We start from the raw sequence: 144179 nt of genomic DNA on the forward strand, positions 1-144179 counted from the left end.
ATAGATTATCATAGAATTTACAGTGCAGAAGGAGGCCATTCGGCCCATCGAGTCTGCACCGACTCTTGGAAAGAGCACCCTACCCAAGGTCCACACCTCCACCCTATCCCCATAACCCAGTAACCCCACCCTACACTAAGGGCAATTTTGGACACTATGGGCAATTTAGCATGGCCAATCCACCTAACCCGCACATCTTTGGACTGTGGGAGGAAACCGGAGCACCCGGAGGAAACCCACGCACACACGGGGAGGATGTGCAGACACCGCACAGACAGTGACCCAAGCCGGAATCGAACCTGGGACCCTGGAGCTGTGAAGCATTTGTGCTATCCACAATGCTACCGTGCATGCACCTCCATTCCCTGTAGCTCCTGCACTCCTCGTTCTGTGCTCTCTTGGGACAATACTATTTGAATGGCCTGTTGAAAAGTCAATGTTGGCTCAACTAACAACTTTCTCTGGGTGGCCGCATTGTTAATATCGCAAACCAAACGGTCGCGTAACATTTCTGACAAGGTCTCACCATAGTCACAGTACTCCGCAATCCTGCGTAGCCTGGATAGAAAGTCGGCAAGGGATTCTCCTGGGGCTCTCTCAGCTGTATTAAACTGGTAACGTTGGACTATCGTGGACGGGGTTGGGTTAAAATGTTGCCCCACTAAGTTCACAAGTTCATCAACCGTTTTGGTGTCCGGCGCAGCTGGGTACGTAAGGCTCCAAAAGTATGCGGGCCGCAGGCGGTGAGCAATATGACCACCTGGCGCTCGTTTTCGGTGATATTGTTTGCCCGGAAATAGTAACGCATCCGTTGTGCGTACTGGTTCCAGCTTTCCAGTGCAGGATCAAAAACATCCAAACGTCCATACAGAGGCATGGTATAATAGAAAACAACTTCCAACCTGTATCCAACAAAAATCCAGAAAGGTGGCTTCAGCAGTGTAGACAGCTATTCACTTTAACCCTCATCGCCAGTTTTGTGAGGGCCACGAAGAATCCAGCACGAGTTTTAAGGATACAAAGAAATAACATTTATTTACAATAAATGTTGTAAATGTGAGCAGCAACTTCGCTTGCTGCTCACTCCTTCCTGGCTGGTTCCAAACTGGCCAGCTTTATTTATATAGGGAGTCTGCGAAAGATTCCTCCGCTCCCCCCTCATTGGGCAGCTCATACTCCCACGGGATTGTGGGATTGTCATTAGTCCCCAGCCAATGGTAGGCAGGCAGGTTATAACAAAAGCATAAATATATTTGGACCAGGAAAACGTATCCAGAAGGGAAGGGATTCGCTTTAAATTAGCCTTGTTCATAGAATCCCTACAGAGCAGAAGGAGGCCATTCACCCCATCGAGTCTGCACCGGTCATTGGAAAGAGCAACCTACTTATGCCCATGCTTCCGCCCTATCCCCGTAATCCCATCTAACCTTTTGAATACAATCCACCTAACCTACACATCTTTGGACTGGGAGGAAACCGGAACACTCACAGGAAACCCATGCAGACACGGGAAGAAAGTGTGAACTCCACAGAGACTGTCACCCAAGGCCGGAATTGAACCTGGGTGCCTGGAGCTGTGAGGCAGCAGTGCTAAACACTGTGCCACCATGCAACCACCCAAGCGGGTGAATAATAACGGGTTCATCCCTCCTCATGCGGGTGCATAACTCCCCCGACAGTGTCCCCCAGGAAGGGTATGTCTCTTGGTTGCCAGACACGGCAGAAACAGTAAAAGATTTGGCTGCAACTGCAGGATAAACAGGGCCTCTTCCAGCATGCAGGCAGGGGAAGGGCAAGCTTAAAGCTGCAAGCTGACCTGAGGGCCTGTATCAAAGGTGAATTCTAGCAGCAGAGGGAACAACTGTGAAAAGATCTCATCAAGGCCACTGAAGGGACTTTCGGTTGCGGTGATGCCTAGCTAGCAGCACGCTTCGGCGGCTCCAGCTCCGACGGACCTTCGGGCTCTTTTAAGAGCCCCAACGGGGAATTTTTCGACGGCGCAACCCGGTGTGGGGTGTGTGAGAAGGGAGTCCCCCCCTAACGAAGGAGGAAAAAACCGGCGGCGGCGGCTGCAGCGCGAGGAATCGTCGACCAAAGGGTCAGAAAGAGAGAAGTACAAGATGGCGGCGGAGAAAGCGCAGGCGACATGGGGGCCTGAGCAGGATGAAATCGTGAGACGGTGCGTGGAGCTACTAAAGAGGGAGGTGCTGACCCCGATGCTACAGGCAATTGAGGGGCTCAAGGAGACATTAAAGACCCAGGAGACTGAGCTCCGCGTGGTGGAGCAGAAGGTGACAGATATTGAGGACGAGATCCTGGGCCTGGCGGTTAAGACTCAGACGCACGAGGCACTTCATAAAAAGTGTACAGAAAGGATCGAGGCCCTAGAAAACGGAGCGCGAAGGAAGAACCTTCGGATACTAGGTCTCCCTGAGGGTGTGGAAGGAGTGGACTGTGGAGCGTACGCAAGTAAGATGCTGAGCTCACTGATGGGTGCTGAGGCCCCTGCGGGCCCCATGGAGGTGGAGTGGGCAAATCGGATTCCGGCGAGAAGACCAAAAGCGGGAGAACCACCGAGAGCGATAATCATGCGATTTTACCGCCTTAAGAATAAGGCGGGAAGACAGGCGCAAGGCGGATGGGAGTTCCCCCACACGGGGGGGGTCGAGGAGTGAGCAGGAAATCCAAAAGGAAATGGCTAAAGAGTGGGTGGGCGGGGATGGTGTGCGGCGCTGGGGGAGTGAGCGGGAGCGCGGAGGCGGGATATGGGACTGGCCTAGAGAAGGTAATGGCTAGTCGACATGGGAGGGGGGCAGGTAGCCCCCTAGTGAGGCTGATCACGTGGAACGTGAGAGGCCTGAACGGACCGATAAAAAGGGCCCGAGTGCTCGCGCATTTGAAAGGACTAAGGGCAGACGTGGTTATGCTCCAAGAGACGCACCTAAAGGTGGCGGACCAAGTTAGGCTAAGGAAAGGATGGGTGGGACAGGTGTTCCACTCAGGACTGGACGCAAAGAACAGAGGGGTGGCCATTTTGGTGGGGAAACGGGTAGCATTTGAAGCAAAGAACATCGTAGCAGATAGCGGAGGTAGATATGTAATGGTGAGTGGTAGGCTGGAGTGAAAGGAGGTCGTGTTGGTTAATGTGTATGCCCCAAATTGGGACGATGCGGGATTCATGAGACGGATGCTGGGGCGTATACCGGACCTGGAGGCAGGAAACTTGATTTTAGGAGGGGACTTTAATACGGTGCTGGACCCGGGGCTAGATAGATCCAGCTCAAGGACCGGAAGAAGGCCGGCAGCGGCCAAGGTACTTAAGGGGTTTATGGACCAAATGGGGGGAGTGGATCCATGGCGATTTCTTAGACCTAGGGCTAGGGAGTTTTCCTTCTTCTCCCATGTCCATAAAGTGTACTCCCGGATAGATTTTTTTGTGTTGGGAAGGTCGTTGATCTCTAGGGTGGAAGAAGCTGAGTACTCAGCCATAGCGGTTTCGGATCATGCCCCACATTGGGTGGACCTGGAAGTAGGAGAGGACAGGGAGCAGAGAACACTCTGGCGATTAGATGTGGGACTGATGGCGGATGAGGGAGTGTGTGCAAGAGTGCGGGGGTGTATTGAGAGATACCTGGAGGTCAATGACGACGGCGAGGTCCCTGTGGGAGTGGTCTGGGAAGCATTAAAAGCGGTGGTCAGAGGAGAGCTGATCTCTATTGGGGCCCACAAAAGGAAAACAGAGGCCAAGGAAAGGGAAAGATTACTGGGGGAGATTTTAAGGGTGGACAGGGAATTTGCAGAGACCCCGGAGGAGGAATTGTACAGGGAGAGGAGACGACTCCAGACGGAGTTTGACCTTCTGACCACCAGACAGGTGGAGGTACTGTGGAGGAAGGCACAGGGGAGGAGGTATGAATATGGGGAAAAGGCTAGTCGCCTGTTGGCGCATCAATTGCGAAAGAGGCCAGCAGCGAGGGAGATAGGAGGAATTAGAGACAAAAGGGGAGACACGGTGCGAAGGGCAGGAAAGATAAATGAGGTGTTCAAGACCTTCTATGAGGAACTGTATAGGTCTCAACCCCCAGAGGGAGAGGAGGGGTTGCGGCAGTTCCTGGACCAATTGAGGTTCCCGAAAGTGGAGGAGCAGGAGGTGGCAGGCCTGGGGGTGCCGATTGAGGTGGACGAGGTTATTAAGGGACTGGGAAGCATGCAAGCAGGGAAGGCCCCGGGGCCAGACGGGTTCCCAGTGGAATATTACAGAAAATATGTGGACTTGTTGGCCCCGTTGATGGCGAGGACATTCAATGAGGCCAGGGAAGGGGGGACTCTACCCCTGACGATGTCGGAGGCGACGATATCGCTAATTTTGAAGAGGGACAAAGATCCGTTGCAGTGCGGGTCCTATAGACCTATTTCACTATTGAACGTGGACGCCAAATTGCTGCAAAGGTACTGGCATCGAGGATAGAGGACTGTGTCCCGGGGGTGGTGCACGAAGACCAGACAGGGTTCGTAAAAGGGAGACAACTGAATGTTAACGTGCGACGACTATTAGGGGTGATAATGATGCCCCCAGTGGAGGGGGAGGCAGAGATAGTGGCGGCAATGGACGCAGAGAAGGCATTTGATAGGGTGGAGTCGGAGTATTTATGGGAAATGTTAAGGAGGTTTGGGTTTGGGAACGGGTTTATTAGCTGGGTTAGACTTCTTTATGGGGCTCCAACGGCAAGCGTAGTTACAGGTCGACATAGATCGGAGTATTTCCGATTATATAGGGGAACAAGACAGGGATGCCCGCTGTCTCCATTGTTGTTCGCGTTGGCAATTGAACCTCTGGCCATGGCGTTGAGAGACTCCAGGAAATGGAGAGGGGATTTTAGAGGGGGAGAAGAACACCGAGTCTCGTTATACGCAGATGACCTATTGTTATACGTGTCGGACCCAGCGGGGGGGATGATAGAGGTTATGCGAATTTTGAGGGGGTTCGGGGAATTCTCGGGGTATAGGCTAAATATGGGGAAGAGTGAATTATTTGTGATACATCCAGGGGACCAGAGTAGAGAGATAGAAGGCTTACCGCTAAGGAAAGTGGAAAGAAACTTCCGATACCTGGGGATTCAGATCGCTAGGAGCTGGGGAACCTTGCACAGACTTAATCTGACACGGCTGGTAGAACAAATGGAGGAGGACTTCAAGAGGTGGGACATGCAGCCTCTATCGCTGGCGGGCAGGGTGCAAGCAATTAAGATGATGGTCCTCCCGAGGTTCTTATTTGTATTTCAATGTCTCCCTATACTAATCACCAAGACCTTTTTTAATAAAATAGATAGGAGCATCACGAGCTTCGTGTGGGCAGGGAAAGTTCCGAGAGTAAGGAGGGGGTTCCTTCAGCGTAGTAGGGACAGAGGAGGACTGGCACTACTGAACTTGGGTGATTACTATTGGGCCGCCAATGTGGCAATGATACATAGATGGATGATGGAGGGTGAGGGAGCGGCGTGGAAAAGACTGGAGAGAAAGTCCTGTAAAGGGACGAGTTTAGAGGCGCTGGTGACGGCGCCGCTACCGTTCTCACCTAAAAAGTTTACCACGAACCCGGTGGTGGCGGCAACACTGAATATCTGGGGACAGTGGAGGCGACAGAGAGGGGTGCGGGGAGCCCTGGTGGGGTCCCCTATCAGGAACAACCATAGGTTCGCCCCAGGAAGAATGGATGGAGGATTTCAGAGCTGGTACCAGTTGGGAATTAGGAAGGTGGGAGATTTATTTATAGATGGGACTTTTGCGAGCTTGGGAGCATTGGAGGAAAAGTATAAGTTGCCCCGGGGAAATTTCTTGCGATATATACAGGTGAGGGCGTTTACTAGACAACAGGTGAGGGAATTTCCGTTGCTCCCGACACAGGGGATACAGGACAGGGTGCTTTCAGGGGTGTGGGTCGGAGAGGGCAAGGTGTCAGAGATTTATAGAGAGATGAGGGAAGAGGGGGAGGAGTCGGTGGGCGAACTAAAAGGAAAGTGGGAAGAAGAATTAGGGGAGGAGATAGAGGAGGGTATGTGGGCTGATGCCCTAAGCAGAGTAAATTCCTCTTCCTCATGCGCCAGGCTTAGCCTGATTCAATTTAAGGTGCTACATAGAGCACACATAATGGGGGCAAGATTGAGCAGGTTCTTTGGAGTGGAGGACAAATGTGGGAGGTGTGGTGGGAGCCCGGCAAACCACGCACCTATGTTTTGGGCGTGCCCGGCACTGGAAGGGTATTGGAAGGGAGTGACGGGAGTGATTTCGCAGGTGGTGAAGGCCCGGGTCAAACCAGGCTGGGGGTTAGCTCTATTTGGAGTTGCGGAAGAGCCGGGAGTGCAGGAGGCGAAAGAGGCCGATGTCGTGGCCTTTGCGTCCCTAGTAGCCCGGCGCAGGATCCTACTCATGTGGAAGGAGGCGAAACCCCCCGGACCGGAGGCCTGGGTAAATGATATGGCGGGGTTCATTAAACTGGAGCAGATAAAGTTTGCCCTGAGAGGATCGGCTCAAGGGTTCACCAGGCGGTGGCAGCCATTTCTCGACTACCTCGGGGAACGTTAGAGGGAAGACAGATGACCAGCAGCAGCAACCCAGGGGGAGGGGGGGAGTGGGGGGGGGGTTAGTTTAGTTTAGGTCAATAGACAATGGGGTTTTGTTACCTGTGTATTGTTAAAAATTTCTGTTTTGTTATTGTTTCGTTTACTTTGTAAGAGGGAAAGATTGTTATTTGGAAAAAAATTTCAATAAAATATATTTTTTTAAAAAATGCGGGTGCATAACTTCGGGGGCTATCTAATTCGGAATCATAATAAATGGGGGGACCTCACCGAGGACTAGTCGTAACAGCACTAACCAAGTGATGCATGATCAATGACTACTAAAGCGAGGTTGTAGTCCAACTGAAGGCTTTAATAAGCTAGATGTTTCCCCCAGCAGCTCAGGTACAGAAAGAAGGCTGCTGGGGTGGCACGGGCTCTTATACCCCACCTTGCAGGGCGGAGCTACCATACAGCTTGACCAATGGGAAACATACAATATCTACCAATGGTGTTCCAGCATTACTAGGTACCGTAATACCTCAACACATACTACAACATTCACCCCCTGTTAAAAAAGAGTCCGGTGGGGATGGTGGCTTGGTATTACAACATGGTAACGTGGTAGAAGTTATAGTTATGGAGGTACCACAATACCTCCATACAGCGTTTTGTCTTATTGTCGTAACTATTTACAATTTCACAATTAACTATATACACTTTAAGATGAAGCAATCAGTCGATCGGGGGCCCTGGTCGTCCTCTGTGATCGTCGAAGCTTTGGTGGTGACGCCGGTGGAGGCTCGGGCGTCTGTGACTCTGGGAGCGTGGCCTCGATCTCTGTGGCAGCGTCAACACCCCTAGACGGCGCTGGTGGGGAAGCCGATTGACCTGGGAAGGGAGCGTCTGCCGGGTGCGTCGGTGGGCGGGGGGGGGAGGTCTAGACAGGGCCGGCGAAAGAACCAATCCTCCTGGGAAGGTGGCAGCTGTAAGGTGCACCAGTGGGAGGGAGGGTGGGACTGGTGGCTGGGGTGTGCGTGGGGATCCGGTGGGCGCCAGGTCTCATAGAGAGACCGTATCTTGTTGGCCATCGGGGTACGCCACGTAGGCGTACTGGGGGTTAGCGTGGAGAAGATGGACTCTCTCGACCAACGGGTCCAACTTGTGCGCCCGCACGTGTTTTCGGAGCAGAATGGGTCCAGGAGCTGCCAGCCAGGTCGGGAGCGAGGTCCCAGAGGAGGACTTCCTGGAGAAGACAAGGAGACGTTTGTGAGGTGTTTGGTTGGTCGTGGTACAAAGCAGTGACCGGATGGAGTGGAGGTCAGCCGGGAAGACTTCCTGCCAGCAGGAGACTGGGAGATTCCAGGATCGTAGGACCTGCAGGACGGTTTTCCAGACCGTTCCGTTCTCCCTCTCTACCTGTCCGTTACCCCGGGGGATCTAACTGGTCGTCCTGCTCGAGGCAATGCCCTTGCTGAGCAGGAATTGACGCAGTTCGTCGCTCATAAAGGAGGACCCCCTATCACTATGTATGTAAGCGGGGAACCCGAACAGTGCAAAGATGCTATGGAGGGCCTTGATGACGGTGGTTGCGGTCATGTCGGGGCAGGGAATGGCGAATGGGAACTGGGAGTACTCAATCACGTTCAGGAAGTACATGTTGCAGTCGGTGGAGGGGAGGGGGCCTTTGAAGTCCATGCTGAGGCGTTCAAAGGGACGGGAAGCCTTTATCAGGTGCACTTTCTCTGGCCGGTAGAAGTGCGGTTTGCACTCCGCGCAGGTTTGGCAGTCCCTAGTGGCTGTCTTGACCTCCACGATGGAGTAGGGCAGGTTGCGGGTCTTGATAAAGTGGAAAAATCAAGCGACCCCCGGGTGGCAGAGGTCCTCATGGAGGGCTCGGAGGCGGTCCACTTGTGCATTGGCACATGTGCCGCGGGACAGGGCATTAGGAGGCTCATTTAGCTTCTCGGGACGATACAAGGTCTCGTATTTATAGGTGGAGAGTTCGATCCTCCACCGTAAGATCTTATCGTTTTTTATCTTGCCCCGCTGTGCATTATCGAACATGAAGGCGACCGACCATTGGTCAATGAGGACAGTGAATCTCCTGCCGGCCAGGTAATGCCTCCAATGTTGCACAGCTTCTACTATGGCCTGGGCCTCCTTTTCGACTGAGGAATGGCGGATTTCAGAAGCATGGAGGGTACGTGAGAAGAAGGCCACGGGTCTGCCCGATTGGTTGAGGGTGGCCGCCAGAGCTACGTCGGACCACTCTCGACCTGGAAGGGGAGGGACTCGTCGATGGCGTGCATCGTGGCCTTTGCAATGTCTGCTTTGATGCGGCTGAAGGCCTGGCAGGCCTCGATCGACAGGGGAAAAACTGTGGATTGGATCAGGGGACGGGCTTTGTCCGCATTGCTGGGGATGCACTGGGCATAGTAAGAAAAAAGCCTAGGCAGCGCTTCAGGGCCTTGAAGCAGTGCGGGAGGGGGAACTCCATAAGTGGGTGCATGCGTTCAGGGTCGGGGCCTATAACTCCATTTCACACTACGTAGCCGAGGATGGCAAGGCGGTCGGTGCTAAACACGCATTTATCCTTGTTGTACGTAAGGTTAAGGATATTTGCGGTCTGAAGGAATTTTCGGAGGTTGGTGTCGTGGTCCTGCTGGTCGTGGCCGCAGATGGTGACTGTTATAACCTGCCTACTTACCATTGGCTGGGGACTAATGACTATTCCACAATCCTGTGGGAGTATGAACTTCCCCAATGAGGGGGGCGGAGAAACTCCTAGTATAAATAAGCTGGCCAGTTCAGGAACCAGCAGGAAGGAGAAGGTAGCAAGGGAAGTTACTGCTACTGTTATGTATATATTGTTATAGTAAATAAATGTTATTACTTTGTATCCTTAAAACTCGTGCTGGATTCTTCGTGGCCCTTACAAAACTGGCGACGAAGGTGAAAGTGAATAGCTGTCTACACTGCTGAAGCCACCTCCCTGGATTTTTGTTGGATACAGGTTGGAAGTTGTTTTCTATTATACCATGCCTCTGTACGGACGTTTGGATGTTTTTGATGCTGCGCTGGAAAGCTGGAACCAGTACACACAACGGATGCATTACTATTTCCGGGCAAACAATATCACTGAAAACGAGCGCCAGGTGGTCATATTGCTCACCGCCTGCGGCCCGCATACGTTTGGGGTGATTAGGAGCCTTACGTACCCAGCTGCGCCGGACACCAAAACGTTTGACGAACTTGTGAATATAGTGGGGCAACACTTTAACCCAACCCCGTCCATGATAGTCCAGCGTTACCGGTTTAATACCGCTGAGAGGACCCCTGGAGAATCCCTTGCCGATTTTTTATCCAGGCTACGCGGGATTGCGGAATACTGTGACTATGGTGAGACCTTGTCAGAAATGTTACGCGACCGTTTGGTTTGCGGTATTAACAATGCAGCAACCCAGAGAAAGTTGTTAGCGGAGCCAACATTGACTTTTCAACAGGCAATACAAATAGTCTTATCCCGAGAGAGCGCAGAGCGAGGAGTACAGGAGCTACAGGGAATGGAAGTGCATGCCTTGGGGAGCAACCCTTTCCGCCCAAAAACGTCCCTCCGCACTCCTGCGGTACCTTGGGCGAGGCAACGTCCGGACCGACGCCAGTGGCCATCAGACATTCCTCCCCGAAGGGAGCCTTCTCAAGAGCCAATGGATGAGGAGCCATGTCTGTGTCAGACTTGTAGGTGCCGACCCCGTCGCGGACGGCGGTCCTGGGGACGCCAGAGGCGCCGTCGTTCCGACCGAAACTGGGACCAGCACAGGGGCCGTAACTGGGACCAGTCCAGAGGCCGTACCTTCCATGTGGATGAACCTGCGGCGACCACTCCTGAGGACGTGGAGACGGAGGACGACTGCCTGCAGCTGCATTGTGTGGCAGCTCCCTGTGTGGCCCCCATTAAGGTGACAGTACGGGTCAATGCCACCCGCTGGAGATGGAGTTGGATACTGGCGCAGCGGTCTCCGTGATTGCCCAGAGGACATTCGACCGCATCAAGCAGGGTATACAGACCCTTACATTAACTGACTCACAGGCCAGGTTGGCCACCTACACGGGGGAACCACTGGACATTGCAGGAACTACAATGACCCCTGTTGTCTATGGACGCCAGGAGGGGCGTTTCCCACTTATCGTAGTGCGTGGCCATGGGCCCAGCCTGTTGGGTCGGGACTGGTTTGCGCCATTTGCGGTTGCAATGGCAGCACATCCTCCAAACAGTTTCTGGAGGGTTGACTGAGGTGCTAGGACGATACCCAGAGGTATTCCAGCCTGGTTTGGGGAAAATAAAAGGGGCCGTAGCCCGTATCCAAGTTGAACCAGGAGCCACGCCGCGCTATTTCCGGGTGCGCCCAGTGCCTTACGCCTTGCTCGAGAAGGTAGAAGGGGAGCTCACTCGTTTGGAGAGTTTGGGTATTATCAGGCCCGTCCGTTTTGCTGACTGGGCAGCACCAATTGTACCAGTAATGAAGCCAGATGCCACAGTTTACTTGTGTGGCGACTATAAACTTACAGTGAATACAGTTTCCCGACTCGACCGATATCCAATGCCTCGCATAGAGGATCTCTACGCGAAACTTGCAGGTGGACTCTCATTCACAAAATTAGATATGAGTCACGCCTACCAGCAGTTGGAGCTGGACCCTGCCTCCCGACCATATGTAACAATTAATACACACCGGGGCCTGTATGAATATACACGGTTGCCCTTTGGAGTATCCTCTGCCTGCGCAATTTTTCAACGTGTTATGGAGGGCATTTTGAGAGGTTTACCACGTGTGGCTGTCTACCTAGATGACGTGTTGATTACAGGGACGTCGGAGCAAGAGCATTTGGAAAATCTGGAGGCTGTCCTTAGACGCCTTTCGGAGGCTGGAGTCCGTTTACGTCGTACAAAGTGCGTATTTCAGGCAAAAGAAGTAGTCTACCTAGGTTATCGGGTGGACCGCGAGGGTCTGCACCCCGTCGCAGAGAAGGTGCGTGCAATTCAACATTCCCCCACCTCGACTGACACTTCGCATCTTCGTTCTTTTCTCGGTCTCGTAAACTATTACGGGAAGTTCCTCCCCAATCTGGAAACTACGCTGGCTCCTTTGCACCTGCTGCTAAAGAAAAATCACACCTGGGTTTGGGGTCAGCCGCAAGAAACCGCTTTCCGGCGGGTAAAGCAACAATTGTCGTCGTCTGGGTTACTAACCCACTATGATCCGGGAAAGCCTTTGCTCGTCACATGTGATGCATCCCCGTATGGTATTGGGGCCGTCCTGTCCCACAAGATGGAGAACGGGGCCGAGCGACCGATAGCTTTCGCCTCCCGCACATTGACTGCAGCGGAGAAAAAGTATGCGCAGATCGAGAAGGAGGGCCTGGCAGTGGTTTTCGCGGTGAAACGCTTCCACCAGTATGTGTACGGCCGCCATTTCACTATCGTGACTGATCATAAGCCCCTGCTGGGACTCTTCAGAGAGGATAAGCCAATACTGCCCATTGCTTCTGCACGGATCCAGCGCTGGGCTTTGTTGCTTGCTGCATATGAGTATTCTCTGGAGCACAAACCAGGTACGCAGATAGCAAATGCCGACGCACTGAGCCGATTGCCTTTATCGACCGGCCCCATGTCGACCCCCACGACCGGTGAGGTGGTTGCAACCCTAAATTTTATGGACACCTTGCCTGTCACGGCATCACAGATCCGTGAGTGGACCCAGACGGAGCCAGTCCTGTCAAAGGTTCGGCACATAGTCCTTTATGGTGGGCAGCATAGACAGCTCCCAGGTGAGTTGCGGGCATTTTCCTCCAAGCTGTCAGAATTCAGCGTGGAAGACGGCATCCTCTTGTGGGGGACGCGTGTGATTGTCCCGGAAAAAGGCCAGGAGCTGATATTATCAGACTTGCACAATGGGCATCCAGGCGTGACCAAGATGAAAATGTTGGCCCGGAGTTATGTCTGGTGGCCAGGCCTCGACACCGACATTGAGAAGGTGGCCCAAAACTGCTCCATTTGCCAGGAGCATCAGAAGCTTCCGCCGGCCGCACCCCTACATCACTGGGAATGGCCAGGGCGGCCTTGGGCACGCTTGCATGCAGATTTCGCAGGCCCTTTTCAGGGATCCATGTTCCTTCTACTAATTGACGCCCAGTCCAAATGGCTGGAGGTGCATAAGATGCAGGGGACAACGTCCGGCGCAACAATTGAAAAGATGCGTTTATCGTTCAGTGCGCATGGCCTCCCCGAGGTGCTGGTCATGGATAATGGCACTCCATTCACGAGTGAGGAGTTTGCTAGGTTTACAAAGATGAACGGCATCCGCCATATCCGCACTGCCCCTTACCACCCGGCTTCAAATGGGTTGGCAGAGCGCGCAGTGCAGACATTCAAAAGAGGCCTAAAGAAGCAGTCTTCCGGATCAATGGACACGAGACTGGCTCGCTTTTTGTTTACGTACAGGACCACCCCCCATGCAGTGACTGGGGTAGCTCCCGCAGAACTCCTAATGGGCCGGAGACTCCGCACCCGCCTTAGTATGGTTTTCCCGGACATTGGCGCAAAAGTACGCCGCACACAAGAGCGGCAGAGACAGGGATTGTCTCGGCATCGTCCGATTCGACAGTTTGTGCCCGGTGACCCAGTATTCATGTGGAATTTTGCAGGTGGTGCCCAATGGGTTCCTGGTGTAATCTTTCGCCAAACGGGCCCTATATCTTACCAAGTGCAAGCCCAGGGTCGTCTCCAGCGAAAACATGTAGACCACGTCCGGTCCAGAAGATCATCCCCTCAAAAGATTCCCCGCCCCCGGAGCTCATTTCAACAGCCGCAAAGACCAGAGACAAGGGAAGATAGTCCTCAAAATCTTCCACTGGTGCCTCACTCGAAGCCTGCGCAGGTTGTTACGGGACCAATTGGAGATATAGACGCTGACATGACGGAGGCAGCAGACTCTGACTCCGAGATGGAGACACAGGATGCATCAGAGGGGGAATCCTCGGGTCCACGGGCCGTGGATGTACAACCACGCCATTCATCACGGAAGCGCCGGTCTCTGTCTCGTTACACGCCGCCTGATCCAGCGCCGCGTGCAAATGGCGTCCGGCCTGCGGCCAAACGAGTCCGACGCCTTCCTTCGCCAGGGTCTTCGGTGGATTCCTTGGACTTTGTGGGGGAGGGATGTTATAACCTGCCTACTTACGATTGGCTGGGGACTAATGACTATCCCACAATCCTGTGGGAGTATGAACTTCCCCAATGAGGGAGGCGGAGAAACTCCTAGTATAAATAAGCTGGCCAGTTCAGGAACCAGCAGGAAGCAGAAGGTAGCAAGGGAAGTTACTGCTACTGTTATGTATATATTGTTATCGTAAATAAATGTTATTACTTTGCATCCTTAAAACTCGTGCTGGATTCTTCGTGGCCCTTACAAAACTGTCATTATCGAGATACGGGAATGTTGCCCATAAACTGTACCAGTCAACCATTTGGTCCATCTCGCGCTGGAAGACCCGTTAGTGACACCAAAGGGAACCCTTAAGAAGTGGTAGAGCCGCCCATCTGCCTCGAAGGCAGTGTACTTGCGGTCACTAGTGCGGATGGGGAGCTGGTGGTAGGCGGACTTCAGATCCACCATGGAGAAAACCTTGTAATGCGCGATCCTGTTTACCAGGTCGGATATGCGGGGGAGAGGGTACGCGTCCAACTGCGTCTACCTGTTGATGGTCTGTCTGTAGTCGATGACCATCCTATGCTTCTCACCATTTACTTTTTAAAAAAAATATATTTTATTCAAATTTTTTCCGGTCAAACAAAACAATACAAAGGTTTACCTTTTTACAACAATAAAACAATATATGTAACAGTGACCGTTTTAACAAATAAATAAATAATATGTAAACTAAATGGCAACTGCCATAACAAAAATAATAACTCTCCAGAGATAAAATCAAACAATCCAATATACATAACCAAGGACAAATATCTATACAAAAACACCCCTGAGGACCCACCCGAGCCCTCCCCCCTCCCCCCCCGGGTTGCTGCTGTTACCTTCCCATTTCCTTTATCGTTCTGCGAGGTAGTCAATGAACGGTTGCCACCACCTGGTGAACCCTTGAGCCGAACCCCTTAATGCGAACTTTATCCGTTCTAATTTTATAAACCCTGCCATATCATTTATCCAGGTCTCCACGCCCGGAGGTTTGGCTTCCTTCCACACAAGCAATATCCTTCGCCGGGCTACTAGGGACGCAAAGGCCAAGACATCAGCCTCTTTCGCCTCCTGCACTCCCGGCTCTTCTGCAACCCCAAATATAGCCAACCCCAGCCTGGCTTGACCCGGACCCCCACCACCATCGAAAGCACCTTTGCCACCCCCACCCAGAACCCCTGCAGTGCCGGGCGTGACCAAAACATGTGGGTGTGGTTCGCTGGGCTTCTCGAGCATCTCCCACACCTATCCTCTACCCCGAAAAATTTACTGAGCCTTGCTCCGGTCATATGCGCCCTGTGCAAAACCTTGAATTGTATCAGGCTTAGCCTGGCGCACGAGGACGATGAGTTTACCCTACGTAGGGCATCAGCCCACAGCCCCTCCTCAATCTCTTCCCCCAGCTCTTCTTCCCATTTCCCCTTCAGCTCATCCACCATGATCTCCCCCTCGTCCCTCATTTCCCTGTATATATCCGACACCCTACCATCCCCCACCCATGTCCCTGAGATCACTCGATCTTGAATCTCCTGCGTCGGGAGCTGCGGGAATTCCCTCACCTGTTGCCTCGCAAATGCCCTCAGTTGCATGTACCGAAATGCATTCCCTTGGGGCAACCCATATTTTTCCGTCAGCGCTCCCAGACTCGCAAACGTCCCGTCTACGAACAGATCTCTCAGTTGCACAACCCCAGCTCTCTGCCATGCTCCAAATCCCCCATCTATTCTCCCCGGGACAAACCTATGATTATTTCTTATCGGGGACCGCACCGAGGCTCCCGTCCTTTCCCTATGTCGTCTCCACTGCCCCCAAATTTTTAGCGTTGCCACCACCACTGGACTTGTGGTGTATTTCTTCAGGGAGAACGGCAACGGCGCCGTCACCAGTGCTTGTAGGCTGGTTCCTTTGCAGGACGCCATCTCCAATCTCTTCCACGCCGCTCCCTCCCCTTCTCCCATCCACTTACACACCATTGAGATATTGGCGGCCCAGTAGTATTCACTTAGGCTCGGTAGTGCCAGCCCCCCCCCTATTCCTGCTACGCTGCAAGAACCCCCTCCTCACTCTCGGGGTCTTCCCGGCCCACACAAAACTCATGACACTTTTCTCAATTTTCTTGAAAAAAGCCTTTGTAACCATCACCGGAAGGCACTGAAACACAAAAAGGAATCTCGGGAGGACTACCATTTTGACCGCCTGCATCCTACCCACCAGTGACAGGGGCACCATGTCCCATCTCTTAAAATCCTCCTCCACCTGTTCCACCAATCTTGTTAAATTAAGCCTATGTAAGGTTCCCCAACTCCTGGCTATCTGAATCCCTAAGTACCTGAAATCTCTTATTACCTTCCTCAGCGGTAAATCATCTATTCCCCTGCTCTGCTCCCCCGGATGCACCACAAACAACTCACTCTTCCCCATATTCAATTTGTACCCCGAAAATTCCCCAAACTCCCTGAGTGTCTGCATTATCTCAGGCATCCCCTCCACTGGGTCCGCAACATACAGCAATAAATCATCTGCATACAAAAATACCCGGTGTTCTTCTCCCCTGAGTATTCCCCTCCACTTCCTGGAGCCCCTCAGTGCTATGGCCAGGGGCTCAATCGCCAATGCAAACAGTAACGGAGACAGGGGACACCCCTGCCTCGTCCCTCTATGAAGACGGAAGTAGTCAGACCTCTGCTTATTCGTGACCACGCTCGCCACCGGGGCCCTATACAGCAGCTGTACCCATCCAATAAACCCTTCTCCAAAACCAAATCTCCTCAGCACCTCCCACAGATAATCCCACTCCACTCTGTTGAATGCTTTCTCGGCGTCCATCGCCACCACTATCTCCGCCTCCCCCTCTGGTGGGGGCATCATCATTACCCCTAGCAACCTCCGTATGTTCGTGTTCAGCTGTCTCCCCTTAACAAACCCAGTTTGATCCTCGTAGACCACCCCCGGGACACAGTCCTCTATCCTCGTCGCCATCACCTTGGCCAGGAGCTTAGCATCTACATTTAAAAGGGAAATGGGCCTGTAGGACCCACACTGCAGCGGGTCTTTATCCTTCTTCAAAAGGAGCGATATCGTCGCCTCCGACATAGTCGGGGGCAACTGCCCCCTTTCCCTGGCCTCATTAAAGGTTCTCGTCAAAAGCGGGGCCAGTAGGTCCATATATTTCCTATAAAATTCCACCGGGAATCCGTCCGGTCCCAGGGCCTTCCCCGCTGCATGCTCCCAATCCCTTTTACCACCTCCTCCATCTCAATCTGTGCTCCCAGTCCCGCCCTCTCCTGCTCCTCCACCTTCGGGAATTCCAGCTGATCCAGGAAACACCTCATTCCCTCCTTCCCTTCCGGGGGCTGAGCCTTATATAACCTCTCATAGAATGCCTTGAACACCCCGTTCACTCTCTCCGCTCCCCGTTCCATCTCTCCCTCCTCATCTCTCACCCCACCTATCTCCCTCGCTGCTCCCCTCTTCCTCAATTGGTGGGCCAGTAGCCGACTCGCCTTCTCTCCATACTCATACTGTACACCCTGTGCCCTCCTCCACTGTGCCTCTGCCTTACCCGTGGTCAGCAGGTCAAACTCCACATGTAACCTTTGTCTTTCCCTGTACAGTCCCTCCTCCGGTGCCTCTGCATATTGCCTGTCCACCCTCAAAAGTTCTTTCAACAATCGCTCCCTTTCTTTACCCTCTTGCTTCCCTTTATGTGCCCTTATGGATATCAGTTCCCCTCTGACCACCGCCTTCAACGCCTCCCAGACCACTCCCACCTGAACCTCCCCATTGTCATTAAGCTCCAAGTACCTCTCAATACACCCCCTCACCCTTAAACATACCCCCTCATCCGCCAATAAGCCCATATCCATTCTCCAGAGTGGGTGCTGTTCTTTTTCCTCTCCTACCTCCAGGTCTACCCAATGTGGAGCATGGTCTGAAATGGCTATGGCCGTATATTCCATCCTTGTCACCTTCGGAATCAGTGCCCTTCCTAAGACAAAAAAGTCGATCCGTGAGTATACTTTGTGAACATGGGAGAAAAATGAGAACTCCTTACTCCTAGGCCTACTAAATCTCCAGGGGTCTACCCCTCCCATCTGCTCCATGAAGTCCTAGAGCACCCTGGCCGCTGCCGGCCTCCTCCCGGTCCTGGACCTCGACCGGTCCAGCCCTGGATCAAGCACCGTATTGAAGTCTCCCCCCATTACCAACTTTCCCGCCTCCAGGTCCGGGATACGTCCCAACATACACCTCATAAAATTTGCACCATCCCAGTTTGGGGCGTATACGTTCACCAGAACCACCGCCTCCCCTTGCAATCTGCCACTCACCATCACATATCTACCCCCACTATCCGCCACTATGGTCTTTGCCTCAAACAGTACCCGTTTCCACACTAAGATAGCCACCCCCCTATTCTTCGCATCTAAACCCGAATGAAACACCTGTCCCACCCATCCTTTACGTAGTCTGACCTGGTCTATCAGTTTCAGATGCTCTCCTGCAACATAACCACATCTGCCTTGAATTTCTTTAGGTGTGCGAGTACCCGTGCCCTTTTAATCGGCCCGTTCAGCCCTCTCACGTTCCACGTGATCAGCTGGGTTGGGGAGCTCTTTACCCCCCCCACCTTGCCGACTAGCCATCCCCTTTTTTAACCCAGCTCCTCACCCGGTTCCCACGAACCCGTATATCCCCCCGACGGTGCCCTCCCGCCTCGACCACCCCATCCCATAACAGCTCCCCCTTCTCCTTAGCAGCAGCAACCCAGTTAACCCCCCCTCCGCTAGATCCCCCTCTAGCGTAGTTGCACCCCCCATGTTGCTCCCAGAAGTCAGCAAACTCTGGCTGATCTCGGCTTCCCCCCTTATCCTCGGCTCCCACTGTGCGAGGCCCCCTCCTTCCTGCGTCCCCGTTCCTGCCATAATTACCATAGCGCGGGAACAAAGCCTGCGTTTCCCACTCGGCCCCGCCCCTAATGGCCGGCGCCCACAGTTCCTCATGCTCCCCCCCCCCCCCCAACATGGGAAAGAGAGAAAAGATACAGGACCACAAAATTAACAAATTGAAAAATCATCCCCCGTCCCCTGTAATCACACCACCACTTTGTCCCAAAAGCTCTTTCTCTCGCCAGACTATTCCAGCTTCTCGTCCACAATGAATGTCCCGCCTCTTCTGCCGTCTCAAAGTAGTGGTGCTTCCCTTGGTGTGTGACCCACAATCTCGCCGGTTGCAACATTCCAAACTGGACCTTCTTTTTGTGAAGCACCGCCTTAGCCCGATTGAAACTTGCCCTCCTTCTCGCCACCTCCGCACTCCAATCTTGGTATACGCGGATCACCGCGTTCTCCCACCTACAGCTCCGAGTTTTCTTTGCCCGTCTGAGAACCGTCTCTCTGTCATTGTAGCGGAGAGACCTCACCACTATAGCTCGAGGTATTTCTCCAGCCTTTGGTCTTCGCACCAGAACTCGATAAGCTCCCTCCACCTCCAAAGGGCCCGTCGGGGCCTCCGATCCCATTAGCGAGTGAAGCATCGTGCTCATATATGTCCCGACGTCCGCCCCTTCTGCGCCTTTGGGAAGACCCAGGACTCTTAAATTCTTCCTCCTTGAGTTATTCTCCAGTGCTTCCAACCTCTCCACACACCTTTTATGCTGTGCCTCGTGCGTTTCTGCCTTCACCACCAGGCGCTGTATTTCATCTTCGTTTTCAGCAGTCTTTGCCTTCACGACCCGAAGCTCCAGCTCTTGGGTCCTCTGCTCCTCTTTTAGTCCTTCAATCGCCTGCAATATCGGGGCCAACAGCTCCTTCTTCAACTCCTTCTTCAGCTTTTCCACACAGCGCCGCAGGAACCCTTGCTGCTCCGGGCCCCATAGCAAACGGCCACCTTCCGACGCCATCTTGCTTTGAGCTTCCCTTCCTTGCCGCTGCTCCAGAGGATCCTCCGCAATCCGGCCGCTATCCTCTCCCTTCTGGTTTACCGCACAGTGTTTTTGCCGTTTAAATTGCCGTTGGGGCTCCTATTAAGAGCCCAAAAGTCCGTTCCAACGGGAACTGCCGAAATGTGCGACTCAGCTGGTCATTGCCGCACCCGGAAGTCCGCTTCTCACCATTTACCACCACGACTTGAGTTCTCTTGGGACTGTTGCTAGCTTCAATGTCTCCTTCCTCAGTAGCCGTTGGACCTCTGACCTAATAAAGATCCGATCCTGGGCACTGTACCGTCTGCTCCTGGTGGCAACAGGTTTGCAATCCGGGGTGAGGTTCGCAAACAGGGACAGCAGATCGACCTTGAGGGTCGCGAGGCTGCAGAGAGTGAGAGGGGGTATAGGGCCGCCGAATTTGAAAGTTAGACTTTGGAGATTGCACTGGAAGTCTAACCCTAGGAGTGTGGCCGCGCAGAGGTGGGGAAGGACGTAGAGCCGGTAATTTTTAAACTCCCTTCCCTGGACCGTGAGGTTTGCTACACAAAACCCCTTTATCTCTACTGACTGGGAACCGGAGACCAGGGAGATTTTTTGATTAACGGGATGGACGGGGAGAGAACAGCGTCTTACCGTGTCGGGGTGTATGAAGCTCTCCGTGCTCCCAGAGTCGATTAAGCAGGACGTCTCGTGCCGGTTGATTAGTACCGTTGTTGTAGCAGTTGAGAGTGTTCGAGGCCGGGACTGGGCCAGGGTCACCGAGGGTAATCGTGGCAGCAGTTGAATGTTCTCTTCGGGCGGTGTGTGGTCAGCCGAGCTGGGGTCCTGGGAGTCCATCCAAGATGGCGGCGCCCATTGGTCGCACATGGCTGGGAGTGCACAAAATGGCGGCGCCCATCCATTGCATGTGGCGGCCGGGGGACAAGATGGCGGCACCCGGAGGCCGCACCTGGCCCAGTAGGAGGAAGATGGTGGCACCCGTTGGCCGCACGGGGACCGTGGAGAGGATTGTGGTGGCGGTCCGCATTCGCGACCAGAAACCGCAGCGACCGCCCGGGCCTGGCATACCACCACAAAGTGGCCCTTTTTACCGCATTTCTTGCAGGTGGATGCGCGGGCCGGACAGCGCTACCGGGGGTGCTTGGCCTGCCCGCAAAAATAGCAGCGGGGCCCCCGGGGTCGCCAGACCGCCTTGCAGCACAAGCTTGTGGGGGGATGGGAGATGTCTCGGGGTCGGCCGCGGGTGGGTTCCACGCTGCCCACGGTCAGGGACGTAAGCGTGGGCATTTCGGGAGGCCACATCCAGGGAGCCAGCAAGGGCCTGTGCCTCCTTGAGGCCGAGGGTGTCTTTCTCCAGCAATCGCTGGCGGATTTGGGAGGACAGCATACCTGCAACGAAAGCCTCCTGGATCAAACGTTCTGTGTGGTCGCTCGCCGAAACTTGCCGTCAGCTGCAGTTTCTCCCCAGTACCAGGAGCGCACGGTGGAATTCTTCCAGTGATTCCCCAGGGATTTGTCGCCTCTTCGCTAGCAGATGTCGGGCGTAGACCTGGTTTACCGGGCGAATATAATGTCCTTTTAGCAGCTCTATTGCTGCATCAAAGTCTTCCACTTCCTCAATGAGGGTGTAAATTTCTGGGCTCACCCTCGAGTGCAGGACTTGCAATTTCTGGTCTCCCCTGGGTGTGTTTTCGGCCGTTCTGAGATATCCGTTAAAACACGCCAGCCAGTGCTTGAAGGTTGTCGCTGGGTTTGCCGCGTGGGGGCTGAGTTGCAGACATGCCGGCTTGATTCGGAACTCTATCCTTTTAAATCTAGCTTATTAAATTGATGCGCAATCAATGACTACTAAAGCGAGGTTGTAGTCCAACTAAGCTAGGCACAGAATGAAGGCTGCTGGGGCGGCACGGGCTCTTATACCCCACCTTGCAGGGCGGAGCTACCATACAGCTTGACCAATGGGAAACATACAATATCTACCAATGGTGTTCCAGTATTACTAGGTGCCGTAATACCTCTACACAGACTACCACACCAAGTATACTTGTTCAGTAGTGCCATGGGGCAAAACAGTGAAAGTTTAGTCAATTGCCATGCTCCTTGTAGCTCCCCCTTCCTATTTTTTTTGGATGGTAAGTCGAGTTTCAGTCTCCCGCTGTCATTGTTTTCAATGTGAAGCAAAAGCAGAAGCCTCCATCTGGTAACCTGGCAACCCCTGTCCCACCCGCTCAGTATCTTGTTACTCAAAACCACAGGGAACTTGTGTGGGTGACCTTTAATAACTGAAATGTTACTTAGCCCTCTGCCTGACATCCAATGGCTTCACAAAGATCACTTGGTTCCAAAGTGTCAATTCTGGGCATCATATGGTATATATTTCTGAAGTACCTCTCACACATATCTCTGTATTTAATCTGGTACATGCATGCACACACACACATAAATGCATATATTTTACAGAATGATTTTATTTGTATAAAATGTATGATTAATTAATTAATTCAGAATGTATTTGATGCTTTTGAAGTAATAACCTTGGCGTGAGGTTATTTTCCATGAGACTCCAGCATCAGGAAAATAAAACTCAGACAGCTGGGATCACCATCTGTAACATAGCAATTTGTGCTTAATGAGTATTGGCGAGTTCTCTGTGGTGTCAGTACCACAAGGGAATACCATGCTATACAGCTGATGTAATAGAAAATTTGAACCTGCACATACTCCACCTTAAAATCAGTAAACATGGTTGTTAATCAAACAGCGCATTGCATTAAAACATTGGATAGATTTTTAGTATTACACTTGAAATATTACTGTTCCTAAGAATGTTATGGTTACAGGTCATTAAAAGCAGTAATCTCCCCACAAAATCACTCACTGCAAAAACAATGGATTCTCTGTTTCAGAGGCTAAGGGCTGAATTCTCTGCTGTCGGGATTCTCCGTTGCGCCTGCAACCTGGGGATTTCCTGACGGCGTGTGGCTGCCCACAATGGGAAACGCCATTGGATGACTGGCAAGACAGAGAATCCCGGGGACGCGCCACGCCAGAAATCTGGTGCGACGGGACAGAGAATCCCGCCCAAAGTGTTGACGCCGGGACAGAATCGGTAGACTTCTCTGACAGCAAAATTGATGCCGCTCCCGGAGTAATTCATCAACGGTTAATGGGTTAGCACTGGCGCACGTGGAACACGATCGATTCCAATGAAAAACAGTGTTGAATTCACCGAGGTGGGGATTGACACTTGCGAGGTTGACAAGCTGCAGCCACATATTAACACGCCACTCTCCACACACTCATTCCAGCCAACAGGATGATACAGATTGCGCTGGAGTGCGCCAATACCATTGCAGGGTCGGTTGGGGCCAGCAGGTATCTAGGGGGGTGGTCTGGGGAGATACCCATACGACCCATGGTACTAAGTTCACAGCGGGCAGTCAGTGGCGTGCGCAGCTGCATGGCTGCCTTGCAGGCTGCGGCGATGGTGTTCTGTGCCCATCCATCCCGACCCCACGGCCCACCTCCCTACCGCCCCCTGCTACTTCCCCCGGCACTGGCAGGAAGCCCCTAGCCAGCGGCAGAACTGTCAGCACACTATAGCGATGTTCAACACTTTTCATACCCTCTCTCTCTCCCTGATCAGTCAAGGCGCCTGTTTGACGATTTTTGAAACCACAAATGGAACACGGTGTTGGTATTTCCTCCCGGCGGAGGCGGGGCATCACGGAGGCTCTGGAAAATATCGGGTCAGGCCCGCTAGTGACATGGCGACGGCGTTTACTGTACGTGCGGAGTAGAACGCCTTGATGGCGCTGTCGAGGCACCAGAGCTTGGCATTCTGGTGGGCACCTGGCGCCTGCCACGATTTTGGTCTCACAACAATTCTGCACCCAAAAGCCTTTCCTGGGGCTGGATTCTCTGCACCCAGATGCCGAAATCGCGTCTGACGCCAGGGTGGAAAATCTACTTTCACGCATGGAATCGGGACTGGCACCGGTTCCCCGATTCTCCAGCTCCCGAAAATTGGCATGCCTGGGAAGTACGTCGCGCCACGTATCCCCTACCTGCGGCCATTGCTGGAAGCCCGACCCGCCATTCTCCGCCCTCAACCGGCGGAAGTCCCGATGGCATGGATCTAATGTGGTCCTGCCGTTCGGGATACCTGCCTGGTGGCTGCGGACTCAGTCCACAGCCGCCATGGTCGGGTACGGGCCGATCGGAGGGCAGGGGGGGGGGCCTCAAAGGGATCGGGCTATTTTTGGGCGGGTGGCCCGGGTCGGGCGTGCGGCCGATCGGGGGCACTTTTTAGGAAGTCCAGCTCTGCAGTCTGAGTCCGCCTTTGAGCACGGCGTGGCCCCTGGAGGCCGCTGCCATGCGCATGCGCGGCCTCTGACCTGGAAGTGCGGGAGCCCATATTTGCAGATAAAGCTGCTAGATTCATGATGGGTCCCTGCTAGCCCCTGCAGGACTATGAAAATGTGGCCACAGTTCTTATGAAGGTGTGGTGACAAAGTGCCTGAAACAGAGAATCCAGCCCCAGATCCCGGCATCGGCCAATGGAGAACCCTGCCCACTATTTTTTGCAAATTAACAATGGTAATTCTCTCTGTACAAAATGTTTTAAAACGCAGACAATAGAATGAGTAAAATCGAATGGCAAGAAAAAGTAACATTAGTGGGTGTCTCTGAGGTATTAGACACATCAACAATTTTTGTTTTACCAGAGGAAGCACAGCCACATCTGGTGTGATGTTCCTGACAGCATGGCTGATTTGGCCTATATAACCTTTAACCCTTTCAGGGCAAATGCAGAAGTTCATTTGAGTTGACTGACATCTGCAAAACCACATTTGCCAGAATACATGTTAGGGTATGGAGAATGTGTCACTTTGCCCACTGAGACCTAACATTTTTTTCCCCAACTCCAGAACCAAAGGGTGAAAATGGAGCTCAAGAGTTAGCCCATTGGATGACTGTAATCCCTTGTATTCCTTGTAAATGGCAGTTGTCACACCAGTAGAGTCAAGGAGCTCGGGAAGCTCAACAAGCTTCATTACCTCATCGTTATTATGTACGGTAATAATAAGTTGACAAAAGAATGGCCAGTAACCTTCCCTACTCAAAGGGGGAGATGATAACTTAGGTTTCGGCAGAGATTCAACCATAGGCTTCCCTAACCTTCCCTAACCTTCTCCTGTTGTTCCTTGGGTTGGGGAGATTTACTGGATGAAAATCCAGGCCACTATGTTTGCAGGACCTCGTAATGTGAGCAGTTTATAGAATTAAAATGTGGTGTGTTAGGAATGTTGGCACATGCACTTGCGGAAAAGTTTAGTTTCCCCACTTCAGCTGAAAGAATGGCAAGCAATGGGAAAATCGTGACATTGGCACTGGCCTAGGAACAGGTCTTCCACTTGTGTTGTTCCAGCTCCAGAATGCAAATAATCAGGGGGGAAAAGTAATAAAAGAAAGGGGGGAAAGAGCAAAACAAAGAACTTGCGTTTATATGATCTGCATTCTATCAGGACCATGGGCGGGATTCTCCGGGAATCGGCGGGGTGGGCAGAAATGGCGCAGTGGAGTGGTGGGAACCACTCCGGCGTCGGGCCGCTCCAAAGGTGCAGAATCCTCCGCACCTTCAGGGGCTAGACTGGCGTCAGAGTGGTTTGCGCCCCGCCGGACGGCGTGGAAGGCCTTTAGCGCCACGCCAGCTGGGGCCGAAGGGACTCCGCCAGCCCGCACAGATCCGCGCACGCGCGGGAGCGTCAGCGGCTACTGATGTCATCCCCCCGCATTTGCAGGGGGGGGGGGTTCACCTTCGCGCCGGGCATCATGGAGGCTCACACGGCCGGCGCAGAGGAATGGAGTGCCCCCACGGCACAGGCCCGACGCGGATCGGTGGGCCCTGATCGCGGGTCAGGCCACCGTGGGGGCACACCCCGGGTCCACCCCCCGGGGCCAGATCACCCCGCGCCCCCCCCCCCCCACAGGACCCCGGAGCCCGCCCGCGCCGCCAGGTCCCGCCGGTAAGGGACCAACTCCAATTTACGGCGGCGGGACCTGCATAGAACGGGCGGGACTTCGGCTCATCGCAGGCCGGAGAATCGCCGGGGTGGGCCAGCCGACCGGCGCGGTGCAATTCCCGCCCCCGCCAAATCTCCGGCGCCGGAGAATTCGGGGGGATTCACGCCGACCCCCGGCGAATCTCCGACCCGGCGGGGGGTCGGAGAATCCCACCCCATGTCTTTTTTGGGTATCACGATATCGTGGCCTGTGTTAGCATAGGAAGCAGGGTGCCCCTCACTAGCGAGGCTGCGAACATGTCCCATAGATGAGGGGCCAGGGCTGGTGCGAATTTCTATTGGTGCTTCCAGCTCCCCCCGCCTATCATCCTCCAAGACTGGCATGTCCAGTCCCTCGAGGAACCGTTTCATCTCCGCATCCCCGTAGGGGGGTTCGGACGTGTACAGCCCTCGATAGAAGGTCTCAAATGCTCAGTCTAATGGAGTGGCCTTCCCACTTGAAATCTTGGTGTTCCCTTGCCCATTGCGGAACCCTCTCTTTTACTTTAATACTGTGGAATCTTATAATCACCGCATGCGGTGGATCTTCAGAACAAGGCTTCGGTCGAAGTAAGCAATGGACCCGGTCTAATTCAGGTGGGGATATAAATCCATTCTCACCCACCATTTTGAGGAACGTGCCAGACAAATATTCTGTGGGGGTATGACTCTCAATCCCCTCCAGCAACCCCACAATCCAGATGTTCTGTCTCCTAGACCTGTTTTCCAAGTGCTTCATCTTGGTTCTTAACGACTTATTGGTTTCAGCCACCAAAGTCAGCTCAGATTCCAGCGCGGCAATCCGATTACTATAATCCGGTAAAGACTCCTCCATGCTCTTAATCGTGACTCCACGGACTTTAACAGTCTTCCTAGTTTTTTCCAGAACCACATGAATGGGGGCCAAGGCCTCTCGATCCATCTTTTAAGATCCCCCAACTCAATTTGTCGGAGTTTCTCGAACTCTTTTGTCAAAATACTAGTGAGAGCCTCGGCCATTAGTGGAATAGATGGAAAGAAAGAAACTATTTCTTTCTTTCAGGGGCTGGTTTACCACACTGGGCTAAATCGCTGGCTTTTAAAGCAGACCAAGCTATCAGCACGGTTCAATTCCCGTACCAGCCTCCCCGAACAGGCGCCGGAATGTGGCGACTAGGGGCTTTTCACAGTAACTTCATTGAAGCCTACTCGTGACAATAAGTGATTATCTTATCTTATCTTATTTCCGCCACCTTACCTATCGATGGTCCCTGAAAGGCTTCACACTCCTTTGATGAGTTTCTGTTCAGCTCTTTTTTAGTTTTCTCTTTTCTGGGCATCTCAGCAGAGAGAGAACTCTACCCCAATAACTTACATGGATTTCCAACAAATAAATGGCCCGATTGTTCTCGCCAAACTCGTTTTGGTGCTTTCTGGACTTGTAGCCGATGATTTCCTCACAGCTTGAAATGATGGCTGTTTTCAGCTCTTTCCACTTTTCCTCCACTCCATTCAAATGGACACTTTGGAGATTTTGGAGGAGATATTGTTGGAAGTTCACTAGCATGCTTCACTCTTGAAGCCGCTCAACATTGATCTTTTTTCTGAGCTGTTTCTTCATTTTGCGCTGCTTCTGGTGGAACTTGATGGACTTAGAGGAGCGGATGAGCGGGTGGTCTGTCCAGCAGCCATCTGGTGAACTGGTCATTGCTTTGGTGATGAAAGCATTTTTTGGTCTTGGGATTGGATGATGACGAAGTTGATCATGTGCCTATGCTTTCATCATGGATGTCTCCAGGAAGACTTGATCTTGCCTTTTTGGCAGAACAGTGTGTCAATGATGCCAAGCTGGTGTTCAGCGCATTTGGTGAGCAGGAGAACCCTGCTGGAGTTGCAATTCGTAACTCCACCCTTTCCAATGGTTCCTTTCCAGATTTGGAAGTCATTTTTAACCTTGACGTTCAAGTCCCCAAGCACGATGATCTTATCTTCCTTAGGAATGTTAAAGAGCATGGTGTCCAGGGTGGAGTAGAAGCGTTCTTTGGACTCATCATTGGAATCAAGCCATAGGTACTCACAGCCATTGCCTGCTACCTCTTGGCAAGTTGTAGACGGAACGACATGAGGCATTTGTTGATGCTGACAGGGAGCTCTGAAAGTCGGTTGACGAGTTTGTTCTTGATGGCGAATTTAATTCCACGCGTCCTGGGCCGATCCTCGGGTTTTCCTCTCCAGAAGAAGGTGTAACCACCGCCATCTTCCCTCAGCTGCTCTTTGCCCGTTCTTCGGGTCTCTTCCAGGGTAACACCGCAATGTTGAAGTGCCTTAGTTCATGACAACAAGGGCAGTTCTCCATTCCAGTCGATTGTTTTGCTCACAACAGGTTTCAAAATTAAGGTTAACTTTGATTTTCTGACTGCAGGTAGATGAGCCGGCTGGATGTGGTTTTCCCACCAAGTTGGAGACAGAACAGACTACTTTTAGGGCACCATTTCTAGCCCTTTCCCATGAGAGGTCAGCAGGGTGGATCTTGAAGAGGGTTGCTCAGTGGTGAAGAAAGCTGCCAAAATGCTCTACTGCTCCTATTCCAAAAGCAAGAAGAGTAAATCGAACTCCAGCAGCTGTGTGCCGATCTGACACTAGGGACTTCCAGATGTCATGGTCCTGACCCATCACCTCTCACTGATTGCCGCAGGGCTTGTCTGTGTGCGGGGGAGTTTCCTCCAGGTAGACGCATTGTGCGGGACACCTTTTAACGTGGGTGTGCCATTGCACATCAGCTGACACACGGTCCTTGACAGAGGGTTGATTCAGTTCTAGTGGCAAGGGCACCTTGCTGAGTGCGGATCTCCCTATTGCTGCAGCCTTCATCCACCATCGGTGCAGCTGGAACGATATGAGTGTCACCCGCCTGATCCATTGTTGAGGACTTGTTTTAGATAACGTTTTGTCTGGTCAACATTCCTCTCGCGATCAATGGAATATTCAAGCCTCTCCACCATGACAAGGTGGTAATCCAAGGAAAGGTCTCAATAGGCCTCAGTTTAATGATGCATTCATTCAAAAGTTACCATGGGACAAATCCCAAAGAATGGCAATCACTGTCAGATTGTCACTCCGCTCCTAGTTTCTTACCTTGGACTATCATAGAATCATAGAATCCCTACAGCACAGAAAGAGGCCATTCAACCCATCAAGTCTGCATCCAACCCTTTGAAAGACCACCCTACCAAGGCCCAATCCCCGCCCTATAACATCACCCTAAGGGACAAATTGGCACATCCAATCCACCTAACTGTGGACTGTGGGATGAAACAGGAGCACCCAGAGGAAACCCACGCAGACGCAGGGAGAATGTGCAAACTCCACACAGTCACTCAAGGAGGGAATCGAACTCAGGTTCCTGACGCTGTGAGACAGCAGTGCTAACCACTGGGCCACTGTGCTATCCCAGAGCTCCTCATTTCTGGGATGGACTTCCGACCCTGCTGAGAAATGTGGAGCGTAGCTGCTGCTGGAGTGTGTCAGGAGTGTCAGGGGAGGCAAAGCCACATCCCCTTTTATGTCATTAGCTGCCACACTTTGGTATGTTTAAATGTGCCTTTGTTTCAATTCCACTTCGCCAAGTTAGGAGAGGAAGTAAGTATAAGTGAGTGAGGGGTTTGGATTCTCTTTAGTGGATCTTCACACAGATTGCTTTTCCCTTTGGGGAATAGTGGGGGAAGTATTTCAGAGCTGAATATCGTCCTGTTGAATCGCATTATGAACACTCCTTCCACGGCCAACAAACCCGCAGCTTCTGGTCCAGAGGCATGGGTACTAGTACTATGCCACAAGACCTCTTCAGGGTTAAGATGGGTCTAGAGCATCAAGAGGGTAATCTGGGAGCGGGGGATTTGAGTTAGCTTGGCAGGGGCAGTTGGGTGGCCGGGGATTCAGTGGGTAGTCGGGTGGTTGAAAAAAAATGAAAATCGCTTATTGTCACGAGTAGGCTTCAATGAAGTTACTGTGAAAAGCCCCTAGTCGCCACATTCCGGCGCCTGTTCGGGGAGGTACAGTAATCGAACCGTGCTGCTGGCCTGCCTTAAAAGCCAGCGATTTAGTCCAGTGAACTAAACCAGCCCCTATTTGGTTGGGGTGGGGTTGTCAGGCAGTGAAGTCAGGTGATCAGGGACAGTCAGGGCTTGGATGATTAATCTGGGGGTGAGCTGTTGTTTGGGGAATTATAGAACATAGAATTTACAGTGCAGAAGGAGGCCATTTGGCCCATCAAGTCTGCACCTACCCTTGGAAAGACCACCCCACTTAGGCCCACACTTCCACCCTATTCCCGTAACCCCTCCTAACTTTTGTTTTGGACACTAAGGGCAATTTAGCATGGCCAATCCACCTAACCTGCACATCTTTGGATGGTGGGAGGAAACCCACGCAGACACGGGGAGAACGTGCAGACTCCGCACAGACAGTGACCCAAGCCGGGAATCGAACCTGGGACCCTGGAGCTGTGAAGCCACAGTGCTAACCACTGGGCTACCATGCCAGACTGGGAGATAGATGGGATTTGGGGCAGGGTAGGGTGTTTAGTCAGCAGATGGGGGATAGTCAGTGGATCGAGGGGGAAAAGTGGTGTATTTACCCAGCAGTTAGAACTAATTTTAATCCTTCTAACTTTACCTGGGTCGTCATTTTGCTAACTGAATCTGTACCATCCACGTCACTGATTTAAATCAGTGGTTAGGCGGGTTCCAGACGCTCAGTGGAAGTTGAAGCCTCCTAGCCAAATCCCACACAGTCTTTGCATGGGGACCCCCGAGGGGGCTCCATAGCATCTTCTGGGGGTGTAAGCCCCCTGGGGGTATGGAAAATATCAATCTAACAATTCAGCACTCCCTCAGTAGTCTAAATGAATGCTCAAGTCTCTGGAATGGGACTTGAGTCCACAATCCTTTTACTCAGATCTAGCAGTAGCCCAACCTGACAGAAAATGGACAGCAATAATAGAACTAGTCGCATAAAATGTACTGAGAGATATTAAAAAGGCGAGCTGTTGGCGGTGGAATCACAGCAAGCCTCCTTTGCCTATCCAGACACTTCACCCTGATTCTTAGGTTGAACCACGGGTTTCCCTGAGGGAGGGTTTCACCTGGTTGTGGGTGGGCGCCAGGAGAGGCGTTCTTTCTGTACACAGTGCTGTGAAGTGTCGACTGTGTGATCAACACACGATTCAATCACAGGAGGAGGGAGCGTGGCCGGTATTGAGTGGGTGAAGGGCGTCCACATTGCAGACTAACACCCAGAGCCCAAGGCAGGAGACAGAGGACAATGAGCTCCCCAGTGTGGAGGGAGGGAACAGCTGTGGCGTGGCAATGGGGAAAGCACCGAGCAGTTCATAAACGGCAGTGACAGTTGACTGTACTATGGGTGGATGTTAAAACACAATGTTCTGCCATTGCAGCAGAAAGTAGGAGGGGCGGCACTGGTTTTGTACAATTGTGCGAGGCGCTGGGAAGTGTGGGGTTTTCTTTTTGTTTCTTTGACGTTTAAAAAACCTGGAAACATGATTGCTGAGGAAATCCGGCGGCTAGCGCTGCTATTGCTGGTTCCTGCGTTCTTATTGCGAACTCAAAGTTTCGCTTTGACCACTGGTTCGATGCCCAGGACGACAAGCGAATTCGCTGGTGAGTGGTTTAATGTGTGCCTCGACCAAAATGCAAATTCCATCAACGGTACTTTTTAAAATAGAGGAAACGTTTTTTTTTTAGACTGAATTCTGGAGAGTTCGCCATTGGGGGGGGGGGGGGGGGTTAGTCAGTTAACCAGGGCGGGAGAGCTAGTGTCCTTCATAGCAGAGATTTATGCATTTTTATCCTGCTCTTGGTTTCAAAGCCGGAAGTAATCTGTAATATCTGCAGGGTTGAGGGGAAAAGAGCAAGGGGAGTGGGACCATTTGGTTAGTTCTTCCATAGAGTTACCATGGACAGAATAGCCTCCACGGTAAGACGTCGGTCAGGGAAAATCACACTAATTTGCATGTTTCTTTTGTATATCAAATACCACTGCAAAAGCAATGGGTGTTAATGAAGACGTAGGCACATTTTAAGTTTAGGATTTTTATTTGGAATCTCCTGGTTTTGAACAAAACCCAATTGTAGCAGAATTTGGTCTCCTTGCATTAAATCATTTTCTCAGGGACGGTTTTCAATTCTCCATTGCATACAAATAAGAGAGACGCATCTGTCCAAACTATTTGTCAAAACTGGCAATGTGCTCTACAATCATCCTCCCCCCCCCCCCCCCCCCCCCCCACACACACACAAATTATCTTCCTTTCTATCCATTGAATTGGATATTCTGCATTTTTGGAAAAATCTGATGACGTTTGTACAGTAATAGCATCCAACAATTTAACGATGAAACCACACAAAACCTCATGCGGGCAGCATGCATATTTCCACTCTTTGTGATGTCCCCCCCCCCCCCACATCAACTATCCACCTATTTTATTTGGCATAAACAGGATCCTTGGATGGCTTGTTGAGGCATTAGGCCCACTTGGTGTAACTTCAATGTGAGCACAGTAAGAAGTCTTACAACACCAGGTTAAAGTCCAACAGGTTTGTTTCGAATCACTAGCTTTCAGAGCACAGCTCCTTCCTCGGGTGAATCTGCTCCGAAATCTAGTGATTCAAAACAAACCTGTAGGACTTTAACCTGGTGTTGTAAGACTTCTTACTGTACTCACCCCAGTCCAACACCGGCATCTCCACTTCAATGTGAGTGTTATCTCTTTGCAGGAATGTTTTGATTTCATTGATTATATAGGATCTGAACATGTTTGACACAATAAGCTGCATTCCTTATATAGACTAGCGGCATGTTTCTTAGCCTGCACATTATCGATCCATAACTTTACCCCATCCTCATCCATCCATCCATTGTTATGGACATGCACAAAAAATCTCCCCTGCAGGGAACTTGGTTTTACATTTAAAAATTATCAGAGGCTTTAATTTCAATTTGTTGGCCTTGCAGACTTGCACCATTGTGAATCTTAGAATCCCTAGAGTGTAGAAGGAGGCAATTCGGCCAATCGAGTCTACACCAACCCTCTGAAAGAGCTCCTTACCTAGGCCTACTCCCCCACCCGATCCCCATCACCCTGTAACTCCACCTAACCTTTGGACACTAAGGGCAATTTAGCATGGCCAATCCACCTAATCGGCACATCTATGGACTGTGGCGGAAATCGTAGCACCCAGAGGAAACCCATGCAGACACGTGGAGAAAGTGCAAACTCCACACAGTCACCCGAGGTCAGGATTGAACCTGGGTCCCTGGCGCTGTGAGGCAGCAGTGCTAGCCACTCAGCCACCATGCCACCCGTTGTCTTCTTACATCCTGTTATTTTCACTAGAGCTGTGTTTGAACCTTTCCACTCTACTGTTTGGCTGCTGGGTAAATCAAGCTGCACGTTGCTGATATGACTTAAGGGTATTTGTGTTTGTATTGCTGTCTGATGATGAATCACTGGAAACTCATCATTTTGGCATCGAGGTCTTTAGGTTTTCTCTGAGTGATCTGCTGCAACACTAATTTGGTCCCATAAGGCAGCGACACAAACAAGCTGTTGGCCTGAAATCTTTGTGGGATTCAGGGTGTGGGTGTTCATTTGAACAGAGGCCTGCCATGCAAACCTAAAATATTTAGAATTATGGCAGGCTTCTCACCACACCTTGAAAATTCTTCAAATCAGTTCTCGCATGTCACTGAATTCCAGCGGTTTTGTGAATCATTAGCAGTCTGTACAAAGGGTAAATTAAACTGCGTACACCATAATTCTTAGCTGACAAAGTTATCTTTATCCATCTCCCTCCATTGCATTCTATCACCTTCCATTAAGAGCATTGATATTTTAGGGATAACACTCTTTGGTTAATCAGATCCTTTCTCAGGAGAGATGTTTGTGAACCTGGGTAAGGTAGGTAGGGAATTTATTAGAATTTGATAGACGTTACCAGAGAATCCTGTGACCGGTGTATGCCCCTGTTAAGCTCAGATTAATGCATCCCTCAGTAAGTGTTTGGACAGGTATAATAGCGCTAATGTAGCATTTTTGTACTGTATCCACCCGAACTGTTAAATGATGAGAAACAGTAATAGCACAATTACTGATGCTGCCCAAACTTGTACTTGGAGATACCAACAACATACGTATGAACTGTTACAGGCCTGTCACTGGTGGTTGTAGTGAGACCCATTTAATATGGTGGTATCAGAGCATGGCATGATTCAATGACCCTTTAGCTCAAGCATGATTTTTTCCATATGAATTAATACTGATGCATTATGCACACTGTCTCACATGATGGTCTAGCAACACTAATAGGAGAGACTTTGAAACGTGAGAGGATCAACCGATAGAAAATAACTAATTAAAAAGAGGTGCTTGTACAGTGGTGCATTATTTAGACTGGACCCTTTCTGTCAAGGTAGCTGACACCCTGCGCAAATAGATTCCCCTGAGACCTGTATTAAAAAGGATTATCAAGTTTCATTGAACTTTCCAGCTAAGTGACTGCACTGTCATTGAATCATCTTTGTAGACCTGACCCAATACAGAATCGCACATCTACCTATTCAACACCGTTCCATGTGATGTATAAAATGGCCACTACTTTCAACCTTTAGGTTTAAAACAAAGATCAAATGATTATGGCAAGCCACAGTATTAAACGGGATTTATCCATCCATCTTCCATGTCATAAGGAACGGAAAAAATGTATACGTTATCATTTGCGAGTTACCCCGTGTCCATATTACATAAAGAAAATGGTCACACATGAAAAAAATTGTTTGTTCTTTCTAGCCTGCTCCAATTTTGTCTGGTCCCTACACACGCATTGCACATACATGTGTAAATTTTCCAGACCCGCCCACCGCGGGAATTGTGGGTGGGATGGAAAATTTGACGGACCAGTTAAAGGTCTATTGACCTCGGGCGGGAATTTACGATCTCGGGGTGGACAGGACCGGAAACCCCCTCCCATAGCATTTAAAGCATTCAAGTCTTTTTTAAAAAAAAAATTTTATTAAAGGGTTTTCATAAAATATCAATAACAAAATGAAAAAGAAACCCAACAGGGTTAAGTACAAAACACAGTCCAGAAAAACGACCCTCCATAGCCCCCCCCCCCGTACATAAATAATAACATTCAAGTCTTTTTATGGGACATATGCAAGTTGTTTTTGTCTGTTCCTCTGTCTGCTGGTTCCTGAGGAGACGTTGCTTCTCTGGGGAATGTTGTTGCTGTGGCAAGTGTTGCTGCAGTGGTAATTGTTGCTACTGATCCATTGCATTTGTTGAGGACCAGCTGACCTCTGCAACTGTTGGTCGTTGAGTTCCTTCCTCAGTTGGTGAAATCAGATCTGCCTCATCAGCTGGCTGCCATGAAGGAGCGGCTTCTCCACATGCACAAAGATATCTGCAGTTGCGACTATAGATCTGGTAGTTCACTTTCATCGTGTATGATCGTGGTGACTTCTCTACACGGGTCTTAAGTTGCCAAATAGGCTGACTTTTGTTGTGTGCATTGAACGTTTGAACTCTGACCAGCTCCACCTCACAGCTCTGTCAGCGATTTGACTTTGTCAAAGTGAAATTTGGCTTTCTGTCATTTCACTTTGATCTTGTTAATTATTTCTGTCACTCGATTTTTAGCTTTTTGTAGAGTAGTCGGGGTGCAAAGTAACATTAGTCGCTGGACTGAACTACTTTCTATGCCTTCAGTAGGTGTGTTTCTCCACACTGGGATTGCCTTTCCCACATCTGTGCTGAGTCTTTTTGATGATTCTTTTGGCAATTTTCACCGCTGCATCAGTTTTCCCATTTGACTGGGGACAGTGTGGAGATGATGTATGTTGCTGAATTTCACAACCATTAATGAAGTGTTTGAATTGAGGGCTATTCACATTGTTGCTCATCTCAAAGTCAAGAATGCCATTAAGACTGAAGTGCGCTTTCAGAAATTCCACAACCTCACTAGTTGGCTTGACATCAGTTTATTTTTGATTCGTTAATGGACATGGGGTTCGCAGGCTTTATTGTCCATCCCTAATTGCCCTTGAGGGAGCAGTTAAGAGTCAACCACATTGCTATGGATCTGGAATCACAGTTAGGCCAGATCAGGCAAGAACAACAGATTTCCTTCTCTAAAGGGCATTAGTGAACCAGTGAGGTTTTATGACAATCGACAATGATTTCATGGTCATCATTGGACTTTTAATTCCCGATTTTTATTGAACTCAAATTTCACCATATATAATGGCGGGATTTGAATCCGGGTCTCCAGATCATTACTCTGGCTCTCTGATTTACTACTCCAGTGACAATGCCACTACGCCCCCACCTCCCAGTGGTCAGTCGACGATGAGATGGTTATCAGTTCCAGTGAGAGTGAAGAGGTCTATTCCAAGCTTCATCCATGGTCTGTCTGGAATGCCATTAGCAGCTCTTTAGCTTGCGTAGCTTGATATTCTGGGCGGCATGGTAGCACAGTGGTCAGCACTGTTGTTTCCCAGCGCCAAGGACCAGGGTTTGATTCCCGGCTTGGGTCACTGTCTGTGTGGAGCCTGAACCTTTTCCCCATGTCTGCGTGGGTTTCCTCCGGGTGCTACGGTTTCCTCCCACAAGTCCCAAAAGACGTGCTTGTTAGGTGAATTGGACATTTTGAATTCTCCCTCAATTTGCAACAGGCTCCGTAGTGTGGCAACTAGGGGATTTTCACAGTAACTTCATTGGTATGTTAATGTAAGCCGACTTGTGACAATGAAGATTATAATTATTATTCATTACAGATACTGCACGGGCTAATGTGGTCCTTATTCCATCATTGCTCTTGATTGAGCCTTCCTCAGGCTAGACTCGATTCTTTGATGACTTGCATCGATCCACATCAGCATCTCTTTTCTCATCTCTTTAGGGATAATGATCCTAGTCTCTTTGTACAAGGTGCCATCTTGTGCAATCACTTCATCTCTTTCTGCCCAATACTCTCTTCCAGCAACAGGCATGTCGTTGATGGTTTCAGGCCATCCTTGCATCAAAACTTCCTGTAGAATTTAAAGAGTTGTATCTTTTTGTGTAGCTTGCTTGATCTGAGCAGGACCCTTGCCTGTCAGGATCTGATTTACAGTCATTGGTTTGGTGTCATGCAAGACACTGCAAGACACTACCGTGGGGCAGCACGGTAGCATTGTGGATAGCACAATTGCTTCACAGCTCCAGGGTCCCAGGTTCACTTCCGGCTTGGGTCACTGTCTGTGCAGAGTCTGCACATCCTCCCCGTGTGTGCGTGGGTTTCCTCCGGGTGCTCCGGTTTCCTCCCATAGTCCAAAGATGTGCAGGTTAGGTGGATTGGCCATGATAAAATTGCCCTTAGTGTCCAAAATTGCCCTTAGTGTTGGGTGGGGTTACTGGGTTATGGGGATAGGGTGGAGGTGTTGACCTTGGATAGGGTGCTCTTTCCAAGAGCCGGTGCAGACTCGATGGGCCGAATGGCCTCCTTCTGCACTGCAAATTCTATGAAAGTCTCTTCTGGTATGTGAAGGGTCACCAGTCTAAGCTTTTCAATTGCTTTAGCTGAGATTAGGAATTTTGTTTAGTGGCCACTATTTGGAACTGAAGCTCTCTTTTTCCTGTTCTATTGGACTCTCAGCTTAGTTTGTCCTCTTGGAGCAACCTGCTGTGTAAGGTCCCCAACTTTACATTCAACTTCTTCATTTTCGTGTAGTCACCTTGCGCAATTGGACACAGGTCTGTGAAGCTCATGACTGGTTGAGCAGTTGCCATACCAGGCTGTGATGCAGCCAGATAGGATGCTTTCTATGGTGCATCTGTAAAAGGTGGTAAGAGTCAGTGTTGACATGCAGAATTTCCTTAGTTTCCTGAGGAAGTATATGTGCTGTTGTGCTTTCTTGGTCATAGATAGCATCGACACAGTTGGACCAGGTTGATTTTTGGTGATGTGCACACCTAGGAATTTGAAACTGCTAACCATCTCCACCTCGGCCCCGTTGATGCTGACAGTGATGTGTACGGTACTTGCTGCCTGAAGTAATTGACCAGCTTTTAGTTTTGCTGGCATTGAGGGATAGATTGTTGCCATTACATCACTCCACTCGGTTCTCTATCTCCCTCCTGTACTTTGACTCGTCGTTGTTCGAGATCCGACCCACTATGGTTGTGTCATCAGCAAACTTGTGGATGGAGTTGGAACCAAATTTTGCCACGCAGTCGTGTGTGTATAGGGAGTACAGTAGGGGGCTAAGTACGCAGCCTTGCGGGGCCCCAGTATTGAGGATTATCATGGAGGAAGTGTTGTTGTTTGAATCATCATAGAATTTACAGAGCAGAAGGAGGCCATTCGGCCCATCGAATCTGCACCGACTCTTCGAAAGAGCACCCGACACAAGCCCACACCTCCCCCCTATCCCCATAACCCAGTAACCCCACCCAACACTAATGGCAATTTTAGACACTAAGGCAATTTAGCATGGTCAATCCACCTAACCTGCACATCTTTGGACTGTGGGAGGAAACCGGAGCACCCGGAGGAAACCCACGCACACATGGGGAGAACGTGCAGACTCCGCACAGACAGTGACCCAAGATGGGAATCGATCCTGGGACCCTGGAGCTGTGAAGCAATTGTGCTATCCACCATGCTACCGTGCTGCCTGTATGTTAAACCAGGATCTTTAAATATATTACTGCATCAGATATATATACCTCAACCCTGGCTTTTAACAACATTTCTGCAACAGATATATATAATACAATCTTTATTAAAAATTCCTACATTCATCACACTCCCATCAATAATAGTTATTGATTCGCCATCTCAGAGCTTCTGCACGTCATAGCTTTCTTGAGAATAAGTTTCACTTCTGTCAGCTGACATGTTCTCACAGTAGGATCTCTTGTTCCCAAGATTGTCTTATCTGTGATGAGATCATCCTTCAGTTGCCCAAACTCACAAGATTCAGCTAGATGTTTCAGTGCACTCGCAGTCTGATCTCCCTCTCTTCCTGAGTCCCAGTGTTAAGCACATAGCATTCATAAATAACATTAGTAGTGTTCAAAGTGGGTCTTCAAGACCTCTAGAACTTTACACATATCTTGCTTTTCCAATCCTCTTTGAGGTCTAGTGTGCAATGCATCTTGTAGCATTTTCGCCATCATTGATAACAGAGTTGCTGTTTTTTTAAATTCAGTAACTTGTTCATGTAACATTTTCCCCCATCATTGATAACAGAGTTGCTGTTTTTTTAAATTCAGTAACTTGTTTAACTTTATGGCAATCACATAATTCTGCAAATGCGATTCGAAGAGTTGCCAATTCCATCTCAATACTCACTTCAAGAGCAGGTATTGGAATATTCAAAGCCATAATAACTAACCCAGCTATCGATGTACTGTACAAAGTTGCAGCCTGAAGTTCTAATTATTCTCTTGATGTTTTTCCACATCTGCTGGCTCCCTTATAGCTGTCAAAATGGCACAGTGGTTAGCACTGCTGCATCACAGCGCCAGGCACCTGGGTTCAATTCCAACCTTGGGAGACTGCCTGTGTGGAGTTTGCACATTCTCCTCGTGTCTGCGTGGGTTTCCTCCGGGTGCTCTGGTTTCCTCCCACAGTCCAAAGATGTGCAGGTTAGGTGCTTTGGCCACACTAAATTTCCCCTTAGTGTCCAAAAGCTTCTGGGGATAGGTCGGGGCCATGGACCTAGGTAGAGAGAGCGTTAGTGCAGACTTGATGGGCCCGGTGGCTTTCTCCTGCACTGTAGGGATTCTATGATTCTACGAAAATCTATTCAATCTCAGCTGCATATTTTTAACACCTGGTATAAAATTGCTACTGCTGAAAAACTTTATTGACATCAGAGATCGCACGAGTGTTGCAAGTCACAGGTTAAAAGGTATTTATCTAAACACACTGTCCATTCCTCCCCACAATCCTTTCGGATTGGCAAGAAATGCCTAAGCACCCAGCATTGGTGGCAAAGCCCCAGACAGTTACAGTTGTGGCATTTAACTCAACTTTCAAGAATATGATCCACCTACTTGATGGAATACGTGCAGGGTTTCACTGGTATGAATTGTTTAAATTTTTGCATGTCTTGAGGTAGCCTCTAAACATGGTGGGTGGGATTCGCCACTCCCACGCCGAAGTGGCCGCGCCGTCGTGAACGCCGTCGAGGTTCACGACGGCGTGGAACGGCCCTGGTCCCGACCGATTCAGGCCCTGACAATGGGCCAGTATCGGGGCCGCGTCATCTACACGCGCCAGGCCCTGTCGCCCGCGTAAAAGCGGCGCCGCATAGATGACGCGGCCGGCGCCGCATAACGGACGTCATCCGCGCATGCGCAGGTTGGCCGGCGCCAACCCGTGCATGCGTGGTTGGCGTCCTCTCTCAGTCCGCCCCGCAAGAAGATGGGGGACGGATCTTGCGGGGCCGCGGAAGGAAGGAGGTCCTCCTTCAGAGAGGACGGCCCGACGATCGGTGGGCACCGATCGCGGGGCACCCCACATTCCAGATGAAGCCCAGTGCAGGATCCCCCCTGGCCCCCCCCCCCCACACACAGGCCCCCCCCCCCAGCGTTCACGCACCGCCCACGACTGCAGCGACCAGGTGTGGACGGCGCCGGGGAGAACCCGCCGTTTTGGCCTGGCCGCTCGGCCCATCCGGGCCTCAGAATAGCGGGGGTGCCGGAGAATTGCCATTTTGGGTGTCTCCGGCGATTCTCCGGCCTGCGGCCCGCGAAACTCGACCGGGCCGTTCCCGCCGCTTGGGAGAATCGCGGGAGGGCGTCGGACCGGCGTCCCCGGAAATTTTGGCGGCCCAGGCGATTCTCCCAACCGGCGTGGGAGTGGAGAATCGCGCCCGGTATTCTGGGAGTACTAAGTGTGTGTGGGCATAATGACGTGTTATTTAAAAATTCTGCAATCACAGGTCTGTTTTTCTTTAAGAAGCAGGCGCTAGCGTTCTACATAGAACATAGAAAATAGAAAATACAGCACAGAACAGGCCCTTCGGCCCACGATGTTGTGCCGAACCTTTGTCCTAGATTAATCATAGATTATCATTGAATTTACAGTGCAGAAGGAGGCCATTCGGCCCTTTGAGTCTGCACCGGCTCTTGGAAAGAGCACCCTACCCAAAGTTAACACCTCCACCTGACACCAAGGGCAATTTTGGACACGAAGGGCAATTTATCATGGCCAATCCACCTAACCTGCACATCTTTGGACTGTGGGAGGAAACCGGAGCACCCGGAGGAAACCCATGCAGACACGGGGAGGACGTGCAGACTCCGCACAGACAGTGACCCAAGCCGGAATCGAACCTGGGACCCTGGAGCTGTGAAGCAATTGTGCTATCCACAATACTACCGTGCTGCCCTTAAGAACAAATAAATCTACACTATCTCATTTTACCGTAATCCATGTACCTATCCAATAGCTGCTTGAAGGTCCCTAATGTTTCCGACTCAACTACTTCCACAGGCAGTGCATTCCATGCCCCCACTACTCTCTGGGTAAAGAACCTACCTCTGATATCCCTCCTATATCTTCCACCTTTCACCTTAAATTTATGTCCCCTTGTAATGGTTTGTTCCACCCGGGGAAAAAGTCTCTGACTGTCTACTCTATCTATTCCCCTGATCGTCTTATAAACCTCTATCAAGTCGCCCCTCATCCTTCTCCGTTCTAATGAGAAAAGGCCTAGCACCCTCAACCTTTCCTCGTAAGACCTACTCTCCATTCCAGGTAACATCCTGGTAAATCTTCTTTGCACCTTTTCCAAAGCTTCCACATCCTTCCTAAAATGAGGCGACCAGAACTGTACACAGTACTCCAAATGTGGCCTTACCAAAGTTTTGTACAGCTGCATCATCACCTCACGGCTCTTAAATTCAATTCCTCTGTTAATGAACGTTCTGTGTTTAGGTTTGGAGTCACCAGGATTGCCTCAAATTTTTTACTGGGCTCACTGTGTACACAAATCTCCACTGGAATCTTACTGTGTGATGAATTGCTGGTGCAAGCCAGTACTGTCGCAGACTATTGCAGTGCATTCAAGCACATCTGTGTGCTGGGTTCCTGTTATTGAACAAATGAAAAATAAATTAAATGAAGGGACTTTCTCTTTCAGTCATGTTAGATTTGGTAAATGTATGAAAATAAGTGCAGAGGCTGGTTGCAATTCAGAGTGTGAAAGATCACTGTGCACCAGATAAGGGTTGGCAACGTTGCCATTTTCTGGCTTTAGAAATGGCGATGCTGTCAGTTCTCTTGTTTCCAAAGTTCCTGCTTTGGCCCGTGACTAAAACGACCCTCTACCACCTCTTCACATATTCCGGCTGTTGCCAGTTTCCCAAAACGTTGAACTGCGAATAGGGAATCACAACCAAAATCCTGCAGTTAGGTAAAGTCAGCTCTAGAAGAAAAGATAATCCCAGAATGTCTGTAAAATATGAAATGAAAGTTGCCATAGTCGCCGAGGGCCATAGGCTGCTTTCTCCATTTGAGAGAGAGCTGACTGGTGGTAATTTAACCTGAGGGTCACCACACCTCGAGCGAGGGTCAATGTTGAGAAGGCAGAGCCTTCATGAATAACCTCAGCCGATACAGGAATTGAACCCTTGCTGTTGGCATTGCTCCACATCACAAACCAGCCGCCCAGCCAACTGAGCTAAAATGTAACTTTGTGCAGAACTATAATACATTCAACCTTCTTGTTTGCTCCTGATCCTTTTTGTTTTGTGTAAACAGTCGATGTACAATATTCACCAAAGAAAATAAAACTGTAATATGTGTGGCATTTGAACATCTTTATATTTTTTAAAAATCATGTCTTAAGTTACCTGTGAGATAGTGGCAGTGGTCTCCTCTTTCAGCTGTTGCAGCGATTGGGGCAATAGTGTTCTTCCTGCACAGTGTTAGGTAGGGAGTTGCCAGGATTTTGACCCAGGCACAATGAAGGCACGGTGATATGTGTGACCTGGAGCAGTACTTAAAGGGGTTGGTATCCCCATGACATTGCTACTCTTGTACTTCTTGTGGTAGAGTTGCATTAGATGTGAATTTATATTAGTTTGTCTCACCAGCATGGAGTGGAGACCAGTGAGGGGGGCAAGGTGGATTTAGTCCATAAATAACTGATATCCAAGGTAGATCTGCAGGGGGAGACTTGCTGAAGTTGCTCCCCAATGCTGATTTGTAAGGGAATTTCCCTTTGCTGCAGTTGGCCTCTGGTATTATTGGTGAATTACGTACAATCGGAGATCCTGAGTAGAGGCTAAAACAATGTAGTTATCCTATCTGAAAAAATACTAATCTGATTTGTTTTAACTTAATATGTGAATGGGAACTGAAACATAAAATTCAGCCTCTGAATCCATTTAAAGCCTCTTCCCCATACTTCACGAATTAAAACAATTGATAGCAACTTATTCATCAGAAAATGAAAGCTCAATGGTTGGGGAACTAATCTGTGCGTTTTCATTTGTGACTGGGCTCCAGTTTCAAAATATTAGTTTGGACTGGGCTGTGGGTGTTGTTTGCTCGGAGAGGATCTGGTGTTCAGGACTTCAGCAGCCCCAGTCTGTTGAACAGGTTTGGCTGCATTCTGTTGCTTCAGAACCTCAGACATCTCCAGAATCGATCCAGAAACAATTTGTTGATGTCTGCCATTTTGGGTAATAGTTCTTCCAGCGTCAAGCATTTTAATCGTCATTTTGTATTGGTGAGATGTCTGGAAGAAGACTTTTGACTGAGAAGGAAAAATTGCCAAGTTCAGAAATGAGAATGAATGAGTATTTTTTTTTGGAAATTTTTTTTATTGAGTTTTCATATTTTATCTCCGATAAATTATACTTTGTCAGAAAAAAGAGTGCAAAAACCAACACATATATTTACAAGCGAGATTCTTCATTTTTTTTTTTATAAACGTTTTTTATTGGGTTGTTGAACAAAGTATATTTACAGTTATGTACAGAATAAAATATATATATGTATCGAAGAGAAGAAAAAAAACCTGGGAGGATATTGTGCACTAGCTCAACAACAGCAACTCTGTACAGTTCGCAATATTATTTTTGACACATAACACATAAGTAGGCATCTGTTTGGGGGGGGGGGGTGGGGGGGTGGGGGGGGGAACTGGGGAGGTACATATACATTTGGGTGCCGGAGAAACAATTACATTAGTTATGTCCAATACAGAGAGGGCAGTACGAGAATGGATCTGGTGTTGGTGTTGTTTGTTACTTGCTTCTCCCGGACAGTTTTCGTTGCCGTTGTTGTCGTGCGTTCACCTCCGCTTCAGCCGTTCGTCCCATCTTTCACTTGTATTTTCCTTGCTCTCTGTTACTGTATTTGCCAAGTTTGTTATTGTTTCCTGTGCTCTCCTTCCGGCTAGCATTCCCCTGCCTCCCGCCCCCCCCTCTCATTCCCCTCTATTGTTCCCTGTCTCCTCCCTCTTCCCACCCCGCCCCCCCCACTTTTGCCCCTTTGCCGCTTCCCCTTCTCCTGTGGTTCGCCTTTCTTTTCTCTTAGGTTTAGGCCCTCCCCCCCCCCCCGGATCTATCCCTCCCTCTCCTGCCTCGGCTACTTTCCCCTGATTCTTGGCTACCTGGCTATTCTTCTGCTTGTTCGTTGGCCACAAATAGGTCCCGGAACAATTGGGTGAATGGCTCCCACGTTCTCTGGAAGCCATCGTCTGACCCTTGGATGGCGAATTTGATTTTCTCCATTTGGAGAGATTCTGAGAGGTCAGACAGCCAGTCTGCAGTTTTGGGTAGTGCTGCTGACCGCCAGCCAACAGGATTTTACGGCGGACAATCAGGGAGGCAAAGGCAAGGGCGTTCGCCCTCCTCTCCAGGAATAGGTCTGGCTGGTCTGATACCCCGAAGACCGCCACTTTCGGGCATGGCTCCACCCTCATCTCCACCACTTTGGACATTGCCTCGAAGAAGGCTGTCCAGTACCCCGCAAGTCTAGGGCAAGACCAGAACATGTGGGCGTGGTTGGCCGGGCCTCCTTGGCACCGTTCACATCTATCCTCCACCTCCGGGAAGAACCTACTCATTCAGGTTCTTGTTAAGTGGGCTCTATGTACCACTTTTTGTTGCGTCAGGTTGAGCCTTGCACACGTCGAGGTGGAGTTGACCCTATGCAGTGCTTCGCTCCAGAGTCCCCACCCTATTTCAATCCCCAGGTCTTCCTCCCATTTTTTTCTTTTTGCGTCCAGTACGGTGTCGGCCCTTTCTACCAGTCGCTCATACATGTCGCTACAGTTCCCCTTAACTAGGATGCTTGCGTCCAGTAACTCTTCCAGTAATGTCTGTCATGGCGGTTGTGGGTACATCCTTGTCTCCTTTTGTAGGAAGTTTTTGAGTTGCAGGTGCCTTAGTTCGTTCCCCCTGGCTAGCTGGAATTTCTCCGTCAGTTCGTCCAGTGTTGCGATCCTACCGTCCGTGTATAGGTCCCTGACTATCAGTGTCCCTCCATCCTGTCCCCACTTTTTAAAGGTGGCGTCAGTCAGCGCTGGTGTGAACCTATGGTTGTTGCAGATGGGAGCTTTGTCCGACATTTCGGTCAGGCCAAATTGTTGCCGTAGTTGGTTCCAGGACTGGAGGGTGGCTATCACCAGCAGGCTGCTGGAGTGTTTTTTGGATGGGGATGGGAGTGCCGCCATGGCAAGGGCCCGGAGGGAGGTCCCCTTACAGGAGGCCTCTTTTGCATGCACCCATTCGGCTTCTGGCTCCTTGATCCAACCCCTTATTCGCTCAGCTGTTGCCGCCCAGTGGTAGAATTGTAGGTTTGTGTACTTACAGTGATGTATATCACCACACTAAGTAGGAAGAGGTACCTGGGCAGTACGTTCATTATGATCATCTGGACTCACCCCGCAAGGGAGAGTGGGAGTGTGTTCCATCTTTGCAGGTCCTTTTTTACTTCCTCTGTCAGACTGGTGAGGTTCCATTTGTGGATCCCTTTCCAGTCATGGGCTATTTGGATCCCCAGGTCGCGGAATTTGTGTCGGGCTCGTTTAAACAACTGTCCCGTTAGTGCTGCCTCCCCTACTTGTGGGTGTACCGGGAAGATCTCGCTTTTGCTCATGTTGAGTTTGTAGCCCGAGAAGGCGCCAAACTCTTTCAGGAGCACGATGATTCCGTCCATGCTGCTCTGTGGATCCAAAATGTAGAGGAGCAGGTCATCTGCGTAGAGTGAGACTCTGTCCTCTCTGCTGCCCCTTTGGATCCCCCTACAGCTTTTTGCTGCTCTGAGAGCAATTGCTAATGGCTCGATCGCTAGAGCAAACAGCAGCGGGGCCAGTGGGCATCCTTGTCTGGTGCCCCTGTGCAGCTGGAAGTATTGGGTGTTGGTGATGTTGGTCCATACGCTCGCCATGGGAGCGTTGTATAGGAGTTTTACCCAGGAGTTGAACCCTGTCCCAAGCCTGAACCGCTCCAGTACCTCTAAGAGGTATTTCCATTCGACCCCGTCGAAGGCCTTTTCTGCGTCTAGGGAGACAATCACCTCTGGTATTCTCTCCGCAGATGAGCAGGCGCCTGATGTTCGAGGTGAGCTGTCTACCTTTGACAAAGCCCGTCTGGTCCTCTACGACTACCTCTGGTACGCAGTCTTCTAGCCTTTTGGCTAGGATTCTGGCCAGTATTTTGGCATCTGCGTCCAGCAGTGAGATGAGTCTGCATGACCCACATTCCGTTGGATCTTTATCTTTCTTAGGTATCAGCAAGATTGAAGCCTGTGCTAGCGTGGGTGGCAGTGTGCCTCTAGCTAGCGAGTCTGTGAACATCTCCCGCAGGTGCGGGGCCAGTGCTATCTCAATTTCTTTGTAGAAGTCCGCCGGGAACCCGTCTGGACCAAGCGCCTTCCCCGCTTGGATGGAGCTAATGCTGTCCATGATCTCTCCCAGTGCTAGTGGTACTTCCAGGCCCCGTGTTCTGCCCTCCTCCATGACTGGTATGTCCAGCCCATCAAGGAACCGTTTCATCCCGGACTCCCCCTTTGGGGGCTCTGAGGTGTACAGCCCTTGGTAGAAGGCCTTGAAGGCTTTGTTGATCTTTTCTGGTTCTGTTTCTAATGTGCCTCTGGTGTCCCTGATTTGTGCAATTTCTCTGGTGGCTGCCTGCTTTCTCAGCTGCTGTGCCAACAGGCGGCTGGCTTTGTCTCCGTGTTCGTATAGGGTCCCCCGTGTCTGGCGGAGTTGGTGCACTGCTTTCCCGGTGGAGAGCAGATCAAAGTTCCTTTGTAGCTCTTTCCTCTCCGCCAGGAGCTCTACGGTCGGGGCCTCGGAGTATTTACGGTCTACCTCCAGTATGGAGTCGACCAGCTGCTGCCTTTCCTCCCTATCTCTTCGCGCTTTGAAAGCGATAATTTCCCCTCTTAGTACGGCCTTTAGCGCTTCCCAGAATGTGGAGGGTGAGACCTCCCCATTTTGGTTGTTTTCCGTGTACTCTGCTATGGCCTGCGATATCTTTTCGTTGAAGGCCTTGTCAGCTAGTAGGGCAATGTCCAACCTCCATGTGGGGCATTGGGCCCTGCCTGTCTCCAGCCTCACGTCCATGTAGTGTGGAGCGTGGTCGGATATCACAATTGCGGAGTATTCCACTTTGTCTATCCCCGGAAGCACCGTTTTCCCCACCACAAGAAGTCAATTCTGGTGTATACTTTGTGTACTGGGGAGAAGAAGGAGAACTCCTCCTCCCCTGGGTGGGCGAACCTCCAGGGGTCCACCACTCCCATCTGCTCCATAAAGTGATTGAGTTCCCTTGCCATGCTTGATGTTTTCCCCGTTTTGGAGCTTGATCTGTCAGTCGTTGGATCCTGTACACAGTTGAAGTCCCCCCCCCATGATTAGCCGGTGCGTCGCTATGTCGGGAATTTCTGCCATTGGTCTTTTTGATGAAGCTCATCTCGTCCCAGTTGAGCGCGTATACGTTAACTAGTACTAACGGTGCCCCATCCATGGCCCCACTGATCATGATGTACCGTCCCCCTGGGTCCGTAACCGTCTTGTTGCCCGAAACATCGTCCTCTTGCTGATCAGTATTGCCACCCCCCTGGCCCTCGTCCCGCAACAGGAATGGGAGGTCTGTCCCACCCAGCTCTTCCTTACCTGCAGTCAGTCCTGTTCTCTCAGGTGTGTCTCTTGGTGTGTCTCTATGTCGGCTTTCATGTTTCTTAGGTGGGTGAGGACTCTGGATCTTTTCACTGGGCCATTGAGTCCCCTTATGTTCCAGGTGACTATCCTGGTGGGGGGCTTCTGTCCCCTTGCTCCTGTGGGATTAACCATAATTATCTGGTGGACGCGCCCCTGCCCTCCGGGGTTCCCCTTTGTTAGGGGGCTGTCCAGGATGGCCGCTGCCACTGCTCTCCCCATGCGGTTGGGTCCCTGCGCTCCGGGGTTTCCCTTTGTCCAGAGGTCATACTGGGTGGTTGCTTGCAGCGATTCCTTGTTCCGAGCCCTTGGTTGTGGCACTTTGTAGCCTTATTGTTGTTGGCTTTCTAACCTTGTTTGTCTCTCCTTCCCTCTCTTCCCCTTATCCCACCCTTTTTCCCCCCTCTCCCATATCCCCCACTTTTCTCCCTCTTTCCCCTCTTCCTATCCCCGTTTGCTCTCCCGCCTCTGTTGAGTGGTCCCACCCCCCCCTGCCTGGCGCCGACCCCCTGTTGGGGAGAGCTGCGGCCCTGCTTTGTTGCATGTCCCCGGCGCTAGCTTTCCTGCTAGTGTGGTGACCCCACTCTCGGGGGTTACTGTCTTGCTTCTCCCTTGCCCGAAATCTACGGTTTTCTGCCCGCTCTTCCCCCATCCTACCCTGCGCTCCTCGTGCTTGCTCTCCCTTCTCCGCTACTCTCTTTCCCTCATTCTTGGCCCTGGTCTCCCACCTGAAGTGGTCCCTCGGGTAGTGGTTTGCTTTTTGTTCAGGGTGCGCTCGCCGTGGGTGGGCGGGGAGGCCTGGTGCTGCCTCACCGCCCCCCCCCCTCCCCCATCCCCATCGGCGTGCCATTGCCCCTTACCGGGGCCCCTTATTTCTACCCTTGCTGTCAGATTTCCAGCCCGTGTTCCTCGACAAACTTGTTTGCTTCGGCGGGGGCTGTGAAGAAGTATTCTCTTTCTCGGTATGTGACCCAGAGTTTCGCTGGGTACAGCATGCCAAAACGCACATTGTTCTTGTGAAGAGCTGCTTTTGCTCTATTGAATTCAGCCCGTCTCCTGGCTGGGTCTGCCCCAATGTCTTCGTAAACGCTAATGAAGTGTCCTTCCCATTTGCAGGTTCTGTTTTGCCTGGCCCAGCGCAGGCTTGTTTCCCTGTCTTGGTACTCGGTAGATCCCCTGCCTTGGGCTTCGGGCGTAGCGACCGGTGTGCTCTGTCCATTTCTGGTGGGTTGGGAAAAGTTTTCCTCCCCAGTAAGTTGTCCAGCATCTCGGCCATGTATGCCGTGGGGTTTCTGCCCTCGATCCCTTCTGGTAGGCCCACTATCCTTACATTCTGCCTTCTCGAGCGGTTTTCCTGATCGTCTACTCTGCCTTTCAGGCTCTCCTGTGTTGTGACCAGTCTCGCCACCTCCTTCTCCAGTGCCGTGATCCGGTCGCTCTTGACGGTCGCAGCCTTTTCCAGCTCCTTAATGGTCGCCACTTGGGCTTCCAGTTTCTCCTCTGCTCTGCCCAGGGTGAGCTGTACCTCCGCCAGGACCTTGGCCACTGCTGCCTTCACCACGGCCTCCATGTCTGCTCTAGCCTCTGCCTTGTTTTCCTGCTGATGTTCCCTCAGTGCCTCGGCAAAGGCTGCCTTCCAGTTCCAGTTCTCCCCTGGCACAGGGGGGAAAAGCTCCTGTCTGTCCAATTCTTTTTGTTGGGGCGAACCATCCATTCCTCCTCTTCGTGCGTCGGTTAGCTCGTCTGAGCAGGCTCGCCTTTGCCCCCCCCTTTCTCTCTCTCCCCTTTAACACTTTTTTAAAAAAAAAATATTTTTTAAAACGGGGAGGTTCTTTTTTTTATCCTCACTCACCCACCCATCAGGTCAGGAGTGTCGAGAAAGAGAGGCTTCTGGCCAGGCCGGGAGTCCTCCTTTGTTCTGCCGCCCGCCTCATGGTCGTCCGGGGAGGGGGGTCGGTCTTTTCCGCTGGCGTTGCTCGGTCCCCACTTGGTCCGGGCCGCCACTTTTCTTACCCGCATTCTCCTGCTGTGTGTGGGGGGGGGGGGGGGGGGGGGGGTGCAGCCCGGCCGGTTTGAGCGCTTCGGTGCAAGTTGTTTTTTTTCTGGGGAACAGGACGTGACTGTGTTCCCCCTCCGGAGCTCCGTTGCCCGCGACCACTCTCGTCCCCCGCCGGAAGTCAAGTCCAGTGAGCATCTTCATAACAACAACTTGGCCAGTATCCTTCTTTAAACGGTAGCACAGTGATTGGCACTGTTGCTTCACAGCACCAAGGACTTGGGTTCAATCGACTTGGGTCACTGTCTGTGCGGAGTCTGCATGTTCTCCCCGTGTCTGTGTGGGTTTCCTCCGGGTGCTCCAGTTTCCTCCCGCAAGTCCTGAGAGATGTGTTTGTTAGGTGAATTGGACATTCTGAATTCTCCCTCAGTGTATCCGAACAGGCACCGGAGTGTGGCGACTAGGGGCTTTTTACAGAACTTCATTGCAGTGTTAATGTAAGCCTACTTGTAACACAAATAAAGATTATGATTATTAACTGGTATAAATATTTTACATTCCCCAATATGGCTGAGACACATATTTACAGGCATTTATATATAATTTGGTTTGGGCCTTAGCTTGTCATCGGACTGGTCCTTTGCGGCTTCGTCCCTCGAGAATGAATGAGTGTTTATAAAAATAATCATGGAGGTAGTTACACAGAAAGTTTAGGTGGGTCGAACAGTTTACTTGAACATCCTGGTGTGCTGAACTGGACTAATCCAGTAACGACTGCCAATGTAACACCGAAGTGACGAGCAAAATTCAAAAGGATCTAACATGTGGGGAAGTGTAGGATTACACTTTAGCAATAAGAATAGAAATGTAGAAGTACTGGAATGTTGTCTGTGAATTATCAGACACTTCAACCAGTTTATTATTAAAACATTTTATCAGGTGCCCTTACTTGCGGGATGAACAAAGGACAAATACAAGTTCATGATTCAACACAAATTTATTAACAAACACAATAAAATAGTTATTCTCCCAAAATACCCCAAATAGACTTTGCCCAAGATTCTAATACTACCCTTGCCGATGAACTTATGAACTGCGTTTCCGATACACTGGGCCTCAGTCATCTTAGGAACCTCGTCTGCGAAGGTGGGTCTCACACTCCTCTTCCAACCGTTCTTTGGTCCATTGCCTCTGCATCGCATTGAGTCTTCACAGGGGAGGGTCTCTGGATATCCTGTTCTTATCCCCCTCTTTGCACCCTTCTAGAAGTTTCTCTGGCCCTCAGCCAATGAGGTCACTGGGCGGGGATCGCAACATTCAATGGAGTTGCTGATTGCAACTCTGCAGGACACCAGGAAATTCTCCTCCCTGCGGGTCCATCCTTAGGTGCATTGTCTGCACGTAACCTTATCTCATATAAGGTAAAGGCAGGAAATCTAGGTGCCAGAAAGTCTGGCTTCGTCTCACAACAGTCGACCCATTTGAATGAGGCCAATTATCTTCTGATGTCTTGTTCAGAGGGCAGGCCCAGATTTACCCCATTTGTCTGTCTCTGTCCTGTGTATTTGAGAATGGCTGTTTGACTTCTCATCAGGCCTCTCTGTTGGTCTGACTGTGGCTTTAATTTAAAATGTCCAATTCTGTATCGGGCCTAGAATTCCAGCTGTTGGCCATAACTGGCAAGCAGGGACTAACAATAATAAAGGTTTATTGATAATACTGAGAAGCTCTTAAATACTGCGTGTGTGCGTGCTCCCAGGGGATAACACCCGCAGTCTCGACACATGACCCTTTTTGTACTTGCGTCATCCCAGTGTCCACGTGACCATCCAGTCTAAAGGAAAGTGTCAGATGATACACTTCAGCAATAAGAATAGCAATAGAAACGCCTGGGGGAGGCGACATGTGACCTGCTAGTCCAATCAGGGATGGTTGTTGGGAATTCATTGAGACATGTTGGGACTTGTCCCAACAGTTGGACCCTCGGGATGAGTATGGAAAGACCGTTTTAAAGCACTCTGTAAATAGTTGTTTACAGTTGGAATAAATCGTTGTTTCTCATAAGTTAATTGGTGGAGCCAATTCTTGAAGTTATTTCAAATAGAAAAGTGGAGTCTTATTTAAAGGGCACAAAACGTATGAATGTCGATGTTCAGAGGGAGGTGGATGCACTCATGCAAGAATACAAGGTTAGCTCGCAGGTATGACAAGCAATTCGGAAAGAAAATGACCTTTTATTGCAAGGGGATTGGAGTGCAAGAAGAAAGAAGTCATGGTTGGTGAGACCACACTGGGAATACTGTGCACAGTTCATAGAATCATTGAATTTACAGTGCAGATGGCAGCCAATCGGTCCATTGAGTCTGCCCTAGCCCTTGGAAAGAGCACCCTACTCAAGCCCACGCCTCCACCCTATCCCAGTAACCCTACTTATAAGGGCAATTTATCATGGCCAATCCACCTCATCTGCACATCTTTGGACTGTGGGAGGAAACCGGAGCACCCTGAGGAAACCCACACAGACACGGGGAGAACGTGCAGACTCTGCACAGACAGTTATCCTATCCGGGAATCGAATCTGGGACCCTGGAGCTGTGAAGTGACTGCTAACCACTGTGCTACCGTGCTGACCAGTTATGTTCTTCATATCTGTGTTGGCAACGGTACAGTAAAGGGTGTTCCCTGAGATGAGGGGTTTGTCCTATGATGTGAGGCTGAGTAAATTGGGTCGATATTCCCTGGTATTTAGAAAATGAGAGGTGATTTCATTGAACCATGCAAGATCCTGAAGGGACTTGAAAAGGTACACTGAGAGATTGTTTCCCCTGGATGGGGAATCTAGAAACTAAGGGCACATTTCCAGATAAGGAGACGATTATTTAGGATTGAAATGAGGAGAAATCTCTTCACTAAAAGGGTTGTGAATATTTGAAATGATCTATCCGAGGCAGTTGTGGATCGTTGAACGTATTTAAGGCTGAGATAGACAGATTTTTAGTTTCTCTGAGTAGGGTTCAGGAAGAGCGGAGTTTTAAAAAATATATGTTTTTATTGGTGTTTAATGTAACAGTTACAGAATAGAAAAGTAAAAGAGTTGGGTTTCTCTTCTACAGATACATAAAGGGAAAAAGAGTAACTAGGGACAGAGTAGGGCCTATTAAGGATCAACAAGGACATCTATGTGCAGAGCCACAAGAGTTGGGTGAGATCCTGAATGAATATTTCTCATCGGTATTCACGGTGGAGAAAGGCATGGATGTTAGGAAACTAAGGGAAATAAATAGTGATGTCTTGAGAAGTGTGCATATTACAGAGGAGGAGGTGCTGGAAGTCTTAAAGCGCATCAAGGTAGATAAATCCCCGGGACCTGATGAAATGTATCCCAGGATGTTGTGGGAGGCTAGGGAGGAAATTGCGGGTCCCCTAACAGAGATATTTGAATCATCGGCAGCCACAGGTGAGGTGCCTGAAGATTGGAGAGTAGCGAATGTTGTGCCCTTGTTTAAGAAGGGCAGCAGGGAAAAGCCTGGGAACTACAGACCGGTGAGCCTAACGTCTGTAGTAGGTAAGTTGCTAGAAGGTATTCCGAGAGACAGGATCTACAAGCATTTAGAGAGGCAAGGACTGATTCGGGGCAGTCAGCATGGCTTTGTGCGTGGAAAATCATGTCTCACAAATTTGATTGAGTTTTTTGAGGGGGTGACCAAGAAGGTAGATGAGGGCAGTGCAGTAGACGTTGTCTACATGGACTTTAGCAAAGTCTTTGACAGGGTACCGCATGGTAGGTTGTTGCAGAAGGTTAAAGCTCACGGGATCCAGGGTGAGGTTGCCAATTGGATTTAAAATTGGCTGGACGACAGAAGGCAGAGGGTGGTGGTAGAGGGTTGTTTTTCAAACTGGAGGCCTGTGACCAGTGGTGTGCCTCAGGGATCGGTGCTGGGTCCACTGTTATTTGTGATTTATATTAATGATTTGGATGAGAATTTAGGAGGCATGGTTAGTAAGTTTGCAGATGACACCAAGATTGGTGGCACAGTGGATAGTGAAGAAGGTTATCTAGGATTGCAACGGGATCTTGATCAATTAGGCCAGTGGGCCGACGAATGGCAGATGGAGTTTAATTTAGATAAATATGAGGTGATGCATTTTGGCAGATCGAATCAGGCCAGGACCTACTCAGTTAATGGTATGGCGTTGGGGAGAGTTATAGAACAAAGAGATCTAGGAGTACAGGTTCAAAGCTCCTTGAAGGTGGAGTCGCAGGTGGACAGGGTGGTGAAGAAGGCATTCGGCATGCTTGATTTCATTGGTCAGAACATTGAATACAGGAGTTGGGACGTCTTGTTGAAGTTGTACAAGACATTGGTACGGCCACACTTGGAATACTGTGTGCAGTTCTGGTCACCCTATTATAGAAAGGATATTATTAAACTAGAAAGAGTGCAGAAAAGATTTACTAGGATGTTACCGGGACTTGATGGTTTGAGTTATAAGGAGAGGCTGGATAGACTGGGACTTTTTCCCCTGGAGCGTAGGAGGCTTAGGGGTGATCTTATAGAGGTCTATAAAATAATGAGGGGCATAGATAAGGTAGATAGTCAACATCTTTCCCCAAAGGTAGGGGAGTCTAAAACTAGAGGGCATAGGTTTAAGGTGAGAGGGGAGAGATTCAGAAAGGCCCAGAGGGGCAATTTCTTCACTCAGAGGGTAGTGAGTGTCTGGAATGGGCTGCCAGAGGTAGTAGTAGAGGCGGGTACAATTGTGTCTTTTAAAAAGCATTTAGATAGTTACATGGGTAAGATGGGTATAGAGGGTTATGGGCCAAGTGCGGGCAACTGGGACTAGCTTCATGGTAAAAACTGGGCGGAATGGACTGGTTGGGCCGAAGGGCCTGTTTCCATGCTGTAAACTTCTATGATTCTGTGATTCTCACGTAGGGTACTATACAATGGCAAAAGAAAAACTGTACATAGGTCAGAAAAACCAGTCTTGAGTCTCCCCGCTGTCACCATAGCCGTGACTGCGGTCCTGATGATGGATAATATTAACATTTGGCCATCCGTGTTTGCTTTTTACACTGGTTTGTCGGGTTCCGCTGGGGCCCCTGCCGCTTGGCAGTAGGTGTTGTCCCCAGTTTCCCCCTTCTGTGTCTTGATGTGGTTGGGGTTCGTCCCCTTGCACGCCTTGACTTCTTTCCACTGTCGGGGGGGGGGGGGGGGGGGGGGGGGGGGAGGTCCCACTCTCCCCTCCCCCTTGGTCGACAAGTCTTCGACGGAGGGTGGGTCTGCTTGTTACCCTTTTTCTTCCTGTGCTCCCTCCAGTAAATGACCCCCCCTCCGAATTACTTCCCTGTATCTCTCTAGCTCCCCTCTCTCTGGGTGGCTATCCCTATGCCCCCCCCCCCCCCCCCCCCCCCCGCCCCGCACTGCCAGGCTGGCTGTGAACAGGTCTGTAAATAGCTTTTGAAATTGTTCCATGTGATGTGAAATCTTTACTTGGACCCTCTTGTTTCAAATTAGATTTTCTCTCGCCTCAGGAATTCGGCCAGACCTGAGAGCTATGCCGAGGCCTGGGGTGGTGCTGCCAACTTCCAAGCAGAAGTCTCCGCCTGGCGATCAGCGAGGCAAATGTCAGGGTGTCCGTCCCTTTCCCTGTGCAGACCTCTGGGTGCTCCGATGCCCCGAAGACTGCCACAGATGGGCATGGCTCCATCTCGACTCCTGCCACCTTGGAGTTGGCCTCGAAGAAGGCTGTCCAGAATTCCCTGAGTCTGGAGCAGGACCAGAACATGTGGGTGTGGTTGGCCGGCCCCTACCACCCCGGCACCTCCCGCACCTATCCTCCACCTCAGGGAAGAACCCGCACATGCATGTTTTGGTGAGGTGCGTTCCATGCACGCTGAATCAGGCTTAGCCCGGCGTAGGAGGAGGTGGAGTGACTCTGTGAAGTGCCTCAATCCAGAGTCCTCCCCTTATCTTCATGCCCAGTTCCTTCCCCCACTTTTGTCTGGTCTCGTCCAGTGGAGTCCTGACCTTTTCTGTGAGACTCCTGTATATGTTGCTGCATTTGTCCCCTAACCAGTCCAGCCCTACCATCGTGTCCAGAAATGTGTGTGTGGGTTTCTGGGAAACGTTTTTGTCTCCTTGGGGAGGAAGTTACGCAGCCCCAAATACCTGAGCTTCTTCCCTTTCTGGAGTTGGAGCTTCCCTGTGAGTTCCCCCAGAGTCGCCAGTCTGTCGTGTGCATACATGTCCTCAACAGGCAGCGTCTCTCTGTCCCCCACCCTCCCCCCACGTCCCAAAGGTAGTGTCCATCCCTGCCAGCACGAACCTGTGGTTGTTGCAGAGGAGGAACTAACATTTTTCAATTTATAAAATACAGAATAGAAAATAAACAAATTTACATACATCAACCATTAAAAAAAAAAAGAACATCCACCAGACATACCCCACTTTACAAAACCTATCTCCCCCCCCTCCCCCCCCAACAACTGACGGTGACCAATTCTTTGAAATAAGCAATAAATGTTGTCAGCTCCAATAGAACTCCTCGACTGCTCCCCTCACAGTAGACTTAACTTTCTCCAGGTATAAGAACTCCATCAGATCCCCCAACCGTACAGAGGCGCTGGGTGGAGATGGAGACCTCCACCCCAGCAGAACTCGCCTCTGGGCAATCGGCGAGGCGAAGGCCTGGACATCTGCCCCGCACCCTTCTGCAGCTCTGACGAATCCGACACCCAAAATATGGCCACGAAAAGACCGGACTTCAGCTCAATATTCAAAATCACTGACATGGTGCTAAAGAAGGAGACCCAAAACCCCACAAGCTTGGGGAAGAGAGGAGCTAATGCAGAAGATCACTCATGGTTACATATTAAGTTGGCTGGAGGTGCTACATGGATTCTCATGCAAAATATAAACTCCCCAGCAAGTTATTTTTGGCAGTATGTCAAAGAAAACAGTGACAACTTGGGTGGTTTGCATAAATTCAAAAGAAATAGGACACTCTCATCTAGTAAGAGATTAAGTATGTCTAAGCGGAAAGCATCCTTACATGAGATTTTAATCAACTCAATCTGGACTTGGATTGCTCAAATGAGCTGGAGTCTGAACTTCTAACATGAGAAACAAATATTTTTTGAATCATGCATTAGTGATGCAAAGATGTCTGGACATGGGAATGGTAAGTGACCTCCATACCTCAGTGGGAACATAAGTAGTTGCACCCTTAGCTGACTGCAGCCATAACATTCTTGATTTGATGCATTCACTTTTGTGTATGCATATGTAAAATTGGCATATACAGCTGCCGCAGGTTAATGACTGGTCAGACTTCAGTTGGCTGGTGGAGTGAGCACCACATTCATTCATCTGCATCACATGAATGCCCATTGAAACAGCTGCCTGCGGTGTCCTGTCCGGCCTTCCAATCTTGCGTCACGTCAGGGTATGCGAAGGGACTCATGCAGCCACTGCAACAAAATTCAACTGGGGGTGGGGGTAATGGCCTGACAAAGGCAAGAGGGCCAATGTGGAAGGAGGCTTGTGTAAGGAACTGGATGGGGGGCGTGGGGGGGGGGGGGGGGGGGGAGGGGGCGCAGAACTCATGCTGGCAGGCAGAGGGCCAAGGAGGTGGAGAAAGATGGCGAACAATGGAAGGCTGAGGAAAGATCAAGGAAGCTGGAACCTGCCAAGGCTGCTTGAAAGGCTCACAAAACAGGGGGTCATCATTTACTGGAAGGGGATGCACAAACACACCAGATGCGGTGGGTAGAGGTCCATGTGGGGGACTGGCGCCTCACAGGTGATGGGCTCGGGGGAAGGTTGGTTGAATGAAGGAACAGACTATTTGAGGCTGCTAGCCTTTTCCCTCTGGGTTGCAGACATCCTGGGCGAAATTCTCCTACCCGCCCCACCACATTTCTGCCCCGACCGGCTGGCGGGAGTCTCCGTAACACCGGCCGGTCAATGGGGTTTCCCATTGTGGGGCAGCCCCACGCCGTCGGGAAACCCCCGGGCGCCGGCAAAACGGAGACTCCCGCCGGCGGAGAATGACGCCCCCTGTGTGGTCTGGTGAAGACAGGTGGGCTGGAGAGTGATGTGAGTGTGTTTAAATACGGCACTAGGACCCTTGAACCAACCAGATGATGGCAGTCCACCAGGTGAATCTGCGGGGAAGTCACCTGTGCATAATTAATAAGGTTCCAAGCACAGAATCTGGCAATGACGAGCTTCCGGCCCACAATCGGCCTGCTTTTCTTATCAGGCAGGATTTCTGTTGCCATGGACCTCAATCACAGGGAAGGCCCAACAATGGCTAATTAAGTGGCTTGAAGGGCACTTGGCCTCATGGGTCTTCCCAAAGAAACTTTCGGAAGTTCTCCGCCGGTTTTCCGACCAGTGGGCAGGAATCACATGGCCCACAAATTCCCGGCTCTGAGTTCTAATATAGTTCTCCTCTGGATTTTCAGCCACTTTATTGAAATCAGTGAGTCAGACTTGGGTATGGTCACACAGCAGCAGAACCTTGGTATCTTGTGTGAATTTAATCTATGATGATTGCTGGACCTTTCAACTCTTTGGGGATTTCACAATCAAGCCTACCCCTATCCTCATCCCAAGTGATCAAGGCATTACAGTGGGAAACAAGATCTTGGCTAATTTAACGTCCTTTGTCTCAGGAATCCTTATAAACACATGTAGACATTATAACAAGATGTCAGGGCATTATGTCCATCCAGTCTATGGCTGTGTTCACTGATCATACAAGCAACTAACTCTAATTGCATCTACCCAGCCTGTTCCTGACATAATCTTTTCCTTTATCCACTTCTTCAAGCTAATACTGAACATTGACACCTGCCTCAACCTCCTGGAAAATAATATTACAGCCTCACAATTCTGGGTGAAGAGTTTGCTGCTGCCTTCTATTATGAATATGTTGCATTTAATTTTGTATCTACGCTCTCATCACAGATCCTTCAACTACAGAAAATAATCTGCTTTTATTGACTCATATGCTCCATTGCACCCATACCCACAACACAAACCCTGGCAGAGCAATTGTGTGAGTTTTACTATTTCACTGATACCAGAAAAGGCCATTTCGAACTGGATTTTCGACAACTGAGCAGCTAAAAGCAGTTATAAAAAGATTGCAACCTGGTTATTGAGGAGCTGTGTTCAGACTGACTGACTACAGCATCCAGTGCCACATGTTCCCCGATGGAATGGATTCAAAGTTTAAACAGGCGTTCAAACACACTGCTTTCCCCAGAGCCCCATTGGAGATCAGAGTTTAATTCCCTGTCTGATCTAGATTCCTATCCAGTTCTCTCGGGACATTTGATGTGCTGCTCCTCCCAGGAACTGCATTAGTAACTGTCCAGTTATCTTGCCTGCTGCAGCTGTATTTCAAATGGGCTGCAACAGACTTGACAAATGTCCAAAGAAAAATCTGACACTTTCCATTACATATTTGTCTCTTAGAATTCTTCAGTGTAAAACTGCAATGGTGTGTGCTATACAAAAGATGTGGGCAAAAGTTCAACTTGATCCCAAGCTTGTCTGATGTCAATGAGAGTTCAATATTCTTGCAAGAATGTGTTTTCTATAACATAATGAATGCATGTGCATAAAGTGACAGCTATTACATGCTGGCAGGATGTGGATTTGAAAAACAGCTGTTATAGGAAATAAAAACGTCTCCATTGTGTGAATGGCAGTCCCTATCCACACTGGTTCTCGGAACAGTTATCAGAGGACCATACATGGATTCTATTTGTTGGACTGCTTTCCTGTACTTTTTATTTGGTAAACAGCAGAGTACACAGACATCAGTTGCAGCAACCACTGAAGTAAATCTTAATGAGCACACCGTACACAATCTGAGATGAATTAATCAGTCAAGTCCATATAGTCCCGACAGGGCAGAAGGAGGCCATTCGGCCCATCAGGTCTGCACTGACCCTCCGGAAGTCATACCACATGATCCTACCATGATTGTATTATTATTACATTTCTAATTCACTATAAGACCTTCAATATATCATACTACATCATTGCAGCCTCACCACATTAAGCAGTGATTTACTCAAAACTCATACCAACTCGACATCTCAAGCAGCCAAACCGACACTTAAATCACAAAACATCAAAAGACACGTAAAAATGGCATCAGCTGAACATGGAGACAGAAAGATGTACGTAGTCCATTTTAATCTCTTACAGTGATGCTATTGCCATAATTACATTGTCAACTTGTTACTTCAATCACTTTATTACCATAAACACAGTGACCAGAACAAGATCTCGCCAGACCATCAAGACATAAAGTGGATATCTTTCTGTGGTGGATGTCTGTGTGGTGCATGTCCGTGTCTGTGTGGTTGGTGTGTATGTAGTGTATTGTGTGTGCGGTGTGTTTGTGTGCTGTGGCATATGTGGGGCGTGTGACTGTGATCTATGTGTGTGCTTCTGTGGTGTGTGTGCTTCTGTGTGTGCTTCTGTGGTGTGTGTGTAATTGTAGTGTGTGGTGCGTGGTGTGTTTGTGTGTGTGCGGTGCATGTGGTATGCGGTACGGTGTGTTCTGTGTGTAAACCATCACTGTATTCAGTGCACTATCATTCTCCAGTCATTAATAATTTGACAGTTGTGATTTTCACAATTTCTCCTGATCTGAGTCTTGAGTGGGATCCAATTAGGTGTCATTGACTGTAACCAGAACAAATTCCTTTCCACACCCTCAAGAAAAGAATAAATAGTGAACACAAATTCCATCAATTGATTGTTGCCTTCACCCTGCTTCAAAAAACAACCCTGTCCAACAGAGTTGAAAGCTGTTTAAACTGCTCATGTTCTGATGCCACAAACAACCCAAGGCATTGATATATCTGGGTAGTGCGAGCTCACATTCTCACTGTATTGATTGCGATTTTTGAATCTAGTTAGTTACCAGGAATATACTTACTGAGTGTAGTATGGGAAGTACATGTGTATAATTACACATGGATCATGTAACTATTGTACCTTTGTTATGTTCCCAGTTGGTGTTACTACTAACGATTAGGGGCTGGTTTAGTACAGTGGGCTAAACAGCTGGCTTGTAATGCAGAGCAAGGCCAGCAGCGCGGGTTCACTGTCTGTGCGGAATCTGCACATTCTCCCCGTGTCTGCGTGGGTTTCCTCCGGGTGTTCCGGTTTCATCCCACAGTCCAAAGACGTGCAGCTTAGTGGATTGGCCATGACAAATTGCCCTTAGTGACCAAAAAAAGGTTAGGAGAGGTTATTGGGTTACGGGGATAGGGCGGAGGTGAAGGCTTAAGTGGGTCGGTGCAGACTCGATGGGCCAATGGCCTCCTCCTGCACTGTGTGTTCTATGAGTAACGGCCCAGAATGGAACCCTGGCTCAGAAGACCATATTGTTTTACTATTTTTAGAAAACATGGAGGAAATGTGGAGGAACAGAATCACAGGACAGCCAATTAGTTTTTAGTTAAAAGGAAAAAGAATGTATTAAACTCAAAAGGTTTGATTATAATACAATATGTGGGCGATTCTCCGATATTGAGGACAAGTGTTCACGCGGTCGTGAACGCTGTCGCGTTTCACGACGGCGCAAACAGGGCCCGGACACGACCTATTCTGCTTCCCACAAGGGGCCAGCACGGCACTGGAGCGGTTCACGCTGCTCCAGCGTCCTTACGCGGTGCCAAATGGTCGCCGCGCAAACCCAAGCATGCGCAGTTGGGCCGGGCCATCTTGCGCATGCGCGGAGAAGTCTTACGCACGCCGGCCCCTCACCAACATGGAGCCGGTGTTCTGGTGCGCGGAAGCAGGTGGGGCCCGGGGAGGGGGGCGGGGGGGGGGAGAGGCCAGCCCGCCGATCGGTGGGCCCCGATCGCGGGCCAGACCCCATCGGAGGCCACCCCCGTGAAGGAGCCCCCATTTCCCCCCCCTTCCACAGGCCGCCCCCCCAGTGTTCCCGCAGAGTTCCCGCCGGCAGCGACCAGGGGTGGACGGCGCCGGCAGGAAACTTTCGTGTCGTAGCGGCCGCTCGGCCCAGCCGGCCGGGGAATCGCCGCTCGCCGGTTCTCCGAGCGGCCTGGTGTGAATCGCGCGCCGCTGGTTTCCGGGGGGTGGGAGAATCGCGTGCGGGGGTCGGGGCGGCATGGCGCGATTCGCGCGGCGTCCCGGCAATTCTCCCACCTGCCGTTGGGGGGGGGGGGGGGGGGAGAATAGCGCCCATCGTCTTCACTCTGCTTTATCTTCACAAATGTACACCGATTTCAAGGATAACGACCCTCTCTGACACCGCACACACAATGCACTACATACACACAAACCACGCTGATGCAGGCACCAATTGCTCCACAATTATTTCAATGAACGTCTCACAAACTGCAATAAGACGCCACAAACTTTAGAACTTTATGGGCGGCATGGTTGCATGTTGCTACAAACATCTTTTTACTGCTCCAAGCTTTTATTTACTTTTCACGCCGTAAACCTCTAAGCACAATAGAAATACAGGGTGTGATTTTACCAAGATCTAACCAGATCTCCCGAGATGTTGTGATCTGGATTCTGCATTTACTGGGCGGGACCCAGTCTCGCACGGTTAAGTGAGTTGAAAACACACTTAACCATGCTGACGCCAGATTGAATGGCCACCTGGCATCTATTGGCCTCGCCGAGGAGAACATAGCCGGGCGCCATTAAGCACTAGCCCCACAAACGGGCCCAGGTGGAACGGCACATGGGGTCTCCCAGCCAATCGAAGGCTCCCGGATGGTCGGCCCTCGGGCGGGGTGGCACCATGGCACTGGTGCTGCCTGGGCACCATGGCACTGCCAGCCTAGCACCATGACAGTGCCACCCTGGCATTGTCACCTCTGTGCCAGCCTGGCACTGCCAGGGTGCCCAGGTTGCACTGCTATGTTGGCAGGGCATTGCCAGGGTGCCAGACTGGCATTTTGCCCATGCTGGGGATCGGGCCTGGGCATGCCCTGCGTATGTGAGTTGGGGTGGGGGGTGCTAGAGGAATCCCTAATAGGTGAATTGGGGCTGTCCGGGGTTGCATCGGGTGGTCGAGATATCAAGGCATGATTTTAAAATGGCGCCCTGATCTCGTCCTGCACTGAGCGGAACTCCCCATTGCAAGAAATTACGCTAAAGTGCGGCCTCTGGGGACGTTGCCTGCGGGGGCCCGAAATAGCAACAGAGTGCAGCGCCGGGAACTGCCCCGCTGCTCCCGCACAGAACAGACTCTGATTTTGTTTTGGCTTAGATCGGGCTCACAGTTTTAATTGGAACCAAAAATCCCCAGATGCAAACACCTTTGTTGAACATGAATCTACCTATAGGTTTACCCTTCCTTACACAGAAACACTAAATTATCCCACTTAAATCTATACCTTATTTCTAATATTTACTAATCCAAATGTAGTGCATCTAAAACTACCCATGCTTCCTGACAAGACATTTGTGTTCCTCTACCTATTGTAGCAGTGAGGAAATGTATGTGCACGCGCATGTGTGTTTGTGTGTGTGTAAATAGGTAAGGTAGATATCGTGTGCCTGCGTTTTGTCTAAACATTTTATTGCATTCAATGCAATAGCATTATCCAGTCATTCATAATTTCACAGTCATGCATTAGCATTAAAATGGCAGACCAGGTTCACAAGCACTAGCTGAAGGGAAGTTCTGTTGATACTTTTAATTCAACAGGCTGTAAAGGATTATTCTCACAAGCTTCTTTCTTTGTCCTGCAGACCTCCACGCACCCATAATCCATCGCTTCTCAAAGGAGCACGTATCCGATTACAGGACATTCCTGCTAGGAAGTAGGGAGAACACGTTGTATGTGGGCGCCAGAGGCACCATCTTTGCTCTTAATCTTACCTTGGTCACCCAAGAGGTTACGGCAGTGGTGAGTAAGCTGTGGTTCTTGATCATCGTGCACCTGTGGAATGGAAGGGATTCTATGCCTGTCAAAATTCCTGTTAATTGTGGGGAGCTTGGCTGGTGTATTTGTAATTTTTGCCTGAATCCATCAATTTAAACAAAAAGATTCCAGATTTTCTTCAGCTAAGCCTTGGGGAAACGGTGGCGTTGCAATGATATCACTGGATCAATAATCCAGAGTTCCAGGCCAATGCTCTGAGGGGCACGAGTTCAAATCTAACCATGGCAGCTGGTGGAATTTGAATTTAATTAATAAAATCTGGAATATAAAGTTAGTCTCCGTATTGAAGCTATTATCAATTGTTGTAAAGTGCCATCGCTTTATTGATGCCCTTTCGGGAAGGAAGTCTGCCATCCTTACATGGTCTGGCCTACATGTGACTCCAGACCCAGAGTAATATGAAATCACCTCGCATCCACTTGTTCAAAGGCAATTGGGATGGGTAGCAAATGTTGGCCTTGCCAGTGATGCCAGTGCCCGATGAAAGAATAAAGAAAGCACCCAGCTTCTACCAATTCCTCGTTGATCACTGAAAAGTGTGTGAGGAGTAAAATCTCATCATTTTTCTATTTATTTGCTAATGGGTACACTCTTGTTCCCACTGGCAAGCCACCATGAAGTCCTAAGGAAGGATTGCTCACTTTCTCTCGGGAGATTTTGGGAATTAACTTTTCATCAGCGACGAAACTTTAAAAAGCAGAAGCTGAAAGGGATTATTTCCTAAACCATGTGTAAATTTGAGTAGGGTAAATAAAACTGGAGAGATTCATGCATAATTCAAAGACTGGTGTGGGAGAAATGGGTTTTGATTTATGGGGGCCTGACACCAGTACTGGGGAAAGTAGGAACTGTACCATTCAGGGTGGTCTTCGCCTGAGCCGTGCTGGGACCTGTGTTCTGGTGAGTTGTATAACTAGGGTGGCAGATAAAGCTTTAAACTAAATGGTGGGGGGAAGGAATCATGGTAGCGGGGATGTGCAGATGAAAAGGAAACAATGAGGGAACAGTCCGTCCAGCCCGACCCCATAGCCCACCTCCTGGCCAACCCCGCTACTCCTCCCGGCCCTGGCAGAAGCCCCTTGGCAAGCGGCACAACTATCAGCAAACTATGGCGATGTTGGACACTTTCTGTACCCCCTCTCCCTCCCTCAGCAGCCGCCATGCGGTTTCACGATTTTTAAAAGCACAAGTGAACTACGCCGTTAGGAACTCGCCCCATCAGAGGAGGACGATCGCGGAGGACCTGGAGAATACTGGCTCGGGCCCCCTAATGATATGCAAACAGTGTTTACTGTGCGTGCGTTCCAGACCGCATTGGCAACACTGTCGAGGTGATGGAGAATTGCGATTTGGCGTTAAATCAGCGCCCACCATGATTTTGGCGTCGGAACCAATTCTCCGCATCCAATCGCGTTTCGCGATTTTGGCGTCAGCAGAGAATCCCGCCCTGTATGTTGTCAAGACACAGTTAGATAAAGCACCTTTTTTTCAGGGGCAATTTACCGTGGCCAATCCACCTACCCTGCACATTTTTGGATTGTGGGGTTGAGACTCACGCAGGCGTGGGGAGAATAAGCAAACTCCACACGGACAGTGACGCGGGGCTGGGATAGAAATTGGGTCTTCAAGTCTGTGAGGCAGCAATGTTAACCACTGTACCACCGTGCCGCCGCTTAGATATAGCACTTGGGGGAGGGGGATTAAAGGGTATGGGGGGAAGGCAGGATTAGGTTATTGAGTTGGATGATGACCATGATCATAATGAACGGCGGAACAGGCTCGAGGGCCGAATGGCCTCCTCTTGCTGCTATTTTTTATATTTCTCTGTTCATATCCCCTATATTTCTTATCTTCCCACCTTGCATAGAACAGTACTGAATCATGTCTCTAAGTAAGTCCATTACTACAGCTTCTCTCTACTTCAATGGAAGCCATTCATGTCAATTTACAGACAAGAGGTTTTGGACTTTCTCTTGTTTACACTCTCAGGCCCATTGCACTGTTGGGACCTTTCAGGGCAGCAGAGACAGAATACTGTTGTCCTGCCACCAACAGCTGGGTCAACTCAGTCCCATGATTTATTTAAAAAAAACAGTTTTTAAACAATGTGCCTCTTTGTTTCTCCTTCACATACTTCTGGATCATCATCCTGTGTGTGAATTCTGAGTAACTATCAGTTGCAAAAAGGGAAAATAAGCCAGTGAGCTGTGCTCAAACTGTGAGCGAATAAGAGAGGGGAATGAATTCTTAGCAAATTAGTTTTTTAGAATTATTGGCCCAAATGGCAGAACTGGGGATGGGGGGGGGGGGGGGGGGGGGGCAGGGGGGGGAAGAAGCAGTGTAAAACAAAGGGAAACGATCAGACAAAAGACTACTAGTCCAACCAGTCTAGCCACTTGGTTTACCTTTTACTGGCCCCTTAAGAGATTGCTGATATTTTTCCAGAATATGAAACTTTTCAGATTTCTCGAACCAGAAATATTTCTCTTCACAACATTTTTGGGATGGGGAGAAGCTCGCATGGTATTGGTTCTCTAGTGCTGCGTATGCGGGGCCCTTCTTGCTAATAATTTCTCTGTTTGATTCCATATTTACCTCAGTTTTCCGTACCTTGAATCAAAGCTCCTGGTTTTTGTAATTTGCATATGGCAGGGAAAATTAATCTGTTAATGGAAACCTTTGACACAGAAGGAGGCCATTTGACTCGCTGCGTCCATACTGGATCTTTTATTTAGAGAATTACAAAACTGATCCCACTACCCCATTCTCGCCTCGCAACATATCTCTTCCTCTGCTTCAAAATATTTTTGTTTCAAAGATGCAGTAGCATCTATCTAAATCACTACGACTGTGGTAAAGCACTCCATAATATAATTGCCCTTCGCATAATTGCATTTCTCTTAACCGCTCTCTTTTCCCAAGCAATGAAGTAGTGTTTCACTGTTAAAACGGCTCACAATTTTAACACAACTGTGATTTGGTTGATGGTATTTTCGGCTCTGAGACTCTTCGGTTCTGAGTTCAAGTTTGGCTTCGCGCTTGAGGACAAATATCAAGGTTGACGCTCCTGTGCTACACTGAGGGGGTGCACACTGGAGCTGCTGTCTTTCAGATAAGACCTTAAACTGAGGCCCCATCTGCTTGTTTGGGTGGATATATAAATAATGTGTGGCACTGTTTTGAAGAGAAGCAGTGAAATTATCCCTTGTGTCTTGGCCAGTATTTATCCCTCAATCGATATCACAAGAAACACATCATCTGTTGGTTATTACTGCCGAGATAACTCAATAGCCGTAGTACTTGAGTAAATTCTGTGTCCAGAGCCCTTCATAGAGATGCTGCCACGTCTCTGACAGTGAATGCTGCTACCTGGGCATTGCCAGTGACTGGGGTGGCTTGCCCCCTCCACCAATCTCACATTCACACCTTGTCACATGTAAGGCCGTAGCTAAGGAAATGCATGGTGCACTCATCCTGGCCAGCCTCATGAGATCATTCCATCCATTTGTCAGGTTCGAGAGACTGTCTCTTGGCTACTGACCTCCCCTGTGATCTCCATCCAGGCTTGCTTTGTCTGGCTGGTTGGTCTCCTCCTCTTGTCCAGGGGAAAGAGGACCTGCTTTCCTGCCCAAGCAGCCTGAAGGAAAACCTTCAGGGAGGCATCGGAGAATCATGGGGACACCCAGATTCTTTCTCTGCATTGATTTGGCTGGTGCCTGAGTGGGACAAACATTTCAAAAGAGCATGCTGCCCTTTAAATAGGGCAACCAGCACCTGCAGAGGGCTTCCTTTTCCTTGCTATCATGATACCGGTTAAAGAGGAGGCCCTGGAACTTGGAGGCAGCGTGGGAGCCATTCCATAGCCAATAGTGAAAAGGAGCGGAGTCGCAAGAGAGTGAGAGGCCTCATGAATCATAACATGCGAGCCTCTGATGAACACAAGGCATAATATCCACAACTGGACACACAGAGCTCTATTCTAGAAGCAGTCTGAAGAATGTGATGGAATGCACATTAGCCTCTAATTAATCTTGTCTGCCCAGCAGGTCAAAGACAAAAGCAGACAGCTGCAATGACCGGGGGACTGGGACTTCCTCTGAGGAGAGGAGGAAACCTCTGAGGACGCACCATCACATCATTCCCCCGTACCCTCCCACCAGCACATCCATGGATTTTGCTCACAAGTAGATCCAAAGTGAACCTGTTGGTGAGCACATTGCAGGTGCGCCTAAGCTGTGCCAGTGCCATTGATACTCGGAGGACTGTAAGAGCCTTGGGCGATGCTGAGCCTCAGCCTGCTGATATGTTTCTGAGTCATCAACAAGGAGTTTCAGTGGCAATGCACAACTGCATTTGAGATGCAAGATCATCTGGTATAGCTTTCAGTGGCAATGCACAACTTGACATGGTTGATGGAGGAGTCCATCCAGGCCATGAGTACTGCCATAACACCAGTGTGTGTATGAGCTTGGCTTCCTCATCGAGACATTGGTGACCCTCATGGAGAGCCACACCAGTAAACCACCAGGGGGCTTTGAAGTTACATTTGGTCCTCCATGATATCGTCAACTCCCTGAACTCTGTGCAGCAACAGTTTGACAAAAAGATGCATGGCTCTTGGAGTCACTATCAGTCCTTGGCCTCCTCCAGTAAGCGTGTGATATAATGTTGCCTTGAAAAGGTGGAGGAATGGCAGCCTAGTGCATTTGAAGCTCCTCTCTGGGCACCCCTGCCATAGACGATGGCTCCTCCGGCTCCAGGATGAAAGAGGAAGCACCTGCTCACTCAGGAGGTCCCTGATATGACCGTTCCTCCAGACTTCAGGCAACCGGAGGATGAGCACGACGGTCTTTTGATAAGGTCATGGGCTGTAGGTTTAGCAGCGTGCCTCCACCGTATCCAACAGCCAGGGAAGCACCATGTTGGAGTGTGTAAAAGAGACTTCAAAAGAGCAGCTAGCTGCAGATGGGGTCATGGGTTACTAGTTTGTGAAAGCACGGCTTTTTGAAATTACTTACTCTCCAATAAATGTGGAATGTGGCCACGCAACAGGAATCTTTCTATTTCTTATAGGCCACTGGTTGTCAGCAGTACCCTAGTAGCCTCAAAAGAGGTAATGGGAAGGACATTACTGCATGAGCTCAATGCACAGCAAATGCACTCGATTTTCAGGCCCCCCCCCCTCCCTTTACATGGCTCCCCCTGCCTGCAGACACACTGGTGGACCCCCCCCCTCCCCCACTGTATAATCCTGCTCATTATATCTCCTCATCTGCCCCTGCATGTTGCCAATTAATGTGTAACATTGGACTGGGTCTCCAGACCCAATCACGTGCTTCCCAGCGGCGCAACTTTACTGGCGGCGGGATTCCCATTGTCCCACCACTTGTCAATGGGATTTTCCCATTGTAACCATCCCAAGCTACCGGAATCCCGCGGGCAGGGCTGCGCTGCCGACGGGAAAAATGAATCGCCCGCAGCCAGAGAATTCCAGCCATTGTCTCTGCCTTTTCTTTTCATTCCACAGTTCAGGTTTCCAGTGTAAATCCCTATCAGTTTTAATTGTGAATTGGAAGAAATAATGCTTTTTTTCACTTGCTTTTAACTACCTCTCAATGAGAGTTTAATTTCACGAACATTGATTTCCCTGTGAAATTGAGCACAGTAAGTTGCGCATGCGATGTATGTGCTCCAAACTGAGTCAGTTAGAAGATCAGAGATAACTTGGAAGGAATATGAGGCCTCTTACCCTTTGCCTGTTATCTGCTTCCCCCTTGTGTTCTTCAGCTTATACATTTTGTTTCTTTGGCAGATCAAATGGGAAGTTTCAGAAGAGCAGAGGAAGGAGTGCACTGCAAAAGGCAAGTCAAGGGTGTGTATTTCTCTACCTGTACATCTGTATTGTTTAACAGCACCAGTATTCCTGGTCACAGTGGAATCCTGCAGACAATTGCGAAAAAGAGTGGCCAGTTCAGGAGAAAGATGAGAGCAGAACCTTTGGCAGGGAAACCAACAAGCAGATCAGAAGAAGGGAATTCTGGAAATGTTAAACAGGTCTGCAAACTGTGGAGAGAGAAACAAAGTTCATGTTTCAGGACATAACCTTTCATCCAAACCTATTTCCTTCACATCCTCTGTGTATACCCCAAGAGGTCTTGTGGCACAATGGGTCGGGTCCATATTTCTGGGCCACCCGCTCCAGGTTCAAGTCCTCACTCCGGGACTTGATGGCCACGGAAGGCACACTCATACTGTGGCCTAACATGTTGACTTATCAGTCTGTAAATCCTGACGGCAGGTGGTAAGAATGGGAATGTGCCAATGACACTGCAGAGGCAATGTCAAATCTCTGCAATACTTTGCAAAGCATAACATGGACCAATGTAATGGGAGTCCATGGCCGCTAATGCCCGCCTCGGGCATGGCACCTGAAAGAGAGGGCGGGATTCTCTCAGCCTGGAGAATCCCCGCGACTGGCGCGAATTGCGCCACGCCGCCCCAACGCAGGCACGCGATTCTCCGCCAGAGGGGACAATCAGCGGCATTGGTGCCCGCGTGGTTGGCGCAGTGCCCGGTCGGGGGCTGCTCTACGCGACTGGGCCCGCCGATTCTCGGGCTAGGATGGGCCGAGCAGCCGTCGTAAAAAAGCCCGAGTCCACGCCTGTTCTCAGCCGGCGGGAACTCGGCGTGGAAGGGTCGGGGGGCGGCCTGTGGGGGGGGGGCCTCCGATGTGGCCTGGCCCGCGATCGGGGCCCACCGATCGGCGGGCCGGCCTCTCTGGCTGGCGGCCTCCTTTCTTCCGCGCTGGCCCCTGTAGTCGGTGCGCCATGTTGCGTCAGGGCCGGCGTGTTGAAGAAAGCCACTGCGCAGCGCGCGTTGGCGCCGGTGCCACTGCACTTGCGTGGATCCCGCGCCGCCCATTTCATGCCGGAATCAGCAGCTGGAGTGGCGTGAACCGCTCTAGTGCCATTGCTGGCCTTCCTGTAGGGCCAGAATTGCTGATCCTGAGGCCGTGTTGACGCCGTCGAGAAACGCAACGGCGTTTCCGACGGCGTCAACACTTAGCCTCAGGATCACAGAATCCGCCCAGGAGGTCCATACCTCTTGCTTTTTTTATACAGCTGTTTGATTCTGATTGTGTTTTGGGGAAAATGTAAGAGGTGTACAAATTGCATGCTGGGGTATGCACGAGGGATTGAAAGCAATGAGGAACATTGCCTGCTCGAAAGTGGGAAATAATTTTAGTTATCTCTAGTCTGGAGACCATGAATTGGCTTCAATTGAATTGTTTTTTGGAGCAAGCAATGAGATGGATTAACATTTGCCCTGTCCGCTCTGCACATTGGCTTTGTAATTTTAAGGATGGAATACAATTTTTAAAAAAATAATAGACTGGAGGAGTTGGGAGCTCAATGAATGATAAACTAATGTAACGTTTCAATGAAGAATGAAAGCAACAATAAAGAAAACCCTTAAAAAGAAGAGAACAGACAAATAATAAAATGGAGAATAGCAATGGGAATGGGGGTGGAAATAATTCTGGGAGAAATTGAAAAGGATCAGAAATCTATGTCAAAGGATATTAGAACTTAACATTAAATCACAGTGAGCCAGCAATAAATTGGGTGAAAAGAATGTTGATTTATTATAGCATTAAGTCCAAGTTGAATTGGTCATGCTGAAACTACCCAGTTCATGTTGTGAGGGTGCATCTTGGGAACCTAATGAGGTGATGTAGAGAAGGTCACAAGTTGATCCCTGAAATTAAATGTTGCGAGAGAGCACGATCTGAGATGCTCACTTGTCGACGTCTGGTGCACAATGGTTCCAACGGCCTTTTGAAAGGAGATATTGGAGAAAGGCTGATGGAGGAGGATAAGCGGGAATCACCTTTGTTTCATGTCTTACAGGAAGAATGCGACAATTTCATCCGGGTCCTGCAGTACCTCAACGACACGCACATTTTCATGTGTGGAACCTTTGCCTTTAATCCGAAGTGCGCCTACATAGTAAGATATATTCTCTTTTATCGCTAAGGCCTTGATACGATTGTGTGCTTCTCCTGTGCCTTTGAACTTTCACGTGCCCATGAGAGCAGCAGAAATGTAATTGTTTTCTCAGACTAACAAATAGTAAGAGTGATGTTGTCGTGGAAATCTGTCACACAACCCTTCACTCAGCTGTAATGTGATTGGAGAAACAGTGATGTCATTGACAATCAGGACAAATTTATTATTTTAATTAAAACAGCTTTTTCTGATTTGGCTGTTGACGAATGTTCCATGGACTATATGAGAGCAGCAGAAATGTAATTGTTTTCTCAGACTAACAAATAGTAAGAGTGATGTTGTCGTGGAAATCTGTCACACAACCCTTCACTCAGCTGTAATGTGATTGGAGAAACAGTGATGTCATTGACAATCAGGACAAATTTATTATTTTAATTAAAACAGCTTTTTCTGATTTGGCTGTTGACGAATGTTCCATGGACTATATTAGCTCAAATTCTGACCTATTTAGTGTCTATTCCCTGGTTTATTAGATTTTACTTTTGCAATAGAAGCAACACACAGTGGAAAATTAGGGAGTTATGCCTGGTGTGTGCAGTAATGATGGAACAACTGATGAGTCATAACGAGTGAGTGAAGTGTTATGTGTGCAGCAGTAAGCAAAGGGCCGTTGATGTATCAGTGGCAACTGTGGTGTCTGCAGTAGTCAGTGAGAAACTAGTGTATTTATTTTGTGCAATAGTGAGTGAGGTGCTAGTGTGGTGTGTGATACGGACAGGGTAAGAGAGAACTACTGAAATCCCTGTTCCCTTTCCAACGGCACGGTAGCACAGTGGTTAGCACTGTTGCTTCACAGCGCCAGGGTCCCAGGTTTGATTCCTGGCTTGCGTCACTGTCTGTGTGGAGTCTGCACGTTCTCCCCATGTCTGCGTGGGTTCCCTCCAGGTGCTCCGGTTTCCTCCCACAAGTCGCGAAAGATGTGCTTGTTAGATGAATTGGATTTTCTGAATTCTCCCTCTGTGTACCGGAACAGGCGCTGGAATGTGGTGACTAGGGGATTTTCACAGTAACTTCATTGCAGTGTTAATGTAAGCCGACTTGTAAGAATAATAAAGATTTTTTTAAAAATTATTTTAAAAATTGTCCACAATCAATGGGCGGCACAGTCGCACAGTGGTTAGCACAGGGGACCCGGGTTCGATTCCCAGCTTGCGTCACTGTCTGTGCGGAGTCTGCACGTTCTCCCCATGTCTACGTGGGTTTCCTCCGGGTGCTCCGGTTTCCTCCCACAAGTCGCAAAAGATGTGCTTGTTAGATGAATTGGACATTCTGAATTCTCCCTCTGTGTACCGGAACAGGCGCTGGAATGTGGTGACTAGGGGATTTTCACAGTAACTTAATTGCAGTCTTAATGTAAGCCGACTTGTGACAATAATAAAGATTATATTATATTATAAGGGACAGGTGTTACTGTGTTTTCTGCTGCTGTCTATCTTTCAGCAGATAGCACTTAAAGATTACAAAGAGACAAACCTGGCTGTCTTACATGGGACTCTTCGCAATTGCAGTTCCATTTTCAGATATGATGGTGGTCTAAGACTCGTCCAGGTTTATTGTTTGAAGATACTGATCCTGAGGTGGGATAAGATGATCACCTTCTTTGTTTCATAAAAGACACATTCAATTTTGGAATGTCTGCTGATGGTTTCAGGGTGGATATGGTTTGACAACCCTAAGTCTGGGATGTATCCTTTTGTCCTCGTGAGCCGGTGAGGCAGCTTTTGAATACATGAGCCAGGCCACCTGACTCTTGGCAGCCATCTTTTCCACACATTGACTTTTTCTTTTTAAAATGACCAATTCCAAAGCGTCCACCTTGAATCTCGAAGGTTAGGAAAGTGGTATGTCTTCACTTGGTACAATAAATGAATGGGGTGGGCAAGGGCGGTGGGGTTAACAGTCTGATTTGAACTTACAATGGTATTTTATTTCAGAAGGCCTCAGAGTTTGAGCTAGTGAAAGATGATAACGGAGAGGTAATCCTGGAAAGTGGAAAAGCACGGTGCCCATATGACCCCGCCTTTCGATACACCACTGTGGTGGCGGGTAATCTCTCAAATTTCTCTATAGTCTTCAATGTTAATAGTGAGGCTGGTTTTGGAAACACGGATTGAGGGAGGGATGGTGGCAGACTTAGCTGTATTTCGATTTTTCATCCAAAATCTTGTATTGAAACATCATGTGGTTAATCCGCATATCATTACATTTTCTATATGCTCCTAAACCTGTGGGGACCTGACTCAGGGTTTGGGGTATGTGTTTGTGGTTATTGCAAGATTCATCAGGAGAAGAGCTAAAAGACCTTTTGGCTACAGAGTTTCAATAACACCCAGAACATGCATATGAGTACACATTCAAAATAGAATATGATTGTGTTCCTGGTAACGTGCCCAAGATGTCTCCTGTAACTAAGCACTTATAATATCAAATTGTTGTCACAGAACTTGAAAATGGAAGAGAAATAAACATAGCCCAAATTGGGCACTGCAACAGGTCTATCAGTATGTGCAACATTTGAGGGAAAGGGAGAACTTGATACTGTGCATTGGAGAAACCTTTCAAATATTTATTTTTGTATCATATTTGCTCCTCTTTCCATTCAACCTATCCTTTAAACCATACCGTTCTCGAGATCTGGGAAGAGCTGTCAGGATCATGGGAGATGCCGTTGTATCTTCTGCCTTATCCTGTGCAGTTAGGAGAAGATCGAGCCCCCATATGCATTGGAACTTTAATAAGAACACGGGGAGTCCACACCGAGTCAAATAAGAACAAAGTTTTATGTACACAACGCCATGTACATTACCCGGTAGATCCCTACCGGGTTTCTCTCTCTCTGTTGGTGCCTTACCGGCCAACTTTATATACATGGGTTAATTGAGATACGCCCCCAAAAGTGCGATGACCAGTTACCAAAATGGGAGATGACCTGTTGTTACCAACGCTGCCACAAATACTTGAGTTCCTGAACTTGGTGAGTTCATTGGGTAGATGCTGAATAGGAAAAATTGGAAGGAACATCTTCCTACTCCCAGCAGCCCCACACGTTACGCACCCACTTTTGAACTTCTGCTAGTTTATTAACAGAGCCCGGAGAACAGGTTGCCTGCCGATTCTTTCCCCTGGCGAATGCTGTGTGATGTTGATGAGGGGTTGGAGGAATGATTCTTTTCATGTTTTTCATTTAAATCAAGGATTAAAAACAAATGATTTTTAAATACAAATGAGACTGGATTTTGAGTGGAGTGGAGTTGATAAAAGATGCAATCACTGTGGAACTTTGTATGGTGAGGAATGGGTAACTAGCTCTCTTCTCTCTGACCCTGTGATACACCAGATGGGCTCTTGTATGCAGCAACTGCAATCGATCTCCAAGGAACTCAATTCCTTATTTCCAGGGCAATGGGTCCTTTCAATCAGCGAACTACAACAGAGACATTAGATTCCTGGTTGAAGGGTGAGTAATGAAAGGTTTTTGATAACTAGTAATGAGATTAATCTGGAAGAAAAATGTTGAATGCTGAAATTCCTGAAATGGGGCTAATGGTGCACATACCTCATTTAAAAAAATAATTTCCTAAAGCTTCAGACCTCTCAGCCATGCCTCCATCTCCTTTGGTCAGGTGCTAGTTGCATTTAGGTCTTTTTCTTTTCATGAATAATTAACATACTGTTTAGGTGCAAAGCAAAGTCCTCCCAGCGGATACTAGAAATCTGAAATAAAAACAGGAAATACTGGAAAGACTCATCAGGTCAAAGTTAGTGGGCTGGATTTTACAGGGTAGAATGATCCCTGCTGCATTCCTGGGCCAAAGAATCCCGGGGGGGGGGGGGGGGGGGGGGGGGGGGGGGCCCACGATCCCGTCCACAATCCCACCCACGATCCCAATGGCTGCGCTGTAGCAATTTAACACTGGGGCAGCATTAATTGCTCTAAGAGACTTTTGCCCTATTCTCGGGAGGAGGTTTTACCATGCAGAGCTACCGGCTAATCTGATGTTAGTGGTGGCCTCTGCTGGGACTGTAGGCAGACCCATTCTCACCAAGGAGCGCAGGTTAAGCCCAGGGTTGGGGATCTCAGCGAGGGGTAACAGTGAGTTAACTATCAGGTCATTGAGCTTGGTGGCTCAAATTATTTTTTGTGCCAGTTTTAAAAGATATTTTCATCTTTTATTATTGCCATTATTTTGCAGCTTTTTTGTTATTACTCCTGCTATCTCACCATCCCTGTCACAGCCCGAGACATTAACAGTAGGATGAATGTTTGTTCCTGAGAAAAAAATGAATGTCTGACAATAATTACAGGCCTCCTTTTCATACTGGTAATCACTATTCAAGAACCACTTTGCCTCGTATCCATTGTGTGTGATTCTGCACATGTGTGATTCTGTCCATGAGTGATTCGGTACATGTGCGATTGATTGGGTATGTTGTGTGCAACATTGCAACTCTTCAGAATACAGTGAACTGAGATACTTTTCTGTCCTCCAGAACCAACATTTGTTAGCTCAGCCCTGGTGAAGGAGAGCTTGAGGAGTGAAGTGGGCGACGATGACAAACTGTATTTTTTCTTCAGCGAGTTCAGCAAGAAGTTTAACTATTATACCAGACCGCGGGTTGCCAGAGTCGCCAGGATTTGCAAGGTAGTCAGATGATAGCAACTATTCTCAAGACTTTTTTTCCAATGGCATCACTAGCTGGAGGCAAATAATTAAAGGTGCAGGAATCTGTTCAATGCAAATAATGTGTTTCTATGTTAGTGATGCATTTAATTATACATCACATGTGGATAAGAATTCCTCTGCTTACTGGTATGTATTAATGACATGATAAACATAACATGAATTTTCTCATGTTGCACTGCATGAATGACATTATGAATAAAGTTAGGAAGATGCTCTCTATGTGATTCTTTGAGCAAAGTCAGAAACCTCTTCTAGAAATGCCAAAAAGCGTCAGCTCTAGTCCTTTTATCATTTAAAGTTATGCTCTCCAGGTTTAGCTATGGGACCAGTGCAGTCTGGGAAATCCTGATCTTCCATGTGGTTGATGTTCGGATTGGGTTGGAGGGAGGAAATGGTCTATTCTCCAGTTTCGGGTGTTCTCTTGCTCCAAAACTTCCAACAGAGACAAGAAAGTCAAGGCTGAGACTATTCTCAGTTCAGACCACATTTCCAGTCTGTCGCATAGCAACAATAATGTGGAGCACTTTTAACCTAACTCAGCCATCAGCCAAAATCTTCTGTCCTTGTTCACCGCTGGGATTTTCTGGTGCCGCTGGAGGTAAACGGACCTTTGGCTGTATTGCCAACTTTTCCATTCTCGTTGCCATGGGTCCTGCCACGGAGGAGACCGAAGAATCCTGTCCAACAAGTGCTATGCTGGTAAAATTAATTGGATTTTATTTTCCACTGAAGAGTGGGTGTGGAACAAATGTACAAAATATAGTACAAAGCTCGAACCCCCCCCCCCCCCCAACCCAGCCACCACTTTTACTGACAAAAATTACTGGGCTCTGCTGCATGTGTCTACACTCCATCCTGCAGCTGTACCTGAAATCCCCTCAGTTTTGTTCCCAATGCCAGTGACCATCTAAAGAAGCAGAATCACTGCCATTGGTGGTAAGAATGAGGCCTGGTCTATCAGCAGTTGGATCGAGGGCTGGGAGCAAAATGAGTGGCAATGAAGGGGAAAATGGAAATCAGTGAAAGGGAGCGAGGCAGCACGGTGGCGCAGTGGTTAGCACTGCTGCCTCACAGCGCCGAGGTCCGAGGTTCAATCCCGGCCCCGGGTCACTGTCCGTGTGGAGTTTGCACATTCTCCCCGTGTCTGCCTGGCCCTCACCCCCACAAACCAAAAAAATATGCAGGGTAGGTGGATTGGCCACACTAAATTGCCCCTTAATTGAGAAAAAATAACTGGGTACTCTAAATTTAAACAAAGAAAGAGAGCAGTGGGGAATTGAAGAGAAAAAGAATGAGGGGAGAGAAAATAAATGCCAAAGAAGAGGAGACAAAGAAGATGAGGAAAAGAAAGCAATTTCTACTCCAACATTTGTATTTCCTCCTTCAATTATACGTGTACATCGATCTATTTCTTAAATATCTACAGCTTAAGATACTGACTCGCATGGCTGCCAGCTTTTATATGAAGTTGTTGGTCAGTTGTTACTGGTTTTCCAGGTTGCAATCTAAACAAACAGTAACCGGCCCCGATGTGGTCAGTGCTCCTGTGGGGGAGTCAGAGAGCCAACCAAAGGTCCAATGACTTGGACAGGACAGAGGATCCTGCCGGCACCCAGCCAGGAAAATACCACCAACTGTCGGTGTAGTACTGTACACTGGCAGTGCAACACACAGGCAGTAACACTGTCCCTGTAGTGCTATACACAAACAGTGCCATGCACGGGCAGGAACACTGTCACTTCAGAGCTATACACCGATAGACAGTGCCACACACAGCGAGGAAGGAGCAGCGCTCTGAAAGCTAGTGACATCGAAACAAACCTGTTGGACTTTAACCTGGTGTTGTAAGACTTCGTACTGTGCTCACCCCAGTCCAACGCCGGCACCTCCACATCATGGCTACCATCGACACTGATAGACAGTGCCACACACAGGCAGTAACACTGTCACTGCAGTGCTATACACTGATAGACAGTGCCACGCACAGGCAGTATCACTGTCACTGCAGAGCTATACACAGATAGACAGTGCCACACACAGGTAGAAGCACTGTCATTGCAGTACTATACACAGACAGTGCCAACACAGGAAGTAGCACTGTCGCTTCAGTGCTATAAGACCATAGACCATAAGACATAGGAGCGGAAGTAAGGCCATTCGGCCCATCGAGTCCACTCCACCATTCAATCATGGCTGATTTCAACTCCATTTACCCGCTCTCTCTCCATAGCCCTTAATTCCTCGAGAAATCAAGAATTTATTAACTTCTGTCTTAAAGACACTCAACGTCCTGGCCTCCACCGCCCTCTGTGGCAATGAATTCCACAGATCCACCACTCTCTGGCTGAAGAAATTTCTCCGCATCTCTGTTCCAAAGTGACTCCCTTTAATTCTAAGGCTGTGCCCCCGGGTCCTAGTCTCTCCTGATAATGGAAACAACTTCCCTATGTCCACCCTATCTAAGCCATTCATTATCTTGTAAGTTTCTATTAGATCTACACACAGAAAGACAGTGCCACACACAGGTAGAAGCACTGTCACTGCGGTGCTATACACAGACAGTGCCAACACAGGCAGCAACACTGTCACTGCGGTGCTATACACAGACAGTGCCAACACAGGCAGCAACACTGTCACTGCAGTGCTATACACAGACAGTGCCAACACAGGCAGCAACACTGTCACTGCGGTGCTATACACAGACAGTGCCAACACAGGCAGCAACACTGTCACTGCGGTGCTATACACAGACAGTGCCAACACAGGCAGCAACACTGTCACTGCGGTGCTATACACAGACAGTGTCAACACAGGCAGCAACACTGTCACTGCGGTGCTATACACAGACAGTGCCAACACAGGCAGCAACACTGTCACTGCAGTGCTATACACAGACAGTGCCAACACAGGCAGCAACACTGTCACTGCAGTGCTATACACAGACAGTGCCAACACAGGCAGCAACACTGTCACTGCAGTGCTATACACAGACAGTGCCAACACAGGCAGCAACACTGTCACTGCAGTGCTATACACAGACAGTGCCAACACAGGCAGCACACTGTCACTGCAGAGCTATACCCAGATGGTACCAAACACAGACAGTAACACTGTCACTGCAGTGCTATACACAGATAGTGCCACATAAGCAGTAATGCTGTCACTGCAGTGCTATGCACAGACAGTACCGCTGTCACTGCAGCATTTTACACACACAGTGCCACACACAGGCAGTAACACTGTCACTGAATGTCCGCATCGCTGGGGGATGTCACCCAGTACCAGGCTGATCCTGATGAAGTTCTGCGGGACATGTCCCACTCTCAGATGAGAATGGCTGAGGCGCTGAGGAGCTTGTCCCAGTCGCAGGTGGGCCATGCTGAGGCACTGCAGACCAATCACAGGAGCATCGCCGAGGGCACCGATACCATGGAGGAGATCATGGGGAACCACCAGGGCTGGCAGAGCCAGATTATGCAGGGGCAGTTGGGGCCCGACTCAGCTGCCCCCCACCCTCCCAAGGTGAACGCCACGCCCTCTATGGGCACCAACCGGGAGAAGGGGGCGCTGGGTGCCCACCCGGACCCGTCCAATGGAGTGGCGACAGTGGCCATCAGCTCCCCTGAATTCCAGCCCTCTGATGAGGCCTGGTCTCGCTAACAGCACACGAGACAGGGCGGCACGGGCTGTGCATGAGCCGCCGACAAGTGAGCCGGGGCCCTCCGGCCTCAGAGTCCCCGGACGACGCCCAGAAGGAGCATCGAAGGCCACGGGACGAGGTAACAGCTGACTGCCTCCACCTCAGATGTGCATCCTGGGGACACACCTAGATGTGATGGAAGATCTAGGAGGGCAAAGCACATAGAGGATCATTGAGGGCACCGAGGAAGGGGGGGAAGGGGTGGGGGGGGGGGGGGGGATGAGGTAGATAGGGGGTTGGGGGCGGCATCTTTGCGAGAGTGGGGAATTGTTACACACAATAAACACCCTTGTGCACAACCAGAGGCCTCTGTCATTTTCTTCCACATTGCGGGCCGACCTTTGAACCCTTTGCCCGTCTCTCCAGGCATCTTTTCCTCTCTCTCTCCCCCACCCCTGCCGGGTACACCGCGTGCAGGTGATGAGTGTGAACGAGCACTCAACAGATGGGCAGGGGTCAGACTATGGCGTAGATTGAGGAGCACCAGCGCTCAGCTCTCTACGGGTTATCATCACCCCCCTGCCCTCGTCAGTGACCCGCTGACAATGCCGACACAATCCCAACATCCTGGAGTGATGTGACACACACCCTGGGAGGGTGGGAAATGGGAGTGGTGGGCAACTGACCAGGCCACGTCCAATGTAAAGTGGGCGAGTATGGCAGCCTCACTGGCCCTCCGGGCTTGACGGACCCTCACTGCTGCCGCCTGCCCGACAGCCTCCGGCTGGTCCTCAGTTTCCTCCCCGGCCTTGTCCTCTAGTTCCTGTTGGTCCGGCACTGCCTGATCATCCTTGTCATCCTTCTCCTCATCCTCCTCTCAGGAGGCCACATGTTTCTCATCACCAAACTCCAGCTCGTCCCCCTGCTGCTGTGCGAGGCGGTGGAGGGCATAGCAGACAACCACAAAGTGGGCGACCCTCCGGGGGATGTACTGGAGTGTATTCATGACCTGTCGGATGCACCTGTGGGATGTGGCTTATGAGATACCACACCAGATTCTGCTTTAGCCCTGGAATGATCCTGAGTCGTAAAGGTTCAGGGCTGCGGTGACCTTGATGGACATTAGGAACAGGTGTCCTCCTCCATGTGGTGCCAAGTCTATGACGACATGGCACAGGTGTCGCACCGCCTCCTTGTTGGGGAGGAGCCTTCTGCGGCACACGCTGTCCGTTGTCAGTTCAAATGACGAGCGACGCCTGTACCCCCTGAGCCATTGCAGGACTCCCTCTCTTGGTCCTTCCCTGGCCTGATAGGCAGCCGGGTCCTTTGGGTGTGGGGCGGGGTCCAGAATGTGGGCCGCCACCTCGAGCATCTGCAGGCGCTGCTGCTGCCGCTGTCCCTGGCTTCTGGCCACCTGGACTACTAGCAGCACCACTCGGGCAAGTTCCGGGTCCGCACCAATATCCCTGACACATCATTTAATATCTGTAAAGCATCGGGAGAGGGTGTTCGACTGACGAACAACGGTGGCTCCCACCTCGGGAGCCTTCATTCCCCATTGATCCCCCCCCCTCTCCCCCTCCCCTCCACACCTGGACAGCCCTGCCCACGCATAACTAGCCATCGGGCTCCCCTCACATGCCCCAGACCCAATACCCCAGACACCCGCTCATAACATAACCTGGACTGGGTCCCTCCCCATGGCACTCACCCACTCTGGCCGTGGACATGTCCCCCGGAGCTGCGTCCCATGCCTGGGTGTTCGGATGTTGACTGTCGCGTGTGTGGTGTTGCCTCCTGCAGTTCAGGCACAGTGTCCAGGCATCACGGTCTGATTGGGATGCTAGGCAATAACCCTCACATGCTACATGGCCCGCCCACCCACGGGAATCCACTTGGATGTGTGAAGTGCTCACTTAACCTTGATTGCCAATTCCCTATTAACAATAGATTTCATCTGCACGGCCAGAGGCCTCGGTAGTCGGCGTGGGATGTGGGTGGTCGTTGGGGCAGGCAGGCAGGGTTGCTCCCGGAATGGGTAAAGATGATCCAGGAGTTGGCATGATGGTGCTGCAAGTGGTTGCTCCCCTCCCCACCCCGTACCTCACCCTCCCATGGCAACCGACCGCAGCTGGGGTTGCCTCCATCCCAGCCGAGAGTCTCCCCACCCCCCACTGAGCACTGATGTGGCAAGTCCAGTGCCCCCCGGCCTCATTGCCTGTGACCAAAGATGGCTACTCACCTCTTCGGCTCCCCACGGAAGCCCTTCCACCAGGTTTACGTTTTTCAAAAGAAGTACGAATCGGCACCAGCGTGACCACTTGCTGGGGAGGCCGATGAATGACGGGAGACGGTTGGATATGGGGTGGCTGCCGTTAATTGTACGGAAATAGGGTTTAAGTGGTGATAATTGATTTACCGCCACGCTACGGCGAGAGCCCGATTTTGCTTATGGGAGTGGGCCGGTTGCATCGCAAACTGTTTGACGCCTGGAGCGATTCTCGTCTTTGGCCTCTCCCACTATTCACTGGCCTCGTTTCGCTTGAGCGAGAGGATAACGGGGCCAGTGAATCGCGCCCTTAGAATATAAGTTACTTGCCACATAATTTCTCACCTCTGACCTTCTCTAGTATTTATCCCCAGTATTTATATGGATAGTCCAGTTCAGTTTCTCGTCAGTGGTAACCTTCAGGATGTTGGTGGTGAGGGATTTTGTGATAGCATTGCATTTGAACATCAAAATAAGATGATCTGCTTCTATCTTGTTAGGGATGGTCATTGTCTGGCACTTGTGTGACACAAATGTTACTTATCAGCCTAAGCCTGGATGTTGTCCAGGTTTTGCTGTGAATGTTGCTGAACAATCATCAGTGAATGTTTCCAAAATCTAAATACACTAGATCCTCTGGTCTCCCCTTATCCATCCTACTACTTCATCCTCAAAAGACTCCAAGAGATTTGTCAAACTTCCATTTTACAAATCTTTGTTGACTCTGATTAATCACTGAATGATTTACTAAGTGCCCTGTTACCATGTTCCAAATGATAGACTCTAGCATTTTTCCTATTACTAATTTTAGACTGACATATAGTTCCCCCATTTTCTTTCATGATCATGTTTTCTACCTTCCAATTTTTGGGAACTGCTTTAGAATCTGATCAAAACCAATGCACTTACAAGTATAGACAGTGCCACACACAGGCAGGAACACTGTCAGTGCAGTTCTTTACACAGATAGTGGTACACATGGCAGTAATACTGTCATTGTAGTACCATGCATATATAAATCTGCATTGCAGTACCATATATATGCAGTACCATGCATATATGAATCCGCATTGCAGTACCATATATATAAAATACTGCCATTGCAGTACTATAAGTATGTAAATCTTGCCCACAGAGTAAGACTGTCATTGTAGTACCGTACATATATAAATCTGCATTGCAGTGCCATCTATATGCAGAACCATACATAAATAAATCTACATTGCAGTACCAAATATATGCAATACCATACAAATAGGAATCTGCATTGCAGTATCATACATGTAGAATACTGTCATTGCAGTAACATACATATGTAATTCTGCATACAGACAGAAAGATTGTTATATCAGTAACATACATATGTAAATAATGCTGCACACAGACAGTAATACTGTCATTGCAGGACCATACATATGTAATTCTGCACACAGGCAGTATCACTGTCATTGCAGTACCATATGTAAATAATGCTGCACACAGACAGTAAATGCTCTCATTGCAACCACATACATATGTAATACTGCACACAAGCAGCAATAACATGCTATGACAGTGTCACCTACAAGTCTAGGAGGTGACACTATCGTATCAGCAGAGGCAGGGCATTAACACCTTGTCATATGTGTCTTCAGCTTTCCATTGAATGCAAATTAAATGATTGCTGAACCTTTGGCTGGGACTCTTTTTTGAGTAGCGTGTATGCCAGAATGTTCCTCACTAACGCCATTACCTCTTGGTTTCAGGGCGACATTGGAGGGTTAAAACTTCTCCAGAGGCGGTGGTCAAGCTTCCTGAAGGCTTCTCTGGTGTGCAGTGATCCATCAAGCAAGCTTTACTTTGATGTAATTCAGGATGTGTTCATGTTGCAGCAAGACCCGGATGATTGGACCAGTACAATGTTTTATGCAGTATTCACATCACAGTGGTAAGTTAAAAACGAATTCACGCATTACCCTATAAATATGTTTTATAAACTCACACCTACGGTTATTATGTCCTCTGTGTCAAAGCACTGCTTATTAATAATAATTTAAAGAGCAACTCAATCAGTGGGCAGGTTGAAATGATAGGACCTGAAATTGAAACAGAGATAGAATAAAACTCGTCTGCACAAAAAGATATGGACAGATAGCAAAAAGGGGCTTACAGATAAATATTGACATGTGTAGAGGTGAAAGAGGGCCTGCAGCAAAAGAAGGCAGCGCACCCATGCACAGAAACATTTATGCCAGTTTTAACTGCAAGTGAGCGTTGGGTCTGAAGAGCGATTGTTAGGCCCTCCCTGACTTGCTGACTGAGACCCTGGCCATTTGAACACCCAGTCCCATTTAAATAAATCTATGGTCTCCGATCAATGCGTGGGAGCCGGTTGTGCATGGTAAGAGGCAGAGTCTGGGGACTCCCGACAGAAATGTCCCTGGAATGTCTGATAGGTTGGGTGGAGCAGTGGATAATTTTGGTTGGGAGAGGGAAGCCTCTGCTCTGCACCTCCTTTTGGGCCTGAGAGTTTCATTCCTGGTCATCTAGTCTCACAAGGAAATCTTTTTTAAAAACAAGTGACACATCCCAATAGATCACTTCTGGACAGGCTGCCTCTTTGAATTGGGTGGTCCCGGCGACCTCAGTGCTGAGGGCCAGACTCGACCATTCAGTGTTAAAATATAGTCAGGATCCAAATGATATCATCAGACTCCGACATTTGAATTTCAATGTAGGCCACGCCTGCCACTCTTGGCTGAGTAAGTGAGAGCTCAGGTGGACTTCCCTGGCGGCCATGAGCTGACTGGTCTCACACAAGGTGGCTCCTGATTGGAGGTGTTGGTTTTGGCCTTTTCTACCCAGTTAATGGGGATTTTTGTAGAAAAAGTGAGGAGTTAGTGGAGGGTGGTGGTTTCTCCCCCAGTCTGGAATGTCGGCGAGCTATCACACCAGGCAAAATTGATGAAAGCCCTAGCTATAGAGTTGGAGGATACGGGTGGCGTAGCACCAATGGAAACAACGGTGGAGGGGGAAGTGTCATCATCGTCTGCCACACAGCCTCTGGAGCAGTTGATGGATTTTATCAAGGGGAGGTTCGTCAACCGCGAAAGGAGATGCAGGGGGACTGGTCCAGTGCGATTGAGGGAGCAGTCGTCCCTCTTCACAGGACTATGGATCAGGTGGAGAAGAGTCGAGAGGTATGACGATCCAAGCGGTAGAAAGGGCGGTGTTGGACCAAAGTGACGGGATATTGTCATTGGAGGCAGAGATGACAATGCTGGGGGAGGCCTGCAAGGGGCTGCAGGCGAGGGTGGACAACCAGGAGAATCGGTCCAGGTGGCAGAATTTGCGAATCGTAGGTCTGCTGGAGGATGTGGAGGGAACGAGTGCCACAGGCTACGTTTCAAGGATGTTCGAGAAGTTGGTCGAGGTGGGGGTCTTTGCGAATCCCAGAGGTGGATTGTGCCCATTGGTCCCTAAGACAGAGGCCAAGAGCTGGGGAGCTGCCACGGGCGGTGATTGTGCGTATGCACAAGTTCCAGGACAGGGAGAAGATTCTGAGGTGGGCGAAGGCAACTCGAGACTGTAGCTGGGAGGGGAATCTGATCCGGATTTATCAGGATATTGTTGCCGACCTGGCTAAATGGTAGACAGGGTTTAATAAGGCCACAGTGGTGCTCTTTCGGAGCAAGGTTGGGTTTGGGGTGTTGTACCCGGCCAAACTTTGACTGACTTTTAAGGCCAAAGAACATTACAGCGCTGGAGGAAGCGGATTACATTGTCAAGGAACATGGGTTGAGAGAGAGGCAATTCTGGGAATTTTTCTGTTTTATGACTTGTTATGTATATGCTAGCTTTGTAATTGATATGTTGTTGTTTCATGCACATGTTGGGTTTTGGTGGGTTTTTTGGAGTTACATGTGTATGCAATATGTGTGTGCATTCAATTGTTCTTTGCACATGTTGGTTTTGTAAAGGATTGGGTTGATATTACGGAGTTTTGAGTTGGGTGGGAGGGGTGGTAGAAACAGAGTTGGGGAGGGGGATGGCAGACCTTAGTAGAGAGAGGGGCCAGAAACCCCTGGTGGTAGCATGGAATGTGCAATGTTTAAATGGCCTGGTTAACGGTCCGGGGTGTTTGCGCACCTAAAAGGTGCAGATGTGGCTTTCCTTCAGGAGACACATTTACAGGTGAAGGACCAGATGTGGTTAAGGAAGGGATGGGTGGAGCAGACCTTCCATTTGGGCTTTGACTCTAAAGTCGAGGCAGGTTGCGATCCTGTTCCACTTGTGGGGGCTAGAGAGGTGCGGGACTCGGGGGCAGCTTGTGATGGTGAGTGGGTTCCTGGCGGAGGTGTCAGTGGTGTTGGTTCATGTGTATATATGCCCAATTGAGACACCGCAGACTTTGTTAAGAAGCTGTTGGGGTCCATCCCGGATTTGAATTCCCATCAGTTGATAATGGGGGGGACGGGGACAATTTTAATTGTGTGTTGGACCCAAGGGGCACTAAAACAATGCAGCTTCGAGTCCTCTCCCCAGCATACTCCTGGCAAATGCCCAAGCGATCGAAAACAAACTGGACGAGCTTAACGCTAGACTTACCTCTCCGAGGGAAGTAAGAAACTGCTGTGGGCTCTGTTTCACAGAGACATGCCTCACCCCTTCCTCACCGGACTGTGCCATACAACCTGACGGCTTCTCAATACACTGGATGGACTGCCCCGCGTCATCGGACAAAGCGAAGGGTGGAAGGGTTTGTCTCCTCATCAACTCGTCCTGGTGCTCGAAAGTGGCGACTCTGGCGAACTGCTGCTCCCCGACCTGGAATACCTGACCGTGAAGTGCCGCCCATACTATTTTCATGGGAGTTCACTTCTGCCATTATCACGACGGTCTACATCCCACCCCTAGCTGAAATGAAGGAGGTGCTTGATGAATTGTACACCGCTATAAATAACAATGAAACAGAATGCGCGAAGGCCTTGTTCATCGTGGACAGGGATTTCAACCAGGCCAACCTCAAGAGTGTACTGCCAAAATTCCACCAACACATCTCCAGTCCCACCAGGGACGCCAATATCCTTGACCACTCTGCTCAAAAATCAAGGGCGCCTACCGATCCATCCCCTGACCGCACTTCGGAAAATCAGACCATAAGACGATGATCCTTCTCCCAGCATACAAGCAGAAACTCAAGCAGGAGAATCCGATTAAGAAGGTCGTGCAATGCTGGTGCGAGGCAACGGAAGAGCTCCTACGCGACTGCTTGGAGTCAGTGGACTGGTCCATATTCAAGAACTCACCGGCCAACCTAAACGAATATGCCACCACCATCACAGATTTCATCAGCAAGTATATAGAAGATTACGGCCAAAGAAGGTAGTACATACGTTCCCCGACCGGAAACCATGGTTTAATCTGAAGATTCACTCCCTACTGAAGGCCAGGTCTGAGGTGTTCAAGACAGGCGACCCTGATCTATACAAGAAATCCATGTACAACATCCGCAAAGCCACCAGGGATGCCAAGACACAATACCAGACTAAACTAGAGTCACAGACTAACGACACGGACTCTCATCGGTTGTGGCAAGGCTTAAACAACATAACGGGCTACAAAGCAAAGCCAAGTAGAATCTCTAGCAGTAACGCATCCCTCCCCGATGAATGCAATGCATTCTATGCTCGGTTCGAGCAGGAAACCATTAGACTGTTGTCAACTGCCCCAGCAGCCTCGGACATGCCCATACCCATCGTCACAGCTTCCAAATTCAGATTGGCCTTCTTGAAAGTGAACCCTCGGAAAGCAACGTGTCCTGACGGAGTCCCTAGTCATGCACTCAGATCCTGCGCGGGCCAACTGGTGGGTGTGTTCATGGACACCTTCAACCTCTCCCTACTCCGTTCCGAGGTTCCCACCAGCTTCAAGAAGAGCACCATCATACCAGTGCCAAAGAAGAACCAGGCAACGTGCCTCAACGACTACCACCCGGTGGCCTTGACATCTATCATTGTGAAGTGCTTTGAGAGGTTTGTCATGAGACACATCAACTCCATACTCCCAGAACGCCTTGATCCACTGCAATTCACAGACTGCCACAACCGGTCCACATCAGGCGACATCTCCCTGGCCCTACACACATCCTTGGAGCATCTCGATAACAAGGACTCCTACATCAGACTCCTTTTCATTGACTGCAGCTCCACCTTCAACACCATAATTCCAGCCAAGCTCATATCAAAACTCTAAAACCGAGGACTTTGCTCTTCCCTCTGCAACTGGATCCTTGACTTCCTGACCCATAGACCACAATCATAAAAAACAACACCATGATAGTCTCCAAAACCGGGGCCCCACAAGGCTGCGTACTTGGCCTCCTACTATATTCCCTATACACACACGACTCTGTGGTAAAATCTGGCTCCAACTCCATCTACAGGTTTGCTGATGACACAACCGTGGTGGGTCTGATCTCGAACAACGATGAATCCGAGTACAGGAGGGAGATAGAGAACCTCGTGATGTGATATAATAACAACAATCTCTCCCTCAGTGTCAGCAAAACTAAAGAGCTGGTCATTGACTTCAGGAAGTAAAGTATTGTATACACCACTGTCTGTATCAATGCTGCCGAGGTGGAGATGGTTGACAGCTTCAAATTCCTGGGTGTACACATCACCAACAATCTGTCCTGATCCACCCATGTCGACGCTACGACCAAGAAAGCACAACAGCGCTTATACCTCCTCAGGAAACTAAGCAAATTCGGCATGTCCACATTGACTCTTAACAATTTTTGCACCATAGAAAGCATCCTATCTGGCTGCATTACGGCCTGGTATGGCAACTGCTTGGCCCAAGGCCGTAAGAAACTACGGAGAGTCATGAACACAGCCCAGTCTATCACGCAAATCCGCCTCCCATCCATTGACGCTGTCTACATCTCCCGCTGCCTGGGAAAGCGAGCAGTATAATCAAAGACACCTCCCTCCTGGGTTATTCACTCTTCCAACTTCTTCCATTGGCCAGGAGATACAAAAGTCTGAGAACACGCACTAAGGGGTTCAAAAATAACTTCTTCCCCGCTGTTACGAGACTCTTGATTGACCCTCTGATGGATTGAACTGATCTCTTCTCTACTGAGTAGCAATACAATCCACGTGCTCACCCGATGCCTGTGCCTATGTATTTATATTGTGTATTTATGTACGTCCTATGTTTTTTTTTCATGTGTGGAACGATCTATCAGGACTATACGCAGAAGAATACTTTCACTGCACCTCGGTACACGTGACAATAGATCAAATTCAATCCAATCCAAGGGTGGATAGGTCTAGCCCCAAATCAATGGTTAGGAAATGGCAAAGGAACTGGGGGTATTTATGGACCAGATTTGCCCGGGGGGGTGGAGGGGGGATTCATGGAGGTTCAGGCACCCGAGAGAGAGGGAATGCTCCTTCTTCTCCCATGTACATCGGGTATACCCCGTATTGATTTTTTTGTGGTGCGGAAGGCAATGCTGTTGGGGGTCATGGGGGCAGAATATGCAGGGATAGTAATTTTGGAGCATTCCCTGCATTATATGGACGTGAGGTTCAAAATGGGATGGCCGTTGAGACCAGGGTGGAGATTGGATATGGCGGTTCTGGCTGGTAAATAGTTCTGCGAGAAGGTGCCATTAATGATAAAGAATTATATGGAGTTGAATGCATGTTCTGGGAGGCATCGAAGGTGGTAGTCCGGGAAAGGTAATTTCTTATAAGGCCGAGGGAGATAAAGTTGAGAGGGAGGAGAGGCAGAGGTTGGTGCAAGTTATTGCAGAGATGGATCGGAGGTACTCAGGCGGCCCTGACTAGGGAGTTGTTGGCGGAAAGGAAGAAACTGCAGGGGCAGTTTGACCGGTTGACAATAGGGAAGGTGGTGGGTTAGCTTCCCCGATTAATGGGGGTCCAAAATGAGTATGGGGAGAAGGCTAGTCAACTGCTAGTCCATCGGTTGAGGTGACTGCACACGTTAAATTGCGTAGGTGAGGGAGGCAGGAGGGCAGTTGGTGATGACGCCGGAAAAAAATCAATGAGGCATTAAGGCCTTCTATCAAGGGCTCTATCAATCTGAGCCCCAGGGGCTGGAATGGGGAAATTTTTGGATGAGTTGGTGTTTCTGAAGGTGGAGAATGGGAAAAGACAGGATTGAAGGTGTTTAGGGGTTGCAGGAGATAATGGAGTGTGTGGGGTTGATGCAATTAGGGAAGACACCGTAGCCGGATGGCTTGCCGGTCGCATTTTCTAAACAGTTTTTGGCAGAGTTGACACCCCATTTCCTGGATACGTATAAGAGTCATTGGTGAAGGGAGAGTTGCCGGCCACACTTGTACAAGCTTCTATTTCATTGATTCCAAAGAAGGATAAAGACCCGAGTGTGGGTCTCACAAGCCCATCTCCCTACTGAATACAGATGTGAAGGTTTTAGGATGCAGTTGAAAGGGTGTCTACCGGAGGTGGTCTCGGAGGACCAGATGGTGTTCATTAAGGGGCAGCAGTTGTCAAGTAATATCAAGAGGCTGTTGAATGTAGCAATGACCCCGTCACAATGTAGAATGCTGGAGGTTATCACATCAATGGATGTGGAGAAGGCCTTTGACTGGGTAGAATGGCGATATCTGTTCAAGATCCTGATGAGGTTTGGTCTGGACCGCCATTTGTTTCATGGGTGCAATTGTTATATGCATCCCCCACGGTGAGTGTGAGGACGAACATGATGAATTTGGGATATTTTAGGGTATATAGGGGAACGAGGCAGGGATGCCTACTGCCTCCGTTGTAATTCGCATTCGTCATTCAGCCCTTGGCGATTGCACTGCAGGCTTCAAGAGAGTGGAAGGGCATTGTGAGGGAAGGTCGGGAGCATAGGGGGTGGGATTCTCCGCTAATGCAGTGAAGTGTTGACGCCGTCGTAAACGCCGGAGTGTTTTATGATGGCGTCATCTGGCCACTAGGAGCAGCGATTCTGCGCAGCACAGGGGACAGCACTGGAGCGCTTCACGCAGCTCCAGCTGCTGATACGGGCGCCAGCACGGGCGGCGCCGGTCTGCGCATGTGCGCCACGGCCGGTGCGGGTCCGTGCATGCACGTGGGTTGCCGTCTCCATGCTGGCCCCCAGGCAACATGGCGGCGCCCTACAGGGGCCCGGCGCGGAGGAACATAGGCCCCTCCGGAATTAGCCCGCCCGCCGATCGGTTGTCCCCAATCACGTGCCTGGCCAGCGTGGAGGTTCACTCCCCCCCCCCCCCACCAGGACGGCCCCCGCAGCCAGAATGCCGGGGTCCCACCGGGTAGGATCACACGTGAATGACGCTGGCGGGACTCGGCCAAACTCGACGGTCATTCGGCCCGTCGAGCACGGAGAATCGCCGGGGGTCCGCGCTGAACGGCCCCCAACCGGCGGCGCGGCGACCGCATCGGCGACATTGACCGGAGAATCGGCTGCCCGGCGTCAGAGCAGTGCGCGAGATTCGCGCCTCCCCAGTGCGATTCTCCGACCCGCCGCAGGATCAGAGAATCCCGCCCAGGGTGTTTTTATATGTGGATGTTTTGTTGTTGTACGTTTCAAATCCACTGGATGGGGAAAATAATGGATCTGCTGGGGAAATTCGGTGCATTTTCTGTGTCAAACTGAACGTGGCGAAAAGTGAATTATTTCTGGTGAATACCTCGGGGAAGAGTGCGGATTTAGGAGCCTTGCCATTTAAGGTGGCCGACAAGTGTTCAGTATTTGGGTATTCGGGTGGCCCATGATTGAGCCCCAATGCATAAATGGAACTAGCCAGCCTGACAGAGGGGGTCAAAGGGGATTTGAACAGGAGGGATGCCCGACCGCTATTTCTGGCGGTAAGAATACAAACCGTGAAAATGAATGTGTTGACGAGGTTTTTTAATTTTTCAGTTCCTACCCATATTCCTTCCTAAGGCGTTTTTCCGGACGGTGGATAAGTTGATTTCGGAATTTTTTTCGGCAGGCAAGACGCCTGGGATTCGGAGTACCTTTTTGCACAGAGGGTGGCGGGGGAGGGGGGTGGTGGATTGGCACTCCCAAACCTGTTGTAGTATTATTGGGAGGGAAATGTGGAGACAGTGAGACGATAGTGGGGAGAGGTGGAGTCAGAATGAGAGCAGGTGGAGGAGGCCTCGTGTGGGAACAAGCTTGAGGGTCGTGGCGATGGCCCCGTTCCTGTTCCCGTTTTCTCCGGTTAGTCTCGCTAACGGTCCCGTCGTTGTATCATCTCCCAGAATTTGGAACGGGTTGAGGTGGCACTTTAATATAGGAAGTTTTTTGGTAGTGGCCCCAATATGTGGGAACCACAGGTTTATCCTAGGAGGGAACGATGCAATATATGGGAGTTGGTACAGGAAAGGGATAGAGTGGGTTAGGGATTTCTTCGTAGAGAGGAGAACTAGGGCTAGAGGAATTGCAGGAGAAGTTCGAATTGCCAGAGGGGAGTTAATTTAGATATTTTCTGGACTGGGATTTTGCACCTAAGCAACAACCTTTGTTCCCTGAGCTGCCAAAACACACGCTGTTAGTTGCTGGGGAAAGGCGGATTGGGGTTATTTACCAGTGGTTGGTGGAGATGAAAAAAGTGCCAGTGGAGAGGATAAAGCGGAAATGGGAGGAGGAACTGGGGTTGAGCTGGGGTGGGGGGCCTGGAGTGAAATAATGCACCGAATCAATTCAACCTCGTCCTGTGCTAGGATGGGCCTTATACAGTTCAAGGTGGTGCATAGGGCTCCTGTGATTCGGGCCCGTATGAGTGAGTTTTACCAAGAGGTGGAGGATGTATGTGAGAGATGTGGGAGGGGGCCGGCGAACCACGGTTATATGTTCTGGGGGTGCACAAAGTTGGGTGGGTTCTGGGCTGCAGTTTTCAAGACCCTGTCAGAGATAGTGAGGGTGAGGAAGTTGCCATGCTCTTTGGTGATGATTTTGGGGGTTTTGAATTTTCCGGAGCTGCTGGGGGCAGGGGGCTGATGTCGTGGCCTTCGCCTTTCTGATTGCCCTGTGATGAATCTTACTGCGTTGGAGGTCAGCAGCATCGCCGGGGGTCTCGGCGTGGTTGGGGGATTTGTATGAATTCTTAAGACTGGAGAAGATTAAGTTTGTTCTTAGGGGGTCGGAAGAGGGGTTTAATGCATGGTGGAGGCTTTTTCTGTCCTTATCTGTTTGTCGGCAGCAGGTGGGGGGGGGGGATTAGTGGGTGGGAGGAGGGATGTTGGGGTAGTCTAGGGAAGAAAAAGGGGGAAAATTGACAAACTGAATCATGTTTATATAGAGCTGTTGCATGTGTATGTTATTGATTATGTAAGGAATAATATTTTTTTTTTTTTAAACTGCGAGAGATCAGGTGCAGCCTGTAGAGGTGAAAAAAGGCCAAAGAGCGGATGATATCTGCTTATAGAGTGTGTGTATATATATATATGCATCAATAACATGAGACATATTAACATGTGTTTATATAATTTCAAATGAACGTGTTTATATATTAAAAACACAGTGCCAAAGGCCGATCTACAAAGTAGCTGGTCTGATAGAGAGGGAGATGATGATGTGAGTGTAGGCAGACAGATAAAGTAGAATATTTAATTTGACTCTCCTCATTCATGGCTTCTTTGTAACTTTTAACTTCATTGCTACGTTAGGAGTGAATCTATGTCTGCGGTGTGTGCGTACAGCATCAGAAGCATCCGTGAAGCCCTGGATGGACCGTATGAAGAATACAATTCCGACTGTTCTTCTTGGATTCAGTATAAAGGTCAAGTCCCATCGCCAAGACCTGGTGCTGTAAGAACACAAATGCATTTGATAAATGAATAAGCACAGACTGCTGGGCTGTCCTGATGGACCAGCTAGTGAACAACCAAGAAAGATCGTTAGGCTACAACTAACATTCCTCTGGGTTAGGGAGGGGGCAGGAGGCCCAGGATCTCAGCTCCTGGTAATAATCCATTGAGTTCTGCTAGAAAGGCAAAATATGCGAGGATAGGATCAAGCATGTCTGTGATTCCCCTCCTGGATTGAATAACCTGCTGACTTTTCCTGTCTAAGCTTATGGCTGAAGGGTGGTTCATAAGGGTGAGTCAAATGATGAAACTATGGAACTGAATGCCAATAAGGAGCCAATGTATTCTAGAGATAGAGGATATAAGTGATGGTGAAAGTTGGATGGGATGCAATAATTTAAAAAGTCACTCACACAGCAAGTACATGCAAACATACAAAATAGGATCAGAAGTAGACCACTCGGCCCCTCGAGCCTGCTCCATCATTCAATAAGATCTTGGCTCACCAGTTTGTGCTTCGAGTTGCACATTCCATTCTACCCCTGATAACTGTTGATTCCTTTGCCGACAAGATCCTATCCACCTCTACCTTAAAAATATCCAGAGACCCCGCTTCCACTGCCTTCTGAGGCAGAGAGTTCCAAAGTCGCACAACCCTCTGAGAAAAATAAAAATCTCCTCATCTCTGTCCTATAAGGGCAACCCCTAATTTTAAAACCGTGCTCCCTTGTTCTGGACTCAGCTACAAGAGGAAACATTCTTTCCACATTCACTCACAGACCATTCAGGATCTTGCATACTTCAATCGGGTCACCCCTCATTCTTCTAAACCCCAGTGGAAACGATACCAGCCTGTCCAACCTTTCTTCATAAGACAACCTGCTCATTCAGAGGAGAATATGTAGAGCACAAAAACAGGCCATTCAGCCTATTTGATCCATGCCAGCTCTCTGCAAGAGCAATTCAACCAGACCCATTTCCTTTCTCGTAATTTTGCAAATATTTTATCTTCAGATACTTTTCCAATTCCCTGTTGAAAACCATGATTGAATCTGCCTCCACCACACTCTCAGGTAGTGCATTCCAGATCAAAACAATTGGTTAAAATCATTTTTTCCCTCATTTCTCTCTTGGCTCTTTTGCCAATCACCTGAAAGGTTATGTCTTCTGGTTCTTGATCCCACCACTAATCATAGAATTTACAGTGCAGAAGGAGGCCATTCGGCCCATCAAGTCTGCACTGGCCCTTGGAAAGAGCACGCTACCTAAGCCCACACTTCCACCCCATTCCCTATACCTCCACCCTATCACCGTAACCCCGCCTAACCCAACCCTTTTGGACACTAAGGGCAATTTATCATGGCCAATCCACCTAACCTGCACATCTTTGGACTGTGGGAGGAAACCAGAGCACCCGGAGGAAACCCACGCAGCCACGGGGAGAACGTGCAGACTCCGCACAGACAGTGACCCAAGCCGGAAACCTAACCTGGGACCCTGGAGCTATGAAGCAACTGTGCTACCCACTGTGCTACCGTGCTGCCCTAATGGGAACAGTTTCTCTCTTTCTTGACCCCTTATAATTTTGAATGCATCCATCAAACCTCTTCTCAACTTGTTCTTCTTGGAGAAGACAAACCCACCTTTTCCAATCCATCAGCGTAACTAAAGTCTCTCATACCTGGAGCCGTTCACATAAATCTTTTCTGCAATCTCTCTGAAGCCATCTCAGCCTCGCCAAAGTTCCTTTGGCCTCTACTGTTTCTAGCTTTTCACCTTTTACAAAGGAAAGTTTCATCCTTTTTCGGTGCAAGATGGATAACATCACATTTGCCCACATCGAAATCTATTTGCCATGGATTTTTCATATTCACTTAATCCATTAATGTATTTTTGTAATTTTATGCTCCCATCTACACTGTTAACAATGCCACCAGTCTTTTTGGCACCGCAAACTTGGATACGTGGCTTTTTATCCCATCATCGGTGTCAGTGAATACGGTGTATAGTTAAAGCCCAATATTGATTCTTGAGGGGCACCATGAGGCAAATCCTGTAAATTAGAGAACCAACCCATTATCCCTGCTTTCTGTCTCCTGCTCATCCAATTTGCAAACCAATTCAATTGTTTGCCCACAATTTGGGCAGCACAGTGGTACAGTGGTCAGCACTGCTGTCTCACGACGCCGAGGCCCCAGGTTCAATCCCGGCTCTGGGTCACTGTCCATGTGGAGTTTGAACATTCTCCCAGTATTTGCGTGGGTTTCACCCCCACAACCCAAAGATGTGCAGGGCAGGTGGATTGGCCACGCTAAATTGCCCCTTAATAGGAAAAAATGAATTGGGTACTCTAAATTTATAAAGAATTTTTTTTTTAATGATTTGCCTATAATTCCATGACCTTCAAGTTTAGCTCCCAGTCTCTTATGAAGAACTTTAACAAATGCTTTCTGGGCGTTCATACAATTACCATCCATTGATATTCCCCTATCCCATGCTTTAGTCACCTCTACAAAGCTCCTCTGCGGGATTCTCCGTCGACGGGATCCTCCGCTTCGCCAGCAGAGCACCCACGCCCGCGGGTTTCCCCGTGGGGGTGGACACAATGGGAAACCCCACTGGCCAGCTGCAGGAACCAGAGAATCCTGCTACCGGTGGGAGCGCGCTGTGCTGGAAAACGGGGTTGGCGGGTCAGAGAATCCTGCCCCATATTGGTGATGCATGACCCATCCTTTACAACTCGATGTTGACCTTTTCTGATCCTTAATTATCAATCTAATAATCTCCCAAACTTCGAACCAGCTGATCTGAAATTCCCTGGATTCCTTCTGAAATAGTGGGGTAACATGTTTAGGTTTACAATCTCAGGGAACAATTCCTGAATTGAGAGCACTTTGGAAGATTAGGGCCAGCATATTCTCAATTTTTTTAATGTAGTGCATGGCCAATTTGTCTAAGTGCATCGGTCAGTTCAGTTTTTTTGCGTGGCTCTCCACACTGACTGACTTGTGTGCAGCCTTAGCACAGCAATAGGGTTTCTGCACAGCTGCGTGCTTGTGCAACTTCGAAGCATCATTAGTTAGGACACCTGCAACCTTCTCACCTTCCTTTAAAACTCTGGGCTGGAACCATTTAGTTCTGTTAACTTGTCACTCTTTAGTGGCATTATTTTGTTAATTACTGCTGTTTTGCTTACATTAATTTTGGTAAGTCCCTATCCCTGATTTAACCTAGGTTTCTTTGGGATATCTGGCACACTATCCTCCTCCATAGAGACAAACAAATTCTCGCATGAGTAGAAATGCACTCAGACATATAAAGAAGCAAGCAACAATATCATATGGATTACAGCTATGCTCAGAAAGGAAATAATTTGTAAGCTCATACATTTAGGCACAAATATAACCTAACAGGCATTTAGATCCATGTCAGTAAACATGAGCACAGAATCATTCATAGAATCATAGAATTTACAGTGCAGAAGGAGGCCATTCGGCCCATCGAGTCTGCACCAGCTCTTGGAAAGAGCACCCTCCCCAAGCCCACACCTCCACCCTATCCCCATAACCCAGTAACTCCACCTAACACTAAGGGCAATTTTGGACACTAAGGGCAATTTAGCATGGCCAATCCACCTAACCCGCATATCTTTGGACTGTGGGAGGAAACCAGAGCACCCGGAGGAAACCCACGCACACACCGGGAGAACGTGCAAACTCCGCACAGACAGTGGCCCAGCCGAGAATCGAACACGGGACCCTGGAGCTGTGAAGCAATTGTGCTAACCACTATGCTACCGTGCTGCCCAAATGGCTAAGTATACACCTATTTGTGTATGGATTATGTGGGACATTCAGGTACACAAAAGAGGTCCAAAAACATACTCATGTATGTATTTCCACAATGGCATAGCCAGTCTGAGAATACATCTTAAACACCTTGGGCGCGATTCTCCACTCACACGCCGGTTGGGAGAATCGCCTGGGCCTCCAAAATTTCCAGGGACGCCAGTCCGACGCCCTCCCGCGATTCTCCCAAGCGGCGGGAACGGCCAGTTCGAGTTTCGCGGGCTGCAGGCCGGAGAATCGCCGGAGACACCCAAAATGGCGATTCTTCGGCACCCCCGCTATTCTGAGGCCCGGATGGGCCGAGCGGCCAGGCCAAAACGGCGGGTTCCCCCCCGGCGCCGTCCACACCTGGTCGCTGCAGTCGTGGGCGGTGCGTGAACGCTGGGGGGGCCGGCCTGTGGGGGGGCGAGGGGGGATCCTGCACCGGGCTTCACCTGGAATGTGGGGTGGCCCGCGATCGGTGCCCACCGACCATCGGGTCGTCCTCTCTGAAGGAGGACCTCCTTCCTTCCGCGGCCCCGCAAGATCCGTCCCCCATCTTCTTGCGGGGCGGATTTAGACAGGCCGACAACCACGCATGCGCGGCTGACGCCCGCTATGCGGCGCCGACTGCGTCATCTATGCGGCGCCGCTTTTACGCGAGCGAAAAGGCCTGGCGCGTGTAGATGACGCGGCCCCGATCTTGGCCCATTGTCAGGGCCTGAATCGGTCGGGACCGGGGCCATTCCGCGCCGTCGTGAACCTCGACGGCGTTCACGACGGCGCGGCCTCTTCGGCGTGGGAGTGGAGAATCCCGCCCACACAGTCTACAAAGCCTTCGGCTATTAGGACCAAGCAGAAGAAAGGGCAGAAATACAACATTGAACACCAGTGTTTTTCCTTGTTACAGTGTATTGCTAACTGGCATAAGAACAATTCAATTGACAACTCACTGCTTTTACCCGATGCTGTGCTGAGCTTTAGCCGAAGCCACCCTCTTGTGCACCAAGTTGTCCACCCAATCAACGATCAACCAGGGCTGGTGACCAGAAATGCACAGTATTCACAGATCGTCGCATTACAAGTGAACTCTTTGGATGGAACTTATGACGTTCTCTTCCTCGGAACAAGTGAGTCCATCCAGCTCTCCTTTGAGTCGGATTTCCTGGTGACAGTTCCATGTACCAGTTGGGGAAATGGCCAGTGCATATTAGGATTTTCAGTCAATGAGTACAGCGAGCTGGCAACCAAAGAGGGTTGAGAATACAAGTTGGTGCAAGATTCTGTGGTGCCCGAGCATATTCTGCTGTCCCTTCTTGTGTCATCCCGTGAGAACATCACCCCGAACTTGCACTGTGAATTTCCTCTGAATCAGGACCGTTTATACCATAGGTATACCATACATACCAGGGTGGCATGATGGCACAGTAGTTAGCACTGCTGCCTCACAACACCAGGGACCCAAGTTCAATTCCGACCTTGGGTCACTGTGTGGTGTTTGTATGATCTTGCTGTGTCTGCGTGGGTTTACACTGGGTGCTCCGGTTTCCTGCCACATTCCAAAGATGTGCAGATTAGGTGGATTGGCTGTGCTAAATTGCCCCTTACTGTCTAGGGATCTGCAGGTTAGGTTATGGGGTTACGGGGATAGAGGGGACTGGGTATGGGTAGAGTGCTCAATCGAAGGGTCAGTGTAGATTCATTGGGCTGAATGGCCTCCTTCTGCACTGTAGGGATTCTATGATCCATTGGACTAGGTATAAACAACACTACGAAAATTGTTGGCACATTCACTGTAAAAGCCTTTTAAAATTTATTTTATTTATTTATTTTTTAATTTAAAGTACCCAAATATTTCTTTTTCCAATTAAGGGGCAATTTAGCAAGGCCAAACCACCTACCCTGCATATCTTTTGGATTGGGAGGGTGAGACCCATGCAGACATGGGGAGAATGTGCAAACTGCGCACGGACAGTGACCTGGGGTTGGGATTGAACCCGGGACCTCGGTGCCATGAGGCAGCAGTGCGCCACCGTGCCGCCCTGACGATAAAAGCCTTTTTGAAATTCAATATGTATCTGTTTGGTAAATAGCTTCCAGCTCTCTGAAATATATAATAACCCAGCGAACTGGTAGTTTTGAACCAGCCGATTAGTGAGAATTCCATGCTTTGTCGTTGTCACTGGCATCTTGCACATACCAATTATCTCACCTGAACTCCCAGGTAAGCACCAGGGTTGCCCAGGTCTCATCTACAGATGATCCAACCAGCCTGCAAACCAAACAGACAGCTGGAGCTCTAATTCTAACCAGCCACAGTTCTGTGGTTCCAGCCACCATGGCAAAGCTCTATTCCCCTGTATATGCCCTCAATCCACAGTTGCCCAGCACTAGCTGGAAAACATGTTCCTAAGGAAGATTTTTTAAAAAAGGATCATCACCCTCTGAGAGTCGGAGGGTAAATGGTGCAGCGCTGAATTACCAGAGAAGATCGATCGCCGGTCTCTGCTGAGGCAGATGATCTCAGTTTGGAAAGGGGTTCAGCATTTTGGGGTTGGGAGATGGAAGGGGGGCATGGGGGAGTGGGGGTGGGGGGTGGGGGTGGGTGCTGCTAATTTGGAATGCCTAGGAGTGAAAGGATTAAGTAAGGGGATTTTTATTTTTATTCATTCATGCGATGTCAGGGTCACTGACTAGGCTGGCGTTTATTGGCCATCCCTAATTGCCCTTGAGAAGGTGGTGGTGATCTGCCTTCTTGAACCGCTACAGTCCATATGATGTAGTTCCACCCCAGTGCTGTTAGGGTGGGAGTTCCAGGATTTTGACCCAGCGACTGTGAAATAATGGCGATATATTTCCAAGTCAGGATGGTGAACGACGAGGAGTAAAGATTTCAGGTGGTGGTGCCCCCGTAATTCTGCTGCTGTTATCTTTCTAGATGGTAGAGGTTGTGGGTTTAGACGGTGCTGTCTAAGGAGCCCTGGTGAGTTCCAGCAGTACATCTGGAACACCATAGAGAAGGTCTGCACCACATTTTGGGATCTGTCACCTGGCTTTGGTAAATTGGTATATTCAGGTGTACTGAGAAACTTGGTTATGCTTAAAAAGGGGGAAGAAAATGAAATTTTATGAAAGCACCCAAAATAAATTACTGAATATTTGCAAAACGTAAACCTAGTAGAACTGACAGATGATGCAAATCTGAAAAAACATTAATGTTTCAGGCATGGATCTTTTGTTAAGAATGGATGAAAAAATTGACATATAACATTTCATAAGGGTACAGTAAAAAGACTAGCGATGTCTCTTCTTGGAAAGAATAGCGAAATCTCTTCTTGGAAAGACAAGTGATGTATCTTCTTGGAAAGACCAACGTTGTCTCTTCTTGGAAAGACCAGCATTGTCTCTTCTCGGAAAGATCAACGTTGTCTCTTCTCGGAAAGATCAGCGTTGTCTCTTCTCGGAATGACCAGCATTGTCTTTCTTGGAAAGACTAGCGATATCTCTTCATGGAAATAACAGCGTTGCCTCTTCTCGGAATGATCATCATTGTCTCTTCTTGGAAAGACCAGCGTTGTCTCTTCTCGGAAAGACCAGCGCTGTCTCTTCATGGAAAGACTAGCGATGTCTCTTCTTGGAAAGACAAGTGATGTCTCTTCTCGGTAAGACCAGCGTTGTCTCTTCTCAGAAAGACCAACGTTGTCTCTTCTCAGAAAGACCAACGTTGTCTCTTCTCGGAAGGAACAGCGTTGTCTCTTCTTGGAAAGACCAGCATTGTCTCTTCTTGGAAAGACCAGCGTTGTCTCTTCTTGGAAAGACTAGCGATGTCTCTTCTTGGAAAGACCAGCGTTGTCTCTTCTTGGAAAGACCAGCGTTGTCTCTTCTTGGAAAGACTAGCGATGTCTCTTCTTGGAAAGACCAGCGTTGTCTCTTCTTGGAAAGACCAGCGTTGTCTATTCTTTGAAAGACTAGCGATGTCTCTTCTTGGAAAGATCAGCGTTGTCTCTTCTCGGAAGGAACAGCGTTGTCTCTTCTTGGAAAGACCAGCGTTGTCTCTTCTCGGAAGGAACAGCGTTGTCTCTTCTTGGAAAGACTAGCGATGTCTCTTCTTGGAAAGACTAGCGATGTCTCTTCTTGGAAAGACCAGCATTGTCTCTTCTTGGAAAGACCAGCATTGTCTCTTCTTGGAAAGACTAGCGATGTCTCTTCTTGGAAAGACTAGCGATGTCTCTTCTTGGAAAGACCAACGTTGTCTCTTCTTGGAAAGACAAGTGATGTCTCTTCTCGGTAAGACCAACGTTGTCTCTTCTCGGTAAGACCAACGTTGTCTCTTCTTGGAAAGACCAGCGTTGTCTCTTCTAAGAAAGACCAGCATTGTCTCTTCTCGGGAACGCCCGCTGGACCACATACTAATCCGGCAGTGGTGAAGTTACCTGCAGTGCAGCCTCTGCTTTCAGCAGCACCAGTGGGTAGACAATTTAAGAGGCTCAGTTGGCAGCAGGGCAGGTAGGTTGACCATGGGCCTTGCTGCCCAGAAGTTAATTCAGGTGGGGGGTGGGGTAGGGAGGTGGTGGCAGGAGTTTGGTACTATGCCATCAACCCGTCTAAGTACATGCCCTTCTTGCCTCCAAGCTAGCCAGCAGCAAGAGCACAAGATTACACCCAATGTTTGTGTTTTCCTTTCAATAAACTAATGTATAATCCTTTAATCACTGGAGCCCTGCTCAACTGGCCTTTGAACATCCTGTAATCAGTGTGCTTTTCCCCCTCACCCGCCGATTAAAATAGTTATGTCTACAGGTGACAAAAGCATGGATGATGGTTTCAGCAATAGATGGGCTGAGATAGGTGGCTAGGTTGGCCACGTTACTGAGTTAGAAGTAGAATGTCTTTGTGCTTTTTCAGAAGCTTTGTTCTGGGTTGAATTGGATGGCGGGTTTGCAAATACTTCTTCAGTCTGAGATGATGAGCGGTGTAGCACTGGAATCAGTGGCAGTGATAGGGAGTTCCCGGCTGGTGCCGATGGAATTGGTCTTCTGATGTTCAGCTGGAGGAATTTCAGTTCATCCATAACCAAGATGTCAAATAAGCTGTCTGACAGCACTGAGGAATCGAAGTAGATGCAAAAAGTGATGAATGGTAGAAGAGAGTGTCATCAGCATACACCACAGAAGGTGATCCCATGTATGGACAAGGTTGTCAAGGGACAATATGCAGTTAAGAATTAAGAGGAAGCCAAGGATAGATACATGCAGGACCCCAGAATGAATTGTGCTGAAGCTGTTTCTGGAAATGCTCTTGCCATGGTCAGATAGGTCTGAGTGAGCTTAGTTCCACTGAGCTGGACATTGAAAGAGAGGCTTTGGAGAAAGACTGTTTCAGGTTGAGTAGTATTGCTCCAGTGCTGATATGATATTTTCACAACTCTCTGGCTTTGTTCTATAGTTAGGCATAAACCACCCCCTCTTTATCATTGGCAGGTGACGGACGTTTGCACAAAGCTGTATTGGTTGGTTCCAGCAGTCACATCATTGAGGAGAAGAAATTATTCAAAGATTCTCAGCCCATTCAGAACCTTCAACACCATCAGGTATGAAAATCACCATGAGTCTCAGTTTCAGAAGGTGCAAGAAGGAAACCCGTTTATTGCATAGAATGAACAGTGAACAAATAGGCCATTCAGCCCAACTAGTGCTTCCTGACATTTATGCTCCACTACATCTCCTCCCATTCCTCCCATATCAGCATAAGAAATACACCTATACTAACCTCCTCAAGCACCCCCTCTGATAACGGGTTTTCATCATTTTAAAGACCTATTTGATCTGCCCTCTATAATGATATGCATAAGCAATCATGTATATAATGATGTAAATGACCTCCGACCAGCAGATGGCAGTGTAAATCTATCACGTGGCTCTGTACCTCGAGGAGTTGGGAGTTAGTCGTGTTCATGGATAGTCATACTTGCAGTATCTCTAGGATAATTTGTCAGTGTTAGTAGTTTGTAACATATTTCTCATAGCTATCTTTACCACGCATTTATTTTATAATAAAATACTTCAGCTAGTCAAGAACTAGACGTTCTGTGCATCATTCTTACAGCCAAGCACCAGAACATAACATCCTCAACCTTCTCTTTTCGAGAGAGCAGAGACCCAGCCTGTTCACCCTTTCTTGAGAGGTATAACCTCGCGGTTCTGGTGTCATCTTTGTTCATCTTTTTTGCACAGTCTTCAGTGCCTCTATATCCCTTCTGTCAAATGATGATCAGAATTACATGGTGCACAATGTGTGGTCTAACCAAGATTCAGTGCAGGTTTAGCATAACTTCCCCACTTTTCATTTCTGTGCCTCTAGGAATAAACTTTTGTGTTTGGTTTAATTTTTAATGTCCTTGTTAACATGTGTTGCAACTTTTTAGTGATTGGTGTATTGTGCTCCAGATCCCTTTGATTCTTTACCGCACTTCAATTCTAATTTTCCAAGTAGTGTGTGGCCTCCTTATTTTTCTTTTAAAGAAGTTATACCTCACACAACATGATCAAAATAATTCCCCAATGATATGTCCATTCTTCAAGTTTATTCATGCCTTCTTGTAATTTGTTGCAGTCCTTCCCCGTGTTCATTATCCTCCCTAATTTGGTGTTGCCTTAAATTGAGTGAAGTCCTGGAGTGGGACTTAAATCGTCCCAAGTCTTCTGGCTCATTGTTCAAAGAAAATTAAATAACCGCAGACTCCTTTAATCCCCAATTATTTTTCACTTTCATATCATAAGAAGAGTTTTACATGACTCTTGCTCTTACTTTCCTTCCCTTCCTGTGATGAAAGACCCAACCTTTGCTCAGTATTCTTCCTTGAACTGAAGATTAAAATGTATCCATTATATGTTCACCACTTGCTGCTGTAAAAGCGTTCATGAAGAATGCGGCTGTTCTGATGCAATTGGCTCATGTAGAGATCAACTGCATTCAAACACACAAGAGAAGATTTTCAATCATTCTGAAGGGTAAACCTTTTCAGTTGCTGAAAAGTCTGAACTTCTGCTGTAATTACTGGAAATTTTCATGTACCTTTATATTCAAATTTTCCTGTCACTGCAAAAAAATTGGAAACACAGGGGTGAATTCTCCACCGACGGGATTCTCTGTTCCGCCAGCAGCACCTCCCGCCATGGGTTTGCCGGCGGCGTGGGGTGGCCACAATGGGCAATCCCATTGGCTGGCTGCCGGATTGGAGGATCCCGCTGACGGCGCGCCGCCTAGGAACATGCGGCTGGGGAGGTGGAGAACTTACCCCATTGCCGTTTCCAAATTACCTGCGGATTTATAGATCTTTTGATAATAAGGCTGTAGTCCTCACTGGGATGAGTTCAATTTTTGTTCAGTCCTGTTTAGCTGCCTTCACCCTCAGGCCAAAGTAGGTTAAGGCAGCACCTCCTAAACTCATGTTGCCTGCCACCTGGAAGGACAAGGGAACAACATTACCTCTGGGTTCTTATCCAAGTCACAAACCATCCCTGCTTGAGCATATGCCACCGTTACTTCATTGTCACTGGGTCAAAATCCTGCAGCTTCCATCTTAGCAGCACTGCAGCAGTGCCTTCACCATGTGCACTACAGTGGTTCAAGAGAAGGACCACTACCAGCTTCCAAATGGAAATTAGGAACATGCAAGTAAATGCTGCCTTGCTGGTGGTACCTATATTCCAAGGACACATTTCAAAATCCATCAGGAACACTATAAAGGGCTGGGAGGGGAAGGAAGGAAAGTACCTATTCAGGATTTCTGCTGCTCATTACTGCCAAGTGGACATAGCTTGAGGGCAGGTGCACATTTGGCTGGGATGCTACTCTGTGGGTGAAAAGGCCACTGAAACTCATGGACCACGTTCACATGATAAGAACAGTCATTTGGACTGCCTGCGGAATTGGACCAGTTAGGGAGCCGCCATCAGGACAAACAGGGTAAGAACTGCAAGTAAAAGATCAGGGGTGGGATTCTCCGACCTCCTGCCGGGCCGGAGAATCGCAGGAGGGCAGCGTGAATCCCGCCCCGGCGCTGGCTGCCGAATTCTCCGGCGCCGGGTTTTCGGCGGGGGCCGGAATCGCGCTGCGCCAGTCGGGGGACGCTGGCAGCGGCCCGCCCGTTTTCGGCCAGTCCCGCCGGCATAAATCAAACCAGGTCCTTACCGGCGGGACCTGGCTCTATGGGCGTCCTGCGGAGTCCTCAGTGGGGGGGGGGGCATGGAAGAATCTCGCCCCAGAGGAGGCCCCCATGGTGGCCTGGCCCGTGATTGGGGCCCACCGATCCGCAGGCGGGCCTGTGCCGTGGGGACATTCTTTCCCTCCGCGCCAGCCACTGTAACGGTCCACTGTGGCTGGTGCGGAGAAGAACCCCCCCTGCGCATGCACTGGAATGACACCAGTACACGCTGGCTCTCCCGCGCATGCGCCAACTCGCGCCGGCTGACGGAGGCCCTTCGCCGCAGTTGGCGTGGCGCCATTCCGCTCCTTCCGGGCATCCCACGTCGGAGTGGTTCACGCCACTCCTCGGCGCTAGTACAGCCTGCCCCGCCGGATAGCGGAGAATCCCGCTCCAGATGTCACTGTAACGTTATAAATTACATGTTGACTTTAAAACAGCTGTCTTGTGTTATTTTTATCCCTCCTCCAGGGGTTTCTGTACGTTGGCTCTCCCACTGAAGTTACTCAAGTTGTGACGGCAGATTGTGAACAGTACAAGACCTGTTACGACTGTATCTTTGCCCGGGATCCCCACTGTAGCTGGAGTAAGCTCACATCTCGATGCAAATTAAATGGAAAACATTCTTCAAACAGGTAAGGAGAGAGCACCAAGCAATCATGCACTCTCACCCAGGGATGAAGAGAAAAGAATGTACGGCATGAAAATGAACCACGAGGGAGTCAATAAAAATTAATTGTGCCTCTGTTCAGACAAATCTAATCACCCCATATGTATGAGGCTGTGTGAAGGTTATGGTAGGGGCCAAAGAAGCCAGCTGGGCTGGCAATGCAGGAGTCTTGTCAAACGTAACGCAGGATCTTGTTCGTTTTTTTTAGCTTCGTTTCCTGTCTAGCAGCTGGCAGAATGGCCTCCATTGGGCTAGCAGGTGGGATGGCAAACTAACAGCAGGAGGCTGAATCAATGAGGTCAATGGGATGGCCTGAAGACAGGCCAGTGATCAGGTGGGCCTGGGCAGATGCCTGCAATTGGAGAGCTGACAGGAGCTAGAGGGTGCCCTTTATCTGCGAACTGGCCTTTGATTGGTGACTGTGGGAGGTTGAAAACTGGGGAGTTGGGAGAGGCAGACAGCGATCTGGGGAGTGGCCGGAGATCACGAATTCTGGTGGGAGGCAAAATAATTGGCTGGGCAGAGGACTTTAAGCGGGGAGCTGGTTTGAGATTGGTGATTAGGAATGTTGCTAAGAGGCCAATGAAATGAAGAATCGTGGTGGCTGTTGGTCATAGCTGGGGAAGGCCTAAGAATTCCTTGAGGGACCTGACTCCTGTTCTCCTGTCCTACAAGAAGTGCTGAAAGTGGCACTCCGGTTGTGAAGATTGCGCTGCATCTCCCTGTCATCGCCGAGTTTCCTGTACCTTAGGGAGCCTGTACAGAATAAATATATTTTAAATCAGGCTCCTATCTACACAAGAAAAACCAGGTAGAATATGAGCAATTTCTTTTTGCACAATGCCACGATATATTTTGAAAAGCCTTTCCTGGAAGAGTGGTGGAAGCAGCTTCAGTAGCAACTTTCAAAAAAGGAACTGGATATATACTTAAAAAGGAAATAATTCCAGAGGTATTGGGAAACAACATCACACTTAAACTATTTGGTAGCTCTTTCAATCTATTGAGGTCATTAAGTGGACAATCAATAACCACTTTCAGGCCTCATGTTACCACCACTAGTATCAAAGGTAAGTAATGGCAGGAGGGGTTTTGCAGGGTAGAGGTTGCAGGTATTGGACGGGGGGTGTAAGGGGTCAGCAGCAAGGGCAGAGGGTGCCTCTCAGAAAGCAACCCCCTCCCCCATCGCCCCATCCCCCCAACTCACTTCTCAATGCTGGACTCCTCAATCAGGCATTGAATACCTTTGAAGGAGAGATTCCAACTCCTCCAACATCTCCCCCCACCTGAAAGACCCACCCACAACTGCGTTAATACTAGCGGTACTAGCGATGGCACAATGAGGCCCGTAAGTGCTAATTGATTGTCGACTTAATGGCCTCAATAGATAGTAGCGCAGGAAAATCGATCATGGGCCTTCCCACGCCAGACTTAATTGGGGCAGAGGCGGTAAGTCAATGGTTTGACCATCTACCACCCTCCCATTAATTGCCCTCCCACCTCCAAACTAGCTACTTCAGCACCCTTCTGTTTTAAAGAACATGGGCGAAATTCTCCGGTATCGGCGCGATGACCGCCGACCGGCGCCAAAAACGACGCTAATCAGTCCGGCATCGCGCCGCCCCAAAGGTGCGGAATCCTTCGCATCTTGGGGGGCCGAGCCCTAACCTTGAGGGGCTAGGCCCGCGCCGGACTGATTTCCGCCTCGCCAGCTGGCGGAAAAGGCCTTTGTTGCCCCACCAGCTGGCGCGGAAATGACATCTCCGGGCGGCGCATGCGCGGAAGCGTTAGCGGCCGCTCATGGCATCCCCGCTGTGGAGGGAGTCTCTTCTGCCTCCGCCATGGTGGAGACCGTGGCGAAGGCGGAAGGAAAAGAGTGCCCCCACGGCACAGGCCCGCCCGCGGATCGGTGGGCCCCGATCGCGGGCCAGGCCACCGTGGGGGCACCCCCCGGGACCAGATCGCCCCGCGCGCCCCCCAGGACCCCGGAGCCCGCCCGCGCCGCCTTGTCCCGCCGGTAAGAGAGGTGGTTTAATCCACGCCGGCGGGACAGGCATTCTAGCAGCGGGACTTCGGCCCATCCGGGCCGGAGAATCGCGGGGGGGGGGGGGGCCGCCAACCTGTGCGGCGCGATTCCCGCCCCCGCCGAATCTCCGGTGCCGGAGAATTCGGCAACCGGCGGGGGCGGGATTCACGCCAGCCCCCGGCGATTCTCCGACCCGGCGGGGGGTCGGAGAATCTCGCCCCAGAAGTAAATATGAGTAAATCTGAATACTATCAATGTTCTGTACATACAAACTTGCTAAGCACAGTGAAGGAAATTCAAGGGCTTGAGTACGAGAATTGAGGGAGAGCTGGGTGAGTCAGACAAATACAATTTTGGACAGTGGAATAAATATTTGGATGTTACTTCTTTGGGTGAACTGACCTGTTATGACATCTAGTGGCTAAAATGGTGCGATGCAAATGCTTTATTTATATTTTAATGTTTACTTGATCCATATTCCACTCAGTAGAAGATTGAATTCTTGTATTATTTCCGTTTTTCTGCCATTTTCCCGCCTCAAGGATGTCGGTCTATAATTTACGACCATTGGGTATTGGCAGACTGAACTGTTTGTCAGTTCGAGCAAGTTAGAAAAGAAGCTGGAGACTGCTGACAGGGGAAATTAAGTGGATTGGGGTGAGGTGGAAGGTACTTTGTGTATCTTCTGATTGCATCAACATTCTTTGGAGAAGAAAAGTAATTGGTGCAGTTTTATCAGATCACTTTCCTCTAAAACAATTTTTAAAAATCTAAAGCTGATTTGCTATTGTCTAAGTCAGACTTTTATTTGCAGACAGTAATGTAGTGAATGTCCAGCTCCGATGGTAACTATAATAAGAACTAAGAGTCATAGATGTTTACAGCAAGGAAGCAGGCCCTTCAGCCCAGCTTGTCCATGCCGCCCAGTTTCTATCACTAAGCTAGTCCCACTTGCCCGCATTTGACCTATACCCTCTATCCCCACTCTTGACTTCTTTGACGTCCAAGTTTATTGTATTCAGTAATAACTTCTCCACCAACAAAACAGTGCCACCTGTATCCCTTTTATATATTGGTGTAGTCTATTAAACAATTAAAATCCCAATTCCATCTTAAGTAATGTTCCCTACAGTCAAGATGGTTGGGCTACTTGCCTGAAGGATGGGTCTGTTGAGCGGACATTTGTATGTATCCATACAACAATTAAATCAACAGAGTAAACCTTCTGGCACATCCATGGAGCATTGTCAGTCACAATGAAGTAGAATTAATTGAAGTCTGCTGGCTTAACTGCACTACAAATTCCAATATGTCAGCTCAATCCTCAAGGCAAGGCAGTCATCTGTGGATTGGGAGGGCATTATGTTCCCAAATGGAGCGTTGAGGGATCCATTATATGAACAACAAGAGCAGTAACTGCCTCTGCCAGCCATAGTGTAGACTGGTGCAAATAAATAATAATCTCGTACTTCATATTTACTGCTGGTGTTTCTTCTACAGCAGTCAGGATTGCACTTAGACCAAGTTTTAAACAGACCTGTGCTTGTAATTATTCACTTTAGCAATTTCTGCTGTAAAGAAATGTTACAGCTTGTTTCTGTGCTATTGATTGCCAACTGGAGATTAATTTGCATATTGAGATGGAGAAGCAAGATTGCTGGCTGCTTGTGCAGGCAGAACTGTTGCCTGAGCTTCTGGTAGTTGTAATATTGTGTGTATGATTGGTACAACGCCTCCGTTTAATGGCCCCATGTCACCAGTGTCGTAGCAGATCTAGGGCAGCCGGATCTGGAAATCCGCTCAGAATGTGCTCTGCTGGATCCTTGCCTTCACTCGATTGCGTCAGTCTGATCTTTTCCAAAGATCAATCCTGCCAGTGTCAGACACATCCTTCCACATGTGGCTGAGGAGATATCTTGTAGACCAGCCAGGACTGACCACTGTCTGCTGTCCTCTGCCAGGACAAGTGAACCAGAGAACCCAGGCTTGAAAGTCTGCAGGTTAATGGACTATAGAGTTACTGCAACAAAGCCTAATCTTGCCTTCACTTGCCATCCACCTTCATGCACTTTCCAGCAGAGGTCACTGGTTAATGGTTCAACAGAGCTCTTGTCCAAATGTGGCTCTCCTGCGGCTGTTATCATAACAGTATCATTGCTAACTTCCAGCTGAGGGTCATGTTGGTCCCAGTTCTTATACTCAACCAACACTTATCGAATTGAATAGTCGGCAGTTAAATTCAAAAGGGGTTGCAGATCACAGTTGTGTCTTGAATTAAAATCCAGGCACTTAGTCAGACAATGTGCCTGAAAGTGCATATTCTTACATCCATATATAACTCTCATTCTCACACCAGTGTTTCTTTTAACTTCTGATTTAAGGCTGCTGACTTTAGTGTAAAGTGAGTACCAATTTATGATGAATTGTGGTCAGTTGTGGATCCTTGCAGTAATCGGAAGAGGCTTTTGTGCTGTTGTTATGGGTTGTATTTGAAGCCAAGGCCTGAGGTTTAAGCACAATGTGTAACCCACATTGTCATCCAGTGCTCCCTTTGCTGCTTTTCAAGTTCAATCTTTACCACTCTGTTACATGCACAAGGTAAATGTCACCACAGTCCGCTCTCCCTTTTTGAGAGAGAGCTGACTGGTGGTGATTTAACCTGAGGGTTGAGAAGGCAAATAACCTCAGTTGGTACGGGAATTGAACCTACGCTATTGGCTTCATTCTGCATCACGTACTAGCCATCCAACCAACTGAGCTAACCAACCCCATACAAGTTATTGTGATTATCGAAAGGCTTCTAATGAGAGGCGGTCTAATGAAGGCGATGTTGGGCTCTATCCTGTTAGATTGAATGTGGATGATTCTTTTCTTTTTCAGCGACTTATTACAAGATGTAAAGAAAGGCAATGCTGCAGCATTGTGCCCGCCACAGACAGGTAATTAACTGGTCTATCAGTTAGGTTGTGTATGTTACCAAACCTGCTAGTCAATGATTTAAAGCAAAGCTGTGGAGCATCAAACTCCTGAATAAACACTTTTTTTAAAAAAAATTTAATTCTACATTTTCCTTCAAACATTTACACCCCACCCACAAACAGTAAATGGTAACAAATACAAAATCAATCCCCTTAACAATACCAAGGATCCCATCCTCCCACCGCCCCAAACAACGACCCACCAGTCAATATATGCATCCAATAAACCAAACCCTCCCACGGTGGAAACAAAAAACAAAGGAAAAAAAGAAAAAGGAGTCCGGGACCGCCCATGGTCACCATTGACCTATAGAGTCCACTCCCCCTCCCCCCTACACTCAATGCCATCCAGCCTCTGAAAGAGTACCGTACATGATACCCAAGAGTTGTACAACCCCCTCCCCCCTCTCCCCCCCCCCCCCCGGCCAAATCTCCAGCTCCTCCCGTCCACTGCCTCTTGTAAAACTCCTCCTCCCAACCTCGGTTCCTTCCCCCCAACTTTCCACCCCGGCTAGACCACACGGACCCTGTTCTGCCAGGTTCCGATGGCCGCAGCCCCTCCCCCACCTCACTCCCATTCACTGGCCGGCTTAAACCGGCCAGCGTGAGGCCCCCGCACGGGTCCCGTTCCCTCTTGCCCGGCCCTAGGAAAGCCCAGAGATCCCCTTTTAGCACACACACCCCGCATGTCCACCTACACCCCAAAGAGCCCTCATTTCGAGTGAAAGTCCCATCCCTTCCCTTGTGCAAATATATACAACATTGGCTCCTTTAGCCCATACCCCCGCACGCAGTGAAACAAAAAAGAAGAAAAAAAAAACAGTCATGAGGTTACATCGGCACATGGCCATTTCTCAATTTGTCAGTTCTGCCACAGTCCTTCTGCCTTCGCAAACTCCTCCGCTGCTTCCGCCGTTCCAAAATAAAATTCCCTAAGCTTATAAGTCACCCTCAGCTTCGCTGGATATACAATGCCGCACTGCACCTTGCCAATGTACAGTGCTCTCTTCACCCGGTTGAAGGCAATCCGTCTCCTCGCCAGCTCCACCGTAAAGTCCTGGTATACATGTATACCAGCTCCAGCCCACTGCACCACCCGCTTCTGCTTGGCCCAGCTCAGGACCTTCTCCTTCACACTGTACCTACGGAAGCTCAGAGTCACTGCCCTTGGCGGCTCACTCGCCTTTGGTACAGGCCTCCACGACCGATGAGCCCGATCCAGTTCATATCGGGAGGGATCCTCCCCCTCCCCCAATAGTTTTGCCAGCATCGCGGCAAAATACTCAGTCGGCTTTGGTCCTTCAACTCCTTCGGGCAGCCCCACAATCCTCAAATTCTGTCGCCTGGATCTGTTTTCCAGGTCTTCTATTTTTCCTCGCAGATCCTTGTTAATGTCCATCACCTTCCGCATCTCCTTACCCATCGAGGCAAGTTGATCACCATGCTGCAATAATGTCTCCTCCATTTCCTTCAGCGCCTCCCCTTGCTCTCGCACCTCCGCCACTGCGCTCGCCACCGCCGTCATCACTGGGGAAATCTCCTCCACCAGCGTACTCAAAACCTCCGTCATCTCCTTCCTCACCGTCTCCATGCATTTCGCAAACTGCCTATCGAATTCCGCAGCCATCACCTTAGTTATTCCTTCAGCCGTAAGCACTGCGGCCCCCCCTGATACTCCAGCCTCCATTTTCTTTACTGACCCCGCGGTGACCTTTCCACGCTCCGACGGACTTTCAGCCGCTTTTTTCACGGCCGTTGTTTTGCTGGTCTTCGACATTCCCCTCCTCTGTGCTGTCTCCCAACTTTTACTGCCTTCGCTGGCCCTAGGACCGGGCGTTAACCCCCGACAATGCCGTTCCCGAACGGGAACCCTCCAACGCGCGGCTGCCTCCTGCCCGCCGTCACCGGAAGTCTGAATAAACACTCTTGAATAGAATAGTTAACTTTGCAGTTCAAGCTCATGTACACTCACTGTGCAAGTTCACCTTGCATTAATTACGCAACTGAAGGATTCACATGACAACCGAGAACTTAATTTCCAACAAAAGGAGAAAAATGCCGGCAGCACCCGTGTGCCCAAAGTGCTTCCTCTGACAGTGGAACATGGAGAAAGATTGGTGACAGATGTGAATAGTTATCCTTTATGAAGGAATAGTGTCAGAAGCCTGTAGCAGGGAGGAAGATGATAAAGAGTTAAAGGAAAAAAGATATCTCTTGGGAAACCCAGACAGGTAGAGGGAATAAAGGTCTCACTGATGGGTGGAAAAGGTGGTGAATCAAAGCTAAACACTGCTTTTCCTTTTCTGCGAAGTGGGTTTCAATTAAATCTAGCTAAATGAGATAATCTTGCTCTCCCTTAGGGAAACTGGATTCAGTAGTTAGCTGTGCACCATCCAGGCAGAGATCTCAGGCACAGTTTCGTGTTGGCTGGAATTTTACAGATCTTTGGGGATGTGCTCGGATGCTGGAGAAATGGTGGGAAGGCATCAGGTGGCTTTCCCTTGCTGTTTTGCCAGCATCGGAAAAGGTGGTAGATAGTTCACAACACCTCCCCCCACATAGCCAAATCAAGCCACTCTGTGTAGCTGCTCCCCCCCCCCCCCCCCCCCTCCGCCTATACTGGCCCATGCCTCCCAGTGGGTTCCAGGAAGCCTTCCTTATCAAGCACTCTTTGGCCCATAGAGGGGTCCCCCAGTGGCAATGGCCGCCGCTGTGGCATCTGCACACCCTGCCTAAGTGATCACAGCCACTCTCTCCAGAGCCTAGCACCCCCAGATCCCACTTACCTGTTTGTAAGGGTACACAGCACTCCAGGTGCAGCCCCAGCAGTGGCTACTGCTCTTGGTGGCGCTATTGAGGATGCAAAACTGCTGGTCCTCTGGGTTGGCAACCATTGGAAAGCAGCCTGTTATCCTCAATATGATAGCAAGCCTGGAGGTAGCAACTTAATTGGTTGGCCCCTGCTTTTGTGCCCAGCAGTGGGACCCTTGCCATCTTTGAAAAATCCAAGCCATTGATGCCAGTCCCAATTGAAACTAAAAGAATGATAAAACTCTCAAAGCAAATATCTGTTTGAGTGCCAAACCAAATTTCATGTGTGATTGATTCAAATTGTGGGGTGTTGGAACAGGGAGAAAAATTTGTGCAGTTGATTCTTTTGGGCCTAATCTTTCAACCTCTATCCTCCTGTTAAGTGATGCAGTATTCATTTAAATTCTGATTAATTCAAAGCCAAATTGATTTATTTTCTGAACGTGCTTATTTTAGTAATTACTATGGAACTGGTAAAAGTATCTATGGCACTTCTGCAGCTCTTTTCTGTCCTGCTAACTAGCTCTTCACCGATATCAGAAGTAGATTTTAGTATTCCGGGAAAGCTTAAAGGAACAGATTTTGGAGAGCAAAGATAATTTAGACAAATTTAAAATGAGCATTATGCTCAACAATTTAATAACTTTATTTTCTGACCTATTTTGCTGTAATATTTTCTTCCATTTTAGAAGCTGCAGAAGAAATTATTCTGATTGTCGATGATGATTCAGACACGTTGCTCAACTGCAAACCTTCGTCTTCAGTAGCCCACTGTGAGTGGATCACTCCTAACAAGAACATAACCTTTGATTACCACAGCACAGGACTGCTAGTAGCAGGGAATGCAATTGGTACTTATGACTGTTGCTGCTATGAAAATGGCATCAGTCAGATCGTGGCCTCCTATAGTCTTCGATCCAGGCGATCGCGGATACTGCTGATCTTGTTGATTTTGCCTATTGTATTCGTTGCAATAATTCTCTACCTTGTCATGAGCTCAAGGAAGACTTAATATTTTGTGGATCAATGAACCTGGGAGATGCAGTGAACCCTGGGCTTTATAAATAAGGGCAGAGAGTACAAAAAGAACGATGTTTTGATAAACCTGTATAAAACACTGGCTGGCCTAAATTGGAGTATTGCATCTAGTTCTGGGAACCACACTTTCAGTTCAGATGTGAAGGCATTAGAGAGGGTGCAAAAAAGATTCACAAGATTCCAGGGATGAGGAACTTGAGTTATATGGATAGATTGGAGAAGCCAGGACTGTTCTCCTTGATTGAAAGAGGATCTGACAGAGATCTTCAAAATCATGGTGCGCCTGGGCGGAGTAGAAGGGAGAAACTGTTCCCATTGGTGGAAAGATCGAGAATCAGAGCACACCAATTTAAGGTCATTGGCAAAAAGAAGCAACAACGACACAAGGGAACACTTTTTTTTAAACGTAGTGAGTGGTTAGGACCTGGAATGCACCGCCTGAGGGAAAGGTGGGGCAGATTCAATCATGTAAACTTTCAAAAGAGAATTGGATCATTACCTGCAGAGAAAAGATTTGAAGGGCCACGGGGATTGAATTGCTCTTGCAGGGGTCAGTACAGAAACAAAGGGTTGAATGGCCTCCTTCTGTGCTACAACCATTCTAAGAAATGTTCTCCAAATAACTGCATAGCACCTTATCTGATGACACAAAACTAGCCAGCCTTGATGACAAAATTTATCTGAGGGTAACAGAAGGCCATTTGAGCAGCGAATTATACTATTGTTCGGATTTTAATGCGGTGATTTTGAACCCTCTTGAGGGCAATAAAACTTAATTTTCATAAGTCTATAGTCAAGATTTTGACAGTACTTGGCGCACCCTTATTTTAAGTGCCGTGGACATGACATCCGCAAATCCTTGCCAGCATCCCCTAAGCTTCGGGCATGCCCAAAACATATGGACATGGTTTGCTGGCCCTCCCGCATACCTCACACACTTGTCCTCTATCCCAAAAAACTTGCTCATCCGGTCCATCATCATATGTGCCCGGTGAACCACCTTGAATTGTATCAGGCTGAGCCTGGCACATGATGAGGATGTGTTGACTCTGCTCAAGGCATCAGCCCATAGGCCCGCCTCTACTTCCCCCCGCAGCTCATCTTCCCATGGAGTGTTGGAATATCCGGGAGTCCAGGAGGTGAGAGAGGCTGTCGTTTTGGCCTTTGCCGCCTTGGTAGCCTGGAGACGGATATTGCTAGCGTGGAGGGACTCGTAGCCCCCAAAATCAGAGGTTTGGGTTAGCGACATGGCTGGGTTTCTCAGACTTGACAAAATTAAGTTCGCCCTGAGAGGGTCAACGTTAGGGTTTGCCCGGAGGTGGCAGCCATTTATCTACTTCTTCGGGGAAAATTAAACTGTCAGCAGAGGCAATAAGGGGGGGGGGGGGGGGGGTAGGAGTTAGGCCACTTTTTGTTTCGGGTAGGCGGGATTAGTGAGAGATGGAGAGATGTTTTTTGCACTATGTTTATATTTGTATTTGTACCGTTTATTGTTATAACATTCTAAATGTCTTAATAAAATGTTTAAAAAGAAAGATTTCGACAGTAGCTTTACCATCCCAATAACATTGGTACTGCTGCTCGCTCCATTTTTAAAGAGACTCATGGCTGGATGAAATGAAATGCCCAAAGGGACAACTGAATTGCTTTCTTTATACATTACAATATTCTAGGGTTGTTCATTATTGTGGCTGTTGTGGTCATACCCCACTGGGGATTACGTTTATCTGTCTTCTGAGGATTAAGGTTTAGCTTTGAATCGAAAAGAGACTGAGAATGAGATCTTTCTTCTACGTTATTGGTTAACAATTCCATTTTCAATTTTTTGGGGGTGTTTGATCAAACTGTTTCAATTCATTTACCATACATTAAATGTGTAATTTGCGATTTGCAGCAACTAATTGAGAACTTTATTCAAATACTTACCATGCACTTTAATCTAAAAAGTGATGCAGATGATTTGAGCTTTTATACTCTTGGCTATATTGGTGAAGTAAATGTGTACCAAAAACTCCCCAGGAGTTGCCAAACTTGCCTTCTTCTTCGGCGATCACTTGCTAATGAGTATGATTGTTCATCTAAGAAACTTCATGCCACTGGTCATGGGTTCTGTGGGTCTTTGTGTGCCTGATGAGCCTGATCCTAGAGCCTCATCTTCAACTGCACACTTGGCAGGTGTTTCTGGCAGGTGGGATTGGTCCTTGGACTCTAGATCGCTGGTTTTCCTTTCTGAAGCTCTTTTTCATGGCCTCCTCTTGCTATTGGGTATCCTCAAAGAATTGTGTTCCTTCAATCAGGAAGCTCCTCCAAGTGAGTCTCCTCTGAGCAAGGGTCTCCCAGAACTTAACAGCTATGTTGCATTTCTTAAGGTAAGCCTTCAGAGTGTCTTTGAAGCACTTCCTTTGTCCTCATTTTGTTCAGGAGCCTTCCTTGAGCTGGGCAAAGAAGATTTCCTTTGGCAGTCTGGCACTTATGATAAATTTAGGAGCAGTATTTTTCATAAGGAGAGATGAAACATTGAAGAAAAAGTTACAGATTGGGGGGTGGTGGGAGCGGGGGGGGGGGGGTGGATAGGGAAGGAGGCGGAGGTGGGGGGATAGTGAGGGTGACGAGGCGAGGTGGGAGAAGAGACATGGTCAGAGCGGAAAAGGGGGCCATCTTGGATGGGCAAGGTACAGGGTGGAATTAATGGAGTTGGAGCTAAAACGGGAGGATGACAGACTGGAGAGAGGAATGGAGGCATAAGCCTCCGGTAAGGCTGACAACGTGGAGCATCCATGGGCTCATTGGACCAGTTAAAAGATCTCAGGTTTTTACGCACCTCAAGCTTGAAAGCGGAGGTGGCCTTTCTGCAGGAGACACACCTCCGCGTGAAGGACCAGGTTAGACCAAGGAAGGGGTGGGTTGTCAAGTTTTCCACTCGGGGTTTGATTCAAAGTCGCGGGGAGTGGCACAGATACATAGATACATCGAAGGTAGGAGCAGGAGGAGGCCTTTTGGCCCTTTGAGCCTGCTCCGCCATTTATCATGAGCATGGCTTATCATCAAAGTCAATAGCCTAATCCTGCTTTCTCCCCAGAGCCTTTGATCCCATTCGTCCCAAGTGCCATATCCAGCCACCTCTTGAATATATTCAATGTTTTAGCATCAACTGCTTCCTGTGGTAATGCATTCCACAGGCTCACCACTCTTTGGGTGAAGAAATGTCTCCACATCTCTGTCCGAAACGGTTTACCCTGAATCCTCAGACTATGACCCCTGGTTCTGGACACACCCACCATTGGGAACATCTTCCCTGCATCTACCCTGTCTAGTTGTTTTAGAATTTTATAAGTCTCTATGAGATCCCCCCTCATTCTTCTGAACTCCCTCGAGAGCAAGAACATCTTTCCTCAGAAAAGGAGACCAGGGGCAGCACGGTGGCGCAGTGGTAGCACTGCAGTCTCACGGTGCCGAAGTCCCAGGTTCGATCCCGGCTCTGGGTCACTGTGGAGTTTGCACATTCTCCCCGTGTTTGCGTGGGTTTCGCCCCCACAACCCAAAGATGTGCAAGGTAGATGGATTGAACATGCTAAATTGCCCCTTAATTGGAAAAAATGAATTGGGTACTCTTAAACTTAAAAAAAAGAACAGGAGACCAAAACTGCACACAATATTCTATGTGTGGCCTCACCAAGGCCTGTATAATTATAGCAACACATCCCTGCTTCTCTACTCTAAACCTCTCACAATGAAGCCTTCTTTACCGCCTTCTGCACCTGCATGCTTACCTTCAGCGAATGGTGCACAAGGTCACCCAGATCCCGCTGTACACTCTCCTCTCCCAATTTACAACCATTCCGGTAGTTATCTGCCTTCCTGTTTTTGCTCCCAAAGTGAATAACCTCACACTTATCCAAACTATCCTGCATCTGCCATTGATTTGCCCACTCGCCCAACCTGTCCACATCATGCTGTAGGATCTCTGCATCCTCGTCATAGTTCACCCTCCCATCCAACTTGGTATCATCTGCAAACTTTAATTTTAATGAGTAAGAAAACGGAGTTTACGAGCACAAAGGAAGTGAGGGTCCCGGGTGGGAGATATGTGATTGTGAGTGGGGTATTGGAAGGGACTCCGGTGATGTTGGTGAATGTGTATGCACCGAATTGGGATGATGTAGGATTTATGAGGCGGTTGCTGGCAGCAACTCCGGATTTGGCCACGCACCAGTTGATTATGGGAGGAGATTTTAAATGTCCTCGAGCCGAGGGTGGACAGGTCGAGCCCCAGGTCGATGGGTAGGATATTAATGGCAAAGGAGCTGGGTGGGTTTATAGAGAAGATTGGTATGGTGGACCCGTGGCGCTTCAAGAACCCAGGGGGAAGGGAGTATTCCTTTCTTTCACATGTCTATAGGGTGTATTCCAGAATTGATTACTTTGTAGTGAGTCGGGAAATATTGGTTGGGGTGGAGGGGGCAGAGTATGAGGGATATTAATCTTGGACCATGCGCCCCACTGGCTGGAGATTCTGCTTAGATTGGGACAGGAACAGAGGCCGGGGTGGAGGCTTGATTCAGGGTTGTTGGCGGATGACAGCTTTTGTGTGGGCGGCGTTTAACGATTATGTGGAGTTGAACCAGAACAGGGAGGTGTCAGCATCAACCTTTTTGGAAGCGCTAAAAGCGGTGGTTCGATGGGGAGATTATCTCGTTCAAGGCTCATGCGGGTAGGAAAAGGAGGGAGGAATGTGACCGGCTTATGAAAGAGGTAGTGGAGGTGGATAGAGAGTATTCGAGGGTGCCCACCATGGAGGGATTGGCGAGGAGGAAATAGTTACAGGGGCAATCTGGTAAACTGACAATGGGGAAGATGGTAGGACAGCTGCGTAGGGTGAGAGGGGTGCAGTATGTATACGGAGAGAAGGCAAGTTGAATGTTAACGCGCCAGCTGCGGAGGCAGGCTGCGTCTAGGGAAATATTGAGGATAAGGCCGGGGGCTGGGGATGTGGTGTCAGAGCTGGGGAAGATAAATGAGGTGTTTAGGGAGTATTATAAGGAGTTGGTCAGGGCAGACCCAGAGGTTGAAGAGGGGGAATGGGTCAGTTTTTAGATGAACTGGAGTTTCCTCAGCTGGAGGAAAAGAAGAGGCAGGCATCAGAGGAGCCCCTAGGGCTGAGAGAGATATTGGACAGTATAAGGGGTATGAGGTCGGGAAGGCCCCGGGGCCCGATGGCTACATGGCGGAATTCTATAAGGAGCTTACGACGGATCTGGCACCACATCTCTTGGGGGCGTTTAATGAAGCGTTGGAGAAGGGAGAGCTGCTGGAGATGATGATGCAGGTAGCGATCATGTTCATCCGGAAAAGGGGAAGGACCCGGTGGAATGTGGGTCGTTTGGGCCTATATCACTGTTAAACACAGACATGTAAGTGCTGGCTAAGCTATTGGCGGGAAGGATGGAAGGTTGTGTCCCCGGGGTGGTTGCGGAGGACCAAATCGGCTTCATTAAAGGCAGGCAGCTCTCGGGCAATATAAGGAGGCTGTTAAATGTAATTATGACCCCCGCCGGGAGCCCAGGTACCAGAGGTAGTGGTGTCCATGGACGCGGAGAAGGCATTCAACTGGGTGGCGTGGAGGCACCTGTTTGAGATCCTGGGAAGGTTTGGATTTGGGCTGAGGTTTGTGGCATGGGTGTGCGTGCTGTATGTGGCACTGAGGGCGAGTGTGCGGACTAATGACATGGGCTCACAGAATTGCACAGGGCAACAAGGCAGCGGTACCCGCTATCGCCGCTCTTGTTTGCATTGGCTATAGAGCCTCTGTCAATGGCTCTCAGGAGGTCTGCAGAGTGGCAGGGGATTATGAGGGGTCGGAGGGAGCATCGGGTGTCACTCAATGCTGATGACCTACTGTTGTAAGATTCAAACCCGCTGGGGAGCATGGAGAGGATCATGGGCCAGCTGGGGAGGTTTGGGCGTTCTCAGGGTATAAGTTAAATGTAGGGAAAAGCGAAGTGTTGAATGAGTTGGGTCAATGCCATTTAAGGTGGCTAGAGACAGGTTCAGATACCTGGGGATTCAGGTAGCGAGGTAATGGGCAATTTTTCCTAAGTGGAACTTAACAAAGCTGGTGGAGGAGGCCATGGAGTATTTCAAGAGTTGGGTATGCTGCAATTGACTTTGGCAGGGAGGGTCCAAGTGGTAAAGATGAACATTCTCCCGAGGTTCCTGTTCATTTTCCAGACACTCCCGATTTTTCTTCCAAAAGCTTTTTTTTTGGAAACGGGACACAATTATTTTGGACTTTGTATGGGCAGGGAAGGTGCCAAGGGTTAGGAGGACCCTGTTACAGAGGCAGAGGTAGCAGGAAGGGTTGGCGTTGCCGAACCTGCTTCATTACTAGTGGCCGGCGAACGCGGAGAAGGTGAGGTGATGGTGGGAAGGAGAGGGGTAGAATGGGTTAGGATGGAGGAGGAATCCTATAAGGGGTCCAGCTTAAGGGCTATGGTGACGCCAGTGTTGCCAATGCGTCAAGCAGATACTCGGGTGGTCCTGTGGTGCCAGTTGAGGAGGCATTTTAGGATGGAGGGGATGTCGGTGTTAACGGTGTGTGAGAATCATGGGTTTGAGCCTGGTAGGGGGTTGGATGACATGTATAGGAGGTCGAGAGAAGTGGGGCTGGTCAAGGGGAAATTAAGGGAGAGGGTAGAGCTCCCAAGAGGGTGTGTTTAGGTACCTGCAGGTAAGGGACTTTGTGCGGAAGGTTTGGAAGGAGTTCCCTAGGTTGCCAAGGTACACCCTCCTGGAGCGACTGTGACTTCCGTATGTGGAAGGGGACGGTAGAAGGGAAGGGGAGATATATACAGGTGGTTGGGAGAGCAGGGAGGTGATTGGGTGGTGAAATTTAAGGAAAAATGGAAGGGGAGCTGAAGGGGAGATCAACTGGGAAATATGGAGTGAGGCACTGCAAAGGGTAAACGCAACCTTGTGTGTAAGGGTGAGCTTGATACAGTTCAAGGTGGTATGCAGGATACATATGACTCGGGCAAGGATGAGTGGGTTCTAACGGGGTGGCAGATGAGTGTGAGCGGTGTGGGCGCAGACGAGTGAATCACGTGCAAATCATTGATCATAGAATTTACAGTGCAGAAGGAGGCCATTTGGCCCATTGAGTCTGCACCGGCTCTTGGAAAGAGCACCCTACCCAAGGTCAACACCGCCACCCTATCCCCATAACCCAGTAACCCCACCCAACACTAAGGGCAATTTTGGACACTAAGGGCAATTTATCATGGCCAATCCACCTAACCTGCACATCTTTGGACTGTGGGAGGAAACCGGAGCACCTGGAGGAAACCCACGCACACACAGGGAGGATGTGCAGACTCCGCACAGACAGTGACCCAAGCCGGAATCGAACCTGGGACCCTGGAGCTGTGAAGCAATTGTGCTGTCCACAATGCTACCGTGCTGCCACATGTTCTGGGGCTGCGAAAAGTTGGAGAGATTCTGGGCAGGACCGTTTGCGGCCCGAGCAAGGATAGTGGGGGAGGAGGTGCTGCTCCTTTGGTGGCGATCTTTCGGGTCTCAGAGAAGCCGGAGCTGATGGAGGGGAGGAAGGCCGGTGTTGTGGCCCTCACCTCTCTGATTGCCCGGCGCCGAATCTGACTGAAGTGGCAGTCAGCAACGCCACCGGGGGTAATGACCTGGTTGGGTGACCTGTATGATTTCCTTTGGCTGGAAAAGTTAAAGTTCGAGTTAAGGGATTCAATAGAGTGGTTTGCGGCAAGGTGGGGGATGTTCGTGACCGTGTTTGAGGAATTGTTCGTTGTGTGGGGGAGGGAGGGTGGGTGAAAAAGAGGAAAACTTTGTACAAACTGTATAATTGTTTGTTGGGAAGCCTGTTTCCCAAATTGTTTATGTGTTGTAACTTTTTCTATACGTTTGTAATATAATAGATTCTTAAAAAAAAAAGGAAAGTGGAGTTGAGGCCAAGGGGAGATCAGCCATGATTGTATTGAATGGCAGAGCGGCCTCGAGGGGCTTAATTGCCTACTCCTGCTCCCAGTTCTCATGTTCCCTCCATGCCAACTCCATAATGAGGCCATCTGGGAGCTGTTTCAACGGAAACAGAAGGACAGACATGAATGTTCGACTGAGTTCCAAGATTCTCAAATTCATTAGCTCAGCAGGAGTTCTGCCCTGAGAACAGAAATGGAGTGTTTCCTTTGCTTAATTGACATCTTTATGTGGTTACAGTAATTTTTTAAAGTTATCAATGTCTAAATGTTTATTTGGATAAGATTAAATGGTGTGAACAAAGAATGATGGATCAATGACCCAATGTGGAAATTGATAGATGAAAGTTGGCAATGAATAGGGGCGACCAGGAGAAGACTGAACAAAGACGAGAAGGTGTTGAGAAGTACAGAAAAAATCATGGAGAAGAGCTGCAGGAGATTTAAGTGACGATGGATAAAGTTAAAAAGCAGGGAGGTACCAGAAGCAGCAAGTTGGAACAACGACAAGACGTTGTAAAGGATAATACAGGAATTGACTGCTATAAGGAGCAACACTCTTGTACTAATCAAGGGCAAGTGCAGCAAGATGCTATTGAGAGTCGAGGATCAGGGGTCGAGGTAGGTAGAAAACCTTTGGGAGATCCTCAACAAGCCTAACCCTAGCTCCCCGTTCAAGTTTGACAACAGCACTGCACTTAAACAGCTGAACGTCAACCTGGGAGAAATTGCTAGATTAGGGGTCCAAAGAGCATTCAGGAGTCTGAAGAACAACAAGGCACCTGGGATCGATGAGATGCTGAAACATGGAAAGAGGCAAGAACCCCATCTCTACAGAACTCGTGGGCCTGTTCAACAAAATCTCGAATCCAAATGACTGGAGACAAGATGCGATCATCAAGTTGCCAAAGAAAGAGAACCTCAGTGACTGCAACAACTGGAAGGGCATTGATACTCCAGTCAATGCCAGGCAAGGTCTTCAGCACGGTGCTCAACAGATTGAAAACAGAAGTGACAGTACACTTTGTGAAGAATAGGCAGGTTTCTGGAGTGGCAGATCATGCTCTGAGCAGATCTTTATGCTCAGGAACATGATAGAGCAGAGCCTAGAATATCAGAAGTCACTTATTATCAACTCTCTTGATTTCATGAAGGCTTTCAATAGCATCCATCAGCAATAACTTTGGCACATCGTAAAACAGTACAGAATACTGCCGTGGTGGAATAACATCTTCAAAACCTTATACCATGATTCCGACTGCTGCTTGACGACCAGCACAGGCACCATGGACTCCTTCAATGTCACTGGAGTACATCAAGGCTGCATAGACTCAGCATTCCACTTGATTATTGATTTCATCATGAAGAAGACAATGGTTGATGCAGACTTTGGCACCCTGTGGCAACTCCTTAGTTAACGCTGCTGGCTGAAGAATCACACGTGCTCTACGACATGACTAACAGCCTTGATGGTAGTGGCACCAAGATTGATCTATGCATCAGCTGCGAGAAGACCAAGGCAATGATGACTATATGACAACAAGGCACTCCCATCACCCTCAGACTGCAGAACATCAAGGGGTCAACATCCTGAATACCTAGGAAGCAATGTCTCCAGGCAGACTGATGTAGAGATCAATGTCCACACAAGAATCGGCAAATGCAGCATCGACCTTCCAGCCAGCCTCTGCATCCATCACTAGGGGCTTTTCACAGTAACTTCATTGAAGTCTACTCGTGACAATAAGCGATTTTCATTTCACCATCAATATGACTGCGACTCCACATGTCCTGAGTAGTACCAAATCTGAGTTATGGCAGTTGGATGCCTTTCACCAGCGTTGCTTACTTAAGATGCTGGGCATCACCCAGAGAGTTGGAAATTGTACTACAAAAGTCTGGTCAGAGGAGCCTGCAGGACACCGTGACAGGGAGAGACCTCTGAGACTGGCAGGACAGGTATTTTGCCTTCTGGACATATGCGCCGCCAGAGTGGCAGTAGAATGGACATAGATGGGAAAAGAAGTCAGAGCCAGCCAAAGACGATCTGAAAAAGTATATTTAAGGAGGACCTTCAAGACTGGGTCACCACCTGGACTGGAGGGAGAGGAATTGTGACGAACCGGAGTCTTGCTGCCCGAATGGGACCAGAGGAGCTAAGTCTAAATAAATAAGAATTGTGAAATGCTTAAAGCTTCTGAGTTCTAAGTTATTGATACTATAAATGCCGTGATGTATTGACACTTTGAGAGTTGAAGGAACCTGGTTTTTTTCCCTCAAAGATTTCTGAAAGTGTTTTTTTTTTCTCTCAGCATTTCAATATCTACTGTTGTTATTATGTAGCTCATTGGTTCTGTACATGGTGCATACTGGGAGATACCTAACTGGCAGGTGTGAAACCATGATCAAGAAGGTGGTTTCCCCCAGGACGAGGCTAGCCCATTGCACTTCGGGTGTGCTGACGCCTGCGATGTCCCCAAATGCAGGATACTCGACTGCACAAAATCTGGGCATAAAAGGGACAGTGAGTGCATGGAGATGACAGGGCAGGAGGTGGCATTGGGAATGGGTGAAGGTGTGAGTGCTACACGGCCTAACTGCTTTTAATACAACTGGAGCAAAGTCTCTGGGAACTGAGGGTAGCCTGCCTCAGCACTGTGATTTTCCTGTGAATCAGGACCGTTGATACCATATGTAGACCATAGATACCAGGGCAGCAAGATGGCACAGTGGTGAGCACTGCTGCCTCATGGCGTCAGGGACCCAGGTTCAATTCCCGCCTTGAGTGATTGTTCTCCCATGTCTGCGTGGGTTTCCTCCGGGTGCTTCAGTTTCCTGCCACAGTCCAAAGATGTGCAGTTTGGGTGGATTGGCCATGATAAATTGACCCTTTGTATCCAAAGATGTGCAGATAAAGTGGATTGGCAATGAGCAATGCGGGGCATAGGGTGGGGGAATAGGTCTAAGTAGGGTTCTCTTTCGGAGGGTAGGTGCCTACTTGATGAGCCAAATGGCCTCCTTCTGCACGTAGGGATTCTATAATTCTATTAAACAGGGCCCTTTAACCCTTAAAGGTCTGTTACAGCTTTGGAATTTGTACCATGGGTAGTCCCTCAATTTCAGTATTCTTATTTGTTCCTGTATGACAACTGCCCCTAGAATCTACCAAATTGCTAAGTAAACAACAGGAAGACTGAAGAATCAGACAGAGAACCCTTGGGACTGTGCCCTGACTTACTGAAATGTACCACATTCTGCCATTAGGTTCTCCTGATCTTCAAATCAAGACTCAATGTGTAAACTTCATTTAATGTAGAACAGATAAATGAACAACATTCAGTACAATTTTTAAAATATTATTTATGGGATGTGGGCATTGCTGGTTAGGCCAGCATTTATTGCCCATTCTTAGTTTCCCTTCAGAAGGTGGCGGCGAGTTGCCTTCTTGAACTGCTGCAATTCTTGAGGTGTAGGTACACCCACTGTGCTGTTAGGGAGAGAGTTCCAGGATGTTGTCCCAGCGACAGTGAAGGAATGGGGATATATTTCCAAGTCAGGGTGGTGTGTGGCTCGAAGGGGAGCCTCCAGGTGGTGGGGTTCCCAAGTACCTGCTGCTCTTGTCCTTCTAGATGGTAATGATGGTGGGTTGGGAAGGTGCTGCCTAAGGAACCTTGGCGAGTTACTGCAGTGCATCTTGTAGATGGTACACACGGCTGCCACTGTTCATTGGTGGTGGAGAGTTCGAATGTTTGTGGAAGGGGGAGCAATCAAGTGGGCTGCTTTGTCCTGGATGGTGTTGAGCTTCTTGAGTGTTGTTCGAGCTGCACTCATCCAGGACAGTGGTGAGTTTTCCATTTCACTCCTGACTTGTGCCTTGTAGATGGTGGACAGGCTTTGGGGGATCAGGAGATGAGTCACTTGCCTCAGGATTCCTTTGACCTGCCCTGGTAGCCACAGTATTAATGTGGCTAGTCCAGTTCAGTTTTTGATCAATGGTAACCCCAGGATGTTGATGGGGAGGAATTCAGCAATGGTAATGCCACTGAATGTCAAGGCCCGATGGTTAGATCCTCTCTTGTAGGAGATGGTCATTGGCTGGCACTTTTTCAGCGCAAATGTAACTTGCTACTTGTCAGCCTAAGCTTGGATATTATTCAGATCTTGCTGCATTTTGACATGGACTGCTTCATTCTCTGAGGAATTACAAATGGTGCTGAACATTGTGCAGTCATCTGCAAACATCCCCACTTCTGACATTATGATGGAAGGGAGGTCATTACTGAAGCAGCTGAAGAGGATTGGTCCTAGGATTGCTACAAAGCAATACATTTTATAGTGATTTCCAAATGTTGCCATGCTGTATGGTATGTCAAATATCAACAATCCTTCCCTTGAGCTATCTTTCACCATAGCTAACACCCTGAAAATGGTTACTCTTTTTTTGCATATTGAAACACTGCTAGAAACTCAAGTCAGCATAACCCTCCCACTAGTTGTAGACCTGTCTTCTAAGCTTATTGCTGCCGCACCTTTAAGCGTGCAGAGTCAAAGGATTATGAACCGAAAGTTGCATTTCCCTTCTAAGATACCACCAGGATAGTCATTTTTTGTCATCTGCATGAATATTTATAATTGCACGAAGTGGTGAAGTTAATTGATCTCTGCAAATCCTTTTACCTGCCAGATGGCTCCCAACCACACACAGTAGCAACGATCAGACCATGCATACCAAGGACTTGCAGAAATATGTTTGTCTCTGCCTTGCCCTGAGGTGGAATATTAGGCAGACTGGAAAGTAAATTATTCTCCAAATTGCAACAAGCAGCCAGTAATAATTAATTTTAACCGGATATCTACTGTGGACTTCAATAGAAAATTCCCTAGAAAATCAAGATAAACCATTTTTGTCCTTGCCGCAAGGAACAATTGGATCTGAACATATTGATCATTTGTAAGTACAAAGGCTTCCTTCCATGGATAAATAATCTCAGTAGAAGGGAGGAGATTTTTAAACCAGCCTAAATCAAAAACTTCTGAGTCCTGTTCAAGAAAAAGTGGCCTTAAAATTGGATTTGTAAAATGGCTGACCATTTGCTTTTACTTTAGTCAGTCTAAGCTTGTTATACAGGAAAATCTGTTACTGTTACTTTATTAGTGACACTGACCAAACCTTCAGACTATGATGGTGATCAGGTGATTGTGGCAAAAACTGGCTGACATGACATGACCAAGTTATTTCAAATATTCCAGATTGAAGATATTCAAGTTGTCTACAACTAAGTCATTAATTATTCTGCCAATAACACATTCTGATCTCTTAATGTGCCACTATCAGCACCCTTCATTGTCATTGTCACCACCATTTTTTTTACATTTGTCTTTTTATCCATGACATCTTTGTCAATCTCCACCTATCACTGGCCCTCTATTCAGCCTCACTGCTTCATGCCCCCCACAACAGTATAAATCTGATCCTATTTCCAGTTCTCTCTAGCTTTGACAATGAGCCATTCAGACTTGAAACATTAGCTCCGTTCTTTCTCCACAGATGCTGTCAGACATGCTGATATTGTCCAGTATTTTCTGTTTTTGTTTCGGGTTTCAGCATCTGTAGTAATTTGGTTTTGATTATTTTGTTCCATGTACACTGCCTTCGACGCACAAAGTGCTGCAATGTCTATTGGAAAGGAATGACACCAGTTAGAATGTTATGATGACAATCAGAAACAAATATGAGCCTGGACTTTGGAGTAAATTAGAGAAAATGTGACTTGTGCACTTTTGTGGTTTCTGAACTGCAACCCAGCCCAACTCAGCTTTGCTGGACCTTTTTGTTTTCCTCTGCAGGGTTTGGGTTAGCAGTGTAGTTTGAGAACCGTGATGGAGGATTGTGGGTGGGGAGGCGGCCTGGTTAGAAGGCCTGCCTCCATTCTCCAACACAGCAGCCAAGCTCGTACATTGACTAAAGATCCTCTTAACGTTCACCCCACCCACTCCATGCCCTCTCAGATCCTCCATGCCTTCTTAGATTCCCATGCCACCTCCATGCAGCCAGATCACACCCAGACCCAGCCTCCCAAGTATCCTCCATCACCACTCTCCCAGTATCCACTCTGTACATTTCTCATGAGCCACGCAATATCGATGGAAATTATTTTAAATTCAGGTGTTTAAACCAATTAAAGCTATGACATATAGAACTCCCATTCAAAACTTGGCCATTGATATTCCACAAAAAACTTCTCCATTGGAAAAATATAAATCTTTTAAAGTGGTATTAAGTTGTTAAACAAGGGACTTCCGGTTGCGGCTATGCGGAGCTAAGTCGCACATTCGGCGGCTCCCGCATTAATTGACTTCTGGGCTCTTTTCAGGGCCCCCAACAGCACTTTTTCGACGTTTCACCGTGTGGGAAGGAGTCTACAACAGCTCCCCGTCAGTATATGGCTTCAACTAGGAGCGGGGCGACAAAAAAGGTGGTGGTGGACCCGAAGAAGGTGCGAGGGAAGAGGGACAAAATGGCGGCGGGCGGTGACCAGGCAGCGTGGATGCAGTGGGCGGAAGAGCAGCAGGAGGGTATCCAGCGCTGCTTCAGAGAGATTAAAACGGACCTGCTAGAGCCGATGAAGGCGTCTATTGATAAGCTGCTGGAGACACAGACGGCCCAGGGAGTGGCGATCCGCGAGGCTCGACAAAAGATCTCTGACAATGAGGACGAGATCTTGGGCCTTGCGGTAAAGGTGGAGGCGCATGAGGCGCTCCACAGGAAATGGCAGGAGTGGTTCGAGGAGATGGAGAATTGGTCGAGGCGGAAGAATCTGCGGATTCTGGGCCTCCCGGAGGGGCTGGAGGGGCCGGACGTGGGGGCCTATGTGGTCACCATGTTGAACTCGCTGATGGGAGCGGGGTCCTTCCAGGGGCCCCTGGAGCTGGAAGGGGCCCATAGAGTGCTGGCGAGGAGGCCCAAGGCTAACGAACCTCCATGGGCGGTGCTGGTGAGGTTCCATTGGTTCGTTGATCGGGAGTGTGTGCTCGGGTGGGCCAAGAAGGAGAGGAGCAGCAGGTGGGAGAATGCAGAGATTTGGATATATCAGGACTGGAGTGCGGAGGTGGCGAAGAGGAGGGCCGGGTACAATCGAGCAAAGGCGGTGCTGCACAGGAAGGGGGTGAAGTTTGGCATGTTGCAGCCGGCGCAACTTTGTTCAGGCCGAGAAGTTGGACACAGATTGAGGGTCGGGACGGGCGATTGGGGACTGCGGTTGATATGCTATGTTTATTTTTGTTTCGAGGGGGAGGGGGGGGGACCTTTGTATTGCTCCGGGTTTCTTTTTCTTTGTGTTTTTTCTCTTTTGGGTCGGTAAGGGTGGCTGGGCCGGGTTGGGCACTGTTTTGGTTGGGTTGGTCGGGGGGGGGGGGCTATTGGAGGTGAGATGGGGCCCGCGGGGGAGGGGGAGGCCCGAGTCAGGGGTGAGGGGACTGGGCCTGTAAAAGGAGCTGCGTCAGAGGTGGCAGGGCATGGTAGGTGGAAAGCGCGGGCTCTTTCCCGTGCTGAAGACTAGGGGGCGGGGCCAGGGCAGGGAAGCGAGGGTTGTTTCCTGTGCTTAGAACAGAAGGGGGAAGGGGAGTGCCTATGGATGGGGTGGGAGAGGAGGGTGTGCCACACAATTGGAGAAGTCGAAGGAGAGGCGGGAGTGGCCGGGGTCAGCACGAGTCAGCTGACTTGCAGAAGTGCAATGGGGGGAGTAAATCAGCTAGGATGGGTCCTAGCCCGGGGGGAGCGGGGGGGTTGGGGGGTTGGGTGGGGGGCAATCGAGTTGCTGCTGCTATGGTCAAGGAGGAGCTGGAGCGTGTGTGTGTGTGGGGGGGGGGGGGGGGGGGGGGGGGGGGGGGGTCGAGACGGGAGTATGCCGCTGTGGGGAACGGGCCGGGTGCGGGCACGTGGCTGGCCGTGGAGGGGTCATGGCTAGTTGGCGGGGGAGGGGGGCGGGTAGCCCCCTGATCCGGCTGATAACCTGGAATGTAAGGGGATTGAATGGGCCGGTTAAGCAGGCCCGCGTGTTCGCGCACCTGAAGGGGCTCAAGGCAGATGTGGTTCTGCTTCAGGAGACACACCTGAAGGTGGCAGACCAGGTAAGATTGAGGAAAGGGTGGGTAGGTCAGGTGTTTCACTCGGGGCTGGATGCCAAAAATGGAGGGGTGGCGATCTTGGTGGGAAAGAAGGTGTCGTTTGAGGCGTCAAGCATTGTGGCAGATAATGGCGGCAGGTACATAATGGTAAGTGGTAAGTTGCAGGGAGAGAGGGTGGTACCGGTCAATGTGTATGCCCCGAACTGGGACAATGCGGGTTTTATGCGGCGTTTGTTGGGTCGGATCCCAGACTTGGAAGTGGGGGGCCTGATAGTGGGGGGAGACTTTAACACGGTGCTGGATCCGGCACTGGATCGCTCCAGGTCTAGGACGGATAGGAAGCCGGCGGCGGCTAGAGTGTTGAGGGGGTTTATGGACCAGATGGGAGGGGTGGACCCTTGGAGATTTGCAAGGCCGGGCGCTAGGGAATTTTCATTCTTCTCACATGTCCATAAGGCTTATTCCCTAATCGACTTTTTCATCTTGAGTAGGGCGTTGATAGCGAGAGTAGAGGATACTGAGTATTCGGCAATAACCATTTCGGACCACGCCCCGCACTGGGTGGACTTAGAGCTGGGGGAGGAGAGGGACCGCTGTGGCGCTTGGAGGTGGGGCTGTTGGCGGACGAGGAGGTGAGCGAGCAGGTCCGAGGAAGTATAGAGAGGTACCTGGAGACCAACGACAACGGGGAGGTCCGAGTGGGGATGGTATGGGAGGCACTGAAGGCGGTTGTGAGGGGAGAGCTGATTTCCATTAGGGCCCACAAGGAGCGGAGGGAGTGGGGGGAGAGGGAGAGGCTGGTGGGGGAGATGGTGAGGGTAGACAGGAGGTATGCGGAAGAGCCCAAGGAAGGATTGTTGAGGAAGAGGCGTAGCCTCCAGGCCGAATTCGACCTGGTGACCACCAGGAAGGCGGAGGTGCAGTGGAGGAAGGCCCAGGGGGCGATTTACGAGTATGGGGAAAAGGCAAGCCGGATGCTGGCGCATCAGCTTCGGAAGCGGGACACAGCTAGGGAGATCGGGGAAGTTAAGGACAGGGGAGGGAGTGTGGTGCGGAGTGGAGCTGGCATCAATGGGATCTTCAGGGACTTCTACGCGGAATTGTACCGATCCAAGCCCCCACGGGATGAGGGAGGAATGGGCCGCTTCCTGGACCAATTGAGGTTTCCAAAGGTGGAAGAGGGACAGGTGGCGGTATTGGGGGCCCCGATTGGGCTGGAGGAGCTGATCAAAGGGATAGGAAGCATGCAGGCGGGGAAGGCACCGGGGCCGGACGGTTTCCCGGTCGAATTCTATGATAAATATATGGACCTGTTGGGCCCGCTGTTAGTTAGGACCTTCAATGAGGCAAGGGAGGGGGGGATTTGCCCCCAACGATGTCCCGGGCACTGATTTCCTTGATCCTGAAGCGGGACAAGGATCCCCTGCAGTGTGGGTCTTACAGACCGATTTCCTTGCTAAATGTAGATGCCAAGGTGCTGGCGAAGGTCTTAGCCACGAGGATTGAGGATTGTGTGCCGCAGATCATCCATGAAGACCAGACGGGGTTTGTGAAGGGGAGGCAGTTGAACGCGAATGTGCGGAGGCTTTTGAACGTTATCATGATGCCGGCGAGGGAAGGGGAGGGAGATAGTGGTGGCGATGGACGCTGAGAAAGCCTTCGATGGGGTAGAGTGGGGGTACCTGTGGGAGGTGCTGAACGGGTTCAGGTTTGGGGAGGGGCTTGTCAGGTGGGTTAGGCTGTTGTATGAGGTCCCGATGGCGCGTGTGGCCACAAACAGGAGGAGGTCCAAGTACTTTCGGTTGCACGAGGGACGAGACAGGGGTGTCCCTTGTCCCCCCTGCTCTTCGCACTGACGATTGAACCCCTGGCTATGGCACTGAGGGAGTCAAGGAAATGGAGGGGGTTGGTGCGGGGTGGGGAGGAGCATAGGGTGTCACTTTATGCGGATGACCTGCTGCTGTATGTGGCGGACCCGGTGGGAGGAATGCCGGAGGTAATAAGGATTCTTCGGAAATTCGGGGACTTTTCGGGGTACAAGCTCAACATGGGGAAGAGCGAGCTGTCCATAGTTCATCCAGGGGACCAGGAGAGGGGGGTTGGCGAGCTCCCACTAAAAAAGGCGGTCAGGAGCTTCAGGTATCTGGGAGTCCATGTGGCCAGGAGCTGGGAGACCCTGCATAGGCTTAATTTTACAAGGCTGGTGGAGCAAATGGAGGAGGAGTTCAAGAGGTGGGACACGTTGCCGCTGTCCCTGGCGGGATTCCAAGCGTGGAATCCTGGATCAACGATATGGCGGAATTTATTAAGTTGGAGAGGGTGAAATTCGCCTTGAGAGGGTCGGTACAAGGGTTCTTTAGGCGGTGGCAACCGTTCTTAGACTTCCTGGCAGAGCGGTAGACATTGGTCAATGGCAGCAGCAACTCGGGGGGGGGGGGTCACTTTTTTTTTGTTTTAGTTATTTACACTGGAGGGTCTGAGGGGGTGTATATACTTGTTGCATTAAGTCGGGGGGTTAATGTTAATTTATTATTTATGTACAGGGGGGGAAGGGGGGTATGGAGGGTTGTTTTTCTGGACTGTATTTTGTACTTAACCCTGTTGAGTTTCTTTTTCATTTTGTTATTGATATTTTATGAAAACCTTTAATAAAAATTATTTTAAAACTTTTTAAAAAACGTTGTGTAAACAAACAAGTATGTACTTCGACACCATGTCAAAGCTGAGGTATTGTTACAAGCTTGTAAAACTGTCAGTCATCCCCTGAACAGCTGTGCCAATAGACCAGTCACCTTTGGAACAATGCCAAGCATCCATAACGACCACAGATATCCCAAAATTATTGTCACTCTCAGAGCCTGAAAGTAAAAGAACAGATTGTACCTTCTCCATTTCAAAACAGAATGCCTGTCAATTAATGGAAGCAAGCAGGCTGTCAGATTTATTTTTTACATTTAAAAGGCACGAGATTATTTTTCACAGTGAGAGCTGTTTGCACATTTAACTCTCAGTGCAGAAAATGGTGAAGAGAGTTTACCATTTTCTTTACATTTTTGAATGTAATTTGGCACTTTTGTCAATTGAAAAAGTAATGCAATGCATCTCAACACTTGCACAATGGTGGTCAATGTAATAGTTAACATACCACTACAGTACAGAACCCTCATCACTCATTAAAACGTCATCTACATTGCAATACTAAATCTAGTGATAAGATTTTAAAGTGTGGAAACATTTCACACTTTCCTTTCCGAATATTCCAGACTCCTCACAGGCTTTCCAAGTGGCCACAAATTCTCCAAGAAGTTGTGTTAATTTTAGGCTTCTAAACTTGCACCAGCACATAAAAATAGTGTCGAGAAGGAAATATAGTTTTCCTGAAGTCCATGCAATGGAGACTTCGACCTCGGAAGAAGTGTGCAAGCGTTTTCACACAAGGCCTTCCTGAACCACAGAGAGGGTCCACAAAAATGTCCTGGGGTGGGAAAGGAGACAACAATTGTTTCTTCAGCTAAAAAATAAAAGTTTAGCATTCCACAACCCAATTTACATCCCCATTGGGAGACAAAAATCCCTCTGAAACCTTCTGGCTCAAGCAAGCAAAAGATGGTAAAAGGTTATACAGTTGCCTGAATTCATCAAGGATTCATCCTGGGATCCCCTCAAATTCTTCATCTGCCCTTTTGGAGCATTTTCTGTTATAACATGATCAGCTTGCATAGATTTACTCACAACATGTAGCTCTACTATTCCATCATACCGCACCACTCCTTGACTGTCAGACTCATCTATTCTCAATTTCCTATTTAACCTTGAATAATTTTAGCCCCACCTATCACCATCTCAGCCATTACATGGCCTTCATCCTGGGCATGATTTTTACGTTGCTCAGGTGAGCACATGCCCGACCCGGAAGCACACAAGATCACACGGAATGATTTTGGGTGCGTGTCTGGATATCGCACCCTCGCGCAATATTTCAGTCAGCAGGCATTGGCGCAAGTTGGAAGGATGCCCATCGACAATCGAGAAGCCACCCTGAATTAATTTGGGGCAATTGACTGGGATTTTACGTTGCCCGTCTGCCAGTTGGCAGGCTGGCCGATTGGCAAGGCGGTCTTTATGTTTAAGCTGCAACCTCGATCCAGGGCAGAATGAAAATCAGGGGGCTCATATAAAATTAACAAATGTGTCTGGGGGCTGAGTCCTGTGTATGATTGTACTGCCGAAACATTTGTGTCGTAATTTTTCCACTGATATTTATTACAAGTCAGCAGCTCCCTGAGACAGTGCGGCAATAGCTATCCCTCTGAGAGAGCACATTGGAAGTCCCGGCCCACACCCTCCCTTTTCTTGGTACCCACCCTACTCCCTCCCTCCATGGTAGTACACAGCCTTGCACAGAGCGTATTTCCTTTGCCCAAGCGTGTTTCACTCTGGAAGGCCATTAATTGGCCATTAACTTCTCCAAAGCATTTCTTAGTAGTTTCCCAATCTCCGTCTTGTGTTAACTTTAATCAAATTCATTTCTTCCTTCCATCCTTTATTCTTTCCTTCCTTTATTCCTTCCTTCCTCCCCTTATCCCTTTCTTTATTCCTTCCTTCCTTCCTTTATTCTCTCTTAAATATCCTTATTTTGCTACTTTCCACACCAGTTTTAATTGCCTCCCTCTTCAACCTTGCCTTTGTTGACCACACTAACACTATTACTAGTACCTAGCATTAATTTATCCCTCCTCTGAAATGTGCTACACTGAGGTTTGCTACATTAAAGGCATTGTTTAAAAACAATCTCTGGTTAAGTGAAATTGGGCGCAATGCTCCTGTAAATTCTTGAAACCAAATTCTGCTTTTGCCATTCATTGAATATTGGACACCTGGGCCAACAAATATGTGTCTCGCATCTACCGTTCAAATACCTGGTGATACACATGATGTTAGCTCTAACAGTGGTTTTCATCAACCTAATGTTCTCTATTCTTCAATATTCAGGCAGCCTAGATGGCACAATGGTGACCACGGCTGCCTAGGGACGTGGGTTCAATTCCGACCTTGGGTGACTGTCTATGTGAGGTTCGCTTGTTCTCCCCGTATCTGCATGGGTTTCCTCTGGGTGCTCCGGTTTCCTCCCACAGTCCTAAGATTTGCAAGTTAGGTAGATTGGCCATGCTAGATTTCCTATTAGTGTCCAAAGGTTAGGCGGGGTTGCGAGGAAGTGGGCCTAGTTGGGGTGGTCGTTCAGACGGTTGTTGCAGACTCGATGGGCAGAATGGCCTCCTGCACTGTAGAGATTCTATGATTCCTAAATATGGTTTTCCTGGAAGTTGCCAGATTATCAATCTACCACATAATTATTGCCTGAACATTTGTCAGACTTCTTCACCTAGATTCTATGGTCAACATGCATGATAGCTAGCTCATGACTTTCTAACACACCCATAAGTGCTAACCAAGCGCAGGTATAGTCAAGTGTGCAAGCATTTGTTGTGCTCAGGATGAACACCTTGATTGGTGTTTTGAGGTGTGAACCATCTTTGCATTGCATTGTCTACTTCTTAAATTAGTGTTCATTGGAAAACCATCATGACACCAGCACAAGTTCGACCTATCCTTCCCCACGGTAGGCTACTGCAGAAAATACGGAGGCATAGGATTCAGGGAGATTTAGCAGTTTGGATCAGAAATTGGCTGGCTGGAAGAAGACAAAGGGTGGTGGTTGATGGGAAGTGTTCAGACTGGAGTCCAGTTACCAGTGGTGTACCACAAGGATCTGTTTTGGGGCCACTGCTGTTTGTCATTTTTATAAATGACCTGGAGGAGGACGTAGAAGGATGGGTGAGTAAATTTGCAGATGACACTAAAGCCGGTGGAGTTGTGGACAGTGCGGAAGGATGTTCCAAGTTACAGAGGGACATAGATAAGCTGCAGCGCTGGGCTGAGAGGTGGCAAATGGAGTTTAATGCAGAAAAGTGTGAGGTGATTCATTTTGGAAGGAATAATAGGAAGACAGAGTACTGGGCTAATGGTAAGATTCTTGGCAGTGTGGATGAGCAGAGAGATCTCAGTGTCCATGTACATAGATCCCTGAAAGTTGCCACCAGGTTGAGAGGGTTGTTAAGAAGGCGTAGGGTGTGTTAGCTTTTATGGTAGACGGATTGAATTTCGGAGCCATGAGGTCATGTTGCAGCTGTACAAAACTCCGGTGCGGCCGCATTTGGAGTATTGCGTGCAATTCTGGTTGTCGCATTATAGGAAGGATGTGGAAGCATTGGAAAGGGTGCTGAGGAGATTTACCAGAATGTTGCCTGGTATGGAGGGAAGATCTTATGAGGAAAGGCTGAGGGACTGGAGGCTGTTTTCATTAGAGAGAAGAAGGTTAAGAGGTGACTTAATTGAGGCATACAAGATGATCAGAGGATTGGATAGGCTGGCCAGTGAGAGCCTTTTTCCTCGGATGGTGATGTCTAGCATGAGGGGACATAGCTTTAAATTGAGGGGAGATAGATATAAGACAGATGGCACAGGTAGGTTCTTTACTCAGAGAGTAGTAAGGGTGTGGAATGCCCTGCCTGCAACAGTAGTGGACTCGCCAACACTAAGGGCATTCAAATGGTCATTGGATAGACATATGGATGATAAGGGAATAGTGTAGATGGGCTTTAGAGTGGTTTCACAGGTCGCCGTGTTGCTAACTTGCGCTGTTTTATTACCTTTGCTCTCGAGTCGCCAGGTATCTTTATGATACCGCCACGAGGTTCAAGTCCAATTAATGATCAATAACTCAATACACCGATTAGTAAGATTTAAATCAAAGAACATTTATTATACACAGTAATCGCTACTCATGCACAAATTCTACATCTAAGCTACTTCTACAACTAACAGGCCTATACTTAACTTCGGACTGGCCCACCAGGTCAGGGGAACAAATGGCCTTTCGTTCAGATTCTGAGTCTGCGGGATTTGAAGTTGGTACGGATTGGTAGCTAGGAGCGCCTATCTCGTAGCGAGCATTGAATTAAGACTTACTTCTTTCGGTGGTCACTGCACCGGTCAAGGTCAAGGTTGGTTCGCATTGCTGGGTGACCCGGGCAGGACGAAGAGATGAAGAGAGCGATTTGAACTTGGGGCTTAACTCTTATAGTCCCCAGGGGCTTCCCGCCTTTTGGGGCGGACCCTGTACCTGGTTCTAGGTGATTGGACTTTGTTCCAATTGCTTGGTTCGATTTCTCCAATACTGGAGTGGTTCCCTGATCGATGGGCGGTCTTGAGGTGTTCGTTAACCTCTTTTGTGTTGGCTCCTGCTGGCGCCGGGGAGTCTGGCTTAGTTTTGAGTGTCCCAAATGTTGCCATTGTTCCCGGGGATTGCTCATCAGTATGTAGATGGCTGCTAAATTGTTATGCTGATGGTCGCTGGTATCGATGCTGTCTGGGCTTTGCAGAGTTAAATACACAGCAAACCTGCACCAGCTGATTTCTGCCTGTGTTGGCTGACTTTCACACCAGCCTTTGCCGTTCGCCATTTTAAATTGGGAGTTGGCCAATTTAGGTGGCTACAGCCGCAACATCGAGGGCCGAAGGGCCTGTACTGCGCTGTAATGTTCTATGTTCAATCGTCCAGCTATAGGTGAGTATGGCAATAATCATCCTCAGCACCATTTCCATTGAAAATGATGGTTTCTTTAAATATCTAGCTACACAATGTGCTAGGCAAATGTCTGCTTGGCAATTATGAGCCAAGCTCCTGACTCCTTCCATTAGTCATAAAGAATATTGGTGAATCAAGCATGTGCACTATCTTAGTTGGCAAATATCTTTATCAAAATGCCACTATGTTTGTTTTAATTGTATGTTTGTACATTTATTTTACTAGAGGATCTTAATATTTCTAACCCAATGCTGACATGTTATTGAGGCCAATGTATGTGACTCCCCTCTGGTCGTAGAGTGAATGGAGCGAGGAGTCATTCCAGGTGTGAAGGTAAAAAAGAACTCGGAGACAATTTGTTTTAGAATGCCTTGTTAAAGTATACATTGAGCCAGCTCTTTGTAGGTGTAAGTCTTGGCTTGTACATCATTTTAGTTAGATCAAAGACTTGACCTTCTCAGATAAACCAAACATTTTGCTCGACTGAACCATACAAATGTGTGCTTGAATTGACTATCTAATTGACTGATGGTCATTTCTGAGCTCTTTGAAAACTTCCCCCATACTTGATTGAAATGTTGTCCCGTGTTCTACCATCTGCACGGACATCTTTAATATGGGTTGATATTCTTCAGAAATACAGGGGTATTGCATCAAGTTGTGGGCACCAGATTTTAGGAAAGATGTGAAGGCGCTACAGAGAGTGCAGAGAAGATTCAATACCAGTGAGGAGAAACTTCAGTTATGCATAAGAACATAAGAACTAGGAACAGGAGGAGGCCATCTGGCCCCTCGAGCCTGCTCCGCCATTTAATGAGATCATGGCTGATCTTTGTGGACTCAGCTCCACTCTCCGGCCCGTACACCATATCCCCGAATCCCTTTATTCTTTAGAAAGGTATCTATCTTTTTCTTAATGTTTAAAGAAGGAGCCTCAACTGCTTCACTGGGCAAGGAATTCCAGAAATTCACAACCCTTTGGGTGAAGAAGTTCCTCCTATACTCCATCCTAAATCTACTTCCCCTTATTTTGAGGCTATGCCCCCTAGTTCTGCTTTCCCCGACCAGTGGAAACAACCTGCCCGCATCTATCCTATCTATTCCCTTCATAATTTTATATATTTCAATAAGATCCCCCCGCATCCTTCTAAACTCCAATGAGTATAGTCCCAGTCTACTCAACCTCTCATCATAATCTAATCCCCTCAACTCTGGGATCAACCTAGTGAATCTCCTCTGCACTCCCTCCAGTGCCAATATGTCCTTTCTCAGGTAAGGAGACCAAAACTGAACACAATACTCCAGATGCGGCCTCACCAACACCCTATACAATTGCAGCATAACCTCCCTCGTCTTGAACTCCATCCCTCTAGCAATGAAAGACAAAACTCGATTAGCCTTCTTAATCACCTGTTGCACCTGCACACCAACTTTTTGCGACTCATGCACCAGCACACCCAGGTCCCTCTGCACAGCAGCATGTTTTAACATCTTACCGTTTAAATAATAATCCATTCTGCTGTTATTCCTCCCAAAATGGATAGCCTCACACTTGGCAACATTGAATTCCATCTGCCAGACCTTAGCCCATTCACCTAACCTATCCAAATGCAGATAGATTGGAGAAATTGGGTCTGTTTTCCGAGATAGTTATGGAAAATTTTCCCATTGTGGAAGGATCGAGAACAAGAGGGCACAGGTTTACATTAATTGGCAAAAGAAACAATGGTGACATGAGAAAAACCCTTTTTACATGGTGAGTGGTTATGATTTGGAATGCAGTGCCTGAGAGTGTGGGGGAACTTCTTCATTTGGGTATGAGATACAAAAGTCTGAGAACGCGCACTAACAGATACAAAAACAGCTTCTTCCCCGCTGTTAACAGACTCCTAAACGACCCTCTTATGGACTGATGGACTTATGGACTGATCTGATCTCTGTCCATGTATTTACATTGTGTATTTTATGTTTGCCCTATTATGTATTTTCTTTTCATGTACGGAATGATCTGTTTGAGGTGCACGCAGAACAATACTGTTCACTGTACCTCTGGCAACGTGACAATAAACCAATCCAATCCAATCAAGACATTCAACAGGGAATATACGCGAGAATGTTCAGGTTTATGACAGGGAGCGGGCAGGGGAGTGGCACTAGGTAAATTATGAAGTGCCAGCACAGGAAAAATGGGCTGAGTGGCATCCTGTGCTGTAACAAATCTGTGATTCTAGGAAGTGCAGCTTATTCAGTAGTCAGGAGGTTCATAATGCACTGAACATTCCCAAACTCTAGGGGCGAGATTCTCCATCCCGCCGCACCAGATTAAGGTGTAGCGCGCCCCCGAGATTCTCCACCTCGCCAGCCGGCCAATGGGGATTCCCATTGTGGGCAGCCCCACGACGTTAGGAAATCCCCGGGCTGCTGGCGCAACAGAGAATCCTGACAGCGGAGAATCTAGCCCCACATCTTTAGGGTGCGACTGCGGGCAGAAGGCAGGTTCATATTAATTGACCATCAGATTCATAATAACAACAATATGGCTGTTGTGCATCACAACACAATGAATGATACCTGTGATATTTTCAGGTAATATATCCTAATATTCCGATTGTGTTTCCTGTTGCATAAGCCAAACTATGCAATGCAAAGATATGCGACTCCTTGGTGGAAATTGTCACTTTGCTGGTGCTTCATTGTAACACACTGAAGGTGTGGTGTGAAGGGACAAGACCGCAGCAAGAAATTTAAACTGCAGAGTTTTCTCAGGTTACTAGCAGCAATGCCCAGGAGATTCAACCACCCCTCCCAACATCTCCTTCAGTGGCTTGATCTCCATTTCTTCCTCCTCCTGTGTTTTTCTGCATTTCAGGTGCTGGGTGATGCAAGTGGTTGTGGTAAAATATGTCTGCCTGTAAGGAAAATATATAAATGTGTGGACATATTGTATATATTTTGCAAACGTGAACATTATCTAATGCATTGTGCATTTTATGCAATATTTTACTGGATTAAAGGATATAATAAATTAATATAGTGTTGCCACCAGCCTATCCATTGTTATTGCTATATTATTCCAAAATGATTTTGGAACATAATGCATAGGTATACATGCATCATCACAATGTCACATCACTCGCTAGTGCACTATAGTCAGTGCACCAAACTAACAATGTACAGTATCATGGGCATCACACATTGTGAGATGGGATAAATACATTCAATGAAAGCTCCAATATTTTTGTCTAAAAATGTAATCATTTCAGACTTCTGGGAACTACAAGACAGAACACTATGGCCGCAGGTGTCTGTGAGTAAAACCCAAGAAACCAGATTTAATGCTAAATTAGATTGAGACAAGTTAACCCGAATTAGTGCCAGAAAGAGACATAAAACTGAGTGATTCAAGCAAAAGCGGCGGGCGGGATTCTCCGGGGGGCGGTGTGAATCCCGTCCACGCCGGCCGCCAAATTCTCCGGCACCGGACATTCGGCGGGGGTGGGAATTGCGCCGGTCGGCGGGCTCCCCCCATGTGCCGAAGTCCCGCTGCTGTAATGCCGGTCCCGCCGGCGTGAATTAAACCACCTCCCTTACTGGCGGGACCAGGTGGTGCGAGCGGGCTCCGGGGTCCTGGGGGAGTGATCTGGACCCGGCGGGTGCCTCCACGGTGGCATGGCCCGCGATCGGGGCCCACCGATCCGCGGGCGGGCCTGTGCCGTGGGGGGCACTCTTTCCCCTCCGCATCGGCCACCCACCCCGCGCATGCATGGGGATGACGTCAGCAGCCGCTGACGCTCCCACGCATGCGTGGACGTCCGCCGGCCGGTGGATCCCTTCGGCCCCGGCTGGCGTGGCACTAAAGGCCTTCCACGGCAGCTGGCGGGACGGCAACCACTCAGGCGCGGGCCTAGCCCCTAAAGATGAGGGCTTGGCCCCTTTCTCCGCACCTTTCGGGGGCAGCCCGATGCCGGAGTGGTTCAAGCCTCTCCATCCTGCCGGGACCCCCCGCCCCGCCGGGTAGGGGAGAATCCCGTTAAAGATGGCCACCATTGCAGCAATAAGTGCACGGCTCCTTCCCAGGATGAATTGGAAGGCTGACGATGTTGTAGAGGCTTTTGAGGAGTTTAAACGAGAGTGCATATTGACAATTCAGTCATTTTCTAAAATGCACGGGTGGAAAGGAAAGGATATGTATATAATTTTATGGACAGGAGAAAAATTGGATCTTTCCAATAGTTGGGAGATGAGCAAGGATGACAGTAAAAAAACCCATCCAAGGTTTTGGAGAATTCAGCACATGTTTCCAGCCAATGTCAAACCATCGGATCCACTGATATGAATTTCAGAGCTTGAGGCAGGAACCTGGTGAT

General features: G+C 49.1%; 1 protein-coding gene and 1 pseudogene across 1 annotated transcript; both read left to right on the top strand.

Moving 5' to 3' along the window:
* The first annotated feature begins 30999 nt into the window (after positions 1 to 30999).
* On the top strand, positions 31000 to 117927 carry LOC140426812 (semaphorin-4B-like). The gene is made up of 14 exons (XM_072512017.1): positions 31000 to 31458; positions 63803 to 63960; positions 69809 to 69868; positions 71907 to 72005; positions 74000 to 74111; positions 75403 to 75522; positions 76557 to 76708; positions 84405 to 84586; positions 94338 to 94479; positions 99216 to 99435; positions 103786 to 103895; positions 106983 to 107146; positions 112088 to 112146; positions 115686 to 117927. Exons 1-14 carry the CDS (start codon positions 31206 to 31208, stop codon positions 116006 to 116008), a joined length of 2154 nt encoding a protein of 717 aa, XP_072368118.1. The 5' UTR covers positions 31000 to 31205; the 3' UTR covers positions 116009 to 117927.
* An 8486-nt stretch (positions 117928 to 126413) lies between these two features.
* On the top strand, positions 126414 to 126549 carry LOC140427541 (U1 spliceosomal RNA; annotated as a pseudogene).
* The last annotated feature ends 17630 nt before the right edge of the window (positions 126550 to 144179 follow it).

Source organism: Scyliorhinus torazame, chromosome 7, assembly GCF_047496885.1.
Source record: "Scyliorhinus torazame isolate Kashiwa2021f chromosome 7, sScyTor2.1, whole genome shotgun sequence".
Classification (NCBI taxonomy): Eukaryota; Metazoa; Chordata; class Chondrichthyes; order Carcharhiniformes; family Scyliorhinidae; genus Scyliorhinus; species Scyliorhinus torazame.

Excerpts from the sequence above, each read along its gene's own strand:
- LOC140426812 (XM_072512017.1), top strand. The coding sequence starts at position 31,206 with ATGTTAAAACACAATGTTCTGCCATTGCAGCAGAAAGTAGGAGGGGCG. Across the intron at positions 31,459-63,802 it reads GACGACAAGCGAATTCGCTG|ACCTCCACGCACCCATAATC; the intron begins GTGAGTGGTTTA and ends TTTGTCCTGCAG. Across the intron at positions 99,436-103,785 it reads CGTTCTCTTCCTCGGAACAA|GTGACGGACGTTTGCACAAA; the intron begins GTGAGTCCATCC and ends TATCATTGGCAG.